We start from the raw sequence: 137718 nt of genomic DNA on the forward strand, positions 1-137718 counted from the left end.
GAAGGGTGACAAGTGCAGGCCCAGTCCCTCCCACCAGAGTCTGTGGTCACCGACAAGCTCAGGGGCAGGCCTGCTGGCCACTGGGAGAGCTGCGGAGCCCAGAGTGGGGTCTAGGAGATCTCTAGAAATTCCGATCTTCCCCTGGAACTCTCATCACACCCTCAGAGCTGGGAATGAGATCCAGCTGAGACGCTCCATTTTCGGTAGTTTCCAATTCCAGAGCTACAGAGAAACAAGGATGTCACAAAGTCATGGCTCTTTGGGAGTTCCAAGAGCACTCAGCTTAATGTTCCTTTTGATGATGGGGAGCCTGAAAGCTAGAGAGGAGAGCGGTCTGTCCCAGGTTACCCGGCCATTCAGAGGCAGAGTCCAGTCTAGACCTCAGGACTTCTAATTCAGGTGGAGATTGCTTTCATCACACTGAGCAGCCTGGCCTGAGCCAGGGGAAGGTGGAGCAGTGGAGGTTAGCTTGGGGCCAGACACACAGAGGGTATGAGATTATAATTAGGAACTGACTCCCTGACCGAGCTCTGTCACTCACAACTGTGAGTCCTCAGGTTATGAGTGTGCTTTCTGCCCCTACACTGAAACATCCATTTCTTGGTGTGCTGTTAGACTAAAGGAAAAAAATTAATACTATTATTATTAGTGTTTATTGGCACAGAGTCAGGGACTCTTAGGTTCTCTAATGGTTTATCTCATTTAATCCTTAAGCAACCCCATGAGACAGTATTGCCCGCCTCTCATTTTCTGGATGAGAAAACTGGGCCTCCGAAGAGTTAAACACTTGTCCAAGGTCGTCTAGCTACTGAGCAGCGGAACCAAGACATGAACCCATCAAAGCCTGTGCTCTTGACTATTGAGCCACCTCGCCTCATGCAGTAACTGTCAAGAGATCTACACAGTGAGGTTGCCAAATGGGTGGAGAAAAGGACCAGGGGAGTTCTGTAGACTCACCTGATGGGGTCCCCCAGATGGAAGAGAGGCCTAGGGTGTCACACAGAGCAGGGGGTGCTGTTACTAAGGGGAAACTCGGAAGAAGTGGATACTCCTCTAGTGTGGGCCAACATCCCACTTCTCCTACATGACTTCCTTTTCACTGTTCTCCACACAGCAGGTGGTCCCCCTTCTCAGGGAAAATCTATCCATCAGCCATTTCTGGAGATCCTTGGCTTCCTGTGGGGCTGCAGATCCATCGACAACCACCAGAGGGCGGGCCAGCTCTATGGCCAAGCCTAAGGACCCAGGACTCCCCAGGATCTAGCCAAGTGACCCGCCAGGGAGGCACCTAGTTGCGCGATGGCACAGCCCTCCGTCACTCTTCGCCATCAGCTTTCTCCCTCGGTCCTCAAAACATCTCACCGCAGAAGCTCAGCTCACCTCGAAACAAGGTGTCTGGTTCTTACAGGAATAAAGATCTTGTGAGTCACCACCCAAAAGGCAATGGCAACAGGCACCACCACAGCCTCTGCTCAGAACTTCGTTTTACCAAGCACTTTCTCATACCTAGCGAGACGGGAGATTCACCAAAGCCTTATTATGAGCGAGTGGCATGTTCACACTGTACAGATGAGGAAACCGAGGCACCAGGAAGGGGAGTAACTTGCTCAGGGTCACCTGGAGACCTCTGGTCTTCAGACTGCAGACAAAGCTTATCCAATTCCCTGCCTGTCTGGAGGGGGGTGGAGGGGTGCAGACTGCAAACGTGGGTAGGAAGAAACACGGGGTCGAATGTTCTACCAGGAAGACCAAATGCATGGTGGCATTTCCTGTGGCCAGACCAGCCAGCGACCCATCCCCCACCCCCACCATCCCTCCCCAAGCATACTGGGACACTGAGCACCTGCGGAGGACACAAAGGTGGACGGCAGGCCTCTCCTGCCCTCAACAGGCTGGCAGTCTAGTGTGGGGAAAGCGGTGCGTCAGCAGGTAGTGACAGGAAGCCGACGCCTGTATGAAGGGACATGGGCAGAGGGGTCCATAAACGTCAGGAGCATATAAGTTGGGGTGTCCCCTGGGGCTCCACGGCCTGAAGAAGAGACCTAGAGCCAAGGACTGTTGGCAGAGGCACCTCTTTCCCTGAAGCTCGCCCCGAGATGGGTGCTCCCCTCCCAGCTCCGGGTGTTGGGAACCAGGGGTCCCCCCACCCCACCCAACCCCACCCCTCTGAGAGGAGCGCGGGCTCCTCCCGGGAGGGAGCCGATGACAGCACACCTGAGTCAGCCCGCCGCCCACCTGCCCCTCAGCGTCTGTCTACGCATCTTGTGATATTTCGCTCCCCGGGAGCCAGCCCCGCCGCGCTCCGGAGGCAGCTCGGCAAACAAACCCGGCGACAGATTGTGCCGCGGCTCATTCCGGGGAAGGACGCCAAATCCCACCCTGCTACCCCCAACCCTCCCTCCCGCCGCCCCCTCCGGGCCTCCTCCCCCTCCAGGCCTCCTCCCCCGCGGGGCGGGTCCCGGGAAACGCGGGGCCGGTTCCATCTAGATATGAGGGGTGGAGGAGCGGAGACCCAGGGACTCCCCTTTCCGCTCCGGCCCACCCGGTGGAGAGAAGATGGGGGAGGAAGTCAGGTGCCCAGGGGCGTGGTAGCCCAGGACCAGCAGAGGAGCGGCCAGCAGGGGGCGCCCGAGCTCAAGGTGCAAGTGGGCAGGGAGCGCACAGGGCACAGAGATGGAGGGACTGGGAGCCACAAGGATCGAGGGAAGCGACTGAGCCATGGAGAGACGAGAGAGAGAAAGAGAGAGAGAGAGAGAGAGAGAGAGAGAGAGAGAGAGAGAAGAGAGAGAGAGAGAGAGGAGAGAGAGAAGAGAGAAAGAGAGAGAGAGAGAGAGAGAGAGAGAGAGAGAGAGAGAGAGAGAGAGGGAGAGAGAGAGAGAGAGAGAGAGGAGACAGCGAGTGCATAAAGGGAGGAAATGACAGGGAGGGAGGGCAGAACAGAGACCATCAACTATGAATAAGGGAGAGGGTGGGTGTAGAAAATGAGAAAGAAAAAACAAAACGAATGAAAATGAGGGAAGAATGACACTGTGGATGGCACGGAGAATGAATGGAAAATCAGACCAGCATTTATACAGCGCCGACTGTTTGCCAAGCGCCGCATAGCGCTGAGATGGGAGAGGAGGAGCCAGAGAGAGGCGGCGGGGTGAGGGCTGCCTGGTCTCAGCTCCCGGGAGGGGCCGTCGGGGTTCCAGCACGCAGACGGCTCTGACACCAGCCTTCCTGGCCACTCCACTGCCCCAGCCCAGGGCCGCGCCTGCTGGCCGCGGTCCCTCCCGAAGCGACTCCCTCCAAGCCCCGCGCCTGTCCCGCGCCGGGATGGCCGCTGGGCCGGGTCAAAGCCAGGATGTTTGGCATCGCCGCCTGGGTCGGGAAACGGCCGGCTGCTACCTCCCCGATCGCCGTCGCGAGGGGCGCGGGGCCGGGGGGGGGGGGGGGGGCGCATGAGATCGGAACGCACCTCTCTCCAAAGGGAAGAAGCAACTCGCGTGCAGCCAAAGCCCCCCTCCCCACCCTTGAGCGCTCTCCGGGCCCCACGCGGGAGACGGGGTGTCCGGTTTTGGACACATCAGCCAACACACACATCAAAGCGCGCCTGCGTGCGCACCCACATTCGCACCCGCTCGCAAACGCACCAGGCACGCGGACACACGGGCCCCAGCCACCCGTCTCCAGGTCCGCTCGCTCGGCCAGGCTCCCGCAGCCTCACGTTTCCCTCCGGCGCGGACACGCACGCGGGCGGGCGGGCGCGTCACGGCTCCCCGGGGGGCACCCTCACGTGCCCCGCTCTCCCCGGGCCCGCGTGTGCACGCTCCTAGGCACCGACTCTTGCCTGCACTCTTTTCCTTTAGTCTTACCCTCGGGGCTCGGAGCCCAGGAAAAGAAGGGGAACGTGGAGCTTGGAGCGCTCTCGGGGGGGGGGGGCGGGGGGGGGATGTGGGAGGTCTGGACCTTGGCACCGGGGAAGCCACGAGGAGGCGGGGAGGGTGACCCGGGAGCCCATCTCCTCCGGAAAAATTAGGGGGAGGGGGGAAATGGACAAGTCCATGAGGTTCCACACACTAAAGCGCCCCTCCCCCGCCCTTCCGCCCCCTCCCCGGGATTTTTCTGGAAGCGAGGCGCCGCGAAGGCTCTGGAGCACGGTCGTCCGGGTACCCCCAAGGAGGGGCGGGGTCCGGGCTGGATGGAGGGGTCTGGCGGGCCGCTCCCGCCTCCTAGTGGCCAGGAAAGGGTTACGTCGGCGAGCCGGGAGGCGAGGGCGGAGCCAGCGAGTGCGGGAAGGAGTGGGGGTGGTTGGGAAGAGCATCCTCGCCGTCCCCACTCTCCCTCGGCTGGCGGCCGGGGCGCACGGACCCGGGCGCACGGACCGCGCTGCTGGGGAGCACCCTCCCCGGGCTCCGGACTCCGACGGCCAGCTCCGGCCCTCCCCACCCCGCCGCGCCCCGCCCCGTCCCGTCGGGGCCCATGGCTCCTCCCGAGGCCCGCAGCCCGGGGGGCGCAGGGTAGAGCTCCGCGGCCCGGCCGGCCTCGCTGCCCGGGGACTCCTCCCGGGCCCTCCCGGAGCCTCCCCCCACCTCCCGCGGAGTCCCCGCTGTCCGTCTGGCGGGCTCCGGGAGCGAGTGGGAGAGCCCCCCGCCCCCCACCGCCGCCCCCTCTCCGAGCGTCGAGACAAGATGCTGCCCGGGCTCAGGCGCCTGCTGCCAGGTAGGGACCCCTGCCCGCCGGAGGGCGGGGGACTTCCTTGAGAGGGGTGTGGAGAGGAGCGGGGAGGGGCGCCCCCGCCCACCAGGCTGGGGTGGGGCAGGTGCCGGGTGTGGGGGTAGCCTGGCCAGGGGGAAGCCTGCGCCCCGGCCCCGCCCCCAGGGCTGCGGCTGGCCGGCCGGGGGAGCGCACCGGATCGGAGCCCGGAGCCTGCGGGGAGGGTGTGGGGGGAAGAGGGGTCGCCGGGGCCGAGCGAGCCGGGCCCGGAGGGGGCAGGGAAGCTCAGGTTCCGCTGTCCCGGCTCCACCTGCTCCGGGGACGCGGAGGACTCGGGCCGGCTGGGGAAGCGCCGACTCAGCAACTCCCGCGCCCGGCGCCTCAGCACTTTGCAGTCACCTGAGAGGACCAGGGCTGTGGGTAGGGGGCTGTCTGTGAGCATGAAGGCGCAGAGGAGGATCCACACGTGCCCCCTGGCAGGACAGATGGTGGGCGCTGGAAAAAGAGAGTTCCACGGGTTGATTGACAGCCAAGGGTGTGGGCCAGGGACTGGGGGCGGGGCGGGGAAGGAAGGGGTAGGAGGGAGGCGGATAGAAGGGGGGCCATCACGACGGGGAGAACGTGGTGGTCAGCGAAGGAGGGAGACAGGGAGGAGGAGGAGGAAAGGTTGGAAGGGAAAGGCGTGGAGGGAAGTGGGACCCAGGTGGGGACTGAGGAAGAAGGAAGGAGAAGGTAGACCTGGTGAGGGGAAGGGGTGAGCAGATGACTAGGGACAAGCACCCAGAATCTGAGGACAGGTTTCTGGGAAAGAGCCTGGGACCCTGGAGAGGGGAGTGGGAAGACCAGGAACCAGAGGAGGATGGGGATGGTGGGTAGAGACGGAGCCTCCGGCACCGGGAAGAGGACCGAGGATGGGCGCTGGGGTTGGGGATGGGTAACCATCCACCAGAGAGGGGCTGGGAGTTGGTGCCAGGGTGGGGACGGGAGCTGGGAAGGAAGGAAGGAAGGGGAGGAAGAAGAGAAAGGGGTGGAAGAGAGGGATGGCGTGGGGGTGGGGGTGTTGCCAGGGATGAGACAAAGAGGCTTCTGGTAACCACTTCCACGTGGGAAGCCCTCCATTCCCAGAGCACCGCCTGCCCGTCGCACCCCTTCTTTCAGGGAGTGGTCAGGGGGCTCGGGGCTCAGGGCTTTGGGGGATGGCCGTGAGGGGAGAGGGGAGGACGTTTGCATGGAGTGGCAGCCTCAGAGGGTGGGCACCCTGGCTGGCTCCATGCTGCCATTTATATCTCTGGACCTCACGTCGGATCCTGCCGCCACCGCCGCTGCCGCCACGGTGACTGCTTATTTTGGGGTGTCACCTTCTGGCAGAGTGAGAAGCCACTTGCAGCAGCCTAAGCCTCCGAGGCAGCAGCTTCAGTGCCTCCGGAGGCCCCTGCGTCACCACCGGCACTGCCACCACCTCCATCCCGCTCCTCCTGGCTCCCACCTCCCAGCCCCTGCCCCCTCAGCAGCTGCCCCAGGCCCCAGCCTTTTCCCAGCCTGTCCTGCCCAAGGGGAACTGTTGCTTCTCATCCGGGAGCCTGGGACCCTCCCTTCACAGTCAGAGGCCTGGGCTTCCCAGGCCACTCTGCACCGGCCTCTCTGCCCTTGGGTTGGTGCCCTGGCTCCTGCCTCTCCCCGGGGTCCCTCTGCTTCCTGTCCCTGGGGGCTCCGAGCCAAAGGGTTGCTCCAGGGTTGAGAACGGTGTTCCTGAGCCTTGGTCCTCCGGGGTGATGGCCCAGATTCCTTGACAGTGGTCCCTCAATGAATGGATCCTTTTTGGCTCTGGGCACCTCAGCCTTCTGGGATCGATACCGTGTCCTGGCCTCTCTCCATCCCTCCTCCGGTCGGTGGTGGCCGAATCTTCTGGGCACTGGTCATCTCTCCTTGACTCCCAGCGGCCTCCCCGCTGGAGCAGCCCTGACCTGGAGCCCAGGAGAGGAAGGTTGCAGAGAGAGCCTGGTTCCCTCTTTGTCTTGACCCTGAGCAGCCCAACAGATCCGGGACCATGGCTGGCCCAGCCCTGCGCACCTGGGTGCAACCTGTGTCCTCCCGTTCTCTCAAGGGCAGTGTCTCTCGCACTCAGAGCAGTCTCTTTGGGTGACGCGAGGTCTCCCTTTGTCCATTCTGGGTCCCACCTGTATCAGCTGCGTAGCCTGAGGCAACTCACTCCATGTCTCTGAGCCCCACCCCCCCTCTCTTCTGCAAACTGGGGCCATTGTATGGCTCTCCTAGGGCTTAGGTTGCATTCTATGTGCACAAAGACATGCGCAAATAGTGTCTAGCACACAGTAGGTGCTTAGTAACAGATGGTTTCTGCCTGTCCCTGCTCTACACACACACCCCTGCAACATTACCGTTATCTGCAGACTTTAGAAAAAAGGACAAAAGAGAGGAAGGGATGAGCAGAGAGAGCAGGGACACTTAGAAGGGGCTTTCATAGGCCCATCGAGGAGGGGGGAGGGAGGAGGGGGGAGGTGACATGAAGGCTTGGAGAAAGGAAGTGAAGCCAGACCATCAGCCATTCCGGTCAGAAGCTGAGCCTTCCCTTCCCAGGCCTTCAGTGGTGTTACCTGGGCAGTCAGAGCTTTGCTCTGATGGCCACTGAGACGCCCCCGTCCAGCTCTGATGCCCTGTGTACCTTGCCCCGGTCTTCGCCAGGGATTCACCCCCCTGAGGGCTGGGAGTGGAACTGTGGTCCTGGATAGAGAGGAGGCCACAGGCCTGGGGGGAAGGACTGATGGGGAAGAGCCCTGAGAAGCAGGGATGGGGAGAGGACCGTGGTGAGAGGAAAAGGGCAGGGACAGGAGGGCAGAGGAGGGAGAGAAAGGCACAGCTCCCAGCCCGCGCCCCCCCCCCCCCATCCTCAGCCCAGGAGCGCTCCAGCCATGCCTGGGGGCAGAGAAACCAGTGCCTCCCACCTCCCCCTCCTCCGAGCCTCCAGTGAGAGCTGCAGCCTGAATTATGGATGAGGCTCCTTGGGTTACAGCTGCTTTGCATGGCGGCGATGGCCAGAAATGGCAACAGAGTCACTGTTACGCAGCAGCTGTCATGGAGGGGCCCTGCTCTGGTGTGGGGAGGTGGGCCACCATGGGAGAGACATGGGGACGCTGGGGAGGGTGGGGGAAAGAAGGGAGGAGCCCCTTATGTGGGCTAGTGGGGGCCACAGAGCTGTGGGGAGAGGGATGCCAGCTCAGCCTCCCGCTGGGGGAGACCCTGGTGCCACACGAAAGCCCCTGACTCCGGAGCACTGTTCCAGATTACACATTCTCCCCTCTATCTCTCCTGGGGTACCAGTCAGCCCTAGAGGCCGGGGGAGAGCAGTCCTCCCTGAGACTGGCGGCCTTCAGGGCTCACACTCTCATGAGCTTGTGGAGAAGGGGTGGGATTAAGGGATCAGAGGAGGATTTGGCTTTCTCTGGTGTCAAGTCCTTGGGGGAGCGAGCTCGGAGGGTGCCTCCGCCAGGAAGGGAAATGTCCTGGCCAAGCATGAGGAGATCCTTTTCTTGCCCTGCCGACCACTGTGCTGTGTGACCTTGGGCAAGTCGCTTGCCCTCTCTGAACCCCAGGTGTGACTTCAGTAGGACAAGCGCTTGAACCAGGTGGACTGGAGAACCTTTCCAGCGCTACATCTAGCCCCAAGTCTCAGCCCTGCTATAGCCCACTGAGGTTCCCTGTCCGCGCCCACATCCCACCCCTGCCAGGTTCTGCTGAGGGGTGAGAGACACGCTCTCCCCCAACCCCCCACGTGGCTCTGAAACATTCAGGAGAAAGTCATCGTGAACTGCCGCACGGGGGAGGGGTGAGAAGGGCCGAGAAACGCGGAGGTGGTGTGAACGCATAGCACAGCCGCGCTGTGTCACTGGATGTTACATCACACCCAGCCTACACACGCACGGGGCCGGCGAGCGGCACTCGCACACGCGTGGGGACAGCCCGCACATGTAGGGGGGACCGGGGATGCTCGTGGTGAGGCCCCACATGTGAGTGGGAGCATACCATCGGCATGGGGTTCCCCACCCTGGCTGTGGGTCCCCCATCATGGCCACGCCTCTCAGACACCCCGGCCCCGCAGCTCTCCGGGCAGTGTGCGCCGGGCTCAGACACAGACATCCACACACAGCAGCCTGCATCACGTGCGGTCATGCACCCCTCCTTCTTCCCAGGATCTCTGACCCCCAGGGAGCCCTGCAAGGAGGTCCTGGGTCCAAGGCCCACTCGTCCTCCCCTCGGCCTGAGATTCGCAGAGATCTCAATTTAGCCCCAGCCGGTCTCAGCTGGGGGCGATGTTGCTCCCCAGAAGACATTTGGTAATGTCTGGAGACATTTGGTTGTCATAATCAGGGGGAAGGTGTGACTGGCATCTAGTGGGTAGAGGACAGGGATGCTGCTAAACACCCTAAATAGGACTGTCCCCCACCACAAAGAGCGGTCGGCTCAACTCTCAACACCAAAGTTCAGGGGCCTGACAGTTAACAGAGTCAAACCCACCACGGTGACAACAAGAAGGAAAAGACCACCACTCGCCAAGCAGCCTGCAGCATTTCCAGTGTTTTCTCCGCATTTCTTTATTGTTTTGTTAATACACCAGGGGTCTCAAAAAGTGGAAGTGGCCGAAACTGGTTTGGCTCAGTGGATAGAGCGGCGGCCTGCGGACTGAAGGGTCCCAGATCCCATTCCAGTCAAGGGCATGTGCCTTGTTTGCAGCTGATTGATGATTCTCTCTCATCAATGTTTCTAACTCTCAATCTCTCTCTCTTCCTCTCTGTAAAAAAAATCAATAATATATATATATATATATATATATTTTTTTTTTTTTAAGTGGAAGTGGCCAGGGCCTCTTGTAATTAGGTTGTTTGCACCCAGAACCCTCCCACCTAGGAGCCAAGCTCCTGGCTATGGGAGGGAGGGGGTCTTCTGGTCATGGGGGGAAGTAATAGGGGTAGGCAGGCCCCTGGCGGGCACTCCTGCCCTTGCAGCCAGCCCAGAAAGGCCTGCCCCCTGTCCCCACAGGTCCCGCCTCAGCCTGCCTCCTGCTGCTGCTCCTGGCCCTGCCCCCAGCAGCCCCCAGCTGCCCCATGCTCTGCACCTGCTACTCGTCCCCGCCCACCGTGAGCTGCCAGGCCAACAACTTCTCCTCCGTGCCGCTGTCCCTGCCGTCCCGCACCCAGCGCCTCTTCCTCCAGAACAACCTCATCCGCACGCTGCGGCCGGGCACCTTCGGGCCCAACCTGCTCACGCTGTGGCTCTTCTCCAACAACCTCTCCGCCATCTACCCGGGCACCTTCCGGCACCTGCAGGCCCTGGAGGAGCTGGACCTCGGCGACAACCGGCACCTGCGCTCCCTGGAGCCCGACACCTTCCAGGGCCTGGAGCGGCTGCAGTCGCTGCACCTGTACCGCTGCCAGCTCAGCAGCCTGCCCGCCAACATCTTCCGCGGCCTGGTCAGCCTGCAGTACCTCTACCTCCAGGAGAACAGCCTGCTCCACCTCCAGGTGAGCCACCCACCCAGGCGCAGGCCCCTGCACACACCACCCTCCTGCTCTCCCCTCCCTCCTTTGCCCCTGTGTGTGCCCCTTGGCTATCCCCAGCCCGCCCTTCCTGCCTCAGCATCTCAGCATCCCTCTCCATGTCTGTCCCTTTCCTAAGTGTGTCCCTCCCGCTTTCTCCAGGGGCTTTCCTCCATTTGGTCGGTCTGTCTGTCTGTCTGTCTATGCCTGTTTGGTTCCCTTGCTGCCCTTCTCACTCCCTTATCTCCCCCACACCCCACTGTGTGTCCCCTTCTGCCTCTGCCTGTCTTGTCTGTTTATCCCTCTCTATCCCTCTCTGCCTCTCTCACTGACTTGCCTCCCTGCACTGTCTTCTGGTCTTCTCTCTGTCTCCCTTCACACACCCACTCCACGCGCACCCCATGTCTGGTTGATGTATGTGTCTTTCTGTGATCTCTCCTTTCTGCTTCATTTGCCTTCAGGGGCTCTGTCTTCGTTTGCCTGAGGCCTCTGTGGCTGCTTTCTCCGCTGCCCCCCCCCCCCCCCACTGCCGCTGGTGTCCCAGAAAAGGTCCCACCTCTCTCCAGCACCCTAGCTAATGGGACAAAAAGAAACCCTAGCCTTTCTAGATCCCCATCCCCAACCTGCCTTCTCAATGAAAGGGAAGAAGGAAGGAAAAAAAGGGTAAAGAGCTGTTAAGTAGCTGGAAGATGGATGCTCTGAAAACGGAAGGAATAACAGTAATTGCTATTTATTGTTATTATTATTGATCTAACTATTGTTTATTGTTGTTATTAAGCTGACTGTCTGACAGTCAAATCCTCCCATTCTATTTCCCCAGGAAGCAATAACACACCCTCCAAACCACCCTCCCCAGGCTCCACAGCCTCAGGCTGGTAGGGGGCTGGAATATCCAAACCCTCCCTTCCCCCACATAGATGGAAGGCATGCCCCCTCCCACCCAGTGGTGCTGATTTGAAAATCAGGTCAAGGTTTATGCTGATAAAGATAGTAACAATGGCAATAATCATTTAACCAACATGTATTGTGCACTCACTATGTGCAAGGCGCTGAGAATACAGCAGTTCACAAAACAGACAAAGCCCCCTGCCTTCACTGAGATAGCACTCTACATGGTGGAGAGAGACAGAAGTGATATATGATAGCCCCCCTCTTATCTATGGGAGCTCTGGTCCAAGACCCCATGGATGCCGGAAATCTCAGATAATAACGGAACCTAATATGTACTATGTACATATACACTTATGTTTATAAAATAGGCACAAAAAGAGATTAACAACAATAACTAATAATAAAACAGAACAAGTATAACAATAGACTGTAATAAAAGTTAAGTGCATGATGCTTTGGGGCCATAATTAAGGAAAATAGAGGGGCTTAAATGCAGGCACTGTGGGACCCCCACACATGATCTGACAGCTCAGGTGGCTGCTAAGTGTCTAACAGGCAGGGAGCGCATGCAGCATGGAGACGCTGGACAAAGGGATGATGGCTCACATGTGGGTGGGATGGCCTCCAGATTTCTCCACACTGGATAGAGCAGCATGCAACTTAAAACTTATGAATTGTTTGTTTCTGGAATTTCCTATGTAATCTTTTTGGACCATGGTTAACTGTAGGTAACTGAAACCACGGGAAGCAAAACCGTGAAGGGGAGGCAGGGGCTGCTGTACATAGGATGTTGGAAAAATATGTCGTGTTGTTATGATTGCATCAATAATGGTAATAGTACCTACTACCACTTAGTGGGCACGCTCTGCATGGGGCGCTAGGCTAAGGCCTTTGTGGGTATCAACTCTGCCATGTACGAGCGTGTCACATTCTTCAATCCCCCGGAGCCTCAGTTTTTCCATTTGTACACTGGGGGTAGCACCAGCCCATCTCCTAGGGATTTCGTAAGTGTAAGTGCATGAATAATTTGTAGAGCACTTAGAATAGTGTTTGGCATGCGATACGCACTATATAAATGCTTGTTAAAATACTATTTTAAAAAAAGAGGCAAGCCTCATTTAACATGGATCTCAGGGAAATGGCCCATCTTGGACCTCATCTCAGAGATCTGGGTCAACTTCAAGGGTGATGCCCAGGTCATGAGTGGATCCTAGAAAACTCCCTCTTTTCTTTCCTTCCTTCCTTTGCCTGGCACCTCACCGTTTCCAAAGCACGCCCAGTCACCTCATCTCATTTCCACAGCCCCATCAGGAGATGCTCACACCTCCCCACAGAGGAGGGAGCTAAAGCCCAGGGTCCCAAGACTTTGTAGATATCAGGCCTCTTCACAGGAAGTCTCTCAAACCGTTGCCCATACGTCTAGGGGCTCATATGTTCTCAGCAGCACGCTTAACCTCACAAAAGCCTGGCAACAGAGATAGCTAGGGTCAGAGGGCCTGAGCTGGAATCCCTGCTCAGTGATTTCCTGACTTATGTAACTGAAGGCATGATGCCTCTCCTCTCTGAGCCTCAGTTTCCTCGTCTTTAAAGTGGAAATAAATAAAAAAGCATCCTTTCCACAAAGAACGGCTGTGCAGAGGAAATGAGTTGTGTAGATACAGCACACAGTTCAATCCTGTCATTAGAACTGGTCCTCCATGGACTCTCTGAAACAGGAAGTTGGTTCTACACACCCCTGGCCTGAATGGTATGGCATCTCCACACAGGGTCCTTTGTAGAGAAAGAAAGGAAGAGTCAGCCTCTGCCTGTAAGCCACCTGGAGGAACCAGGCTGGGAGATGCCCCCAGTGGGGGAGGAAACCTGGGCTGGGGTGATGTCCACAGGATGCAGGTGTGAGCCGAGACAGGGCTGGACCTGCCCCCAAAGGGGAGCTTTGGAGGAGGCAAGAGGACCACAGCTTGTAATGGTTAGGAAGGCGGAGATGGAAATGGGGTGGGCTAGAGGCTCTCACAGTCTGTCTTCTGTGTGCCAGATACTGTGCCAGGTGAGTTCATTCATCAACAGATATGTTTTGAGTGCCTACTGCATGCCAGGCAGTGTTCTGGGTGCCAGGCACCCAGAGGTGAACAAAAACAGTCTCTTTGCTCTCCTGGAGCGTATTTCCTACTCCAGGGGAACCAGAACCTTTCACTCATTCACCAGCCTGCGTGGTATATAAGAGCAGTCTTTGTGCTCGGGCACATCTGAGTTTGAATGCCAGCCCCACCTCCACTTGGCTCTGTGGCTTTGGGCAAGTTACCTCAGCACTGGAAGCCTGCATGGCCCCATCTGCAACATGGGGAGGATGCCCTGTGCCTCAGGGTTTGTTGTGAGGGTTTCAAGGAGATGCTACTTGAAGAGGGCTCAGCAATGTGTCTCATTCAGTGTAAGTGTAACCCGGCCACCTGTCACTACTTGAGCCAATTCAGCAGAGACAGGGTTGAATCGTTTAGGAGCATTTATTCCAATACTGCTGGCAGTCTGGGAGAGCAGCAGGTCATCCACAAAAATCTGCTCTTCCCTCCCCATAAGCCAGCTGCTTATATTGGGCAGAATGGCAAAGATTATGTGGGAAAGTACGAATTCCAGGCCTGGGGAAGTAGGCAGGTTACAGGCAGTGCGGGCTTGGGCAGGGGGAGAGGGGAATTGTAAAGGGCAGGCACCTCCAGGACCAGACTGTTTCAGCCATGAGGCTGTACGCAGCTCTTGGGAAGGGAGGATGGACTTCATTCCAATGTTAGTTGCCATGTCCCGGGGTGTGCAACTGTCAGCCAGGTGAGAATGTGCTTTCTCTAATCAGAACGGAACAACCACGGTTAACAGGGCAGGATTACTATTTCTCATAATCATAGCTAGTCCCCAATATTCTATTTCTGCCCCTAACATAAGCATCATTTCCCCCCCCTTTAACAGCTAAGGACACTGAGGCTCAGGGAAGTTAAGGCACCAGCCCAAGGTCACCCAATTAGCAAAGGGCTCAGCCTAGCATTGACCCAGGTCTGTATGACTCAAGTGTAACCGTTCAGAATCCTGTCTCCAAAGTTCACGTCCACATTCTGCTACATATTAGCTGTTGAAATCTAGGCTTGCCCTCTCCCAGCCTCCCTTTCCTAATCTCTGAGAGGGGAGATAATAGCACCTGCTTCATGGGGCTGTGATGATCAGGTTGCTACAGGAGACGTGTGTGGCACAGAGCTTGGCCCATAGTTAAAGCTCAGTAAGTCACCTGCTTGCCTATGCAGACCATGACAATGACACCAGGCATAGATTGGTGATCTCTGTGAGTGAGGGGGAGGGGGGGAGCCTGGCACAGAGTAGGCACTCAATACAGCTTCATTGAATGAATGAGGTACATTCCAGGATTCACTCACTTATAAATATCCAATGAGGATGGATCTGAATGATCAACACTCTCAAGTCCCTTGTCTCACAGATACTAGGTAGTAAAAAACACAGAGTCTCAGAGAGGTACCTGGAGCTGCCCAAGGTCACACAGCTCAGCCACTGGTGCCAAAGACTGGAGCTTAGGAGGGCTGGGAGGAGGCAAGGTTAAGAGCAGGATGCTGTCCGGAGGAGAAGGGGGGCAGGGAGGCTGCGTTGAGATTCCATATGGATGTGGAGAGCTGTGAACTGGCTGGGGGAGGTGAGGGAAATGTGGTTTTGGAAATGGAAGAAGATGACTTTAGCAGCCACTCTCAGCCCAGAAGGAGGGGGCGATGGAGGGCGGGGGTAGTGGGGGAGGGCGAGGGCTGTGAAAGTCAAGAGCTTATTAATGCACAGAGAAGGTTTTAACGGTGGAGAGAGGACTGGATTTGAGAGCTGCAGCCCAGGAAGTGGCAGCAGGATTTGGCAACAGCTTGGATTGGGGGAGGGGAAATGGACCCCCAAGCTGAGGTTCAGAGAGGGAAGGGGCAGGACTTTTGCAGAGCGTAAAGGGGGGAGGAGAGGAGGGTAGCATCAAGGAATTTTGTAGTCCAAAAATTGGAGCTGTGGGCCAAAGGCGCAGCAATTCCCTAGGGGTTCTGAACCTTGGATCTTCTCTCCCTAACCTTCCCAAGCCAAGCTCCATCACCTGTGCTCCCTCAACTCCTCCCCCTGCCCCACTAATCCTCTCACAGCCTTCTCTGAGGGTGTCCCACTCTTAATGGCACCCATAAAAAAGAGAACCCCTAGCTAGGTGTTTGAATAGAAGGAACTCAGAGCCCACTCTAAGGGGGGACCGGGAAGAGGACACGGGTACCAAGCCACATGGGGCCCGCCAAGGCCACAGAGGTCCAGGGAGCCCTCCAGAGACCTGAACTGGGCGTGGGGGTGGCACAAGGAGAGGAGAATGCTGGTGGCAGAGGCAGCCGGGAAGGTTGAGGGGGACGGATCTCAATGTGGCCAAGAGGAGGGATCTTGGCAGGCTCAGTTCCTGCAGCGGAGAGGGCGGAAGCCAGATGGGAGGGGGCGAGAACACGCAGGAGCACAGGAAGGTGGAGGCTGTGGGTGTGGGCTGGGAGTCAGGGCCCTGCCCCCGCCTGAGAGCCTTTGACCAGACTCCTGGTGGGGTAGGGGAGTCATTTCCCGAGACAGGGAAGGGTGGGAGAGCCACCGTCGGGAAACAGGTCCCCCAGGGCGCGCTAGCTTGAGCATAGAGGATGCCTGTGTCCCTAAGAACCAGACGTGCTGGGCCTGCTGACCACAGTGATGGCCTGCACCACTGAGGGAGGAGGGCCTCAGTCCTGGGGCTCTGGCCCCCTCTGGCAAACCCTCCACCTCTCTGGGCCTCAGTGCTCTTCTCTGTAACAAGGGTGCTGGGCTGGTAGACTCTGGAGCTGATCATCCCCTTTGTGAGCTGGTTAAAATGCAGAATCCAGACCCTGGGCCCTCCCATGCCCACACCCCCCCCCCCACGCCCACACCCCCTTCACTCTGAACCACAGACCAAGATGAGCAGGGCCTGATTTGGGCACTGCCCAGCCCCGGACAAGTGGGACAGCCCTTCTAAGTGGGCAATGAGGTAGGACATCAGGCAGCAGCTGTCTTTCCCCTCCCTGGCTGCCTTTGGGGGTGGGGATGCGGGGGGGGGGGGGGGGGGGGAGAGACACCTGGTCCCCTTCATATCTTAGCCTAACAGCAGGACTTTGGTACCCCGGGGAGCCACTCTGGTCGTAATAACCATTATTTCTTTCTTTCTTTTTTTAATATATTTTATTGATTTTTCACAGAGAGGAAGAGAGAGGGATAGAGAGTTAGAAACATTGATCAGCTGCCTCCTGCACATCCCCCACCAGAGATGTTTCCACAACCAAGGTACATGTCCTTGACCGGAATCGAACCCGGGACCCTTCAGTTCACAGGCCGACGCTCTATCCACTGAGCCAAACCGGTTTCGGCATAACCATCATTTCTTGAGGGTGGTGGAGGTCCCCACCAGGTCCTTAGAGCATGATCTCATCTCACCCTCCCCCAGCATGCTGAGTATTCTCCAAGTTATACAGACCGAGGCCACAGAGGCTCCAGGAGGCTAAAGAACGTGCCCACAGTACCGCAGCTGGGAAGAGGGCACGCTGAATGGGCACCAGGGGCTGACTCCTGAGCCCTCGGGCTTCATCCTTGGACTGGATGCCGGTGTGCCCGGCACTGTGCCCGGCTCTTCACCGTCTGATCTTTATTGGATCGTCTCCTTTAATCCTCAGATCAAGCCCACGAGGAGGTCCTCTCCCTCATCCCCGTCCCATCGATGAGGCGACAGGCTTAGAGAGATTACTGGCTTGGCCAAGTTAAAGATAATGGCCAAGTCCTAGAATGCCTTCCGCGTGGGAAGCTCGTTCTAAGCGCCTTAAGCCGTGTTGCTTCACTTAATCTCCACATCTTGAGGTGTAGAGATACCGTGACTTGCCCAAGGTGGCACAGCCAGCTAAAATACACCCGGGGTTTGAAGTGGGGAAATCATCAGGCTTCTCCCTCTGCACGCTGAATCAGTATCTTCTTCCATGAGTGTGGTCCCCAGACCAGCAGAGGCGGCACCCCCTGGGAGACAGGCAGATCCTCCGGGCCCACCTGCTAAGTCACAAACTCTGAGGCCAGCGCTCCGGGATCCCCAGGGATTCTGACGGTCCCTCAAGTTTAAGGACCACTGGCCTCCCTTTTATCCTCTGTCTAGGTTAGAGGAGGGGGGATTCAAACCCAGGACTCTGAAAGGAAAAGTCAGATTGCTTCCCACGGTGCCCCCCCCCCCGCCACACATACACACACACACACACACACACACACACACACACACACCCCTGCAGGCCGTGGGGGAGAAACCTCCACCTGTCTCAGGACCTCTCTCTTCTCCCTCCCCCCCCCATCCCTCCTCTCCCAGGATGACCTGTTCGCGGACCTGGCCAACCTGAGCCACCTCTTCCTGCACGGGAACCGCCTGCGGCTGCTGACGGAGCACGTGTTCCGGGGCCTGGGCGGCCTGGACCGGCTGCTGCTGCACGGGAACCGGCTGCAGGGCGTGCACCGCGCGGCCTTCCGCGGCCTCAGCCGCCTCACCATCCTCTACCTGTTCAACAACAGCCTGGCCTCGCTGCCCGGCGAGGCGCTGGCCGACCTGCCGGCGCTCGAGTTCCTGCGGCTCAACGCCAACCCCTGGGCGTGCGACTGCCGCGCGCGGCCGCTCTGGGCCTGGTTCCAGCGCGCGCGCGTGTCCAGCTCGGACGTGCCGTGCGCTACGCCCCCCGAGCGCCAGGGCCGGGACCTGCGCGCGCTCCGCGAGGCCGACTTCCAGGCCTGCCCGCCCGCCGCGCCCACGCGGCCCGGCAGCCGCGCCCGCGGCAACAGCTCCTCCTCCAACCACCTGTACGGCGTGGCCGAGGCCGGCGCGCCGCCCGCCGACCCCTCCACCCTCTACCGAGACCTGCCCGCCGAGGACCCGCGGGGCCGCCAGGGCGGGGACGCGCCCACCGAGGACGACTACTGGGGCGGCTACGGGGGCGAGGACCAGCGCGGGGAGCAGACGTGCCCCGGCGCGGCCTGCCAGGCGGCCCCGGACTCCCGGGGGCCCGCGCTCTCGGCCGGGCTCCCCGCGCCTCTGCTCTGCCTCCTGCTCCTGGCGCCCCAGCACCTCTGACTGCGGGGCTGGGACTGCGGAGGAGGCCGGGCTGGTCCCCCTCCAGCCCCCCAGCTGCAGCTCTGGCCCAATCCCCGCCCCTGGCCTCGCTGCCTCCATCCCCATCCCCCCTCCCCTGCTCCGTCCTCCTCCGGGACCAGGCCGCCTCTCCCTGCCTCCTGGGATGCCGACTTAAGACTATCCCCAGGGGCTATGTCTGGTGGTGGCTCAGCCCGATGATGATTCTCCCCAACTCTGGCCACTAACTCGGTGCCATCCCAGTTAGGGGTGGGGCATCCCAGGCAGGCAGGCGCTGACCCCTTCTCGCAATGTCCACCCGCGGACTCGAGAGGAACCTTTGCAGAGCATCTTCCACCAGCAGAGCCTTCAGAAGCTCCGGAAGGGAGCGCACCCAGGAGCCCTGCGGAGGGATGCAACCCGGCGGGGCCAGGCTGACCCTGGGCCGCCGCTTCTCGAGCCCCTCTCCGTCTCCTCCCGACACGGGGGGAATACTTTTCTCCTACGTCTACCGGGACACTTTTTAGGGTGCCTGGAGAGAACTTTCCTCTCCGCCGCGGCACCCCTGTGTGGTGAAGATCAACACAAGTTGTTTGGGGGGGAAATTTATTAAAAATTCTATTATTTTATCTCCTTCTGAAAGGTTTGTTGGCTCGGGACCTCACACGTGGGAGGAGGGCGAGGAACCACCAGGATTACAGGGCGAGGAGGATTAGAGAAGGGGTGGGGGAGGGCTCCATTGTGCCCCTGAAGAGCTTCTTGCTCCTCTAGGAGAAGAGGCTGCCCCTGAGGAAGAGGGGTGTGGCCTGGAGTCCCAGGCCGGCCAAGATGGGGGCTGACAGCCCCTCAGCTCCCCATTTGTCCAGGAAAAGCGGCTCCAGCCAACCCTGACTTGTGTGGTGCCCAAGGAGCTGAGCCTGGGAAAGGCCTCCAGCCTGGCTGACTCCCTCCCAGTTCCCACCTTCTCCTTGCAAGGAGGAATCAGCTGTCCGTGGTCACAGCCAGCAAAAACACGGCTTTGAGCAGATCCAAAAAAGACACCTCTTCCGCAGGGAAATCCAGCCCCACACCAGACCCAACGCTCAGCAAGCTGAGCCTCAGGCTGGATTTCAGCTCCCACGTGCCCCTCTGCTGCATGCCTGTGCCTGCACACGGGTACACAGCCCTGCAGCCAGCCATTCCCTGGCTCCTTGGACCGTATTGGAGAACCAGCTCTCCGGGTCCCAGGAGAAACCAACGGGCTGTGTGACCAGAGAGACAAGAATCCGATGTTAGGGTGCCTCGCTGGATTGAAGCATGATCAGAAGCTCCATCTGCCCAGTGTGGGGAGGAGAGGCTGGAGGAAGGGAAGAGCCTGGGCTAAGAGGGACCTATGATGGAGGTGAGACTCATCAGACAGAAGCATGAGGAGATAGATGTTCGATGGTTTAAATTTAGGGTTAAGAATCTAACTTAGGACGTGGGGATGGAAAGAGAGAGGACCTGGATGCCAGGGTTCATGGAGGAAGAATGCCGAGATTCTGTGACTCTGGCCAGGCAAGTCAGAAGGAAGATGAGATGATGAGACGAGGTGGCAGACACAGGAAGGGGTCAACATCTAAGGCCTGAGGCAGGTGGATGGGGAAAGGGTGTGGGACGAGGGTGGGGGTAATGAGAGCAGCCAGCTAGTCAGGAAGCAGGGGGTCTCTGAGGCTGGGATCCCACAGGGGCCTGTGTCAGGCTGGCTCTACAGAGGCTAATGTTGGAGGGGAGGGGAGGGGGACGCAGCCTGGCAAGAGCTCTGATGGAGGAGGGGCTGCCAGGGCCTGGGCAGGGGAAGGGGGAGGATGCTGGTAAATCAGCAGCAGGCTGTCCAGGTCACAGAATTATCGTTGTGAAATATTCATGGGCCTTCGGTCCAGATGCTATTTCAGAACAGTGAAAGCAAGAGGAGTGTGTGAGCCTCAGGAAGAAGCCTACAGTGATGCTGCTCTCCCCACCCTCACCCCCGCCCGCCCAGACAGACCCACGGACGCCCATCACGTGCCCTCCCACGCTCGCACGCTCCCGCACACACATTCCCACAGAGCCGAGCTGCAGAACATGTGCAGGCATGCCAACACCCACGGGGCCCACAAAGGGCAGATGCACCCCCAGTACTGACATGCACACAGCCACTCAAACAGACCACGCACAGAGGCCTCACACACACAGACCCCCCCCTTCCAAACCTCCCAGATTCAGTCCCTTCACACACCCTGAAATGGGAGGGGCTGTACCGGCCATCCAGTCCAATGCTCTGATGGGGAAACTGAGGCCCAGAGAGAAGGGACTTGTCCAAGACTCCACAGCATAAAAGAAACAGAACGCATTCACCTACCCCATTCTGTGGGTGTGCCCACCTTCTGTGTTCTCCTGCCTTCCTGACACCCAGCCTACATGGAGTTATCTCCTGCCTTCTCTAATCTCTTATCTCGCCTCACCCGGTCCCTCTGCAGCCCCAGTCTATCCCTCCCTTTCCATTCTCCCTGCCACCTCCCTTCTCCATCTCTTCATTACCTCATGCCTAGAAATGCAGGAGAAAATAGCAGCAACCTCCTCTCCAGTTTTCCTACATTCAGTTTCTCTCTCCCTCCCACCAGCCTGCCCATGGTGGCCAGATTCAGGCTCACTGAAATGTGCATTATGTCCCTGTGTCGCTCAGGAACCTACAATGACTCCCTATTGCCTACAGGTTGAAGGTAAAACACCTTAGCAAAGCATCCAGGATCCTTCGGAGTCTGGTACCAGTAGCCTGTCTAGCTTTGTCTCATGGCCATGTCCCAAACCTCCAGCCAGAATGATTGCGTCATGTTTGGCCATCAATTATTATGCACTTGAGACCTATAACTGACCTTGAACTCCCTCTTAGGTCCCTCAATCTCCCCCAAAGTAGGAACCCTCTCTCACTCTCCTCGGGTGCCCACTCCAAAGCCCTTCCCCAAGGCCAAAGCGGCCCCTCTCTAACCTTATCCATAGGGATTCTTTTACTGTCCTTCAAAGCTGCAGGTACAGGCTCAGGCTCAGGCTGCCTCCAAGCAGATGGCTGCCTCCTACTGGCCACTGGGGGAATCACAGCCAGGCTTCAGTATCCTGAACTGAGGGTGAGCATCCATCTATCTGGGGAGAGGAATAGAAGGCCGCCAGATGACAAGCTTTATAAGCCCTTAAGCCTCTAAGGTTCTTACACCGGGAGTGGGAGCAGGGTTCTCCGAGCTGCTTTCTGAGCTGCTGGCTCCCGAGTTGAGTCCGTGATCCATGAGAGAACCCCCCTCCTGGGGAATACAAAGACTTGGGGCTCCCAGGCCCCCCTGCTGAAGGGAAATTCGCCCATCAGGCTCTGGGAGAACGCAACGCCAGGGACAGTCCAGGTGGCAGGCCCAAGGTCCAGCGGGGGTCAAGTTTCCGCATGAATTTTTAATGCTTCCAGCCAGACCTGTCAGATGTTCCGAAACCTGAGCATCTCCTTTCATCTCTGGTCATGATGCCCTTCCCAATCCACTGCCCCTGGGGGAGGGGCAGGAGGGCAGGTCTGGGACAGCTTACCCAGCAGCCTCTGCAGGCAGGATTCTGGGCAAGCAAAAAGGTGGCTAACCTAGTTATTCTCCCACTTACTGTGTGACCTTGGGGGAATTACTTAACCACTCTGAGCATCCCTTGTGTTTCCTGTTTTCGTGTGCTCTTCTATAATTTGTAACCTGGGAGCCATAGTGCCTGTCTAAATCGGGTTGCTGTGTTAAGTAAGTGTATAGCCCATGGAAAGGTGACCTACATGTTCGATGTTATTATCTTTCCTCCCGCCTCCCTCCTCCTGAGTTTTTCCAACCCCAGAGTGCCTCTACCTCTTTCCTTTGGCGGGGAGGGGGGAGGGGAGAGGAGAGCTTGGTTGGCTCTGCCATTCCCCGCTAAGATCCAAACTGCCCATCCCAGGACCCTTTGGCCTTGCTAGAAACTTTGGGTGAGGAGGAGGAAGGGAAGAGAAGAGAGGCAAGGCTGTGGGCATGAGAGGAAAATGGAGAAGCGAAGGCCGAGGGGAAGGAAGCAGGCAGCAGACAGTGGAAGGGCAAGACCCTGCTCAGAGAAACAAGAGCTAGGTGCAGACTCTCTCTCCTCCTCCTCTTCTTCCTCCTCCTCCCTCCCTTCCCTCCTTCCTGGCGACTTCTCCACACCTGGTCCTATCAGGGAGCAGAAGAGATGGCCACACTGAGCAGGGGTGAGGCCAGGAGCACGGAGGAAGGACCGGGAGAGGCGGGCAGGGCTGTGGAAGGAAACATGCTGCGTCTTTCCAGCCCACGGCTTCCCTGCACAGTGTTTCTAAGCCTCGGAATCCAAGGGCTTTTACATCACACTTGGGTCGGAAGCTGCTAAATGCAGATTCCTGAGCCCTCAGACCCGCCCTGGAATCTGCATTTCAACAAGCCGGTTGGGTTCCGAAGCGCTCCAAAGGCTGAGAAACACTTCCTTAAGTGTGGGTGGTCGGTGTGGGTGGGGTGCAGACTGGAGAAGGCAAAGGAAGAAATGTTAGATCCCGTCCCCCCTCCCCGCAGACTTGATGGGAGTTACAGACAAGACTCCTGTTTGGAGAGGGTGATGCCAGCGATGGGGAGCAGGGGACACGGAGACGGAGGGGGAATGGGGGGCGTAGAGAAGGTGACACCCAGAGCAAGCAGCCGCAGAGGACACAGACTTGTGGGGGCCTCCTTCTCTCTGCCCCCCCCCCCTAATCTGAGAGACTGAACTTCTGGTCTGGGATACGGAGACCCCTCCCAACTCCAAGGACCAGCGCCCTCGCGGAGGTGTGATGCCCACGGATCCCTGGATCCACGCCTGCCCCTCTCCGACCAGAGCCCCCAGATCCTCCCCGCGGTCCTCCCCGCGGAGCTGGCTCCCGTCCAGCGCCGTCTGACCTCCCTCCCGCTCCACTCCACCCCGTCCCAGCTCATCTGCATAAAGTTCCAATTAACACTCCTTCCGACAGCTCTTTAAGATCCCCGAGCACGCTCCGAGCTCAGCGGCCCTCCGCGCGCCGCCCCCGGCCCCCGGCGTGCGGCCCCATTAACCCGCACAGCCCGGGCAGCTCCCGGGGGCCCTGACCCCCGGCCTGGCCAGCGCCGGTTGCAGGAGGAGCTCAGGGAGCCGGGGGCGCTGCAGGGTCTGGGGCAGGCCAGAGGCCGAGGCCCCCCGGAGAGAAAGCCCGGCGCTGCCCCCCCTCTCCCTCCCTCTTTCCGGGAGGAGATGGGGAGGGGGGCTTCTCCCGGGAGACTCGGGGCGTCTGAAATTCTTGGTTCCTCATCCGCCGGCCCCCGCACCCCTCCTCCTCCCCCCGCCACGTACCCTCTCCCCTCCCCGCCATCTGTTCCACTCGGCGGCGGCGCAGCGACAAACACGGCTCCCGCTCGCTTCCGCCCCTGCCCAGCCCCCTCCCGAGCTCCCACCCCGTTTGGGGGGTGGGGGAGACTCCCTCCCCCGGAGGCCGGGGTTTCTGCGGGCACCTGCCCCCCGGCCGCAGCGCGGCAGGGACCAGCGCCCAGACCCCCTCCTTCCTTAGGGCTCCAGGGTCGGAGGGGCTGGAGGTCCCGCTGCAAAAGGTGGGGGTCGGGAGGGCGTGGGGGGATCTCGGGGGAGGGCAGAGCAAGCCGGGGTGGGGCTGAAGGTCAAGACCCAGGGGAGCAGACTCCTGGGCAGCACGAGCGTGTGCAAGGGCGCGGGTTCCCTTCCCGGATCGCCTCCCCCCGCCCCTCCGCCTCGTCCCGGCTGCTGCCACGCAGCGCCGCCTGCTGGGCACACCGCGTACCCCCCGCGCACGCTCTGGGGTCCTGGGCCGCCGCTACCCGGAATCCGTGGGATCCCCCTGCCGTTCACCTCTGGCCATCAGCCTCCACCATCCAACCGACTCCAGGCTCAGAGAGTCAAGGTCCGGGACAGAAAGTGCATGGCACCCGGACAGGTACTCTGGCAGCCCACCCAACCCGGGGGTGGGTGCCATCGGATTCTGATTTGGTATTTTGCCAAAAGGGCCGTGTCAGAATCCGGGGGACTGGGCTCTGCTCTGCTATGTGACTTTGCCAAGTCTCCAGACCCTTCTCTCTGGACATGTTTTTTTTTTTTTTTTCCTCTATAAAATGGGTGGGTGAGTCTTTTTGTATTAAGAGTTTAAGACCAAGGGGCGGCTTATCTGTAATACTGTCTTCTCAGCTCTAACATTTGGCGGTTTTCCAAGCTTTTTTTTTTTTTTTTTTTTGAGGGGGGAAGGAGGGTAGGGCCTTTGAGGTCACTCTCAGCCTGAGAGGACAGCTGGGAGCTGAGCTGAAGAGCCTGGCTCTCCCTTCTGCCCCTGGCTGCCCTGGTCCCAAGCTCAGCTCCACTGCCACCAGCTGTGTCCTCTGGTCCTGTGCCCTAAGCTTTCAGCATGGCGCTAAGGACCGCGGGGCTGCAGTGAGGATGAAATGAGATACCCGTGCAGATCAACACGAGTTAGTGCCCCTTCCTGCCCCCTCCCTCCATTCTGACGTATTCTAGCCTCTAGAACTGATGTCCTAGGGCCCACACCGGTATAGCAGCCGGATAAACATCTTAGAATATCAGAGATGGTATCCTCCCTTGCTGCAGGGAATTTTAAAGCTTCACTTTAATGTTAAAAGTAAGTATCAATAGAGTGTAACGTGAAGCTCAAAATTTGCACCACGACGTCTTAGGAGACTATTAAAAAGTCGCTTTCAACAGGCCCCCAGGGGTGGTTTGGCAGGAAAGTGTGAGAGTCATCCATTCTTTCTGAAGCAGCGGGGTCCGGTCCAGCAAACTCATTAGTCAACAGAGCCAAATATCAACAATACAGCGACTGAAACTTCTTTGGAGAGCCCATTTTTTTAAACTTAAACTTCTTCTAACGCCACTTTTTCAAAACAGACTCGCCCAGGCCGTGCTATTTTGTGGAGGAGCCACACTCAAAAGGCCAAAGGGCCGCATGTGGCCCGCCAGCCGCAGTTTGCCAACCACGGTTCTAAAGCATCTTGCCCTGACCCACTGGATGTACCCCAAACCCAGGAAGCGGGGGCAGGAGTAGAGAGAGAAGGGTCTGAATCCAGACTCTTAAGGCCAGGGCCTGGGGGAGAGCAGGGAGGTCAGCCAGCCAGCTAGCCAGAGGTGGACAGGCTGGAACTCCAGGTGTCCTACTTCATGCCCAGCCAAACCTGGGTGAGGTGATGGGTGGGGGGGTGAGAAGACATAGGCACACACACCAGCCAGTCTCTCACTTCCCTTTTTATTTCCTCTGAGACCTGCAAAAAGCAGCACCAGGGAGGGAACCCGCCCTCCGGCCCCTGGAGGGGCCTTCACCGCCACACACACCCCTTCCAGGACACAGCCAGCACCTCAGGCCCCTTCCTTTAGGGGAAGGTTGGTACACACCCCCCCACACACACACACACACGTGCACACACGCACGTGCACACATGCATATGTACACACTTCACACTTCCATGCACCCTCTGGGCATGACACAGCTGGTGGGACTTGGGGGTAGCCTGTTTGCTGATCCCAAGCCCCCAGGAGGCACTAGGAGGATGAAGGCCCAGAGAAAGGGCAGCCCCCCACCTTGGTCTCCCCCAGTCCAGGAGGAAGAGGCCCCCTTCTTCAGTCTTCAGTCAAGGGCACATGGCTTTTGGGGATTTTTTTTTTTTTTTAGGGATTTTTTTTTTTCTTTTTTCCCTTTTAGCAAGTCCCTACAAAAATAGAATTTCTCCTGGTATTTATAAATCCACGGCCCCAGGCTGTGCGTGTGCCACAGGTAGAAAAGCCACACGAGGCATTCCCTTTGGTTCTCAGGCCTCAGCTGCCCGTCGCCGGGTCCGTTGTCTGCGGAGGCCTACGCCGTCACCTCGGGGCTGCTCAGCGGCTTCAGGGGGCCCTCCCAGCCGGAGGCGTGCTCCCTCTGCAGCCGGGCTCGGTAGTAGAAGAGGTAGGAAGGGAGCAGGAATCCCAGCAGTGAGAAGAGCAGGAGGCCCAGGTTCACCTGGAGGGCAGAGAGAGAGAGAATCAGGCAGGTTCCCATTCTCCCTCTCTCCTCCCACAGGCAGGAGAAGGCCAGGATGACACGGAGCTAGAACGCATGGTGCTCCATCACCGTTCCAACAGGGCCTCGCTTCACGGCGAGCGGCCTTGCAAAGTGGAGAGCCTGGGCTGCACCCTGGCCGACGCCAGCGCCCACGCTGGGGACACTGAGAGGGGTCTCTGGGGTGGTGAGCAGAGCCTCCCAGGGGGCAAAGGGAGCAGGGCGCTCAGCCTGGAGGATGGGAGGCTCGGAGGTCCAGCCCAGCGTGGGCGGGCGTGGACCCGACTGGCTCTGCATCCCGCTCTGCATTGCTCTGGGCTCTGAGTGCCTCCTCCTCAGCACCCTCCCGGCCAACATGCAGGGATAAAGCACACGGTGTGCTCAGCGCCCGGAGAGCGCTGTGAATGGTAGTGGTCACGTCATGGTCTTTGCGGGAGAAGGGCTTATGGGAGTGAGTGGTGCACGGGCAGGGAGATAGGCTTTCGGGGGGGGGCAGATGTCCGTCTGCTGCTGCCGTGGGCAGGACGGGTCACGGGGCGAGGGGACCCCTGACAAAGGAGAGGGTCCCTGGCCTGGGTGGACCTGGGTGGGATCGGTCCTGGGCCATTTCACATGTCACCAGGGAGCTTATCCAAAACAGACTCCTGGGCCCAGGCCAAGCGCCGCTGATTCAGCAGGCGGGGGAATTTGTGTTCTTAACACTCTGCGAGGGGTTCTGACGGGCAGCCAGCTCGGGAACCCCCAGATTACAGACTTCCAAGGCACCTCCCGGCTGCGGCGAGAAGACGGAAGGATTCTATCCCACACCAGCTCCCCCACCCCCGGCTCCTGGGCTGCACCCAGGAAGGGGGCTCCTGCTCCCCCCACCCCCATCACCCCCAGTTCTCACCCAGAAGGGGTTTCCTTTCAAGTCTCCCACCATGACGATGAAGAGCGGCTGCTGGAGCAGGGCGAACAAGGCGCTGATGAGGGACTGCAGGCCTGTCAGCGTCCCAAAGTGGTTGGACGGGAACCTGTCAGCGAGAGGGGCCAAATGGGAAGGGCCTGTGGCCCTCCCCTGCCCAGCGCCCTGCCGGCCCCTTCCCCAGACACCGCTCTGTTTGCCAGGCAGAGTTCAGGCTCTTGCCAAACTAGTTTGGCTCAGTGGATAGAGCGTCAGCCTGCGGACTGGAGGGTCCCAGGTTCGATTCCGGTCAGGGGCATGTGCCTTGGTTGCGGGCACATCCCCAGTGGGGAGTTTGCAGGGGGCAGCTGGTCAATTTTTCTCTCTATCCCTCTCCCTTCCTCTCTGTAAAAAAAAAAATCAATGAAATATATATTAAAAAAAGTTCATGCTCTTTGCATGTGCTCTTTGGCCCCTGGCCTGGAGGGTGTTATGCCATGACTTCAGGGCCACCAAACTGGCTTCTGACACCTCCTCTTTTTGCAATTCACTCAACCTCGCTGGGCCTCACTTCCCCCTCTACACACAGGGCGAACCCTAGCCTCCCGGAGCTGTTTGTCTGTGCTTTTTACAAAGATGTACTGAGCTCCTATGTGCCGGGTGCCGACTAGGTGCGTGGGTATTCAGCCGTGAACCGGACCCGCAAAGATTCCTGGCGGTGGCCCTCTGGTGGGGCGGGTGGCAGTCACCCACTGAGCGAGATAACCGCCTCGTGTGCCAGCGGCGATAAGCGCCAAGGGGAGGAGGTAAGCCGAGACGGGGAGAGTGTCAGGGGCTGCGGTGGCAGATAGGATGGCAAGGGAGGTGCCCCCGAGGGCAGCGAGGTGAGCTGGAGGAGAGGAGATAGCGGAGTGCCCTGGGGAAGAACGCTCTGAGACGTGCTTGGGGTTTATGAGGCACCAGGGTTGCGGAGGCCATAGGTGGAGGGCAAGGAAGAGGGCAGAGAGGTCCCTGGGCCAGGTCTTGTGGGGTCTTTTAAGCCACGATAAAGCCTTCGGCGTTTTCTCTGAGTGACACAAGATGGGAAGCCATGGAGTGCCACGAAGAGACTTATGTCCCAACAGGTGTCTCCGGCTCTTGCGTTATAAATAGCACGCGGGAAGGCGAGGGCAGCCAGGACGGGGTGCAGGGGTGGGGCCGGTCAGAAGGGTTATGAGATATGCAGTCCTGCAGCGGGCAGAATGGTTGCTAGATGGGACGTGGGGTGGGAGAGGACGAAGCATCAAGAGTGGCCCCACAGTTTTAATGTGCGCCAGTGTGGAATGGGGGGGTGTGTGTGGAGCTGAGACGGCCGGCGTGAGGTTTTAGGGGTGCGGTCAAGGGTCCCCCAATGTGTCCCCACGGAGCACATGCTCAGTAACGGCAGGGATATTGTCACCGCTGTTGTGACATCCTCTGTTACCCCGTCGTCGCACACACAGTGGGAATCGGAAGAGAAAGAAGGGAGTGGGCCCTTCAACAGGAAGCAGGAACATTGTAAGGCAAACAAGACTGTGGTCTGGAGATTTCTACAGGGCTGGCACGGGGAGAGAGGCCACTTGGGGGAGCATTTCAGAGAGCAGACACAGGACCCACGTGTCACCAAACCAAGTACTGCAGCTTCCTCTAGGGGAGACTTCCTGACAGTGGGGGGGTGGGGGGGCTGCATCTGAGGAAGTGAGCTCCCTGTCACTAGTGGAGCTCGAGGGGGCAGTGGACAGGACAGCCTCCCAAGACCCCCACCAATCCTCTCATGCACCCCCTCCTCGGACAGGTCAGCATTCCAGGGAGGCTGGGGAGGGCTGGAAGCGGTGCCTAAAGGGCTGTCGGGGGCCCCTTCCTCTCTGCTCTGGGACCCTCTGCTTATGAGGGGAAGCTCAGCAAGGCAGGTGGGACCGGTTGACTCACACTGCCGCGTAGAGGCCGCCGCAGGCCGAGTGGTAGAAGCCTCGGACGATGGTGTGCAGTACGAAGGTCACGAACTGAAACCAGGAGGGAGAGGAAAGCGGGTTTAGGGCTCGGTGCCGGCAGGGCGAAGGGCGGGCGGTGGGAAGAGGGAAATGGAGCCCACAGAACCCGCCTACACATACTGACGCTCTTCATGACCCAACCTGCTGGCAACGCTCCCCAGGAAACCCAGGCAATAGATCCGGAGAAGGAGGAGGCCCCCTTTCCTGGACAGCAGGCACCGGGGGAACCGTCCGGAACAGTTCCTTTGGAGGAGCCTGAGAGACAGGGAGAGTGGGTGGCGGAGGCAGGTACCTGGAGGTGTAAGTTGTTGATGAGGCAGGTGATGCCAAAAACCACCAGCAGGATGTTGGTCAGCATGAAGGCGTTGATGGCGTTGGTGAGCTTCTGGATCTTGCGGTAGCGCGGTCTCACGGACTTGGTGGCAATCCCGTCCCTGCCGAGAACAGGGTCACTGGCCGCTGCCCCTGCCTCCACCCCCCTGCAGCTCCCTGGTGCTCAGCCTGGGAAGCCATGGAGTGCCACGAAGTGCCCCCCTGTGGCTCCCCATCAGGAACACCAGCATCACTGGGACCTCAACTACACCAGCATCAATGCAGGTCCCACGCATTTCACATGCACACTGACATCTGAGACTCAAGGATGGGAAGGAAGGTGGAGAATGGGGAGCTCTCACGCCGTCTCTCGTCAGGAAAGTGTCTCTGCCCATCAGCCTGGACAAGCGGCCTGCCCAGCAAACCCTTCTCTGCACAGGGTCAGGGCTCCAAGGCTGGCCCAGGGGAGAGGGCAGGAGTCTGGGATGAAGGCAGGCTGGCATTTGGTCCTATACAGAAGGGCCCTGCTCATGGGCCCTGGCCCCCAGGGGCAGAGGGCAGAGGAAGAAGGCTGGTGCCAGGGCCGGGGCACCGCTGGTGGGAAGGGAAGCCACTGATTGCTCCTTAGCTACCTTCTCTCCTCATCTCCCTCTCCCCACCTCACAGGAGACCCCTGACTGAACACAAAGAGAACAGCAGTCGGACCTCGGACCCAGCGGTGCTCTCCGGCCAACAAGTGGCCCCAGTAACCCCCGCCGCCTGTTTCCACACCCTATACAGTCCTCCCACACGGCACAGAGTTACTCCGTGTGACCAACAGAGCATGATGGGAGTGATGGTTCAACTCGTCAAGGACATGTTCCTTGGTTGCAGGCACATCCCCAGTAGGGGGCGTATAGGAGGCAGCTGAATTGATGTTTCTCTCTCATCAACTCTCTATCCCTCTCCCTTCCTCTCTGTAAAAAAATCAATAAAAAAAAAATTTTTTTTTTTTTTTAAAGTAAAAGCACATAGAAAATGGAAGTTCCATCTGATCACTTGCTGTCGTCATCGCTGTGCTGCTCACCTGGCATCGTCGAGGGCCATGCCCTCCATGGGGCTGTCCACACAGTCCTTGATCCGCCAGTCCATGAGGTAGCCAATGAGAGGGCAGGTGAGTAGACACAGCAGCTGCATGGCCCCAAAGACGGAGGAGTAGAACCCAACTGGGCAGGACGGGAAGGAAGCGGGGTCAGGAGCTGGCACGAGGGGTGCCAGAAGCCCCCCACTTCCAGCGGAGAAGAGGGAATGCCAACAGAGCCTTCCTCTGGCCCCACATTCTTAGATCTGGCAGGGGGTGTCCAGGCTCCCTGCCAGGTGGGCGGCGGTGGCAGGGTGGGTGCAGGCCAGGGTCTCAGCTTTTGTCCCCCTACCTGTCTCTTCCGCTCTTTGCTTCAGGGAGACGGTCTCTGTTGGGGGCGGCAGAGGGAGAAGCCAGGGTGAGAGGAGCTCAACCAGGGTGACCCTCCTGGGCCCCCCAGTGGGCTCAGCAGCACCTCACCATGCTCCTGGCCGCCGGTCACGATGAACTCCAGCATCTTGTTCATGGCGGCCATGTAGAAGATGACCCGCAGCTGGGTCATGCCCATGGTGAGGAGGCTCCACAGGAAAATGGGGGAGCAGAGGCTCTTGCGGAAGGGGACAGACTCTGGAGAGACAGCAGGGGGCACCCCTGAGCCCCTCATCTCCCATTTCCCTCCGTGTCCTGGCTCCTGCAGTTCTAATGAAGGCTCTGACACTGCGTGCCTTGGGATAGAAGCCAGTTTCTTCAAAAACAAGGATGCAGACACTCTGGCCTCCAAGTTCTTGCCCAGCTCTGTAACTATCTCAACAGCACACTTTCAGCAATCTCTGGGTGTAAAACCGTGTGCTTGGTGTAGTAATTACTCCAGCTACTATGCATTTAACACTTACTATGTGCCACACACTCAACATGGATTATCCCATTTAGTCCGACTGTGCAACACCCCTACCTTTGCCACTTGTTACAGGTGGGGAGACTGGGGCTCAGGGAGGCCACTGACTTGCCCAGGCTCATGGGACAAGCCAAACTCAGCTCACACCCATAACTCAGCCATGGGAGAACCAGCAACAGGAATACCTCCCTAGGAACTGCACAGCATTCTGCCTTTTCCAAAGGGCTTTCGTGTCCATGGCTTCATTCAATCCTCACACTAACTCCCCTGTGAGATGGGTGCTGTCAGTGCTAGTTTAAGAGATGAGGAGAGTGCCCTAGCTGGTTTAGCTCAGTGGATAGAGCATTGGCCTGTGGACTGAAGGGTCCCAGGTTCGATTCTGGTCAAGGGCATGTACCTTAGTTGCTGGCACACTCCCAGTAGGGGGTGTGCAGGAGGCAGCTGATTGGTGTTTCTCTCATTGATGTTTCTAACTCTCTGTCCCTCTCCCTTCCTCTCTGTAAAAAATCAATAAAATATGTTTTTTTTAAAAAGAGATGAGGAGAGTGAGAGCAGGGTTAAGGGATCTACCTAAGTCACTTGGCGTGGGACTGGGGAGCGGGACTTAAACCCTCATCTGATTTCCAAGGTTGGTTGGTGCTCCTGCCACTGATAGAACTGACACCTAGGGAAGGGGTCCAGACAGAAGGCGGGTTGCGGCTCCTCCTGCGGCCAGCAGGGGGCGCGAGCCAGACAGGTGTTGGAAGGCCCAGCTCACCTGATGCAAGAAGCTCAGAGGTTGCAGGGAGCCCTGCTGAAACCAGTTACCCCACAGGCCTGGATGGAGTCTCTGCCCCATCCCCTCTCCGTTACCCCAGGAATCCAGCAGGGTAGCCCCGGATCTGAACTTCCCAGAGTTCTCCGAGCCCCATTCCCACTCCCCCTATTCTGTAAATGGGGACTGCCCACCTCTATCATGTGGTGCTGTGAGAACTGAAGAGGGGAGAGAGAAACCCTCGGTGTGAGTGCTCACTACGTGTGAGGACCCGCCTTCCCCAGTCCCTAAGGCTATCGCCCGGGCCAGATACTCACTCTCACGAGGCTTTCCACGAGTGTCCTGGGAGGAGATGTCATCCTCCTCCATGCTGGGGGCCCTCTGGCTCAGCCGCTGGCCCACATTGACCACATGGGTGTAGAAGCGGTCCCCTGTCACCTTGTGATCCAGGGCCAGCCCAGTAAGCTTGATCTTCTTCCTGCCGGCAGCCAGGCCGGAGCAAGTAGTAACCAGCCCCTCCGCAGAGCCCACCCTCAAGAGCCTGCCTCCAGGGGGTGCCCCAGGCATCCCCGGGGGTGCTGAGCGCCCCTTTTGCCCAGCACTGACATGCCCCCCTGATGAGCTGGCTCCCTCAGATGTGTGCAGGGTTCACAGCCGAGTCCATCGGAGCCTGGCCCAGGGACCAGCGTAGTGCCCGATAAAGGAAGGCTGGATGAGTCCTTTGCCACTGGGGTTGTTACTAGGGAGGCAGCGTGAGGAACTCAGACTGGAGTCAGAGAGCCTGGCTCACCCCCGCCCCTTAGGAAAGCCACTTTGTTAATAGCAGAATCCACGGTCATGGGGCTGCTTGAGAAGGGCATGAGGGCTAAGCGCAGCGCCTGGCACACAATAAAGACCAGCTGCTGAACAGGCGCCCTCTGTGCTTGGTTTTGGAGCAACACACACACACACACACACACACACACACACATCCCCTGGGGAACTGACAGGAAGTTGGGAAAGGCCGGCGTTCAGGCTGCCCCACGAAGGGTGGTGTATTCGATTCCTTTCTATCCCCCTCCCGAGTCCCACTGGTTATTCCTGGGGCCACCCTCCTACTCTGGTCCTGCCCTCAAAATGCAGAAAGGATAATAGCAGTAGCAGTCCCCAGGTTCGGACTGCCTGCTACAGGCCGGGTGTATTCCAAACCCCTGTGGGTGTGCAGGGTCAGGCCCGAGGTAAGAACGAGAAAGCAGAACTCGGGGAACTCAGGCCACTTGCAAACCCAGGTCTCTCTGACTTCACCGCTCATTGTCTCCGTCCCACCTCCACTCCCCTGGCCTTCCTCTGCAGGAGGGAGGCCCCCCGCCACCCCAGCACCCCGCCACAGAGCCACTCACGTGTAGCTGCCTTCCTCAGGAGAGGGAAAGGATTCGCTGGGCCAGTTGAGGGCACAGTTCAGAAAGATGAGGCAGGCCAGGCCCGACCAGGTGAACATGATGACCATGAAGGCCACGCCGGCATCGTAGATCAGCTGTGGAAGGAGGAGCAGACCCGTGGGGAGGCCGCCAGGCACCAGGACCCCTCTGCCAGCCCGAGGTAGAACCCGGGCCTCCAAGGCTAAGGTGACCAGACGTCCCGCTTTTGGCGGGACAGTCCCAATTTTTAACAATTTGTCCCGCGTCCCTCGGCATTTAAAAAAAAAAAGTCCCGATTCTTTCCAAAAATCGGGAGTTTTTTAAAACGCCGTGGGATGCAGGACAAGTTGTTAAATATCAGGACTGTCCTGAAGGTCTCTTCTACCCCGTTGTTTGTAGATAAGAAAACCAAGGTCGGAAGTTAAGAGTCAGGCCCAGAAGCCACCCCCCGGCCCCCTCTTCCTTTTTCACTGCTTCACCCTGGAGCAGGGTGAAAAGTTCCCACAAGGTCCTGAGGTTGCCAGCCACGGCTCAGAATGTCTTTGAAATCTCAATCATTATCTTAAAAAGACACATACGTTTTGCCTATGACGCCATACATGTTTGCTTTGCACAAAAATGTCATCTCGTTTTATGTGCCAAAGAGGAGCATTATGGCTCTGGGTTTATCGGGCCTCGCCATGCTTCTCCTGCCCCTCACTGGCCTGTTCCCCGGGGGAAAGACAAACCCAAGCTGACAAGCCTTATCTCACCTTTCACAGGTGCTGACGCTGAGGGGGAGGGAGTGTGTACAATACTCTGCCCAAGGCCTCCTGACCCGCGACAAGCAGGTTCTGAATAGACTGGAAGCCAGGTATGTGAGCTGTGTCTCTCCTCTGACCTCTCAGCCACCCTCTGCCTGGGATGACTGATGTCCGGCCTCTCCTCGGGCTCCCGCTGGGGGCTCCGTGGGCCTTGGGGCTCTTTCTTCCCTGAAGGCAGCACGGAGCTCCAAAGGGCCACATCCCAAATGAGTGGGGATCAGGCCTGGCTCCTCACATCCCTCTGTCTGAGCTGAAAAGGGAGAAGGTCCACCGTCCATGCCTGCTGCTACCTGACCAACTGGCAGCCATCCCACCAGTGCACGCTCTCAAACTCCTTTGGGGATGCAGGGCAGGGGCCTTCTAAACTAACTGCTCCCGGTGGAATGGGAGGGGCACACTGTGGCCAGTGGAAAGGGTGCTTTGTTACCATGTGATATCAGAGGAAGAAAGGAGGCCCCAAACTTGCCTAGAACGAAACCTGGGCCTTCTGGCTCTAGGTCCACTCGCTGCCCTGTCTAGGATCTGTCCTTGGGTTCAAGGTCACAAAACAGACTAGCTTTGTGACCTTGAAGCCAAGTCATCCAAGTCTTTCCAGAGCGTGGGAAGGAGATGTGGCTGGAAAGACCGAGTGAGACCAGAGAACCAAGAGCCTTGAATGTATGTGAACAGGTTGGACTTGATTCTGCAGGTGAAGCCAAGTGCGTGTGTGAGTGCGTTCCCCATCTAAGATCCTTCCGCGTAAGTCGTGTGAATGACAGATGGGAGAGGGAAGTGGCCAGAGACAGAAGACCAGCTGAGAAAGCCTGTTCTGGCCCAGGAGAGAGGGTGGTGGCCTGGACCGGGGCCACAGGAAAGGAAAGGAGCAGAGAAATCAGACCCACTGGTGGGCAACAGCACCTGGACTCTTCCCATGATGCCTCAGTGCTTTTCCCGGAGGTGGTATGAACTGACTGGCAGGAACTGGATCACCAGACACTAGCCACTGCATACATACCCAACCCCACCCAATTCTTACATCAAGGCAAAAAGAAAGCACCCCAGGCAGTTCCAAACCTTGATTACTGGAAACGTGATGGCAGAAGAGGCGTAGGAGCCGATCATGAGGGCCATGATGGTGGAGCGCAGGTTCCCAAACATGTTGGGCAGCTGCAGGAGGAGGTCAAGGCTAGTGAGCAGGGGAGACCCTGACATCCGCCCGGGCCTCCCCTTTCCCAGCCCCGCCTGTGGAACTTGGAAGCATCCAGCCCAGTGTCCTCACCGCGAGCTCCAAAAACACCAGCCCCATGAGACGCCACAGACAAGTTACAAGGCAAATCAATGTTGGAAACTGCTCTACCCCCTCCCACAGACTCTCAAGGCACTTTAGCATCTAAAAGACTCCCAGAAGTGCCTTCCCAGAGAAATTTTGTCAATTTTGCTTAACCCCACGGTTTCCCAAGTTCGTTGCTTAGGGAGTCACTTTATCCTGGGATGCCTCTTAATAACCCATGAAATGAATGTTTAAGAAGCATTGACCTACTCTGTAAGGTATGTAAATGTCAAACCACCCCCCTAGCTGGTTTAACTCAGTAGATACAGCACCGGCCTGCAGACCAAAGAGTCCCAGGTTTGATTCCGGTCAAGGGCATATAGCTCCGTTGTAGGATGAAAGAGGGCTTGTGCAGGAGGCAACCAATCAATGTTTTTCTCTCACATCAATATTTCTCTCTGTCTTTCCCACTCTCTTCTACTCTCTCTAAAAAAAAAATCAATGGTGCCAAAACCGGTTTGGCTCAATGGATAGAGCATCGGCCTGTGGACTGAAAGGTCCCGGGTTCGATTCCGGTCAAGGGCATGTACCTTGGTTGTGGGCACATCCCCAGTAGGGGGTGTGCAAGAGGCAGCTGATCGATGATTCTCTCTCATCGATGTTTCTAACTCTCTGTCCCTCTCTCTTCCTCTCTGTAAAAAAAATCAATAAAATTTAAAAAAAAATTTAATAAAAATAAAAAAAAATCAATGGAAAAAATATCCTCGAGTGAAGATTTAAAAAAATAAAAATAATAATAAATGTCAAATCACTATGTTGTTCACCTGAGAGTAATGTATATGAACTGTAATTAGACAATAAATTAATTTTAAAAAAAACAAAACGAAACACTGATCAAGTGCAACTCCTTTGGCAGATGAGAAAGTTCAGGCCCAGGGAGGGAAAGAAATGCACTGCAGTTCCCGGAGCACGTGAATGACTTTGTCCCTTGTCTGGCCATTCGGGCTCTATTTATTCCAGACCCCAAGGCTGTGACCATGGCTGGCTCTGTCACGAGATGGTGCCCCTTCACCTTCCCGGTGGCCCCAAATGTCCCAGCCCACAGTCTCTGCTGAACCTCAAATAGCTCTGGAGAGGAAGGTGAGCCGGGACAAGCCTGGGATAGGCTAGGAGGCGAGGGTGGGGCGGAGGGAGGCCAGGTGTCCAGGAAGGTGGCTCTGACGTGGGCAGGGCTTCCACCAGTGGAGAATTAACTGATTGTGTGTTCTGCTCGCCGGCCCTCAGGGTAGGGCAAGGCAAAGTCATGCTGCCCTCTGTGTACACTCTGGCCCCGCCATCCCCCCAGGTCAGTAGATCCCCTAGCTGCGGGAGGGCCTCAGCGGCTCGCACCCTCCCCAGAGGTGGAAAACCAAAGCCCAGGGAGCTCTGCAAAGGAAGGTGTATAAACACAGAGCACTGAGTCCCCCCCCACCACCACCAACAACAACAACTTCCAGGCAGCTATGAAAAGGGTAAGAGAGCCGCCAGGTTTCCCTGGCACCTGTATCTGCCAGGCACGCTGCCAAGGCCACCGGGCAAGTGCCAGGAGCGAGAACAGCCCGGCTTTTGACGCCGCCCCGCCACCCTGCCCCCCAACTCAAGGGTCCCAGGGCGCTGCCTCCACCCAGCGCGGCCGGCCGGCGCGGGGCCAGCGCCTCCGCTAACCCCGGGCTGACGCGCGCGGGCGGCACTGGATGTCCTGCCGGATCCGTCCTGGCGCGAGCCGAGCCCGCGGAGGCCCGGGGGCGGGGCCGGGGCCGGGCCCTGCCATTGGCTGGAGATCAGTGGGCGGGGCCGGGGAGGAGGAGGGGGGCTGCGATCTGCAGGCAGAGCCCCCCCAAACCTGACCCCTAGGCGGGCTGGGACGGGGCCCAAGGGCAGGCCCCCCGCCCCGCACCATGCCGGGCAGGGAAGAAGGGACTGCGGGCCCTGAGCCAAGATGCACAGCGCGGAGAAGGGGCCGGGGCAGCTGGGCGGGGAGGAGGGATTTGCTTCCTTAGAGAGAGAGTTGTGAAATGTCCCAGGCTGGAATGAAGAAGGGCCCGACAGGGGAAATTCAGCCAAAAACACCCCCTTTGGTGGTCAGGCAACCCGTATCCGAAATAAACAACCAGCCCCGGCCAGAGGCAGGCCCGGCCAGAAACCGCTTCCCCCACCACAGGCTCACAAGCCTTGAACCCTAGACTCACCCACAACACAAACAGACACACTTAAAGGAACACACACGCAACACACACACACACACACTCATGCCTAAGAGACGGATCCATGGGATTAAAGCCATTTTTGTAGGCCGAGGACGGTCAAGGGTTGGCAGTTTCATACGGTTCGGTCAGATACACGCACAGATACCTGTGCCTTCGCCTGCCCTGCCTGGGGGAAGAGCACCACAAGTGCACAAGCATACAGTCCCAAGCTATCCCCTCCCTGTCACTATCACATTACCCCTTACTCCCTTTCCAGCACTGATGACTGCAGATGCAATGTGTCTGTTTACCTGCTGTGTTCCCCCAACCCCACAAGGCAAGCTGCAGGAAGCTGAGGAAGTTCAGATGTGTTTGTGCTGCGGCCCCAGTGCCTAGAACACGCTCTACAGACAGTGTGGGCTGGACATACACACACACACACACACACACACACACACACTTCGTCCGCATCCACTCTCCCCTCTCACCTTCACTCACTCCTACCCCCACCCACTCCTGGGTGCCCTGCTGACAAGCCAAAGCCTGTCATACTCACCGTGAGTGAAGAGAACGTTAGACAGATTCCACCAAAGCCATTCAGGGACAGCGCCAGGAATATCAATGGAGACAGAACTGGGGAGAGGCGAGGGGTGAGTAAGGGCATTGGGGAGCTGTGGGAGCCAAGGGCAGACACTGGGGTAAACATCCACCTTCACCCCGCTCATTCTTTCCTCGAGGGGGCACCAGAGGCCAGACCTCTCACCTTGGGTGTCCCGAGAGGCCAGGGCCATGAGGGTGCAGGATGCAGCGAAGCAGGTGCTGTGGAGATGTGGGGTGGAGAGTGGAGACTGTGAACACTGAGCCTCCCCTCCCCCTGCAGCACCAGTGTCCCTGCCCTCGAGTTCCCCCAGGCCTGGCACGGCCACCTCACCTGCCCACCAGCCGGGTGGGCCGGGGGCCAAAGCGGTCCATGAAGATCCCCAGGGGCAGGGTGGTGGCACTGAGCACGAAGGAGCCGATGGTGAAGCCCAGGTTGAGCATCTTTTCCTGGCTCTCACAGCTGGGCCACTGGAGCTGTGCATCCTGGGTGATGTTAGTGATGTTCTCGGCTGAGGAGGGGAGGGGAGGGCTCAGCACCTAACGGCAGGAGCAGATGGGTGCAGGAGAGGGCAGCCAGGGTATCGGGGGCCCTGTGCTAAAACCCCATGCCTCCAATTCACTGCCAGCCAGCTGACTCTGGGGGTGGCCTAGAGACACATCTACTCTGGTGGGGAAGGAGCTCCAAAAATGGCAGCAGCTAGCATCTTACTCAGGGGAGTCACACACCTAATTTAAGGTGACCAGACGTCCCGCTTTTGGTGGGACAGTCACGATTTTTAACAATTGGTCCCGCATCCCGCGGTGTTTTAAAAAAAGTCCTGATTTTTGCCAGAACCGGTTTGGCTCAGTGGATAGAGCGTCGGCCTGCAGACTGGAAGGTCCCGGGTTCGATTCTGGTCAAGGGCATGTACCTTGGTTGCAGGCACATCCCCTGAGGGAACTGTGCAGGAGGCAGCTGATCGATGTTTCTCTCTCATCGATGTTTCTAGCTCTCTATCCCTCTCCCTTCCTCTCTGTAAAAAATCAATAAAATAGATTTTTTTTAAAAATAAAAATAAATAAAAAATAAAAAAGTCCTGATTTTAAAACGCCGCAGGACGCAGGACAAATTGTTAAAAATTGGGACTGTCCCGCCAAAAGCGGGACGTCTGGTCACCTTAACCTAATTGGAGGCCTCTACTCGCTCAGACATGATCATGCACATCCAAGTAGTCACCAGGTTGTGAGCCTCACTCGAAGTCCGAGCTTAGGGTGGGCAGACCCCCAACAGGAAACACCTTCGAATCTGAGACAAAGTCGGTGAGTGATGCTTAGCTGACGTAGCAAGAATTCGCTTAAACCTTGGGTGAAGTTTTCCCCATAAATGACATTCTGCTAGAGTAGAACAGTAGCTAATGTTTATAGAGCACTTTTATGTTCTAGGCATTGTGCTCGACAAGGCACTGAATTAACTTACAACAGCCCCGTGAGTCAGCTCATAAAGTATCTCCGTTCTCCGGGCGATAAAACTGAAGCGCGGAACGAGGCCCATGGCACTGCCCTCCAATACCCTTTAGAAGTCCTCCAGGTAAACTGCCAACTTGGAGTTGTGACAAGTTCACGGAAAACGGCTTGTGGTGGAGGAGGAGGGCGCTTTCCCTCCGCTCGGTGCTCAGTGAACCACGGGGTGGCAGCTCCGCTGCCTACCCGCTGCCTAGGCATCATGGCCACGGGCAACCTCAGGATGCACCTGGAAGGCAGGCAGGCCAGGGTCTGAATTCCCACCACCATCCTTCCCGCCGTGCAGGCTTAGCAGGAAACTTCCGCTTTGTGCCCCAGGCTCCTCGCCTGTCAAAGGGAGCAGAGAATGCCAAACCCACAGGCTCCTTAGGAGATCCCTTTGGGGGTGGAAGGAGACATAGGCACAGGGCCTGTGCCCAGAGCAGGTGCTCCTGAAATGGCTGATGACGAGGAGACGGTGCCCCCACCTACGAGGGTCAGATGTGGTCAGCCACTTCTCTAGGTGCTGAAGAATTGTGGGGCTTCTATCAGATAATAAACAAGTAGACGCTGGGCCGAAACCGGTTTGGCTCAGTGGATGGAGCGTTGGCCTGTGGACGGAAAGGTCCCAGGTTCGATTCCGGTCAAGGGCATGTACCTTGGTTGCGGGCACATCCCCAGGGGGGTGGGGGGTGTGCAAGAGGAGGCTGATCGATGATTCTCTCTCATCGATGTTTCTAACTCTCTATCCCTCTCTCTTCCTCTCTGTAAAAAAAAATCAATAAAAATTTATTTAATTAAAAAAAAACAAACAACAACAAGTAGCCGCTGATTTGAATGGGCAGGTGCTGTGCTAGGAGGAATGTGATAGTGCCTGAATGCTGGGGGCAGGGGCGGGGGAACACCTGCTGGCAATGGTGTCAATGACCCAGATTTCAGACATTTGAAGGGCTTGCAGATGGCAGAAGGGTTACGGTATCTGCGTGATAACAAGGAAGTACATAAAAAAAACGTTCAGATGATGAGTGCTGGGACCATGGTGAGTTTCCCATCAGTAGATACCAGTGGCTGAGGAAGCTGGGGAAGAAAGGATCTTAGGTCCCTGGAAGAAGCATTTAAGAGGCTTCGGTGGAACCAGCCTTCGGGGTTCAGACTGACCCCTTGGTTTTGTGGTCTTTATGATCCCTGTTCCTTTCTCCACCAGGTTTGTCTGCGCCCGTGTATTCGATCTACACTCACTTATTGGGCACATCTACTGTATGCTGGGCACTCTACTGGGACACTGTAAAGCAGGAAGAAATGCAAAGGACATTTAGGCTAGAAGCTGCACACAGGGGACCAGCCATGTCCCCCACACAAGTTTCACTTGGCTTGGAAATTTTAACTGGGTGCCAGTTTAAAACCAAGAGTTATTACATAAAAATCCGGAAGTCTGCTTTCTCTGTAAAGCAGTCAGATCTGCCCATTGTTTGGGCCAGATGGGGGCCACCCCTCTTCACCAGAGCTTGCCCTCTCGAAGTCACCCAAGTCCTGGCTCACTTTTAGCTCTGACATGAGCCACCTGACAGCTGCCCCGATTTGCCAATGATTAACTGGTTGGCCTCTGTTGGCCTTTGAGGTTGCCGAACTAGACGCTGTCCCTGCTCCTAAGTCTTTGACAGTCAAAGGACACGTCTCTCACAAACGGTCCCACTAGCTCTACGTTCATTAATACGGGCTTTGTGTGAGGCTCCTTCATAGAGTATCTCACTTAACCCTCACAACAGAGCTCACGGCCTCACAGCCTCACAGCTGCTTACAGGCAGGCTCAGGTTCAAAGTCAAGACAATCTCCGGAGCCAGCGCCTTTCCACTGCACCACCCGGCCTTTCTGTCCTGAAGAGGACGGCTTAGCTAGTTCCCCCAGCCAAAGCGCCTGCTGCCAAGTAACATCGTCCTCTCACTGCTGCAGAATCCCAGCCCCGTGAGTGGCTAATAGCTCCAGGTCCATTAATGCATGCGTGTCTCCAGCTTATCGATCAGCCTCTTGTGAGTCTGACTAACGTAAGCTAGTTCTCGAGACCTCATCATTTGATGTGGCTGGGGAGAACCAGACTTCTGAAGCAAGAGGGAAGCAAGGACAAGATGCAAAGACCTCTCAGATCTCTCCCCAGGCCAAGACCACAGAAGAGGTCTTTGAAATGCAACCCCACTGCCCCACTTCATAGACACGTCAGGTGAGGCGAGGGGAATGGGACAGGGAAAACATACTCGTTAAGTTAGAGCTAGAGTTAGGCTGAGAAAAGCCATGGAAAGCAGTACCTCCCTGGGGTTGGTATGCATAGCAGATGGGGTTTAAGAGGCACATGGAATGGGTTTTATGTTTCAGAGTTATTAGCTATATGAATGAGTAACAAAAGCACACGTGTATTACCACATGCAAATACACATATGTATGTATAGGAACATGTGTGTGTTAGAAACATGTGTACATATACGTATATTAGAAATGTGTTTGATATGTATGGGCATGTAAGTAGTATCAAACCCAAGATTCCAGGCATATTGCCCTTTAAAATTAGGCTTTTTTAAGTGGGTTGGTTTAAAAGGAAGGACTAAGTAAATAACAACACGTGTGGCACACAGAAATAATAATTGTTTTCTTGTGAAGGTGAACTACAAGTGACCTGGAAAAACAGTGGAAAACAGGATCAAGATTAAACATTCTGCCTCTGGAGTCAAGAGTGGGGCTTGCTGGCTCCTCGAGCTGTGCTGCCGTAACCCCAAGGCTCTGTTATTCCACCTGCAAAACGGGGGTCCTGGTGGCAGCACCCGAGAGGCTGGCTCTGAAGATGCCCACACACAAACAGGCACAAGGTGACCCCATTTTCTCCCAAATAGGGAGCACTTCCTCACCCCACTGCTCCCCTTCCCTGCAGTTGACACAGTCACTTTCACCAAGACTCCCAGAGGACTGGGCTCTACCTGGCTGTCTTGTCTATACTTGAACTCCGGAAGGAGGACTCTAAGCTGAAGGAGATCGGGGACAACCGTCCACACTATTTCTGTGAGGCCTAGGATAAAGGCTCCGGAGTCAGGTCTGGGGCTGAATCCTCACTGAGCTCCTTATTTATTAGCTGTGTGGCCTCACGCAAGTTACTTAGCTCTCTGAGCTTCAGCTTTCTCTTCTATCAATCGGGTTAATAATACGTCACATCATCCACCTACATCACAGACCTGTTGTGAGGACTATTGATCTAACTAACAAATAGTAATTGTTTAGTTAACTTAAGCCATTGTTTTCTTAAGTGGGATATACAGTAGTGTGTGACAAATTGAACTGTCCCTGTCTAATTCTGAGTCCTCATTATTTTATTTTTACCCTCACCTGAGAATATTTTTCCCTTGATTTTGAGAGTGGGAAAGACAGAGAAAAATATTAAAGTGAGAGAAGCACCTCAGTTGGTTGCCTCCTGCATGCCCCCTGACCAGGGGGGACTGGGCCTGGAAAGAGCCTATAACCAAAGTCGGTGCCCCTTGACTGGAATCAAACCAGGCACCCTTCAGCCTGCAGGCCGACGTTGAGTCCTCTTTAGATGTGATGTCCTTACAGGTGACTCCATCACCCACTCAAGTGGTCCCTCAACAGACGGAAGCAGACAGCACTGAGAAGACAAAAGGTGTGACCAGGGAACCCCAAAGCTGACACTAATGAACGCCTCACATCACTGCACAGACTGAGAAGTGGAGATCCAGAGAGGGTAGGTGACTTGCCTAAGATCACACAGCAAGTGCTGGCAAAGCTGGGTCCACAACATAAGAACAACCCCCACCAGTTGTCTGCATTTTGAAATCTTGCCCTCATTTCATTTCCACAACAGCCCTGAAGTGAGGAGTATCACTCTATTTTTACAGACGGAGTAGCTGAGATTGTAAGAAAAGTTAAGGAACTGGCTCCCATCAGCCGACCAGACCATAGCAGAGCTGGCAGGGATGCTGCCTGTCTGTGTCCACACACTATGTGACACAGATTCCCGGGCTGATTCTATGTTCTTGGGACCCTGGAGAGAGAAAGGTTGAGGCCACAGTGAAGGGGGCTTTAGGAAGCAGAAAGCGGCATATTTTATAGGGTAGCATGATTAGGCAGAATAGGGGAGCACACCCCCAATCAGCCTGCTGTCTCAAGGACTGAGGCTGGAGCCCCTTGAAGGAAAGAGAGGTGAGGGTAGAGAGACATGTGCTTTCCAAGAGCAGACAAGTCTTGGAACAGGAGAAGGGTTCACTTCGATCACCTCTAGTGATCACAAACAGCCAGCTCAGATGTAAACGCCTTCTGGGCAACCCAAAACACCAAGTGGATACCTCACACCGCATACAAAAATTAACTCCAAATGGACCACAAATCTAAATGGAGAGTACAACTCTAAAACTCTCAGGAGGAAATATAGGCATAAATCTTTGAGATCTTAGATCTGGCAATGGTTTCTTTTTTAATTTTTTAAAATATATTTTATTGATTTTTTTACAGAGAGAAAGGGAGGGATAGAGAGTTGGAAACATCGATGAGAGAGAATCATTGATCAGCTGCCTCTTGCACGCCCCCTACTGGGGATGTGCCTACAACCAAGGTACATGCCATTAACCGGAATCGAACCCGGGACCTTTCAGTCCACAGACCGACGCTCTACCATTGAGCCGCAATGGTTTCTTAAACATGACAACAAATGACAAACGGCAAAAGAAAAAATACAGTTCTAGCCAGTTTCGCTCAGTGGATAAGGCATCGACCTGTGAACAGAAAGGTCCCAGATTCGATTCCAGTCAAGGGCACATGCCCAGATTATAGACTCAATCCCCAGGACTTGCAGGAGGCAGCCAATCCACGATTCTCTCTCATCGTGAATGTTTCTCTCTCTCTCTCCCTCTTCCTTCCTCTCAGAAATAAATAAAATTATATTTAAAAAGAAAAGATACCTAGATTGGACTTCATCAAAACTGAAAACTTTTGTACTCCAAAGGGCACCATGAAAATGTGAAAAGACAACCCACAGTGGGAGAAAAAATTTGCAAGTCATTATCCTAAAAGGACTTGTATCCGGAATATAAAGAACCCTTAACAAGTCAGTAATAAAAGGCAAATAATACATTTAAAAATTGAATAGATGTTTCTCCAAAGAAGGTATGCCAATGGCCAAGAAGCATATAAAAATTCCCAACATCGTGAGCCATCAAAAAATGCAAGTCAAAAATCATTTTATGTACACTAGAATGGCTACAATAAAAAAGGTGAGTAACAACAAGTGTTGTCTGGGATGTGGGGAAGCTGACACCCTCAGACAACACTGGTGGGAATGTAAACTGGTGCAGATACTTTGGAAAATAGTCTAGCAGTTCCTCAAAAGGTTAAATATACAGTCACCCTATGGTGTCTGCTTCTTAAAATATGCCACTTTCTGCAATCCAGCAATTGCACTCCTAGGAATATACCTAAGGGGGGAAAAGCGTATGTCCACACAAAAACTTGTACACAAATAGGATCATTATTTATAAAAGCCAAGAAAGTGGAAACAAAGCACATGGCCATCAACTGACGAATGGATAGAGCATGGTAGATCCATACAACGGAATATAAGTCACAATGGGAAGAAGCCCAATCCAGAGCTGTGCTACCACTGAGGTGAACCTTGGAGACATCATTCCAAGTGAAAAAAGCCTGCCACTGAAGATCACGTTTTATAAGGTGCCATTTATAGGAAATGTTCAGAATAGACAAGTCTATTCTTGCCATAGGCAGACCTATGATGGAAAGCAGATGAGCGACTGAGGGCCAAGGGGGTAAGGAGAGTGAGTACTGCTAATGGGCACAGGGTTACGTTCTGGTGTAAAAAAAAATATGTTCTAAAATTGATTGTGATAATGGTTGCACAACTCTGAATAGACTACAAACCATTTAATGATATACTTTATTTTTGGTTGTTTTTCTCTTTGCAGAAATTAAGTACATTTATCCAACTGCAACTTTTTCTTCAAAGACCATTTCTTTATTTTTAATAGGTTTTTGAAATTTTATTCTTCAAGTTCTCAATTACAGTTGACATACAATATCATACTGGTGTACAGCATAGTGGTTAGACATTGATAATTTCTTAGGAAGTGATCAATCATGTGATAATCTATTATTCCTATGACACTATAGTTATTTGTTATTGTTGTTGTTAATCCTCACCAGAGGATATTTTTTCATTGATTTTCAGAGAGTGGAAGGGGGAGGGAGAGACAGAGAGAAACATCGATGTGAGAGATAGGCTGATTGGTTGCCTCTGCACACATCCAGACCAGAGCCAGGAAACCTATAACCAAGGTACGTGCCCTTGACCAGAGGTACGTGCCCTGAACCAGGACCCTTCAGTCCGTGGGCCAACGCTCTATCTACTGAGCCAAACAGGCTAGGGCTACAATATTACTGACTATATTCCCTGTGCTGTAATTTACATCCCCGTAACTAAATTGCATTATTTAAATGGGTGAGCTGTAAGATATGTGGCATATCTTACTAAAGCTCTTATCTTTTTTAAACTTAGGCGGAGGGATGGGCAGCAAAAGAGAAGCAGAAATTTGGGGGTGATGGAAATACTCTATTTTAAATACTGATTATGGTGATAGTTCCTGAAGTGTACACATTTGTCAAACCTCTTCAAAATGTGTGACATAAAGTAATCTTCAATAAAGTTGATTTCTAGAAGAAAGGCAGGAAGAAGCTACTGAGTTGGCAGTGGCAGGCATCAAGGCCACGAGCACAAGTCCTCTCTGGTCCCCGGGGTAAGCAATTCTAAGAGGACCTGGTTCACCACTCCCATTTGCAAATGGGGTTTCCTAAAACCCTTCTAGCGCTCTCTCTGCCTGGTTCTCTGAGCCACCCTGAACGCCTATCACTTCATCCCAAACCCGCTCCTCCTGAGCCCACTTGCCTCCCCAGGCCAGCTGCCAACTCTAATCTCCACCTCCTCCAGCACCAGCACCCTGTCACTGGGGCCATCCCTTGATGCCACCTGCTGCTTCCTTACAGATAACGGTGGCAGGGGCGGAGCAGCCTTTGGTGGAGCAGGTGCTGCCCCCAGTAGAGATCAAGGCCCTTCTTCCAGGGCTACCCACAAGGCCTCAGCTTTCCCCCACAACCAAGGTAGGTGCCCAGAGGGAGTTGACTTGAGGGGCCACGTAAAGTCAAGACACTACTATGTATCAAGCACCACTGACTCTCACCGCAACCCCACCGTCTCCTCATTTTGCGGACCGAGCGTGAAGCTCCATGTGCTAAGGAACTCACTAATGTCACCCACAGGGTAGAAGTAGCAGAAACTGGAATTCAGATGCAGGCTGGTCTTCCTCCAAAAGCCTGTCCCATACTCTGGAGGCCGGAGGAAGGATGAGAAGGGCCAATTCCACACCCATCCAGGTCCTCCCAGAGCGTGCTGGCATAGCTCTCCTTCTCAGAAAAAGGAAGATGCCCTTCCAGCAGACAGCTCACAGCAGCTAAGTAACCTTAGAAACGGAATGTTAGAATTCCCACTTCCTTGCTGGGGGGGGTGGGGGGGGGGGTGTCACTACTAAGTCAAGGTTATTGAAATGGAAAATAGGAACCATGCACAATGCCCGGCCTGAAGGAAATAAGGCTATTATTATTAACTTGGTACAAAAGGGTGGTTGGAGGCCTAGGGACTCAAGGTCCTGAAAAAGGACTGCAGGCCCTTTCTTAAAGTCAATCCATTTGGTGGGCTCTCCTGTGCCTTAGTTAGCCCCAGTCAGAAATCCCTCGCCATTTAGCGGTAGCACTTCCCCCTTCTAGAAGCCTCCATCATGCTCCAGACCTGGGGCTGCCAGAGGCTTAGGACTCTGCCCGTCAGTCCCAGGAGGCGCATTCGGCATTCAGGGAAGACTGGATTCAATGAACCCGGGTAGAGTGGGCAGCATGTCGCCCATCCTCCAGATGAAGTTTGGAGAGGTCAAGAAGCGGGCTGTGCAACTTCCTGCCCCAGTTGCTCTAGTCTAGGTGAAGCAACCCCGCTTTCTGTTCACTCGGCCGCCCGTCCTTCTCCAGCGTCCACCTCCCCCCGCAGACTGGCCCCTTCGCGGGCATACCTGAGCACAAGCTGGAATAGAAGCCCTCGTTCTTGAGCATGATCAGCAAGGAGCCCCAGCCCAGGAGCACGGCGGAGAAGAAGAGGTTCTCCACCACGGCGGTGCAGGCCATCCACCAGCGCCTCCGGTACGCCTGCTGCAGCGTGGGGGCCATGCTGGCCGCGAGCCTGCACAGGAACAGGGCGCTGAGCGAGGGACCCCCCAGCGGCCCTTGGTACGACGGGTCCTGCATCCTGGTGGCTCCTGAGACCCCTCTCGAGCCAGCCCTTGACGGGGGGCCTTCATGGAGGCCCCATAGCTCCCTGGGCTTTGCAGAGGATGCTGCTGCCGCGCTGGTTGTGGGCGCGCTGGCAGTGCCAGGGGCGCACGCGGCGCGGAGCTCCCGCCAGGCCCCTATCGGGGACGGGAAGGTCAGGTCTGCGAGCCACCGCTTGCTGGCGCGCCGCCAGGCTCTGCCTGCCACCCCAGGAGACGACGCGCTCCCATGAGCCCAACCTACAGGTCCCCGAGTCCCCCAAAGGTCAGCAGGGCCAGGGCGCGCTCCGAAGCCACCAGCGGCCAGCATCCGGCCTCCCGCGCCGGGAAGGACCCCCAGGAGCCAGCGGGAGCAGGAAGGGGAAGTCTGCAGCCGGCCTAAGACACCCCCCTTCCTGTTGCCCCAATAAGACCACTCCTCTCCGCTGGGGCTGGGCCACCGCTAGCCCTCCTCTGCTCCGTCCGCCACATACGACCTGCAGTGTGCCTCGGTCCCAGCCAGCAGCTGCCACGTGGACCGGGACCCAGCGCGGGCACATTTGGGACCCCCGGCGCCCCTCACGCACCCCTTAGGGCACGGAGCACCTCGGGGCCCGTCCCCCCAGCTCCGGGCCGGGGAGGGGGCTCGGGCCGCGGCAGGAAGTCCGGTGGCCGCTGACTTTATAAGGGCAGAGGCGGCTGCCGGGCAGGAGGACGGGCGGGCGGGCGGGTGTGTTTACCAGAGGGAGGGAAGGAGCCTGGGCTTCCCCCCGCTCCTCCCCTCCCCAGGCCGCTCGGCTGCCACCGCGGGAGGAGATGGGACTCGGGGCGGAGGACCGCCAGAGGATGAGACCATGGAAAGCGGCGAGGAGCGAGCGGGGCCGGGAGGGCAGAGGGGTGGGGAGCTGCTCCGGGGATCTCGTTCCCCTCCTCCCAGGAGTGGCACTTTGGATTCCCGCGCTCCTGCAGGTCTGTCCAGCCCCCAGAGAGCCGCTCTGCACAGAGGAAGTGCGGCCAGCTGGGCCCAGAGCAAGAGGGGGCGGGGGAAGGGAGCAGAGTAAAGGGGAGCGAGGGACGGACCCGCTGGAAGAGACGGGACAGGGCGCCCGGGGGACCCAAGGGATCGGGTAACGGGTTTTTCTTGGACAGCCTGGGAGTGTCGTGGCGGCAACCGGCCCGTACTCTCCGCGGACGACGAACGCGGGGCAGGGGACCCCGAACCCCACCAGCTGCTGGCTCACCTCGGGCCCGGGGGGCAGATGCCCCTCCTGTGGCTGCGGACGCGGCTGGGGGCGCAGCGGCTCGGCGGCGCGCGCGCTCGCGGTGCCCGTGTCCCGCGGGCTCGGGGCGCTGGGCGCTGGGTCCCCGCGGTCCGACTGCTCCGGTGCTCGCCTCCCCGGCCCAATCGGAACAACTCCAGGAGCTGGGAAGCTCCCCTGGACGCCACTGGCCCACGAAGCGAGCGGAGGGGAGAAGCGGACCTACAGGGTGGATACTTGTATTTATACCCCCTCCGCGGCTGCACCCTGAGGTAGGGGCGGGGGCTCCCTGCCCTTCCCCTCCCCCGAGGTCGAATTTCACGCGCACGTGACTGGCGCTCTGGTCCCCTGCACCCGCCCCAGCACCTAAAATTTCCACGGACACCTCCTCCCCTCTTCCTCGTCCCCCCCAAGAGTCAAGATCCGTCCGGCAGCGCCCTCTCTATCCTGGGTCAAAACAACCAGAGATTTGGCTGCAGCCGACAGATCTCCGCTCAGGGCCCGCTTGGGTGGGGTTTTTTTTAACTGTGCAGCTGGAAGTCAAGTTTTTCAAGAGACAGAATGACACAGGCTCCTTTGGAGTCAGATAGAGGTCTGAGTTTGGAAATGGACTGGCCTGGGTTGCCTTGGGCAACTTGCTTTCCCTCTCTGTTCCTCCGTTTCCCTCTCTATAAATCTGAATGAAGACATGGTAGTACCTGCCTGTCTTTGGAGAAATGCGGGTGGAATTGGGGGTTACCCGCATGGTAGAAAGCTCACTCAGCACAGTGCTAGGTACCTAGGAAGCATAATAAATTTTCATGTAGAGCCTGGAGTGTCGTGGCTGTGGTCATAATTTTTTCCAGAAGGCCCGATAATGGGATGCTTCCAGACACTTATTAACGGGTTGACCCCTAGTAAATGTCTCAACTTTCTTGGCCTGTTTCCTCACCTGTCAAAGTGAGGTGTCACACTGAAACCGGTTTGGCTCAGTGGATAGAGCGTCGGAGGAAGGTCCCGGGTTGGATTCCAGTCAAGGGCATGTACCTTGGTTGTGGGCACATCCCCATAGGGGGTGTGCAAGAGGCAGCTGATCGATGTTTCTCTATCATCGATGTTTCTAGCTTTCTATCCCTCTCTCTTTCTCTCTGTAAAAACTCAATAAAATATATATATTTTTTTTAAGTGAGGTGTTACTACTTGGGCTGGGGTGTGGATTGATGAAATGGCAAAGGCAAATCGATAGGGAGGGGCAGAGTTGCAAGTAATATCGGTGATAGCCACCAAGTGCTGTGGGCATGTGAGCAGCTGCCCAGGAAGTTCTGAGAAGAAGTCAGACAAGAAGGCATCTCCGGACAGCTGAGCCACCCAGCCAACAGAGGAACTAAGGTTTGCTGAGTGGCTACTACACCCTGGGAACTTTCCAAACAAAAATTGTCAGTGAGTCCTGAAAACACCATGTTCTCGCTTAAACCTCACAACTTTCCGCAGACGGAGGCTGGTGCTGGCAGGTGGGGCACCGTGGGTGCAGGCAGGATGCAAACTCAGACTGGTCTGGCTTTCATGTGGTCCTTCTCCCTCCTCCGGGTCAGGAGGACGGCAAGAGCAAAGGCCTCGTGACAGAGAGGGCACCAGGAGTTCTCTGGCAAAAGCGCAGGGTCAGGCTCTCATGTTTTCACTTCTTAAAATTCATTCCCGGCTCCCAGAACTTCCAGGTCAAGGTCAAGCTCCTTCGCTTAGCACAAGGGGCCCTAGAATGAGGGCTCTAACCCAAGATGGTCACGGATCCCATTCAAGAACGCAATAAAATACTGTGTCCACTCCCTAGGAAAATGCATGTGTGAGCCTAAGCCTACACACACATTTCCATTCATATTTCAAGGTTATTGTGGTCACTCCCCATGCTCCAAAGGTCTTTGGACACCACCCCCAACCCCCGCCTGAGGGCAAGGGCCTGGTCCGTGGTGTTCCCTGCTGTATCTCAAGCATCTAGCACAGCACTTGGCATCTAAGAAGCGCTTGGTAAGCACCTGCGGAATGCAGTGTGAAGCCATCTGGTTTCACACCTCCTTGCCTTTGCACCTGTTCCTGGTGGGGATGACAGAGTCCTTTCTTAATTTCCAAGGTACCCATCCTTTACAACTCACCTCTCTCTGGAATCTGTTTGACCTCTTAGACTGGCTTAGGGGCTGTTTCCCGCATACTCCCTTCCTTCCCCCAATACCATTCTAATCTCTACGGAAGCCCTCACACTGAGCTAGAATCATCAGTTCACTTATCTGCCTCCCTCCTGGTGAGATAGGAATCAACATCGTAGGTGGTTTGTAAACCTATCAGGGGACCTTGCATGTCACAAGCCCATGGTAAACACTTGCTGAATAAATAAAACGGAATGGTGGGAAATGGAGCTGAAGAGGCAGGCTGACGTCAGTTTAGAATGACATGCGCCAGGCCAAGGACTTCCAATGTTACGAGACAGGTGACCGGCAAATCTTGGATTATGTTTTCTTTTGCCTTTGTTTTTAAGGAAGGGGATAATACGGTCAGGTCTGTGTGTTAAATGAATGGAGGAGGAGACTCTGATCCCCTGGCACTGCCCATACTTTCAGGAGAACGGTGTTATCACACTGGATCTGTGGCTCTGGCTCAAAACTGCTTCACAGATGAGTGGACAGGAGGGCTGGCTCAGGAGTGACCAGGCAGGATCCTGATCCCGGCTCTGCAGCTAATTAGTCCAGCAACTTGGCCCAGAGCACTTGCTTCCAGAGACCCGCTCTTCCAGCCTGTTAAGTGCCAAACATAATAGTAAATCAGGCTCCTGAACCCAAGTCTACTGTTAAAGGGGGTGCCCCACACTAACAAACAATTCTCAGAAACCAGCAGGGTGTCAAGAATTCAACTCAATTCTCACATTATCTGCCCAGAGATAACATCAGGTTCCACAGGTGAATGGTTTAGCCTTACAAGACTGCCTGCGCTCCAAACACACACACTTCGGATGCCAGCCAAAAGCCCAGCTCTCTGTGCTTCTGACCAACTGGCTACAGATTGGCGGTTCCAATGACTGCCTGCAACTCGGAATGCCAATCACAAGTCCGGGTTATCGCCTGTGCTTCTGCCTGACTGGCTATGAATCAGAGGTCCCGCCTCCTCCCACCCCTCCTTGGGTTCGATTAATTTGCTGGAATGGTTCTCAGAATTTAGAGAAGTGTGTTACTTACTAGATCGCTTGTTTATTGTAAAAGGACACAACCCAGGAATAGCCAATGGAAGAGATGCGTAGAGTAAGGTATGAGCAAAGGGCATGGCAGATCCATGCTCTTTCCAGACCCATTTCTTTCCCCCAAGTCTTCACCTGAAACCCATCTTCTTGGGTTGGTATGGAGGCCTCATTACATAGAAATGACTGATTAAGTCACTGGGCATGGACAATTGACTCCATCTCCAGCCCCTCTGTGCTTCTGACCAACTGGCTCCCCTGGGGTCATAGGTGAGAAAAGGAAGGAGGGAGGGACTGAAAAATGCCAATCCTCACTTGACTGGTTCTCCTGGCAACCAGCCCCCATCCTTTGGTGCTTTTGAAATTCACCACATTGACATAACAGGAGACACCTGAATCATTCCCAACAAGTAGGAAATCCCAGTGTTTTGAGGAGCTGTGAGTCAGAAACTGTGAAGACCAAACATAGATGAGAAATATATTTCGGTCACCTGAATGACCACACACATAGTTCTTACATGATCTCAAGTAGTAGCCAGTTTACTATGTAAGAAATTACCTATTCAGCCTAACAAATAGCTATTATGTATCTTTGCATGAGGAAGGTAAATAGAATGGACACACAGCTTTGGAAAAGTTTGGTAGTTCCTCAGATAGTTCAACATAGAGCTACCATTCTGACCCAGCAATTCCTCTCCTAGGTATATATCCGAGAGAGAATGGCGAATGTACATCAACACAAAAACTTAGGCCCAAATACTCATAGCCAAGTAAGTCATAATAGACTTAAAGTGCAAACAGCCCAATCACGCATCGCCTAATGGATAAAAAATGTGTGCGTGCTAATACACAGTACTAGTTGGCCATAAAAACGAGTGAGATACTGATACTTGTCACAAGAAAAATGAACCTGGAAAACATTATGCTGGGTGAAAAAAAAGCCACACACACGAAAAAACAAACCATATATTTTATGATTGTACCACATGAAATGTCCAGAATAGGCGGGTATATCAAGCCAGAAGTAGACCAGTGGTTGTCAAGAACTGGGGGAAGGAAAAATGGGAAGTGACTGCCACTTGTTTTGGGGTTTCTTCTAGGGGCCATGAGCATGTTGTGCAATTGGATGGTGGTGATGGTTGTACAACTTTGTGAATATACTCAACTCGACTGAATTTTACACTTTGAAAGAGTGTCCATAATCCCACCATCCAGTCAAAATGATCTACTAGAAACTCAGTGTTGATCAGGCTACTCCGCTTGGTCGCTCCCAGGGATGGTTGGGGAAATGTACAAACTCCCAACAACACTTACCAGTATGTCCCGGGTTCACCTACTGCCCCCACCCCCCTCTGGCTTCCCTCCTCTCTATGCTTTTGCCTTGGTGACCTCTTCTTGCCCATTAACACCCCATGTTCTCTCCCCCCTGAAGTTCCTCCTGGGCGTGGAACTTTCCCGTGCCCTGGCCTATCTAGTCAATCCGATTTCCACTTACTGGTGACTTCCTTAGGGAAAGCTCCTTGTCTGACTCTAAAACTATATCCCTTTGCTGCGTGACCTATGATACATCCCAATTTCCCTTTGGTGAAACTCCTCGTAAGATGCCTGTTTCTGCTGATAAACTGTATTCCCAGGGGGCAGGGACCTGTACCTGCCTGCCTTACCGCTGTCCTCCCATAAATAACAGATCCCACCACCCACTGTGCCCCCTAGTTGACACATTCCTACCCACCCTTCAAATCTCACTCAAGCCCTGGCCTGTATAGCTCAGTTGGTTGGAGTGACATCTCCTGCACCAAGAGTTGCAGGTTTGATTCCCAGTCGAGGCATGTTGGCAGCTGATCAATGCTTCTCTCCACATCAATGTTTCTCTCTTTCCCTCTCCTTTCCTTTTGCTAAGATCAGTAAAAGCATATCCCTGGGGACTTTCAGGGGGACAGTCTTCTCTGAGCACCCAGACCTGGGGGCACATTCCTTTATGTAGCTTTATAACTTCCCGGACATCCCTTATAGCTCTTAGCACAACTGTACAAGCCACTGATTTTACTGTCTCCCCTCCACAGATCTTCCATTTTGCTTGTTTCTCTTTGTCCCAGCACCTAAAGCAATGCTCATCACATGACTCCTCTGAGGGCAGACCACAAGAATTCTTACGAAAATCCCTAAAATCGCATGCAAAATCCCATGTGCATATGCATTTTTCTAAAAAGCAGTCTATGGCTTTTGTTGGAGTTTTAACAGTGTCTAAGACCCAAAAGAAGTTAAGAACTTCTCTCCAGAGCTGAGGGAGTTTGTCTTCCCTTCAAAACAGCACTGCCAGCCCAGACTTCTATGTGAACCATCCCCACCAGAACAGGAGTTCCTAGAGGGCAAGGATCTTTATGTTGTGTTGCTTCATGTGTCCCAAATGCCTGCAATGGTGCCTGGCCCATCCTTGATATAGGTCTCAGACAATTGTAACAGCTGTGAGAACTGTACGTGGATTGGATACTTAATGCTGCATAGAAAAGTATCCCAAAATGTAACTGCTTAACATATATTATCTTAGTTTCTCTAGGTCAGCATTGGGGTGCAGCTCAATGGGTCCTCTACTTCAGGGCTGCTCACAAAGCTGCAAAGAGTGGGCCAGGGCTGTGGGCACCTGAAAGCTTGACCAGAAAGGGACCTGCTTCTGAGCTCACTCGTGTGGATGTTGCCAGGATTCAGTTCCTCCCTGGCTGGAGCTTGCCCTCTATTCCTTCCCACATGGGCCTCTTCACAGGGCAGCCAACCAGATGGAAGCCTGCTTCATCAGTCAGCAAGCAAGGCGGGGAGGAAGAGAGAGAACAAGAGGAGAGGGAGGAAAAGGGGGGAGGGGAGGGAGAGAAAGACAAGATGGCCATTACAATCTTCTTAACCTGAGAAGTGGCATCCCATCACCTTTGCTGTATTATTAGAAGCACGTCTCTAGGTCTCAGACACACCCAAGGGGATAAAATAGCAGCAGGCAGGATATTGAGAGTCATCTCAGAGACTGCCTACAGTGCATTCCCTCATATAGCATCCAGCTCATCCGGGCACCCAGAGCAGAAGGTGCAGACCAAATGCCTTCAGGTCAGGCAGACGGTGACAAGGAAGAAATGAGCAGAGGGAGGTTTGGTGGACAGCTGAACCTCTTCCCACCTCTGTCTATCCTCCAGAGCCAGCTGCCAAGCAGCAATGTGGGCCGACTTGTCAGATCTCCTAAATTTTCAAAAGAAACCGAAGTCCAGGTTTTTGTGAGACATTTTCTGATTTTTAAAGCTGTGATAATCAAGCAAGAACAAACACATCTAAGGATTAGTTTTTGCCTCTTCTCTATGGCACAAAGGGCCTAAGCCAGTGGGTCAGCAAACTCATTAGTCAACAGAGCCAAATATCAACAGGACGATTGAAATTTCTTTTGAGAGCCAAATTTTTAAAACTTAAACTTCTTCTAACACCACTTCTTCAAAATAGACTTGCTCAGGCCATGGTATTTTATGTAAGAGCCACACTCAAGGGGTCAAAGAACCACATGTGGCTCGAGTGCCGCAGTTTGCCAACCATAGGCCTAGGCCTTTGCATGTCTGTTCCATCTCCTGCACTCACTCACTGAGGGCAGGGGCCTAGCTAGCTCACTTAGGGCACTTTATGTACTTCTTTGCATGTAACGGGCCAACAGCCAATATTGTTGAATGAAATGTGAAATTCTGTCTCATTGGGAAGCACCCCTTGCCCCCAAACCCAGAGGACTGGTTAGGAGTAGGTGCTGCTGTCTGAATAAGTTGGAATGCTGGCTCTGCTACTTGCTTGCTGTGTGACTTTCAGCAAGCTATTAACTTCCCAGAGCCTTGGCTTCTCTATGTATAAAATGAGAATAGTAGTACCACTTCACAGTTATTATAAGGATTAACTGTAATAAATATACTTATTAGCACACTATAGCAATGCAATAGCTGTACTTACTCCCATCGTGTGTGTGTGTGTGTGTGTGTGTGTGTGTGTGTGTGTGTCCCCCCCCCCCGCTTTCTTTCCTCCCAGCTCTCTGGCCCAGCTCCCATAATCCATTACACCATCATCTCCCACTATCCACCCGTCTGGCGGCTAGAGGGAGCCTCTAAAATGAGAGATCTGTCATGTTCCCAGCCAGGGTTTACGTCCTTCAACAGTTTGCTGATCCCCTTAATAGGAGAAAATCCGAACTCTTTAATAGCTCACCAGGATCCTCTGGACCTGCGTCTGCCCAGTCTTTAAGTGTCATCTCTCACCACTGGCTCCCTGCACACTCGGCACTTCAGGCACACCCAAGCTTTGTTTGCTGAAACCTCCATACTTTCTGCCACTTCTAAGCAAGTGCTCTTCTAGATGTTCTAGTTAGGAGCTCAGAGAATTTGTGGCATTCCTTGCTAAATGTGAAGGCAGGTACGATATCAATTCTCTTCACTCTCCACTTTTGCCTGCACAGAACAGGCAAATAATGCAAAATTGTAATAGAATTGTTCACAGCAGTGCCAATCCCATGAGCTGACAGCGCCACCTGTTGACCCAATCTTGCACTTCAGCCTTAGAAAGGAGCCTTAGCTCTCTGCCCACCACTAGCAGAGATGGACAATGGTTTTGAAGTTTTCCAGGGGTCTACCCAGTGTCCCCTCACACAAAACTGAGCAAATAAAAAAAATTTTTTTTTAATTAAAAAAAGCTAACATTGAGGCAATCTCCTAAATGCTGTAGTTGCTGACACAATTTTTACAACCACTCAATGAGTTAGATACTTTCATTGCCATTTTGGGGATGGGGTAACTGAGGCACGGGGCAGTTATATGCTTCACCCACATCCCGCTGCTAGGAAATGTCACCTCAGGTGATCTGGCTTGAACCTGCACCTTTAAACCTGAAACTCACTGCTTCTATTGATTCCTTCACTCATACCCAGTGACCTCCCAGACACTTCCCTCTGTGAAATATCTGGGAAGGCCCACTGTGAAGGTACTATCAGTGGCATTGGTGCCAACTGAAAACTCACGTAGTGTCCCACACATTCTGAGAGCTGCACAACTCTCAGAGGGCACTCCTGGGGAAGGAATTAGATGTGAGACAGCAGACGCGGCAGCCAGCCTGGCCTCTGTGTTACTGCTCTACTCGAGATCTCCAGCTAGCACCGCTCCTCTGCACCTCTGGCTCCTCAGAGGACCCTTGGCCAGCTGGGTGGATTGGACTGGGTGGATAGTGTCTGAAGAGTGAGGAGCGCAGTACCTGATTCAGGTGGACGCTGAAGGGCAGTGATCACTCAGTCCCCTGCCTGGAGCACTCCCGTCACACATCACACTGGGCTCCCTCACATGGATATTGTATAGAACCAAAAGACTAACTGCTGCCTTCTTAAGCACAACTATTTTCACTGGCTCCTCTAAATATTTTCTATATAGCCGAAACCAGTTTGGCTCAGTGATAGAGCGTCGGTCTGCGGACTGAAGGGTCCCAGATTCGATTCTGGTCAAGGGTATGTACATTGGTAGGGGGTGTGCAGGAGGCAGCTGGTCCATGTTTCTCTCATCAACGTTTCTAACTCTCCTCCCTCTCCCTTCCTCTCTGTAAAAAAATCAATAAAATATATATATAAATAAATAAATATTTTCTATATAATTTGTGAAAATGCCTGCTTCCACTTAATATTATTAAAATATATTTATACTATCAATAATTACTTATTTTATAATGTTTATTACTCATTACTTTATAATTATATATTTAATATAAATATAAATGTATATTTTACAAGTCATATCACCTATGATATAAATATGTATGCATAGTATTTAACAGCATATATAGCATGTTACCTAAATGTGTATATTTAAATATACAATATATATATATAATACATAACCATATATATGGCTAAGATGCATTACTTCCTATGCCCCAGTCATTATTCTAAATACTTCACACATATTAACCCATTTTATCTTTACAATTGGGAAGCTAATGCACAGTGAAATGACATGTTCAGGGTCAGACATCAAGTGGCTCACCTGGAATGCAAACAAACCTAAGTCATCAGACCAGTTTATACTTTTAAAACACTGAGACTCCCTCTGCTGGTAGAGGTTGTGTCTGTCTGCTGCCTTTACAATCTGATGTGCCAGGCATCTTGATACTAAGAGCAGTTTTTATTTGCACATAGTAGGTGTCAACAAAATTTTTTAATACACACACACACACACACACACACAGCCACATTCCGGTGTGACCAATGCCCACTCTTCGATGGGGGGAGAGCCAGGCTTCAGGCTCCTGGAGACTCTCTAGAGATAGCCTAGGGCTGGCAGTCTTCACAGATGACACCCAACAGGGGCACTTTAATTAGGCAAGTGGGAAGGGACAGGGGCACCTCGGGGTGGATCCTGTGGGGCCTCATGCAGGCCCAGAGCTCTGCTGCATCCTCTTCATCAGCTCTTCATCCTGCATAGACAACTCGGTCAGCTTTTTGCCCATCCGCTCATGGATATCCAGGTACTTGGAGACACACCGGTCCAGGCACACAGACTCGCCCTTGGACAGTTCTGCTTCCTTGTAGTGGGGAGGCACGCACTTCCGGTGGCAGGCACTTGTCATTCTGCGGGGAAGGGAGGGCAAGGTCAGGACAACAGCACCTGTGGCATACCAGGAACTCTCAACCATTCCTAATGTGCTAAACTGATTTCACCTGAGGCAGGCAGTATACATCCTCAGTTTACACCTTAAGTATTTTGGAAGGTCCTTGAGAGTAGGAACCTTTCCTGAACCCATGTTTATAACTAATTAAATAGAAACCATTAGTTGAGTACTGGCTGTGTTCCAGGCATCATGCTAAGTGCTTGACATGATTTTTATGATAACCCTATAGTTACACATAAATATCCCCTTTTTAAAGATGAAGAAAAAAAGGTACAGAGAGTTTCAGGACTATATACAGGTGAGGTATTAACCCAGGAAGTCTGACTTCACAGCCTACATTTTTATTTTAAATATACTTTTATTGATTTCAGAGAGGAAGGGAGAGGGATAGATAGAAACATCAACGATGGGAGAGAATCATTGATCAGCGGCCTCCTGCCCACAACCCAGGCATGTGCCCTTGGCCAGAATCGAACCTGGGACCCTTCAAGTCCGCAGGCCAATGCTCTATCCACTGAGCCAAACCAGCTAGGGCTCAGCCTCCATTTAAAAATTATTCTAACATATAGCCTCCAACATAAACCAACCAATAAGCACAGGATACCAGAGAGCTCAAGCTAATAAAAATAGGAGACATTTGTTGACTGCTTACTATGTATTGGGCTTGATGCTAAGAGTTTGTCGTACATTTTAACATTTAATAGATTTTTTTAAGATTTGTTTTTATTAATTTTTGGAAGGGAAGGGAGAGCAAAACTTCAATCAGCTGCCTGACTCCTGAAAGTCCCCTACTGGGGATGGAGCCCTCAAACTGGGTGTGTACCCTGACAGGAATCAATTTGGCAACTCTTCAGTGCACGGATGATGCCCAAGCAACTGAGCCACACTAGCCAGGGCAATATTTAATATTTATAATGTCTCTATAAGGCAGGTAGTAGTAGTGCCTCCATTTGATAGATGGGGAAACAGTGGTCAAATAGTCCAAGTAACTTGTCCAAGCCCATACTAGTGGCAATTGATGGAGCCATGAATTATTCCCAAATTTGCCAAAGTACTGGACCTCACATTGCTACTGACCAGCTGTGGATCTTGAGAAAGTTATTTAAATTCCAGAAGCTTCACTGTCCTCACAGTAAAATTAACCCAGTGGATTATTTTTTGTTTAATTTTTATTTATTGATTTTAGAGGGAAGGGAGACATATAGAGAAACATCAGTTTATTACTCCACCTATTTACGCATTCATTGGTTGATTCTCGCATGTGCCCTCACCAGGGATCAAACCCACATGCAACCTTCGAGTATATTCTAGACGGTTCACTTAACCAACTGAGCTACCTGGCCAGGGCCACCCAGTGGATTATTTTGAAGATTAAAAAATATAATGCATTGTAAAATGCTTGGCAACTGCCGAAACCGGTTTGGCTCAGTGGATAGAGTGTCGGCCTGTGGACTAAAGGGCCCCAGGTTCGATTCTGGTCAAGGGCATGTACCTTGGTTGAGGGCACATCACCAGTAGGGGGTGTGCAGGAGGCAGCTGGTCGATGTCTCTCTCATCGATGTTCCTAACTCTCTATCCCTCTCCCTTCCTCTCTGTAAAAAATCAATAAAATATATTTTTAAAAAATGCTTAGCAACCGCCTGAGGTAGAGTAAGAGTTTAAGAAATGTTAAGTAAGTGGGATACGTTCTATTTTTCAAAAGCCAAATACTTTCAACTGTTCTTGGAACCTAACCAGAAACTAAACTGAACCTTCTCTCCTGCTCAGCTCCTTCATCGCCAATCCATCCCAGTCTAAATGCTCTGCTCCTTCTAGTGACCCTGTACTGAATCTGCATTGGCCTCTAACCATTGGGATTGGGGGAAGGGGGGATGGAGTTGATGGGGGTGGGTGCCTCCCAAAATTGAGCAAAGCATTTTTCATGTCATCCACCACTACCCTTAGCAAGAGCAACCTAGGATCATTCCCCAAGACAGAGTCGGCTCTTACCTGTTGTACATATCAGCCATCATTTCTACCTCCAGCTCCGCCGCCAGCTGCTGGGCCCTGAGCGGATCCATCTCAGCCCTGCACGGTGATCTCCTTCCTACGTCCTAGTCCTGGGAAAGTCATCACCGTCAGCACCCACCTCTCCCGTTCACTTTCCCGTCCCAGGAGTTAAAAGGATGCAGAGTCATCATAGGGCATCAGACCGGCAGGGGCCACTGACCTGAGTTCAACCATCCCATTTCACAGATGTGGACACTGAGGCCCGGAAGGGGAACACTGCCTAGCCCAAGGTCACACAGCACGTCACTAGCAGGGCTGGAAGTCGAGTCCCCGGTCCTGACGCTCAGAGCCTCTAGGTCACCTCTACCCAGGAGACCGAGAGACCGGAAGGGAAACTCTCTAAACCGCGGGCCTGACACTACGCGGCCCTCGGAATTGGATCCTACGCGGACAACGTGCCCGGGCGCCGGCCGAAGGGCTGCACCTCTGAAGTGGCGGCGACATCACCAGTGTCACCGGTAGGTCAGACGTCACTCGACACAGCCTGGAGCCGATCATATAGGCCCCGGCGTCCCCAACTTCAGACAAACACTAAGAACTTACCAAGAACCCAGGTGGGCAAAGGTGGAAACACGTGAGCCACTTCCGGGAGGAAGTCCCGCCCCCTTTTGGATCTGGACTCGCTCTCGGAATGAAGTACCAACGAGGCGCGCTAGGACACGGGCTCCGGCTGAAGGCGAAGGAGGCTTGCAAGTGCTAGAGAGGACACCCAAATACCATAGAGGCTTGGGCGGAGTGCAGAGCGCCGGCAGCCTGGAGGTCAAGTCGCTGGCGTTGTCAAGGGAGAGGCTTGAGTTCATTGGTTCTCTGGGAAGGGGGCGGGACTACAGAGCTCTGGGAACCCCGTCTCCGGTCCTCCGAGAGCCGACTCCTGAGCACAAATTAGGCGCATGCGAGGAAGGACACCCTGAACAGCAGTTCTCAGTTGGTGCTGCACGTTAAGATCACCGGGGACACTTTATTTTGTTTTAAATAAATTTTATTGATTTTTTTTTACAGAGAGAAAGGGAGAGGGATAGAGAGTTAGAAACATCGGTCAGCTGCCTCCTGCACAACCCCCACTGGGAATGGGCCTGCAACCAAGGTACATGCCCTTGACCGGAATTGAACACGAGACATTTTAGTCCGCAGGACGACGCTCTATCCACTGAGCCAAACCGGTCAAGGCATCCTGGGACATTTTAAAAAATCCTGATGCCCAAGGCGCATCTCATACCAACTATACCAGAGTCCCTGGGAGTAAAGCCCAGATACTATTAGTAAACTTTTAAATTCCTAGGTGAATTATCAATAGATGTGTGATAATGTGCATTAGATGACGTGAAGAAATTACTATAATTTTGAGGGTGTAAAATGGCATTGTAGAAAAAAAGACATAGATAAAAATAGATGAGGAAAATATGGCTTGACGTGAGTAATTGTTAAATCCCGGTGATAGGTATTTGGAAGTTCATTATACTGTGCTCTCCACTTTCCTGTATGTTTTATATTGGCCATAATAAAGTCTAAAGTTAAAAAAATAAAAAAAAACAATGATTTCATTTTACTGAGCATCTGCCATGGGCGAGGTGCTTTAATTACATTATTTTGTTTATTTTTCTTTTTGTAGTGATTTTTTTAAAAGTTGACTTTGAAATAATTATGGATTTGCAGGAAGTTTCATAAATTGTACATAAATTCCTTTGTACAACCAAGTTTGGGAACAAGTGCTTCAAGAAACTGTGTGTGAATACAGCTGCATGCTTACAGGCCACTAATCTTTCTCTGGGATTACCAAGTTAAGGGAGACATAGTTCCTGCTTGCAGAAAGACAAGACATATATACTTACATTTTATTCAACTTCTGTTAGACTCACTAGGCTGGAAAGAGGTGAATAGGAGCTATTTTGATTGCCACTAGAGTTAACCTAGTGTGTTTAGTCATGGGAGGAGGGTGAACTCTTGTGAACTATATCTTTTTTTTTATATATATATTTTATTGATTTTTTTTACAGATAGGAAGAGAGGGATAGAGATAGAAACATCATCATTGATGTTTCTATCTCTCTCCCTCTCCCTTCTGCTTTGAAATCACTAAAAATATATTTTTAAAAATAAATAAAGAAGGACAGCAGGCTAGAGAGATATATGAAAAAGCTCACCTATCTTGGGTAAATAAACTATGGATGTGTGAAGGAGACATCTCAATACTGGAGACTGCCAACAACCATCAATATTGAACTGTCCAGCATTGGTACCCACACATCGCTTTCAGGTCACCCCAAGCACAGGCCCCCAAGTTCCAATCCCCAACTTCTATTAACTAAGTAATTAGCTCCTGTATTCAATATATTGAGCACCTCATGTGAACCAGGCAATTTGCTAGTTCCTGGGCATACCGCCACGAGCAGAGTACACACAGTCCCTGCCTCAGAGAGCTTAGAGTCTAATGAGAGTCAGATAATAAGGTAAATTTGGATCCCAATAAATAGTAAGAAGAAAATGAAACAGGCTGAAACGATGGCGTGGAACTGAAGGTCACAGAGCCCTCTCTGAGGAAATGGAATTAGAGCTGCGAGCAGAAGAACGAGAAGGAGCTAGTCTTGCAAAGAGCAAAAGCAAAAAGGTTACACTCCTGCGTGTGGCAAGGAATCAATTTATTTAAGGAACAGGAAGGAGGTCAGTGTGGCTGAAGTGGTGGGGGCCGGGAGTGGGGACTGGGGGAGCCACAAGCTTCCTAAGTTGTGTGCGTGGGTAGGAGAGGGGGGACAGGGAGGCGGGGAATGCTCTGCACACATTTTCCAAAAAGTAGTGCCTCTCATAGGACATAGAGAGAAGGTAACGATGGGCTTGGTTTTTCTGAACAAAATCTAGATTCAGTACAAAAAAATGTCACTTCACTCAAAACTGGAGCTCAGCTTTGTGTTCCTAAACTCTAAGCCCGGGGATCCATCTCCTTGGCCCATCAGTCTTCTCCCCCTGCCCCTCCCCCCTCCAAATCTCTGCCCGGTGTGAGCCCGGAGACTTCCAAGACACCCCAGTATAGTCCGGACAGCAGCTGTCCTCCTGGCTCCCTCCTTAGCCCACCCTCCAGCAGCTGCTTTTGTCTGAGGAAGAGTAAAAGGGACTGACTATTTAAAGACACAAGGTAGGGGGCGGGGCAGAGGAGGCCGAGCCTGGGCTCTGGATGAACAGGGGAGGCCAGAGGGCTGGGGACCATCCAAATGGGCCTGCAGATGGTGTTCCGGGTCTCCGGGGCCAGGCAAGTACGCTGGGAAGAAAGACGACCAGAGAATGCATGCTGCTGGCGGGGGTCAGGGCAGGAGGCACAAGCACTATGATTGAGAGGTGCCACCTGTCAGATCTCCCTGGGAAATCTGAGCCTCCCAGGGCAGGGGACAGTGTTGTACCAACAGGGCCGTAAACAATACTCTTCGGAGACCCAAGGCTCTGGAAATGGGGGTGGGGTGGAAGGAGGGTGGAAGGTGGAGGGGGCAGGGACAGAAGTACTGGGGGCTAGAGGCCTCTGGCAGCCAGGCGTGAGGTGCTCAGCTAGAAGAAGGAGACAGCTCCCCAGGCCCCGGGCAGAGGCCCCCCAGGTAAGAGAAGCCCTGGGCTCCTTTCTAAGGGGCCCCCCTTTATCTGCCAACCCCTCTCCCACATCCCAAGGGCAGCAGCCTCCAAGCAGGGCCCCAGCGTTGGAGAAATCCAGGCTTCTTTTTAGATGCCAGAGCTCAAGGACTCAGCCTCGGGGGTGCTGGGCAACCTGAGATCACCTACCGAGCAGCCTGCAGGTGGCCATCCACTGGAGGCCTGCTGGGCAGAGGGGCTCACTGGCTCAGGTGGGCCGGGTGGCGGACTCTCTAAGCAGCTAGGAGTGGCCTCAGGACCGCCGGAAGGCAGATGGGTGACGGTGGGTCTGACGGTGTCAGCAGAACCATCCAATGTCATCAGCACCATCTGAGGCTTGGAACTGGGGCTCCTGGGTTCTTTTCCTTCCCATCTGCCAAGAGCAACAGGAAGGGGAGAGGAACTGTCTGCAGGGCAGGCCTGCTAGGAAGGCTTCCCGAGGGAGGAAGGAGGAAAGGAAGTAGAGAGGAAGGATGAAAAGAGAGAGCCCAACTCCTCAGCCACGTCTGACTGTCCTCACCCATCAGCGAGAGGCCCCGCACACTGGGCTGGAGCCTTTTTTTTTTTTTTTTTTACAGAGAGGAAGAGAGAGGGATAGAGAGCTAGAAACATCGGTGAGAGAGGATCATCGATCAGCTGCCTCCTGCACACACCCTACCGGGGATGTGCCCGCAACCAAGGTACATGCCCTTGACCGGGATCGAACCCGGGACCTTCAGTCCGCAGGCTGATGCTTTGTCCACTGAGCCAAATCAGTTTCGGCTGGGCTGGAGCCTTTGAAGGACTCTGGCTGCGCACCTGGTGGGAGCAGCCACTGTGGTTCAGGCTCCAGCTACTTGTCAGGAGACCTGGGTTCCAGGTACGGGTTGGCCATTTAATTGTCCTGTGACTTTACTCAAGGGACTTCTCCTGCCCCAGCTTTGAATTCCTAATTGTACCCTGGGGCCCATCCTGCCTGTTCCCAAGGGCTAGAGGGGGGAACCAGCAAGGTAAAGCAGGGTGCTATGTGAGCTATAAGCTGCTCCAGAGTTGTTCGTGCTGGGGGTGAGGTGTTTCTGAGTTTCTTCACTCTTATCTATTTATGACAAGCCTGGAGGGTGGAAAAGCAGAGGTGATGATGAACACGCAGCATGGCTGAGGTGTGTGTGTGTGTGTGTGTGTGTGTGTACACCTGTCCTTCCCCTCCACCACCCCGAGGGTGTAGCATGTAGATGAAGAGAAAAATGGGTGCAGCACTTTGCTATGTCTTAGCCCATTACTACCACACTTTGAGGTCTAAAAAGGGCTGGTGACCAACTTACTGGCCTTCAGTTCTCTTTGCCTTCAAGGCTAAATGCCCTCACGGCTGGGTCAGGGCCTTAATCTGGTACATGGCTGGGAGGAGGACAACCTACACAGTCCCAGCTGATGCGTGCTGAGGGTGCCCTCCCCAGCAGGCAGGTTTCAGAGTGCTTCCTATGCAGAGTGCTTCCTTAACGCTCACCATCCCTATGCAGCGAGACCTATTTTTACCTCCGAAAATCAAAACACCAGACGGGCAGGTAGCTTGCTCAAGGTCACACAATTAGCACCCAGTGGGAGCTGGGGTCCCATCGTAGGAAGACTCCTGAGTCACAATCTTCACCACTACTCTGTACCACCTCCCAAGCAAGAGCGCAGGGCAGTGAGGGGTTATGCGGGCCATGTAGACCAGGCTGGGCCATACTTTCTTCTGCTAAGCAAGGCATTGCTCAAGGAGTAGGCGCTTCAGGAAAAACAGCAAAAAATAAAAGAAAGCAAGAAAAAATTCATGGTCAAAGAGGTTTGGGGAGCCCTAGATGGTTTGGCTCAGTGGATAGAGCATCAGCCTGCAGACTGAAGGGTCCCAGGTTCGATTTCAGTCAGGGCGTGTGCCTGGGTTGTGGCTCGATCCCCAGTGTGGGGCATGCAGGAGGCAGCTGATCAAGCATTCTCTTTCACCACTGATGTTTCTGTCTCTCTCCCCCTCTTCCTGTCTGAAATCAATAAAAATATTTTTTTTTTAAATAGGTTTGGAGAAAAGTTAGTTAAATAAGGCTAAGCCAAGTTAAGGTTTCTTTACTATGGGGTATCTAAGTGCTCATGAAGTTGCATAGTTTAAAAGGGTAAAGTTTAGATTCTGAAACAACCTTAGCCAGAGACTAAACCCCTCAGCCCTTATTAATGTCTTAGTGGACCCTAATTTTCCACAGAACACAGTTTGGGAAAACTTATCTAGACCCATCATGTCATTATTGGTAGAAACTGAGGCTCGGAGAGGCAAAGGGACTCGCCCAGGTCTCAGAGTGAGTGACTAGGAGATGGGGGTCAAGGCCAGCTCAATGTCTTGGCTCACGTGTCCCCGCTAACACATGCTGGAGCAGCTGAACCATGAAGGACTCTGGTGGTAGGGGCAGCACTAGGACAGTGTGAACACCTTTGCCAATTCCACCTGCTTCCTAGGAAGCAGTGGGCACGAGAACAGGGACCCCAGGACCCTGGTCTGGGGCAGTAAGACCCGAGAACAGAGCCCTGGCCCCCCTCTGCCTGTCCTGCCTCTGTCCCAATTACCCAGGTGCCCTCTCATCCAGAAGGATGGCATTGCGGAGGGCAGGAGGTATTTTTAGCCAGTGACAGGAGTGTCTGCTTTTCTTACTGGTTGAGTCATGGCCTGAACACTATTTGGGGGTTGATTTCTTTGTCAACAGACCCCTCAGAAGGGCAGGGCGATGAAGGAGCTGGCCCCAAACTCCCCATCCACCTGTTATTGCAGATCCTAGAGTACATACAGTACTTGAATAGGAAACCCCAAGTTAGGTGTCATAACCTCCCTCCCCTCACCAAGCCCAGGCAGTTGAAGGATCACATTTCCCTGAGAGTCATTTCTATTCTTTGCCAAAGGAGACTCTTCCATGCCCAGGCTCACCTTTTCCGAGAACCAGAGGCTGGCAGAGCTGGTAGAGGCTGAGACCAGCGGGCCCAGGGATCCCCAAACTTCAGGCACCCTTATACCACCTCCCTGATTTAGTGCTATCTGTACCCTCTGCTTTCCTGAATGTCTTCCTCTGAACTAACTTATCTGTAAATTCAATAAATGTGGGTGGTGGTGGTTGTTGTTTAAAAAAAAAAAAACAAAAAAAACATTATATCATTACTATAGGCCTGGTGCATGAATTCATGCACGGGTGGGGTCCATCTGGCCCCCCCTAATGGGGGTTGGTGGAGGGGGGGTGGCACAGGCAGTTGGCCGGCTGGCCCCACCCCTGATCAGGGTGTTGGGGGCCAATAGAGAGCCGGGCTGGTGCAGGGGTTCCGATGGGAGACCAGATCAGGCTGTTGGCTGCGCAGTGTGCACCATAGCCATTGGTCATTCTGGTTGTTCTGCCGTTCCGGTCACTGAGCTTTTATATATATAGATTGGAAATGGAAGCAGTGGAGACAAAACAGTATTATTAAACCCTGTCTAACTGCTCCTTTCTGCTTTGGGCTCTGCGCCTGAGGCTCGCTCCATCACTGTTCCAGAATGCTAGTGTGGAATTGTAACCACCCAAGCATCATCCTATGCACTGAAAGGCTGTTAGTTCAATGCCCAGTCAGTGCACATACCTGTGTTGCGGGTTCCATCCCTGGTCGATATGTATGGAAAGCAACCAATCAATGTTTCTCTCTCACATCGATTTATCTCTCTGCTCTCTCTCTCTCTCTCTCTCTCTCTCTCTCTCTCTCCTCTCTCTCTCTCTCTCTCTCTCTCTCTCTCTCTCTAAGTATGTCCTCAAGTGAGGATTAAAAAAAAAAAAAGAGAGAAGCAAAAATTATTTAAAAGGCATTATGTGACCTAATATTCTTTTGTTGCTGTTGTTAATCATCCCCTGAGGATATTTTTTCCATTGCTTTTTATTTTTATTTATTTATTTTTAATACATCTGTGTGTGTTTTTTAAATATATTTTTATTGATTTCAGAGAGGAAGGAAGAGGGAGAGACAGAAACATTCATGATGAGAGAGAATCATGGATCAGCTTCCTCCTGCAAGTCCCCCACTGGGGATTGAGCCCAGGACGCAGACATGTGCCCTTGACCGTAATGGAGCCTGGGACCTTTCAGTTTGCAGGCTGACAGTCTATCCACTGAGTCAAACCATCTAGGGTTTTCCATTGATTTTTAGAGTGGAAAGGGGGAGGGAGAGGGAGAGGGAGAGGGAGAGGGAGAGAGAGAGAGAGAGAAGGGACAAGAGAGAGAGAACATTGATGTGAGAGAGATACACAGATTGGTTGCCTCTCCATATACCCTGCATCCCACATATGTGTCCTTGACCAGAATCAAACCCATGACACTTCAGTGCACTGACCGATGCTCTAACCGCTGAGAAACACTGGCCAGGGCATGACCTACTGTTCTTTAAAGCCCAAGCCACAATCTGCAAAGGGCAAGTAGGTGGACACCAGCCAACATTAAGTCGGCGTGGCCCACTCCCCACCTCTGGGGAAGCAGCACTCTGTCCCTTCATTTTACCCCAGGGAAGTGGATGCTCTGGTCACATGTCCACGTAGGGGGCACCCAGCACTGAAGCCCAAGCCTCCAGACTCCTGGCCAGCGCTGTCTGAGGGCGGGCTCCCACCTCATGCAGGATGGGGCGTGACCAGGCCTGCTTGTCTTCTCTTCCCAGAGATGGAGCAGAAGGAAGGGAAGCCCTGTGAGGATGGGACCACTGTCTCCCCAACCCCAGGGACCCCAGGGACGCCAGGAGGTGACACCTCTGCGGGAAAGGAGGCCAAAGGCACCAGCACCGCTGCAGAGGGGCCTCCGGATGGGGCAGGAGAGCAGGAACGAGCTCCAGCGGAGGGTGGCGCGTCAGCGGAATTCCAGGGGGAAGCCAACGGGTTGGACGAGGTCAAGGTGGAGTCCAAGGTGGAGGCTGAACCTCCAAAGGAGGACCGTGGGCAGGAAGAGACCAAAGAGGCTCCTCGGGAGGTGACGGGTGGGAAAGAAGAGACCAACTCTGAACCCAAGGAGGCCGAGGGAAAGGCGGGGACGGTGTTGGCCACGGAGAAGCAGAAGGCTGAGGAGAAAGCGGACACGCCCGAACCCAGGGAGAAAGCCGATGCGGAGGACCAGGCCAAGGCTGAGCTGAAGCAGGGCGCTGCCGAGCAGGAGGCTGGGGCTGGGGCTGGGGCTGGGGCTGGGTCCACGGAGGCTGATGGGGAGCAGGAGGCCACGCCAGCCTCTCGGGAGGAGAGCGCCGAGACGGAGGAGCCCAAGGCTGAAGCCCAGGCGAAAGCCAGTGCCCCAGAGGCCACGTCGGACTCTGAGAAGAAAGCTGCTCTGGAAGATGAGGCCCAGGCTGAGCCACAGGAGAGCGGCCCGAGGGAGGAGGTGGTGAGTGAGGCAGGGGAGAGGAGGGAGGAGGCCCCACAATGCTCAGGAATCCCCTGCCCCCAGAGAAGCAAGGCCCCTGAGTTCTATTTCCTGGGGGAAGTCCAGTCTTCCTCCCGTGGATATCAAGCGCCTGGGGAGGGGGCTGCTGCGCCGTGTCCAGGCTGCCTTGCAGATCTTTCTGGAGAGCCCTCACAAAGCCCTGGGCAAGCGCTTGTGTGACCATGAGCTCATCCAGATCATGTCGGTTCCAGGAGTCAGGCGGTCCCAATGAAGAGCAGGACCAGGGTGTGGAGAAAGAGTCGGAGGAAGGGGCAGGGGTGTGTCCCAGCTCCCCCGAGGAATGGCCCGAGAGCCCCACGGAGGAGGGTCAAGGCCTCAGCCCAGGTGAGTGAGAGCCAGGAGCCCACAGGCTGCTGCAGGGGCTCTCCTGGAGGGCGTGCAGGGAGGGGGCATGGAGGACTCACCTCCCTCCCCCTGCTCCTTTCCTGCAGAGGGGCTGGGCCCAGACACCGCAGCTTCCGGAGAGACCAGTCCCTCAGCCAGGTAATGCCCAACCCGGGGCCCGGCTCCAAATCTCCCTAACTCCAGCCCCCCTCAGCTGGGCCTGGGCCTGGGCCTCCCCAGGACTTGGCCTGGAGAATTCCAGGATTCCTGGTCTTCGGTGCCTTTCCCAGGGCAGAGCCCAGGAAGCTGAATGAGCCAGGGCTTGGAGGCCAGGGAGCATCAGCACAGCTGGTCCCCCCTGTTCCCCTCCATCCCTGGCCTCTCGGCATCCCTGGCAGGCCTTATTGAGGCCCTCATCTTGCCGCTCAGCATGTTTCCATGGTGCCAGCACCTTATACAGAGCATGAGCAGAAAGCCCAAGTTTGGACGACTCTGCCACTTACCAGCCGTGTGACCTTGGCCATGTCTCTTGGCCTCTCTTCATGTGTGACGTGGGTGCAGTAACTGTTCCGCCCTCGTAGGACCCGTGTGAGGCTTAGATCATATGTGTATAAAGCACTGAGCACAGTGCCTGGTGCCCAGTGGGTGCTGGAGAAAATGAGAGCTGTAACTGCCCAACTTCAGTCATTGGAAGGATCTTCCTTTATTTGGACCTGAGATCCACCTCTGTGTTACTTTCTTAGAGAAAGATATACTCACTGAGTGATCACGTAGTTCCATGGCAGGCTCTGAATTCCCCTTCTTACTCAAGCCTGAGGGCCATCTTGTCAGACGAGGAAGCTGGGGCTCAGAGAAGTTGCAGGAGCAGTGCCAAGATCACACAGCAAATAAGAGGCAAAGCCGGGCTTCAAACTCAGGCCAGAGCCTCGCTATTCCTTCCAGCCCTTTCCAGTGCCAAAAGTGGGTGCCCCAACTGTCCATGCCCCTCTGGACTGCAGGGACCCCCAACCCCAGCCCGCTCCCACCCCTTCCCAAGACCCTGTGCTGACTGGTCCCAGCCCTCTTATTGGTCTCTGCGCCTTTCTGCATAGTGAGTCTTCACCCAGCGAGGTGCCCCAGAGTCCCACGGAGCCCCCTCCCTCACAGGAGAAGAAGAAGGAGAAGGCACCGGAACGCAGGGTGACAGCCCCTGCCCGGCCCCGGGGGGCCCGAGCCCAGAACCGCAAAGCCATCGTGGACAAGTTTGGAGGGTAGGGAGCGGCTGGGCTGGGCTTTCCCAGGCCGTGGGTTGGTAGGATGGAGGCCTCAGGGGCTGGGAACAGTCCAGGCCAAGGTGGGAGGGCTGACTGAGGGTGGCGGGGAGGTGGGGAGAGCTGGGGCTCCTCCCTGAGGGCCCTCTGGGTGGCCTCCCACCTCTCCCGCCCGCCCGGCCTTCTCCATCCCTCCCCACAGGGCAGCCTCGGGCCCCACGGCCCTGTTCCGGAACACCAAGGCAGCCGGGGCGGCCATTGGCAGTGTCAAGAACATGCTGTTGGAGTGGTGCCGGGCCATGACGAGAAACTACGAGGTGGGCGCGGGCCAGGCCTTCCCGGGCGCAGAGCTGGGAGGGCTGCGGGGTGCAGAGCCCGGGGTGGAGGCTCACGGAGGCCGCCCCTTCCCGCCGCCCGCAGCACGTGGACATCCAGAACTTCTCGTCCAGCTGGAGCAGCGGCATGGCCTTCTGCGCCCTCATCCACAAGTTCTTCCCCGACGCCTTCGACTACGCCGAGCTGGACCCCACCAAGCGCCGGCACAACTTCACCCTGGCCTTCTCCACGGCAGAGTAAGCCCCGGCCCGGACCCTGAGCCCGAGGGGACGGGCTCGGTGCCCAAGGCCTAAAGGGGGCGCTACATCACCCACGGGGGTCCCGGAATGTGGCCACACCTTGGTGTAGCCCACAGCATTTGATCACCAGGATCTGTTTCAGGCCAGAGCAGCGGGTGAATTGGCAAAATCCCTGCTTGCCCTGCAGCCTAGAGTCCAGAGGGAGAGAGATCCTTAACACGCACGCACATACCAAATATCATGCCCAGGAGGAATAGGTGCCATAAAGACAGCGCCAGCAGGGGAGGGGTAGAAAAGGGGGAGGGAGAGTGAAGGGGGGACAGGCCTGCTGTTTCAGACAGGGTGGTACGGGGATTTGGGGTCAGGTTCTGACTCGGCCATTTGTGGGCTGCGTCATCGTGGGCCTTCACCTCTCTGAGCCTCATATTCCGATCTTTAAAATGGGCTCGAGGTTTCCTCTGCTGCAGGGCTGTCCTGAGAATTAAGTAAATGACTGGGAAAGTCCCTATGACAGTACCTCGCACCCAGAAGGCACTTTTAAAGAGTCCTCCTAGCTGCTGCTCCTGTATCGTAATGAACGAGACCACAGCTGTGAAGGTGTGTTTCACTTTGGAACCGGAAGGAGGGTTTGTTCCGGAGACGCACACAGCTGGGGGCCGGCAGTGGTGAGGGATGGAGACCTGGGTGGGCCTGGAAAGGCAGGAGGCGTGTGAGGAACAGAGTGGCCCAAGGAAGAACCTGAGTGAGAGGCAGATACGACTGCTGAGTGGGGGCCAGGGCGGCGCTCCCACCACCAAAGCACGAGAGCCAGACGTCTGTGCCCACCAAGGCCTGACCGCTTCCTGAGGCCTCAGGACTCCAAGGAGCTCCCGCCAGGAGCGCCTGTTTTCTCCTGTCCCAGGGAGAGGCTTCCGAGCCACCTGGCAGAGGCGGGACTGTGCAGAGGCCGTGGCCAGTGAGGGCAACTCTGGCCATGAGTGGGTACCCCAAATGTCTGTGACCCTGGGGGCACTTCTAAAGCCCGGGACAGGGGAGAGGTCACAGCCGGTGTCAGCAGGCCCCACGTCTGAGAGGCTGAGCCCTCCGGTCCTGTGCAGGCCTGGCCACCGGGCTACAGGGAAGCCTGGGACAGCAGCCTCCCCCTCTCTAGGCCTGCGTGTCCCCATCCGCAAAACGAGAGCTTTGGATATTAATCTGTGCTTTCGGCGGGTGCTTTCCCCACCCCCCCCCCACCCTCAACAGATTTCCCAAAGTATTCCATGAAAAACAAATTAAAGGAGAATCTTTTTAGGTCGGAGGATTCCTGGAGCTTAATGCCCAACCTCCCTTCCCAAGAGGATCCCTTGGGCATGTCCATGGGCCCTAGGGCACCTGGAGTGCCACTGAGGACCACCCGTTGATGGTCCGGAAGGTTCCTTCCAGTTCCACATTATCCCACCAAGGGAAGGGATGTGTGCCTGGGTGGGGGCTCAGCGGCTCAGAAACACCTTTAAGGACGATGACAAGGCACATGGATTGAGAGGGGCTGTCTGTCGGGTGTGCTTCTAAGTGCTTCCCTTGGCTTATCCTGTTCACGCCTCACAGCATCCCAGAGTGTACATCCCAGATGTGGAGATGTTTCGTGACATCCCAGGGTGGGACAGGAGGGCTGAGGCAGAACTGAGATTGGAAAGTGAACTCCTAGTCAGGACTGAGAGCTCCACACGAGCCTCAGAAGTTTCGCGCAGCCGAAACCGGTCTGGCTCAGTGGATAGAGTGTTGGCCTGCGGACTGAAAGGTTCCGGGTTCGATTCCGGTCAAGGGCATGTACCTTGGTTGCGGGGTGTGCACACACCAGTAGGGGGTGTGCAAGAGGCAGCTGATCTATGTTTCTCTCTCATTGATGTTTCTGGCTCTCTGACCCTCTCCCTTCCGCTCTGTGAAAAAATCAATTATATATATATTTTTTTTTAAAAAAAAAAAAAGAAGGGTGCACAGCTCCGCCCTGGCCAGGGGTCCCTGGCCTGTGGGGCACGAGGCATTGCCCTCCCCTGGCAGCTGCCTCGCCTTGGTTCCACGCCAGGCAGAGCCACAGGAAGGCAGAAGGAAGGCTCGGTAAGGATGACGAGCTGACAGGAGGCATCCGACAGCAGGGTGAAGGGGAGGATGAGGCAGGGACCATGGGGATGGAGGGTGGGGAATAGAGGTTGAGGTGCCGAGTGTGAATCCTGCCTCCCTAGCTCTGTCACCCTCGGCAGCTGACTTAACCACCCTTATGGGTTCGAGTGAAGATTAAATGTGCCAACTAAGTTGGCCCCTGCCAGGGCCCTGGCACCTTACCGCCCGCGTAGAACTCCCCTCTGATTCCTGTGAAGTCCTGACCGAGGGGAGGACTTCCAGCTGTGCTGCTGGAGAAGCCTGGCCCCCAGCTCCTGTGCAGGGAGACCCACACCCAGAACCCGCGGTCGCTGCATGGGCTGCAGGGAGCCGGTCCCATTCTTCGAAATCCTCCCGTCTGCGCTCCTCCCCCGGCACCTAGGCCAGTCCGGCTCGCGTTTCGGCCCAGCTGTCTCAGCCCCAAGGGAGGATTTCTGCTGGGACCCTGGTTTCTCCTACTGCCAGCACCCACGTGGCTTGGCAGGCTGCGGCTGCGGAGGCCTGGCTTCAGGGCACGGATGCCAGGGGCGTCAGGCCAGCCTGGGGCCGAGCCCCAGCCGTATCACTCCCTTCAACCTTGGGCAAATGATCAAACTGCTCCGCGTGTCCAGCCCCTCCTCTGCGGGCCGAGGATGGAGGGGAGGTGTGAGTGAGACAGTTCAAGGGGAAGCGCTTGATAAAGCTCCTGGCCCATGGGCGCAAGGCCCCAACAGTGGTGAGCTCAGATTATCAGCCTTCGCAAAGCCACCAAGGGCAGCTGGGGAGACAGAAAGAGAGGACTGACCTCCATGCAGCCCCTCACACGCATCAAGCACACCTGCCTCGGGGCCTTTGGAACGTGCTATTCTGCTGCCTGGCATCCGCGTCCAAGATCTGGACATGATTTACTCTCCCCCAAGAGACCTTCCCTGAGCACCCTTCTAAACATACTGTCAACACAGGAACGTCCCCGGCCTCCCTTCCTTGCCTCTCACCGTCTGATGTACCACCTATTGCATGTGTTGGAGTACTGTCTTCTGCCACGAGAATGCCAATTAATCTTAGAGCAGGGACGTTTGGGTTTCGTCGAGTGCTGAATCCCCTCAGCAATTATACGGAGACGGGATGAAGATGGAGATGGTTCAGCTATAAGCCATCATTCTAACTAGGATTGGGGTTCTGTCCTTTATTTTTTTTTAAATATATTCTATTGATTTTTTTTTTTTTTTTTTTTTTTTTTTTACAGAGAGGAAGAGAGAGGGATAGAAAGTTAGAAACATCAGCCGAGACCAGTTTGGCTCAATGGATAGAGCGTCGGCTTGGGGACTGAAGGGTCCCGGGTTCGATTCCGGTCAAGGGCATGTACCTTGGTTGTGGGCACATCCCCAGTAGGGGGTGTGCAAGAGGCAGCTGATCGATGATTCTCTCATCAATGTTTCTAACTCTCTATCTCTCTCCCTTCCTCTCTGTACAAAATCAATAAAATATATTTTTTTAAAAAAAGTTAGAAACATCAATGAGAGAGAATCATTGACCAGCTGCCTCTTGCATACCCCCTTCTGGGGATGTGCCAGCAACCAAGGTACATGCCCTTGGCCGGAATCGAACCCGGGACCTTTCAGTCCGCAGGCTCTATCCACTGATCCAAACCGGTTTCGGCTGGGGTTCTGTCCTTTAAACTCTCCTGGAGGAGCTTGGCCTTCCAGAGGACAGATACAGGAGTGTGTGAGAAGGGCAGGTTAATGCAGACCTGAAGACCAGGGGGTCCCGGCCCACGTGAGGCCACCGTGCAATGAAGACAGTGGGCTCTGGAATCAGATCAGGCCGAGTGTCAGTTTTGACTCCATCCGGACCCCAGCTTGCTCATCTGTGCACTGGGACAGCTGGCCTAGATGACTCCCATCTCCAACACACAATCCATCCGTGCTGGGCTGCCCCCACCCCTTCCCCTGGCTCCCATGTTCTTCACCTTGGCTCTGGTCCTCACCCCACCCCTCCTCTGCCTCTCAGGAAACTGGCCGACTGTGCCCAGCTGCTGGAGGTGGATGACATGGTGCGGTTGGCAGTGCCTGACTCCAAGTGCGTCTACACCTACATCCAAGAGCTGTACCGCTGCCTCGTGCAGAAGGGCCTGGTGAAGACCAAGAAGAAATGAGGAGCCGACCGACCCTGTGGGCAGGGTGCCCAGCTGCCCAGCCACGGCCCAGGACTGCCTTCTGCTCCAGAGACAAGAGAGCCAGCCGGGGCTTGGGCAAAGGCAGGTGGTACCAGTCTTAACGAATTAAAGGTACTTTTGTAAAATCCTGTCTGGCCCTCAGTGCTCCTGCCCTATCCCAGCTGGGAGCCTGTCCCTCTCTGGGACAATTAACCCTGGCTGCCAGGATTCCTCAGCTGACATTTCCTCACCCGACACAATCTTCTCTCTTTTTTTCAGAGATTTTTTAAATTGACTTTTGGAGAGCTGAAACCAGTTTGGCTCAGTGGATAGAGCGTCGGCCTGCAGACTGAAAGGTCCCAGGTTCGATTCCGGTCAAGGGCATGTACCTTGGTTGCGGGCACATTTTTAATTGACTTTTGGAGAGGAAAGGGAGAGAGGAGGGAGGAACAGCAATGTAAGAGTGAAATATATCGATTGGCTGCCTCCTGCACGCCCATTCAGGGGGATCAAGCCTGCAACCCAGACATGTACAGCCTGGGAATCAAACCAGCAACCTTTTGGTACATAGGACGATGCCCAACCCACCGAGCCACACCAGCCAGGGCTGTCACAATATTTTCTACCGGCATGAAAGGAATTTGGGAAAGGACGATGGCCTGGGTTCCACCATCACCAACCAACAGTGTGACCTTGGGCCCATGAGCTAACTCCTCTGAACCTCTTGACCATCTGGTTGTGGATAAAAGAAGTTCAAACCTCAGGGAGGCGTTGTAAGGATTAAAGGAAGTACTTAAATGGGCAAAAGCCTTGCCTGGCGCCTGTCACATACACGCTCAGTAAGTGGTGGCAAAGAGTAAAAACAAGTCTTACATTTTCGGCCAGCGGTGGCACTTTTCCTGTCTCTTCCCGCTCTCCACACTTCTCCTGGGTTAGAGAATTCCAGGGCAGTGCTGGAATGGATGCTCTAGAAATCACACCCAAAGTAGGCTAGTGGGGCCTACAATGAAGCCCTGGTCTCAAAAATAACCCACATCGCCGAAACCGTCTTGGCTCAGTAGATAAGAGTGTCAGCCTGCGGACTGGAAGGACCCAGGTTCGATTCTGGTCAAGGGCATGTACTTTGGTTGCGGGCACATCCCCGGTTGTGGGGTGTGCACGAGGCAGCTGATTGATGATTCTCTCTCATGGATGTTTCTGGCTCTCTATCCCTCTCCCTTTCTCTCTGTAAAAAATCAATAAAAAATACTAAAAAAAAAAAAAAAAGAAAGACAGAAAAAAAAAAAAGATACCCCACATTTCTGTCTCTTAAAAGCAAATGGGTGCTCACTTTGGCAGGACATATACTAAAATTGGAACGATACAGAGATTAGCATGGCCCCTTCGCGAAGATGATACGCAAATTCATGAAGCATTCCATATTTTTCAAAAAAAAGCAGATGAGTTTCCTGTAACTCAGAACCATCACACCCAGAAGGGTCTTCCTTCCGGTTAGTTAATCCCTCCAGCTCCAGCTCCGGCTGAAGTTGTGGCTTGTTTTTGTTTTTCCATTGCTCATTAGAGAGGAACTGAGGGCTGAGCGGATGACAATGTCCTGCTAACAGCCCTGTCTGGCTTTATCAGCCACTGGGGAATGCTGTGCTGATAACAGCCCATGGAAAACACCGAGACAAAACCCAGCCAACTTGGCACCGAGACAGGAGGTGACCTGGCATCCCACACTGTGCCCTGTGCGGCTGCCGCCTCATCTAGGAAATGAGGACATTACCCCTGTGACGGTGTTGATGGCCCTCTGGCCAGGATGGCCTAGCCCCCTCGTGGCCCCATAATATTTGGGGTTACTCCCGGCATAGGGCCATCAGTTCATGGACCCGACAGCAGCTAACTCCCCAGCCTCCTCTTCTCCTGGTGAAGCCGCCCCATCCCCTCGAAGGAACACGGAGCCAGAATCCACAAGTCATCTGAGACTTTAATGGCTGGAAAAACACATGGTTTCTGTGACTCCCCCTTGACTGGAAGCTGAAGGGGCCACGCCTCCCAGCCTGAAGCCTGGCCCCCAACCTAATGGGACTGCAAGTGGTTTGGAAACTGTGTAATCAGATTTCTGGGACAAGGATGAGATTCTTCCCTTAGTGATTCATCGGTGGGAAAGAGGTTTAGCACTTAAATCTACACAGCCCGACTGATAATGTAATCAACAAACCACCCAATTGCAAGGGAACTCCCTTCCATGTGCCCGCCTCCCGCACCCACTCCCCCCAGAAGCCTGGGTCCCAGGGGTTTTCTGGTTGGCTGACTGGCTCACGGCCCGGCCTGGAAGGGGATCTCTAAGATGGAGCCACTTGCAGGCCTGTGACTCTGCAAACCTAAACTGCCTGGCTCTGGGGGACAGGAACGGAATGGAAAGCACACCTGTGGTCCACACGTACCACACACACAACTAACAACTAACAACCTGAGAAAGGAAAAACGCAGAAAAACTGAGCAGGACGTGGGCCACCAAGAGGCTCCGGCCCCAGTCCGTGCGGTGTGTCCGTCCGATGCACGGACACGACCCGGTGCAGAGGGCCAGGACCGGAGCTAGGAGGGCCGGGGTACTCCAAACTGGAGGGTGAACTTCTCAGCGTCACTGTGGAACTTCTCCGAGTCCAGTGTCAGCAGGTCGGCGAGCTCCAGGCGCAGGGGCTCCGCCAGGTTCGGCTCATTCACCAGCTCGTTGAGGGCCTTCAAGGCTGGGGAGAGGGGCCAGAGCAGGACATGAGGACGGAGAGAGAAATCCTGGGAAGGGCCCAATGGCTGCCCACTCCCAGGCTCCCCTGGAACTCCATGCTCACTCCTTGGGGGACCCCCAAGAAGGCCCAACCTCTCAGGATGACCCCCTAACCAAACCGAACGCCCCTCACGTCCCCAGCTGACGCCGCCGAAAGCTCTGACGGGTTCCATCAGCAGTTTCTAAACTGTGTTCCGTTGAGGAGATCCGCGGAGTGTCTGGGTCCCACGCTCCCTTTTCAACAAGAGCCACTTTGTGTCCCTCGGTTTGATACTAGGATTCCAAATGAGCTTTTACTTGGGAAAAAGGGTTCTGAGGCTGAAGACTGAGAACCACTGCTGCCCGGTGGCTGACCTTGCACAGGTGCCTTTGGGAACCTGGGGAAGGCAGGGGCCCGTCTCCCCGGGCACGTGCACATGCGCACACACAGGCAGCTCTGAGGTCAGGGTGCTTCACGGGTCCCTGAAGGTCATCCAAGGAGCACTCCCCACCCGTCCCCGCCCCAGGACCCCTCCCAGACCATCCAGAGGCAGGATGACAGATCGCACATCGACGTGAGCCAATAGCCACCTGTGCTTACCACGTTTTCAATGAACTGAAATGAACTGTAACTAGGAATCCCGTTCCTCGGCCACATTTCCAGCGCTCAAAGCCGCACGGTGGCCACTGACTGTGGAACCGGACAGGGCACACAACACTCCCATCACTGCAGAAAGGCCTGCTGGATGGCGCCGAGCCATCTGAACGGCCTCAGGCAAGTGCCTCACCTCTCGGTGCCTCCGTGTGCTCATCTGCTAAATGGGGCTAAGGAGAGCACTGTCGTGTGAAGTTGCTCAGGAGGAGATTCAATGGGATTATGCATGAAGCTCTCCGCATGGTGCCCCAAGTGCTTAGTCAAGTGATGTGGATTGTCATACGGGGCCAACCCCTTTAACTGTCCTTCAGGGCACTGGGGCCTTGGAAAGGAGTGGAGACTTCACCGAGGTCCACAGGTAGAGAGCAGCGGCCTTCTTACCCCCAGCCCGTCCCTCTAGAGCTCAGCTGCTTCTCTCCCGGGACCCACACACATGTTGTCGTCACACCTGCCCACATGCAAGAACAGGAGCAGGTATCTCAGGACGCGTCCCTTCTATCCAACAACAGACTCCACCGAGACCCACCATTTTTCTCTCTTCTCTTTTGGGTTTTTCTAACTCAAAATCAGCCCCATAACCCCGCTCCAGCGTGGGCCCCTCCCTGGAGGCAGAGCCCCGCCCACCTTGGTAGGCCTTGGTAGAAGGATTCCAGTTCTGATGGCTGATGATGGGTAGGCAGACCTGGCCATCGTCGCCCACGTTGGGGTGGTAGATCTTGGTTGTGAACGTCACCGTGGGGGGACTCATCGGATAGTCCTCGGGGAAGCTGATGCGCACGTTGAAGGCCCTGAGGTTGTAGGGCGACCTCTCCTGCATGAGAAAAGGAGTGAAGCTCTGCTCAGAGGCAGGGCTGCTCCGAGATCATTCTCCTCCTCAGGCCCTGGTCCCATTTCCCCTTCCCTGCCCCCACCCCAGGGTCCAAGGCAGCCTCTACTCCACTCCTAAAAAGAATCATGAGCCGAGACCGGTTTGGCTCAGTGGATAGAGCGTCAGTCTGCCGACTGAGGGGTCCCAGGTTCGATTCCAGTCAAGGGTACATTGGCTGCGGGTACATCCCCGGTGGGGGGTGTGCAGGAGGCAGCTGGTCGAAGTATCTCTCTCATCGATGTTTCTATCCCTCTCCCTTCCTCTCTGTGAAAAATCAATAAAATATATATTTAAAAAAAAAAAAGAAAAAAAAATCATGAATGGAGACAGATGGCACCTGCATTCATTTGGCAACTGAGCCATGGGTTAGTGAAGAGTGGAATCACTAAAGAATTCTGAAGGGGAGGGGCAGGGTCCCAAGCCGGATTCTGGCTTTTGCTGGGTGACCCAGGCCAGTGCCTCCCATCTCCAGGCCTCAATTTCCTCACTTGAAAAGTGGGTAAAGTTTGACTAAATAAGCTCTAAGGGCCATCACATCTTTTTTTTTTTTTTGTACAGATAATTAACCTTTCCCCAGATTTATTGAGAAATAATTGGCACACACCATTATATAAGTCTGAGGTGTATAGCCTGAAGATTAGGTTTGCATGTATTGTGAAATAATTACCATAATAATACCAGCTAACGCTTATCTTCTCAGATAGAGACAGGAAAAGAGAAAATAAAAAAATGTTTCTCCTTGTGATGAGAACTGTTGGGATCTACTCTTTTATATATATATATATATATTTATTGATTTCAGAGAAGAAGGGAGGGAGAAAAAGAAACATCAGTGATGAGAGAGAATCATTGACTGGACTGCCTCCTGCAAGTCCCACAACCCAGGCATGTGCCTTGACCAGAATAGAACCTGGGACCCTTCAGTCCACAGGCCCATGCTCTATCCACTGAGCCAACCCAACTAGGGCAGGATCTACTCTCTTAAAACAACCTTCCTATAGACCTACAGTGGTGTTAGCTATGATCATCACATGATATATCTCATCCCCAGCATTTACTTACCTTATAACTGAAAATTTGCATCTTTTGACCACTTTCCTTCATACCTCCTGCCCTCCACCCTCTGATCTTTTTTTCTTTTTTTTAAATATATTTTATTGATTTTTTTTACAGAGAGGAGGAGAGAGGGATAGAGAGCTAGAAACGTCAATGAGAGAGAAACATTGACCAGCTGCCTCTTGCACACCCCCTACCGGGGATATGCCTGCAACCAATGTACATGCCCTTGACCGGAATCGAACCTAGGACCTTTCAGTCCGCAGACAGACGCTCTACCACTGAGCCAAACCAGTTTCGGCCTGATCTCTTTTTCTTGGGAGTTTTGGGGTTTGCTATTTTTACTTATTTTTTTTAGATTCCTCTTTGATGTGAGATCATACGGTATCTGTCTTTCTCCATCTACCTTCAAGGTCCATCCATGTTGTTGCAAATGGTCATCTCAGTTTAAAGCTTCCTGAGAATTACGGAAGAGAAGGACACACAGGCTGTGTTTAGGAGCTGTTAGCAAGTACAGGAGAACACCGTGGTTGGAGGGGATGAAATGGAGGAAGTGAGGAAACCGTAAGAACTCAGGGGACTGGAGGTGTAAAATAGGGCAGCCACTGTGGAAAGCTGTACAGGGGTTCCTCAAAAATTTAAACAGAATTACCATATGATCCAACAATTCCACTTCTGGCGATATACTCAAAAGAAGTGAAAGCAAGGACTCAAATAGGAATTTGTACACCTGCATTCACAGCTGCGTTATTCATTGTAGAAAACCGTGGAAACAACCCAACTGTCCCTCTACGAACGAAAGCTTAAGCAAAATGTGGCATGAACATACAATGGAATATTATTCAACCTTAAAGAGGAAGGGAATTCAGCCCTAACCGGTTTGGCTCAGTGGATAGAGCATCCGTCTGCAGACTGAAAGTCCACAGGTTCGATTCAGGTCAAGGGCATGCACCTTGGTTGTGGGCACATCCTCAGTAGGGGGTGTGCAGGAGGCAGCTGATCGATGTTTCTCTCTCATCAATGTTTCTAGCTCTCTATCTCTCTCTTTTCCTCTCTGTAAAAAAATCAATAAAATATATTTTAAAAAGGAAAAGAAAAAGAAAAAGAAAAAGAAAAAACACAGTGGCTAAAGAGATGGAAGGATGGGAGCTGCTGGGACCCAGTAGGAAATCCTCCAGAGTTTGAGCAACCTGAAGGCTTGCCTGAGCACCTACTCTGTGCGGCCCTGTGCTAAGGGCTTGGCACACATTAGGTCGTGTACAATAGCAGACTGTAGGGCACATGTGTCAAACACAAGGCCCGCGGGCCAAATCCGTCCCGCCAGGCCTTGCAATGTGGACCGCACCGCGCTGTCATCACTGCACTCCGCTGCGTTTCCATCACAATGACAGTTTATGACTGTTCAGTAAACCATTCGGCCCGCGATTTAGGCTGGATTTTAGATTTTGGCCCCTTCTCTGATTGAGTTCGACACCCCTACGTAGGGGTTGCATGGGCTTTGGAGCCACACTGCCTGGGTGTGAATCTTCACTAGCTGTGTGACCTTAGGTAAGTAGCTTAACTTCTCTGTGCTTCCATTTGGGAATAATAATACACTTCTTCATAGGCTTCTGTGAGGATTAAGTGAGTTATGCTAAGGACTTAGAACAGGGCCTGGCACATGGCAAGCACTACATTGGTGTCAATGGTTATAAGTATTATGAAAACTCATGACTATGAGCATCTCCAATTCCATATGAGGAAACTCAAGTTCAATGCACGTAGTAAGTAACTTGCCCAGGCCCACAGTGGCAGGGCTGGGATGGGAACCCACGCTGTGGACTCTATTTCCACACATGAACACTGTGCTACACCCCAGACAGAACTTCAGAGACCCCAGTCCAGGCTGGTGCCAAAGCTCCAGACCTTTCAGAACCTTTGCTGCTGAGGAGACAGGACAAAGACAGGATGACATACAGGATGACAGTCGGGGTTTTAAGAGAACTCCTCTGCCTTAGCAGAAGGCAAAACAGAAGGCACAGTGGTCTTGGATATGTCTGAAATAAGAGATGGGGCAACTAGTGGGCAGATAAAATGTCTCAGCATTTATGTTCTTGAATAACAAGAAGGGGGTGGGACCAGGAAGCAGAGACATGGCCAAAGATGAGGCCTCACCGAAGGCTAAATGACTTTTGCATCTTATCTGTGAGCTCTGAAAAATGAACAAAACGACTCCATGTAATTAAGCACCAACACTGTGGGAGAAGGGCCTCCTAAAGAAAGTCTTCTCAGCTCAACAGATTCATTTCTATGTCCATCACCCCCGACCCCTTCAGGACACTGATGAAAGGTGCGCGTGCGCGCGCTCGCTCTCTCTCTCTCTCTCTCTCTCCACCTGTGGACATGTCAGCGTCACTGACAGTCTTGATATAATGAACATCTAGGGAACAGCTAAGGTTGTCATACTTTGAGGAACCACTCTTTACCCTCGATCAACTGTGGGAAACAGGAAGTTTATCTCTGGCCCCTGACAAAGGTCCAAGAAACCTTTTCTTTTCTTTTTTGTTTTGTTTTTTTGGTTTGTTTGTTTGTTTGTTTGTTTGTAAGAATAAAATCTTACCATTTGCGACAGCATGGATAAACAAAGGGTATTTGCTTCAACCTCAGAAGCAATAAACTCAGAGAGAGATCCCAATGGCAGAGGCAGTAAAAAAGGGACCCCAACACAGGGAAAATTCTTGCCCAGTCCTAACCGTCCCTGCCCAGGCCCCTGGCCTCAGTCACCCCAACCCAGGCCCAGGATCCCAGGGGCACTCACGGGCAGGAGGAGGACATCCCACACCAGGACATCCGCGTCATCACTGGACAGGTTCCGCAGGTAGTGGGGAAGGTCCTTCTGCAGATCCTCCAGCTCCTGGGGGGAGGGGGACAGTCGGCTTAGTCTCCCCTACTTCAGCCGCTTCCCCCCGCCCCAGCACAAGCTGTCCTAAGTCCCAAATGGGGCAGAAGCCGGCAAAGTCAGAGCTCCCATGTATTGAGCGCTTAGTACGTGCCAGGCCGGTGCTGAGTACTTGACGTGACAGCCGGTGTTAGTCTCACACAGCTCCGGAGGTGCCGGGTGAAGGGAACATGAAGGTCACTGCGTCCAGATGTTAGAACCTGGGAGTCAACTCTCTTAGGAGTCGTTTCTCCTGAAGCCAAGGCACTTCGCCTCCATCCTCTAATCCATTGTTTCCCAAACCTTTGACATAGGTGTATCCCTTCTATAATTTTCGTAACGCTGAGTACAACCTCGTACTCACGAGAACGTAGAATTAGGCGCAGCTAAGCACAGTGCAGTGCATATCCCCACCAAACTCCGGTGCAACGCGTACCCCCACCAAACTCTTCCCGTACCCCTGGGGGTATGTGTACCACGCTTTGGGAAACACTGCTCTAGTCTTTTTCCTAGAGAGTCACAATGCCCTATACCCTCCCGCCCTCTGGCCCTCCCTAGCACCCATCCATTAGTGTCCAGCGGGACAGTGTGTCCCTACATGCTCACAGCAGCAGAGACATCACCCTGTGCCCAGCAGACCCCTCCATCCCAGGGTGAGGGAGGGAGATGACTCAGACCATGCAAAGCAGACGTCTACACACCACCCAGAGCAACAGGGGACAGGAGTGACTCACCTTCCAGTCACATCTCTGAGTTCTCCCAGCAGCCCTCCCTGAGCCCGCTCTGCTAACACCTGACTAAGACAGGGCCCCGTCCTCACGAACTTCCCTGGAGCAATGGAAGAACCAGGGGTGTGATGACGTGGATAATAGCGGGGGAAGGAGAGGAGGGGACAGCAGGAAGGCTCTGCAGAAGGTGACCCTGAGCTGGATCCTGGGGCAGTAAAGGAGCCCGCCCTGCAGAGAAGGGGAGAGGCACCCAGGCAGAGGGCCTAGGCAGCGCAAGTGTGTGTCTCCTGCAAGGTTAACAGTGATCACGGTCAAGTGCTCTGGGGGACGCTAGCTAAACCGATTTCTCTACGGCAGGAATTCCCTAGTCTTCAATACGTGAGTCATGAACCTCCAAGATGTGAGCCCACAACATACAGTATTTCTCAAACTTATTGGACCAAGGAGCCCTCTCCCTTTCAGGGTTCATCCTGTGGGACAACAGACCTTTGGTGGGGGGAACAATTAAAAGATTAAAAGACATTCAAGCCCTAACCGGTTTGGCTCAGTGGATAGAGCTTTAGCCTGTGGACTGAAGGGTCCCGGGTTCGATTCTGGTCAAAGGGCATGTATAATATCTTGGTTGCGGGCACATCCCTCAGTAGGGCGTGTGCAGGAGGCAGCTGATTGATGTTTCTCTATCATCGATGTTTCTAACTCTATTCCTCTCCCTTCCTCTCTGTGGAAAATCAATAATATATATATATATATATATATATATATATTTTATTTTTTTTTTTAAAGACATTCAAAGGCAGGTGATATGCTCTGAAACACAGAATGGGGGATGCTACTGGCATTTAGCAGGCAGAGGCCAGGGCTGCTCACAGACATCCTACAAAATATTATCTAGCCCAAAATGTCAGCGGCAGCAAGGCTGAGAGACAGAGCCTGGGGTAAACAAAAGCAGAGAGAAAGCTCCTCACAGGCCATCCGCGCGGAGGGGTCCCTTAGTACGGTGGGCCACCTGAACTTTATCTGCCCCCCAATATATAAACACCCGTCCCCCATTTCCTAGGCTCAGCCCATACTCCATCTCTGTTCGTGCCAACAAGCTACTTCTGCCCAAAGTATCTGGCCCTCGTTTATCATTCACCCCAAACTAGAAGAAGCATCTGCCACGCCAAGTCCTAGTTCCAACGTAATCTGTGACTCTTTGGAAACAACGAAGGCCAAGGTGGAACAGAGTAGCTGTGGGACAGACACTTCCTGGCTTACTATAACTGGGGTCACTCTTATCGGTGAGTTCTGCCAAAACTTGCCCCAAGCCCAAGAATGTGGAAACCCAAGCAAGGGCGCACAGCTCCTTCCTGAGGCCTGTAAGGGAATGACCTGACTCAAAGGAACAGAAAGTGAAAGCAGAGAGGCCCCCCCAAAGAAGCTGCAGGTTGGAGCCCCATCCTCTTGGACTCAAATCCCAGCTTCTCATTCCCTACTGGATGACCCTGACAACCAAGTGATTCTGAGCCTCAATGTCCTCATCTGTAAAATGGGGGCAAATGACAATTACATGAAATGACTAATGTGTAAACTGCTTGGCACCTGACGGTGCCAGTGGGATAAATACCAAAGACAGCTCCTAGCTCTTTCCCACCTGGCTGGAAGACCGTCTGCCCAACTCTGAGATTTCAGTTCTGGGCTGTGTCTGCTCCCAGTGCCCCAATCTGGGACCGCCTTCCTCTCAAAGGCTGAAGGTAGCAGGCGCCCCCTGTCACCCTCCTCAAGCCTGCCCCCCCACTCTGCACAGTAGAGGGGCACTTCTGAGAAGGTCAGAGTCTGGGGGGTGTCAGACTCACTTCCCCACGATTGCTCTTCCTTCCCCTTCCATCTCCTGGCTCCACCTGATCCGGTAAACACCCTGGATCTCTCCACTGCCTGGGAGAAATCCTTCCGGACTGTTCCCCATCCTTCCGGACTTCATTTCAAATCGTGTCCCCGACTGGAAAGAACGCTGAGTGAGGGCAGAATATTTGCTCATCTCTGCACAGGAACCAGCACAACATAGTAGGTACTCAATATTTGTAGAACGAATGAATGCACACTCTTACTCCAGGACACCTTCCAGGTCCCTTTGGATAGCTTTTCCTCCTGAAAATACCCAGGGAACTTTGTTCCCAAATTCTACTCAGCACCACCGCCCCCAAACACTCACTCACACACACACACACACACACACACACACACACACACACACACAATCTCTCTAGAGATGTATAATAGGTACCAAAATAGGAGGCGGGCCCGGGCTATTTATTCCAAGACAAGGACCTTGTCCTGGTTGTATCTCCTCCGTTCAAGCTCACCCCACTCCGCCTGGCTCCTGGCACCAACCCTTCGTTCAGCACCTGAGACTCCAGCAGCCGTTATCGCGTTATCGCAAGTTTCTGGCCGGAGAAAAGAAACTGAAACCAGTTTGCGGGGCGCCGGCCCATCCCCATCTTCCTTGCGGCTCAGGGAGACAGCGCCCCCAAACGCCCCTCCGCTCCCCAAACTCCAGCTCCGACCCGTCCCGCGCACCCTGCTTCCCCCGGAGGGGGAAGGGGGGAGATAACGGGGTTCAGCGGCCCCGGAACCCGCACAAACCAGCGCGCGCGGAGAAGTCCGGGAGGGACGGGACGGAGGGCAGAGGAACCGGGGGCGGCGAGGGGAGCCGTGAGAAAGGGGTGCCCTCCGTGCGCTCACCTTCGCCACCCGCTTGCACGCCGTCATCTCGGGTCCGAACGCGGGCTCCGGCGGCGGCGGCGGCGGCGGCGACACAGAACGGCCGGCGGCCCGGGCTCGCCCCGCACCTAGGACCCCGCCTCCGGGAGCCCCGCCCCGCGCCGCTCCCCGCGCGCCCGCCCGCGAGCCGGCGGAGGGGCCGTGGGAACCTGCTCGCCGCCGACCCCGCCGCGAACGGGAAACCGCCGAGGGCAGGAGACCAGCGGCCCCGGCCCGGGTCCTGCGCGGAGGGCTGGGTCCCTGGGACTCGCGCGCTTTGTGGGGAGAGCGGCGGACCCGGAGCGCGTGGCGCGGCTAGACCTGGGCGTCCCACTGGGGGGCGCCGTGCACCAGGCGGCGAGCCGCTCCGGGGCGCGGGGCTGGGGTCCGCCCCTCCGCTGCCCGACGCCGCGCCCCCGACCCCCCAGCTCCCCGCCGCTCCAAACACATACATAGACGCCCCAAGTTTTTGGTTCTGCAATCGCTGGTTTCTGCAAACGCTGCTCCCGACCGCTCGCTCGGCGGCCTCCACCCTCAAACCGCTGCCCTGAGCTCCCCCACTAGCGAATGTTTGGAGCCCCCTGGACACGTCATTTCCCTTTTCTGGGCCCCTCGCCCCATCTCTAAAAAGGAGTGCGGCACAGCATGCACTCCATGCCCTCCAGAGGCCCCTGCCCTGGTGGCTGAGATCTTTTGTGCCGTCTAAGCCTTCGATGGCGCAATCGAGGGTCGTTTCTCCCCGGGGACGGCGTGGCCCAGAGCGCCGCAAGGGGGCGCTGTTGGATCCATTCCCTCTCTTGCTTTGGGTCCTTCATTAGATTTAATATTTAGTAAGTGCCTGCTCTGTGTCGACTGGGCAAACAGTGGTTGGGAGCGTCCCAAAGACAGACGTCAGGAACCTCCCTTCTTTTACCACCGATTTTTATTACAACCTGCGGGCCTACTGTGTGCCTCCAAGGAGCCAGGAGCGTAAAGGCAGGGACACATTCTGAGGCCACCGTAGAAGAGCAGTCCCTGGGCACCGAGCAGCATTGGGGAAGAACGCCCTGGTAATAATGAGACGCCTTGGGAGGATCGAACCCACTTTCCTTACCCCACCGCCGCTTTCAGGCCAGCTGAGGAGGAAATTTGGGCATGCTTTGAGCCCCTATTTTGAGTTCTGTGCCCACCACCTCACGGGTTTTTGTTTGTTTTTTAAATCTAAGTGTCTTGGAACCGAATTGCTTTTCTGCGCAGATGTCCGATATATTTGCAGAACGATTAATTGTTTAATTCAATTCAATAAACTTTAACTCGGCTTCCTCTACATGCCAGAAATGAATAGGACACTGATCACTATCTTACCCTAGGTAGAGTTGAGGGAACACGGGTGTTTCACCCTACCTCTGGTCATTCATCTCAGTTAACATGTAGTTATTACTAAATGTCGGGCCCTGACTTTTAGGGAACAGCACGAACCTTGCCCTTGAGGGAAAGAATGTGGCCCCTGCGTGTTTATATATATATATATATATATATATATATATATATATATATATATATATATATATATATATATATGATTGATTTTTTACAGAGAGGAAGAGAGAGGATAGTTAGAAACATCGATGAGAGAGAAACATAGATCAGCTGCCTCTCGCACACCCCCTATGGGGATGTGCCCGCAACCCAGGTATATGCCCTTGACCGGAATCGAACCTGGGACCTTTCAGTCCAACGCTCTATCCACTGAGCCAAACCGGTTTCAGCTGGCCCCTGCGTTTTTTAATGCAAAGTGGTAAGCAGGAGGATCTAGGGAGCCACCTGGTGCTGTGGGAGCCTGGAGTAGGGGTCACCTGACGCAACCTCAGAGAGGGCCAAGGTTTCCTGGAAGACATCAAAACCCAAGTGCGTTGCAACACAGGGGGAGTTCGCTAGAGTAAGAGCTTGGATGAGTGTGTTCCCAGAAGAGAGAACAGAACAGGAAAAGGTGTGGTCACAATGCCTGTGGAGACTGAAAGCAGTTCCATAACGTGGAGCAAAGTCTAACCAAAGTTCTGCGGCTCTCCTTCCTTTCTCATCCAGAAACCCTGCCACCCCGGAGTGAATTGGATTCAGTCATGGATTTAACCCAGCCTCCCTGTCCTGGGATGGACTCTAACCGCCCAAACGGCTGGGAGGCCCACGTGCATGGCCTCCTCCTTGCACAATGCAGACCTTTGTGTGTGTGTGTGTGTGTGTGTGCGTGTGTGTGTGTGTGTGTGCCGGAAACAGCCCCACGGAGAACCTGGATTCCAGATCCACATGGGCCCCCGTGCAGCATGGCTTTGGGCAGGCTGTGGGACCTCCCACCTCCTTCCCAGGACCACAGTGAGGCTAAGCTCACAGAAGTGGAGGAACTTTGAAAATTATGACTCCCAGATACAAATAATCAGGATTCAATCCCAGCTCAACTATTATTATCTGAAAAACCTTGGGCAAAAGTTACTTAGCCTATCCATCTCCTCGTCTGTAAAATGGGGCACTTAACAGTGGGTGTAAGGAATAATGAATTGGTATTTGGACAATAAATGATTGTGTGATCATCTATAATAATAAAAGGGTGATATGCTAATTAGACTGGGTGTCCTTGCAGACGAAGCCTGGAGGGAAGGCAGAAGTCCCAGGTGCCTGCTGGCCGTTAGAGCAAAAGCCCACGTCCCGGGTGCCAGAGGGAAGCAGCCGGGGGAAGGAAGGCCTACTCCAGCACAAATTTTGTGCATCTGGCCTCTACTAATATAATATTCACCTTCATATGCCTGCAGCCTGTCTGGAAGATACAAGATATTGTGATGTTCCCTGGGGAGGGTGACTAGGTGATTGTGTATGGGAAGGGAAGGAAAATTTTTCACTGTAAAATCCATTTCCTTTTAAACTATATTTTACTAGATGAAACCGGTTTGGCTCAGTGGATGGAGTGTCCGCCTTCGGAATGAAGGTTCCCAGGTTCATTTCCGGTCAAGGCCATGTACCTTGGTTGTGGGCACATCCTCAGTAGAGGATGTGCAGAAGGCGGCTGATCAAAGTTTCTAACTCTCTATCCCTCTCCCTTCCTCTCTGTAAAAAGATTAATAAAATATATTTTAAAAAAAGAATATAATCCAGATCTGATTCATTCTTCTGTTAAATTTTTTAATTAAAGTATTTTCATAAACCCCTAAAAGTATCTTGGGCTCAAGACCCTGTGTCTGGTCAGCCCTGATTCATTCTGTTAATAGTGAGCGCTACTGATTTTCCATTTACAGAGAGGTCAAGTTTCCTTTTTATGCATGTGTATTCAAGAAAACAAAACAAGTCCATTGCTTTGGGTCCTTCATTAGATTTAATATTTAGTAAGTGCCTAAATATTAGTCAGCTCAAGCCACCACAGCAAAATGCCATGGACTGGGTGGTTTAAATAATGGAAAGTTATCTTCTTAGAGTTGTAGAGGCTGGAACTCTGAGATCAGGGTGCCAGCATAGTACTCTGGGGAGGTCCCTCTTCCTAGCTTGCAGATGGCCTTGACCTCTTCACTTTGTGTCCTCACCCGGAGCATGTGTCTGTGGGCCTCGCTCTTCCTCTTCATAGAAAGCCAAGTCCTATTGGATCAGGGCCCCATCCTTATGACCTCAGTTAAACTTAATTACCCCCTAAAAACTCTCTCTCCAGATACACGCATGCTGCAGATTAGGGCTTCAACATATGAATTTGGGGGAGACACAATTCAGTCCAATACAAATAGCAAAGAACTTATAGTATAGGGGTTTGTGAGATAAAGCAAAAATGAAAGCCATTCATTTTACAGATGGCTGAGGTCTAGGAATAGGAAGCCCCAAGGAGCCAGGATTGGAATCCCTATGCATTCTGGGTCCTTCAGGACACCTGGGCTCCTCCAGCACACTTCCGGGAATGGGATGAGCCACTCCTGCCCCACGGCCTTTGACCTGCCCAGAGAGTCAGGACTTGGCCCACAGCCTGCTCTTGCCAAGCCCTGCGTCCTGGGGAGTCAGCTTCCCAGAGGAGCTAAACAGAATTTTGTTTCATCAAAAACCTGATGCATTTTGTTTCATCAGAATGCTACCAAAAAAAATACAAATAGACAACAAGCATGAAAAGGTGTCCCATCTCATGAGTAATCAACAAAATAAAAATTAAGACCATAATGAGACATTAATAGTTGGCTAAAAGGCCAAAACCAGTTTGGCTCAGTGGATAAAGCATCGGCCTGCAGACTGAAAGGTCCTGGGTTCGATTTCGGTCAAAGACATGTACCTTGGTTGTGGGCACATCCCCAGTAGTGGGTGTGCAGGAGGCATCTGATTGATGTTTCTCTTCTCATCGATGTTTCTAGTTCTCTGTCCCTCTCTCTTCCTCTCTGTTAAAAATCAATAAAATGTGTTTGTTTTTTTTAAATAATTGGCTAAAAGTTTACATTATGACAACCCAAGTGTTGGGAGAATTTGATGGATAGTAACTTTTTGTTTTAAACACCTCTTATTCATCCCATTGCTGAGGGAGGGATTCCTGCCTTATAGATAAGGGGATGGCTGAACCCATGGCACCTAACACCGGACAGATGAGATAACAGTTGGTGATTGCTCACATATGCTTCCCTCCTGAAGGAGGAAAACATCACATGCCACAAAGGGCCAAATGGAGTTGCACTCAAGAACAGAGCGAGCAACCAGGGGCTCTGGGTCTCCAGTACAAAGAGGATGGTGGCCCCTGGTTCCCATGGGAGGATGTAGTATGTGGTTGACATGTTTGAATAATTCTGCAGGCTGGCAGGGAACCGAAACCCACTACTCAGAGTAAGTGGGAACTCTGCCTTCATAAAGAGAGTCATTTGGCTACAGGACTTGATCTAAGGAAGCAGAGTGGGGAGGGGACTTGAAGTTGGGCCATTCACATCTCTCCTCATTTTACCAGCTGTCAAAGCAGCACATAAGAGGGAGCCTTCAGTTTAGGTCTGCATTAGGCTTATCCAGAAAAGCAGAACCAACAGGATGTGTGTGTGTGCATCCATATATACATGTACATGTAGAAATCAGTGGACATTGAATAAAGCAGATTGCCCTCAATAATGTGGATGGGCCTCAATGCAGTTGAAGATCTTACTAGAATAAATGTTTACCTTTGCCTTTCTCTATATATAAATAGATAGATAACAGATAGATAAGGGTAGATATAGATATAGATATAGATATCTCAAAACAAAATTCAAAAAAGGAACTTAAATTTAGAGGACTAAATTCACAGCTGAGTAAAGAGTCCAAACCTGAGTTTTCTGTCCAAAGAGATGGCAACAGAGAGTTGTAGGCAAAGGTCAAAGTCGGAAATGTGGCAGGGAACCCAGGTAAGCTGCTGAGTAAGAAGTGTAAAAATGGGCAGACAAGACAGAGCCTTTTGGGACCAGTGTGCAGATAGGGGGTTGGGGGGAGGGGGTGTCAACCCAAATGTATCTCAGTGTGAGATCAGAGAAATAGATTGTGGTAACAACCATCCAGTGGAATACTATGCAGCTGTCAGGAAGAATGAGATAGAACAATGCTCTGACAATTGAGAAAGGAAATACGGAAGAGTAATAATTATGTGTTTGGGAAAGATGTATAAATTTCTGTATTTTTATAAATAAAGAGGAGGTCTGATTGATTTCAGAGAGAAAGGGAGAGGAAGAGAGAGATAGAAAAATAAATATTAAAAAAAAAAAAAGCCCTCTCCGGTTTGGCTCGGTGGATAGAGCATCAGCCTGTGGACTGAGGGGTCCCAGGTTCAATTCCGGTCAAGGGCACATGCCCCAGTTGTGGGCTTGACCCCCAGTGGGGGGCGTTCAGGAGGTAGCCAATCAATGATTCCCTCTCATCGTTGATGTTTTCATCTCTCTCTCCTTCTTCCTTCCTCTCTGAAATCAGTAAAAAAAAAATATATTTTTTTAAATAAAAAATTAAAGAGGAGACATTTACAACTGTTACCAGCAGTTGTATCTGGAATATCTTTTCACTTTATAAATGTCTGGGTGGTCTGAAAATTTTGACAAAATATATGCATGGTATTGCAGTGACAACTTTGACAGAGTAATACAAAAATTCCTTAGACAGAAGAAATTAGCCCACTTAAAACACCTGTAAAGACTCATCCCTTGTTTCTGTCTACCCAGAGAAGTTCTGTATTCCTTGGCCTTCCAGGGTCTTCAAATACATTGTGAGTTTAAGGTTCTGTGTGTTTGTGTCTGAACAATTATTTGGATCTAATTCCTGTCTTTGTCTCTCATCCCTACCCATCTCTACCCAAAGACTAAAGGAAGATGAAAAGAAAAGGGACTGTTCTATTTTACCTTCATGAGAACACATGAGATTTATCTTCTGAACAGATTTTAATTGCACGTTATTGTGGACCCAAGGTGCAATAATTGTTCAGCAGAGCTCTAGAATTTCTTCATCTTATTTCATTGAAACTGTACACCTGTAAGAAGTTAAAGAAAATTTTATGCCCCTCCAATGGTATCTTGCAGCCGGGTTTCTGAAAAGAAGATGGAGCCCTAATGCTCAAGGCATTCTTTGTAATCCATCAGCATCTTTCTGCGTCTAGAGTGGTACTAGTTGAGTCCTTACTGGGGAGCACTGAGAAAATTATCACTTGAGTGATTCTCTGTGCTGTGAGAATCAGCTAACCCTGATCCATCTGCCTTATTTCCAAGTTTTTGTACAGTTTTTCTTCAGAGGAGAAAGTATAGGTATATTGATTGTGAGAAAGTGTTCACCCATAGCAACTGGAACCTTTAGTATCTGAGGACCTGCCTGGGAGAAAAATCTGATAAAATGTTTGAGTTCAGAAAGAGCTTTAGTGAGAACTTAAACTTCATCCAATACTAGAAAACCCACAGCAGGGAGAAGCCATGTACAAATAAAACATGGGGGGAAGATGTCCCTGCAGGCTCGTCCCTCCTCACCCACCAGAAGAGAAGGTTCTCATGGCACAGACAACCTAAACCTGCCCCCAGAGCTGGGGGAAGGACTGAAGTCACAGCCCTAGGCTGAAGGCTGACTGTCTGAACACCCACAAAAGGGAGGAATTCTCCAAACACCACAATTAAGTCATCCTCTGGCCATTCGGTTAGGGGAAATCCAGGGAGAGCTTCAGCTCCAGCTCCAGCTCTTCAGGCAGGAAAATCTCCACAGAGCACACACAGTGCTAAACCTGCAGAGTGCAGGGATGGCTTTGGCCAGAGAGCTGAGATGGTTGAAGGAAGTGACCCCCAGGCTGGGAAACCTCTCCACCAGGCCTTGTCCACCTGAGACTTTGGTCCACGGAGCATCAGAGTCCTGCAGCTGGGCAGAGGATGCTCAGTCTCCTGCCTGCCTCAGTCTAGCCTTGGTGTATGCAGTAACGTGTAGGGTCAAAAGACTCAGTCCATATTTTGGCCCTATCACTTACTAACTAACTAACTATGTTGGCTGAGTCAGTTAAATTCTGTGAGTCTCTCTTTCTCTCTCTCTCTCTCCTCTCTCTCTCTCTCTCTCTCTCTCTCTTTCTCTCTCTCTCTCTCTCTCTCTCTCTCTTTCTCTCTCTCTCTCTCTCTCTCTCTCTCTCTCTCTCTCTCTCTCTCTCTCTCTCTTTCTCTTTCATTTAAGGTGGGGCTCACATTATCACCCACTTCATAGGTGTCATGAGAATTAAGGAGAGGATGAGTGAGGTTGTTTTCCACCACCTCCTTTTTTATTGTCTGACCTACTTCCCAGAACTCACAAGCTCAATGTGCTTTCGAGGCCCTCGGTTGGAACCAGTGTGCAGTTAGGGGGTCAACCCCAATGTATCTCAGCGTGAGATCAAAGAAGTAGGCTATGATCTCAGTTGGGTCCTCGGATAGAGAAGTGATATTGTGTTTGCAGCTGCTCCAACCATGTGTTGCATGAACTCAAAAAAGGGTCTGGAGGCTTTGACTAGAAATAAGTGATAAAGGTTTATTCAAGGGCCTTTGAGTTTGCCCACGGGCAACACAGGTAGGCAAAACCGCAGAAGTGTTCCAAAGAAGAAAGAGCAGTTAAGTGTTCTTTTAGTAAAAAGAGCCTTCTTGAAAATAACCAACCCTGCACTCTTAGCCCAAGGATTGGTCCAGGAAGATGGATGCCAGATGGTCTAGACACATGAGTCCTCTTGGGGGGGCCATCAGAGGTTTGGTGTATATTCAGACATGGACACAGGACTGGCAAATTCAAAAGTTTAAGTCCCCCGGGTTAGTTAAAATGAGAGTAGATTCATGCCTCAGCCTTCTTGATCTTAGTAATTCAGCAGCTTGACTAGAGTGACTCCGTTTTGTTTCTGGCACTGATGTGAAGGAGCTTACCCACCCTGTAGGAGGTTCCCAAGTGGCCACAGGAAATGAAGTTCCTGCAAAGCAGGTGCAAAGTCTTCACAGGTCTTTTCCAAGCCCCTCCCTCCACCCCACAACGTGACATTCAAATATTCTCTCCCTTTTCTGCCCCTGTCAGTCCCTTAAAGAAGCACTTCTGGTGGTGCTAGCAGCCAACTTTCCTGACAGGCCCGGCAGTGAGACAGCCGTAGACCATGCGAGGGGTATCAGGTCACCAGAGAGGGCCTTGTTCTTCAGAGGAGGCGTGCATGGTTGCCTGGCTTAGCAGATAAGCTCAATGACTTAATTATCAAACCATCACAAAGGGGCCTATTTCCAAAGGGTTACGGTACTTGGAAGAACAGCTGAGAAGCAACTCTGCTTGCCTGTTCACTGTGGAGCAACTTGTGTCTGGGCTGCTTTTACCGTGACCCACGAAGGTGGGGAGGACATGTTTCCTCCTGTAAAGCTCAGAGCTGCACCTCCAAACTTCCCCTCTTTCAGCTCCCAAAGGCCTTCTGGCTAAACCCCTGCTCCAGCCCCAAAGCCCACCCAGGGACCTCTCCCAGTGTGATTTACAGGAAATCACACCAGCGATCAATCCTCCTTAATTTGTAACTGGGCTGTGTCCTGGGCCAGCCAATAGCAAGGCCGACCCCCCCCCACACACACACACACATACACACCCCACCCTCCCTGACCCCGGGAGACTCTCCACTCAGTCTGCACTAAAGCTGTCCGGTGACCAGGAGTTGGGGAGCAGGTTTGGTTCTTGGGAGGGGTCGGGTGTGGGTGGGAAGGGGTCTTCTCATCTCCCTTTTCCCTTCCCCCAGTTTCTGGCCCCCCTTTTATCTCTGCAGTCTCTACAGACCTGGTCCCCCTAGAGACTTCTGCCTCCCCTTTCTCTTCCCCTCCTGGGCAGCCCCCTCTGGACCTCCTCTCCTCCCCCAGCCTCTGGCTCCATTGTTTGTCTGAAGCAGGACCCCCCAGGATGGAACAGATGGACGGAGACCCGGGCCTGGGGAGAGGCTGGGGGGAGGGAAGGGGAGGCTGAGCCAGCCGCTGCCGGGAAAGGGAAGCGGTTTTGGGAAAAACAAAACAGAGGGAGGAGCCTGGAAGAAGAAGGTGGCGGGGAAGGGCCCCCGGAATGGAATGGGGGCGGGCCCGGGGGTGGGCCCCACGCCTGGAAGCCGTCCCTGACGCTGGGTTGGCCCCGCAGGTCCCGGCGGACATCGCCTCCCAGATGGCTTCCTGGTTGACCCCTGTGACCCTCCTGCTGCTGCGGCTGCTGGCTGGGGTGAGTGGCCCTTCATGGATGGGAATGGAGGGGTGCCTGGGATTAACCCTTCACGCCCCGGAAAACGAGGAGAGCTCCTCCTGGGATCTTACAAGGTGATCCGTGCAGCTCCGTTCATAGAGAGGCTGGAAAGAGCTGGAGACTCTGGAGGGACACAGGTTCGAAACCTGACCCGCTAGGCTCCAGCCTGGTGGCCTTGAGCAAGTCGCTTCCTGGAGCCCTCCTGCTCCGGTTTATATGGCGGAGAATAAAGTTAGGACCAAGCAGGGCAAGGGAATGGACAGCATTTTGCGATGTAAAAGCAAAGGTTGTTGTGGACACGGAGCTGTGGGTCTTCCTTTTGGAATGCCGATTGTTTTCAATACCCACTAATGGGTTGCAATGCACAATTTAAAAGGCCACTGTTCTAAAGCAAAGGCCACAAGCTCAAATGTCTATACTGGGCAGGTAGGTGAGCCAAGGCTGGCAGATATATTTATTTCAAGAACACAGAGAAGTGGCTGCTGACACTCAGCTCCAAAGTTTGGGAAACCACTTCCTATATGGTAGTTCATGGTCAGCGGTGACAGAGTCCCCGGCTGCTCTGCATCTTCTCAGAGAAATCCCTCCTACCCACACCCCACCCACCGCTGCCTTGCCTCCTATCCTGGAGGAATCCATGGCCACGGCTCCAAGGTAGGCCGCTCACCCACCAGGCCTTTCAGAAATTATCTTGGTACAGAATATTGTCTACATCCCCACCCTCTCTTCCCACTTTCAGTGTTTGAGGGAACTTTACCTCATAGAAAAATGAGACCGTTTCTTGAACCACAGGAGAAAGCCTTCTCAAATCCGAATGGTACCAGCTTCAGCCTCACGGATTTAACGAACCAGATATGGGAAATCAAAGAAGACATCTCCGAGGAAGACATCCCCGAGATCCAGTCCACTCAGCCCAGAGTGGGCTCTTCCACGAACCAGACATGGGAAATCAACGAAAACATCTCCAAGAAAGAGATCCCTGAGATTCAATCCACTCAGTCCACTGTGGGCTCTTCCACCAACTCAACTATCCTAGGAGCCAATGGCACTTTGCCCCCCACCTCCCAGCCCTTCTTCCAGTCAACCACTCAACCTGCCGACCCAACTACCGGACCCACTACTGAGCCCCCCTGCCCCGAGCCCGAGATCCACTGCCCTGACTTGGAGAATTCTTCAGCGGAGACCATACTGGGGGAGGCTTTGCTGGATTTCTCCGTGAAACTCTACCACGCCTTCTCATTAGTGAAGATGGAGGAGACCAATATGATCTTCTCACCTTTCAGTGTCGCCAGCCTGCTCACTCAGATCCTCCTTGGTAAGAACCTGACTGAGTTCTCTCTGGTTATATGTTGAACTCTGCCATGAGGGTCCCCCAATGCAGACACCTATGAAGCTATGCCTCAGTGAGGAAGCTATAAAAACGGGTGGGTTGCAATGGAGTGTGTGTAAATGTTTTTATTCTTGACCTTTCATGTAACAATGATTTAATAGGCACTATTGCTTATAAAAACCCTATGGATGATACAAGAACATATAAAACAAGGTCCCAGCCATTAACTATGGTTCAAGTTCAGACAATAACTGAGATGAAACCGTAAGAGATAGAAGTAGAGTAGAATCGTGATAATGGGGGGATGCCACTGGCATCTAGTGGGGAGAGGTTTGGGGTGTTAGGATTCTGGGATTCCTAACTGTGTGACCTTGGGCAGATGACTGAACATCTCTGAGCCTAAGTCCTCATGTGTAAATGGAGATAGTTGTATTTACCTCCTAAAATTAAGTAGATAGCCCAGCACCTGGCTTGATGAGAGATCAAAAAATGCTAATCCCCCTGCCTACCTGAAGGATTACTGTCAAGTGCCACAGGTTAATTACCTTAGGAGGGACACAAACAAATTGCTATAAGCAGTGAGGACAGTCACTCCAAGGGGGAAATTCCAGGAAGGCTTCGAGAGACAGAGGGAGCATATATAAAAACCTTTCCTCTGGAATCCCAGAATCTTAACACCCCTAACCTTTACCCGCTAGATGCCAGTAGCTTCCCTCCAGTTAAGACACCAGTCTTAACACCCCTAACCTTTACCCGCTAGATGCCAGTAGCTTCCCTCCAGTTAAGAGTATCTTCAGACACTGCCAAATGCCCCTTGGAAGGCGCATTTCAGTTGATTGGTTTTGGTTAATTTCTTTTTTCTTTTTTTAGTTGATTTTAGAGAGGGAGGGAGGGAGGGAGGGAGGGAGGGAGGGAGGGAGGGAGAGAGAGAGAGAGAGAGAGAGAGAGAGAGAGAGAGAGAGAAGCATTGATTGGTTGCCTCCCATGCACACCCAACCTGGGGTCAAACCCACTAACCTTGGCATACCTGGATGATGCTCTAAGCATCGGAGCTACCCAGCCAGGGCTGATGTCTCCTCATAGTCATCTAGTATCCCTGCCTATATGGTGAACCCTTGTAAACCTAAACCAACTAAATACTACCCGTGTTTCCCCGAAAATAAGACATCCTCTGAAAATAAGACCTAGTGCATGGAAAGATAAGATATCCCCTGAAAATAAGACCTAGCGCAACTTTGGGAGAAAAAATTAATATAAGACACTGTCTTATTTTCGGGGAAACAGAGTAGTTCATGTAGTACAGGCACCACCAGGCTTTGAATGATGAGTGGGATAAAAATTTGGTAGAAAATAGGGGAGGAGAGTATTTGCCGGGAAAAGCCTAACCATGATTATTCATAATCCCCCCACCCCTCTCTGTTATATGAACTATCTCCTGAAGCAATGCTTCCGGCTCTGATGATAGGTGATCCCCTTCTAGCAGTCAATGACCCCACCCCCACCCCATTCCAGCTGGTCCCTCTAAAGTGGTCCTGCTAGTAGCTCCCCCACACCTCCTGCAGTTGGCCCTCATCTTTGCCTTTTGTCGTAGGAGCCGGAAACAACACCAAGAAAAACCTGGAGACTGTCCTCTCCTATCCTGAAAACTTTCCCTGTGTCCACCACGCCCTGAAGGCCTTCACATCCAAAGGCTTCACCTCGGTCTCTCAGATCTTCCACAGCCCAGGTGAGTGCCCAGCGGGGGACAGCTGCTGGGCAGGGTCCTGAGGGGATGCTGAGGGGGACTCAGCACTGGGGTAAAGGACACTGGGAATGTGAGAGCTAGAACATCCAGGATGGCCTGCAGAGCAGGTAAGGGTTTCAGCAGACAGATAGTCCCCATGGTGAGATCTTGGGTAAGTCATTTGCACTCATCAACTCCGTTTAGAATAAGAGTTCATGAATAGATAGGACTAGAGAGCTATAGACATAAAATAGGCAGAGAATGTTTGCTAATCTGGGTTAGGGGAATCCTGGGCCCTCTAGTCTGCATTTTATTTATATTATATGAATTTGTTGTCGTGTACATGTGTTAGATGAATAAGTAGGTAATAAGAGCAATAAACTTCCAGCATGATCAAATGCTTTTCCCCCCCATCTCCCAAGGTTTGGTCCACAGAGCCCTAGGGTTCTGCAGAGCTCCTTCAGAAGTCACAGTGGGAGTGGGGACCAGGGAGGCAGAGTGAGGGTGCCACTTCCTGTGAGAGGGACATAGAGCCAACTGGAGCTCTAAGCTCCTGCCCAGTCTCAACCACAGCCCTTTTGCATTGTGGGCTTCAGACATGACATTATTTGAAAACACAGCTCTGCTGCTTGAGAAGGTTTGAAAATTATAGATGTAGTCTGACCCTCTCTTTACTTTTTTTTTTTTTTTTTTTTTTACAGAGAGAAGAGGGTTAGAGGGAGAGAGAAAAAAAACACTAATGTGAGAAACAACAATGGGCTGCCTCCTGCATATCCCCTACCATGGATTGAGCCCACAACCTGGGCATTCCCAGTGCCTGACTGGGAATCGAACCAGCAACCTTTCGGTGCACGGGGATGACACCCACCCAACCAACTGAGCCACATGGGCCAGGGTGACACTCTGGCTTTTTTTTTTTTTTTTTTTTTTTTTTTTTTTTTTACTGATGAAAACAATACTTATTCATTGTAAAAATTGAGAAAATGCAGAAAAACAAAGTGGGGGCTGGGAAACCACCCTCTTTTTTAGAGATGGGGAAATATGACATTAAAGTAACATTGTATTTACTTATTTACTAAATCAATTTGATCCTCTGTTTTGCTGGGTTGGTGGTAAATACAGCTGCCTTCAATGTCAGTTATTTAGTCCAGGAAAATTTGCTCTTTTAGACACTATTTTTCTTTAGTGGATCTGGGCTTGGGAGCACCCAAGCCAGGAATTCTAATTACAAACTTTTGCTGAGGCTAGGAAGCAGACTCTATTACCTCTTGAATTAAGAAAAGAAGGGAGGGCCGAAACCAGTTTGGCTCAGTGGATAGAGCATCGGCCTGTGGACTGAAAGGTCCCAGGTTGGATTCCGGTCGAGGGCATGTACCAGTAGGGAGTGTGCAGGAGGCAGCTGATTGATGATTCTCTCTGATCGATGTTTCTGACTCTCTATCCCTCTTTCTTCCTCTCTGTGAAAAATCAATAAGATATATTTTTTTAAAAAAGAAAGAAAGAGAAAGGAAAGGAAAGGAAGGGAAAGGGAAAGGGTAAGGGAAAAGGAAAGGGAAAGGGAAAGAGGGAGGAAAATACAGGCAAATGGAAGTTCCCAAGTACCTTGCCAGCCATGGTCAGTGGCAAGCAGAGGCAGGTGGGGCCTGGGATGAGTTCTGCTCCAAGTTCGGGGTTGCCTTCTTTGGGTCTCATTGTCACATCTGTACAAGGAGTGGCCTGGACCCCTGCTCCAACATACTGTGTTCACTGGAGTGAGCACAGAGATCGACGGGAAACACACCCCCTCTCAAAACCTGCTCTCGGAAGCAGGGAGAGTGTTCTGGGACTCATGCCTCCTTCTCTTGACCTGCATCCTCCCCCTCCACCAGACCTGGCCATAAGAGATGCCTTTGTGAACGCCTCTCAGTACCTGTATGGCACCCCCAGAGCCCTGGGAAATGACAGTGATGCCAACTTGGAGCTCATCAACACCTGGGTGGCAGAGAACACCAACCACAAGATCAACTCTCTGCTAGACAGCCTGCCCTCCGACACCCGCCTTGTCCTCCTCAATGCTATCTATCTAAGCGGTAAGGGGGCCCTGGGCCAGGTCATCTTCCCATCCTGAATCCTTCCTCCCCTCCTGGCCTCAAAGCCCACCAGACCCCACATTCCAAGCCTGGATCCCATTGTACCTGTCTTACCCTTTGCTTATCGGGATTTCAGCTCTATATCCTTTCCCCACCAGTATGAGAGTAACTGTCCCCCTCTCTCTTCCCTCTAGCCAAGTGGAAGACAACATTTGATCACAAAGACACCAGGAGGGAGCCCTTTTACTTGAAATCCTCAAAGAAGAAAGTGCCCATGATGATTAGCAAGAAGTACCCGGTTGTCCAATTCACTGACCCTATGTTGAAGGCCAAGGTGAGTCCTTGCCTCTTCTTACTCCTGTTTCAGTGCCTCTTATGTGTCCTGATTTCTTTCCTGCTAGGGCCCCATTTGTTTGGGGTGCACCCTTATTAATTTCTACTTCTTCCCTCTGTATTTCCACCCTGCCTTTTCTCTTTCTTCCTACTCCCGTCTTGGCCGAGGCAGGCATGGTATATTTTAGGCTGGAAAGCAGGATTCTAAAGTTTCTTCGTTCGTCTCTACTCCATCAAATGGCAAAAACGTGAGTCGTGGTTCTCTCCTGTGCATCGAATGTATGCATGCAGGTGCAGCATGCATATATGTGTGCACATGTGTAGGGATAGCTGTATGTATATATACATGTGGTATTGTGTGCACATGTGTTTAGTGGCTTAAGTTCCTTAGCAGGAATTGAACAGTATCATTTCTGTGGACAGGGAGTGGGAGACAGGAAATACGGAGCCCAGAGGATTTTAATTAATAAAATGCCTCAAGCCCAGTGATCAGATGTTTCTGCCTTGTTAGGACATCAAGACACAGACCTATTAGATAGAAAACAGGGGGAGACACCCAGTGATTCAGTTTCAGGCGAGAAGTAAAGGATGTGTCCTGGAACAGGCCGGGCTTGTTTCCAGCCACCTTGGGAACTGGCCTTAGCTTTTCCTTTGCCTCGACCCTCTTCACTCAGATTTTCATATCACTGTGCCTCTGCTCATTCAGGTGTCAGCTCAAAGATTTTTCCTTAATCCAGTCACTGCTAACAGATTAAACTTCTGTAAGCCATTTGCTCCATTTATAAACATGGTTACAAATACAGATAATTAATATTCCCATAAGCACTTCGAGCTTATGGGTATACTTTATAAATAAATATACTTTTTTTTTTTTTAAGTATGCCATATACCAAACAGGGCAGAATTACAGCTCTGCTTGGCCACATCTTCCAAACACCTGTGACCTGAAGACTAAATTTAAAGAGTAAATCAATTTTAACCCCAACATCTCAACATTGTTCTCAAACTTAACGAAATGATCCTTTATCTTTTTTAAAAATACATATATTTTTATTTATTTCATAGAGGAAGGGAGAGGAAGAGAGAGAGAAACATCAATGATGAAAGAGAACCATGGATCAGCTGCCTCCTGCATGGCCCCCTACTGGGCATGGGGCCCAAAACCCAGACATATGCCCTGACCAGGAATTGAACCATGACCTCCTGCTCAACCGCTGAGCCATGCTGGCTGGGCCCTATACTTTTTTGCTTAGAAGTATAAAACTAGTGTGTCTGATTTTCTTAAGATTATCCTGAACTTACCATCTGGTGTGAATATTATGAAGTTGGTTTACTTTGTCCTTTCCATACTTAATTCTGAATCTTCCTGGGACTTAAAGAGTATTCATCCAACTAAGGGGATTACAGTTACCAGCTCAGGAATGTTCAGGTTACTGGCTTGGAAATTCAAGGCCATAACATGGGACTTTTTAGTCAGAGACTCGAGATCCATCCACAGGGTGCATACTGCCCCAGTGATCCCACCCTAGTTGAAGCCTCCATCAACAGGGACCCCATGTCCGTGCTCCTCAGTCAATAGCAATTTATATCCTGCTTCTTCTGGGCCATGTTTTCACATTCCAACAATTGACTGGTTTCTGTTCATTTCTTCATTGCTCAACTGAATTCCGCAGTCTCGATTCTTCTCATCCATCTTTCAACCTCAACCACATGCCCTTTTAATGATATTCTCTTACATCCTATTTGTCTAAGGTGCCACCCTTGGCCCTGTTGACTTTTTGGGTTGGATAATCCTTCGTTATGCGGTGCTATCCTGGCACTGTAGCATTTAGCATCATCCCTGGCTTCTACCCTTCCTCTAACAATGACAATCACAATGTCTCCAGATATTGCCAAATGTCCACTCGGGGCAAATTCACACTGAATTGAGAACCACTATATTAGACCAACAGAGTCCTGCACTTTTCTTATATTTTTGTCTGGCCATCAGTGAAAGTCCCTCTAATGGCAAACTGGAAAGGTCAGCTAGGACCCGCTTGTACAAAACCTTGAATGTCACATGAAGAGATTTATACTTACTCTCGTAGATACTGCAGAACCATCAAGTCTTTCAAAGGACTGACCCGGTAACTCTGGTGTTACCCTATACACACTTGAGAGGAAGGGAACAGGGTTCAGAGAGATCAAATCACTTGCCTGTATTACATTGCTCATCAGTGGTAGAGTCATCTTCAGCCTGGGTGATCAGAAATTTGTGCCTCTCACCAGCACTGTTCACTTAGCTGGCATCCCCATTTCTTGGCAAAACCTGGAAGCTCAAGTCTGGCTGCTGTTTGCTGAAATGGTACAGATTGGAACAGCAGAATGAAGACCAGCCTTGGAACCCAGAGGGCGGGAAGACTGATAAGGTGCATCTTTTTTCTCTCCAGGTGGGGAAACTACAGCTCTCCCACAACCTGAGCATGGTGATCATGGTACCCCAGAACTTGAAATACAGTCTCCGAGACATAGAGCAGACTCTCAGCTCCCCTGTCTTAAAGGCCATCATGAAGAAGCTGGAGATGACCAACGCCCAACCCACCTTCCTGACGCTGCCCCGATTCAAACTCAAGAGCAACCAGGACATGTTGCTAATCATGGAGACAATGGGTGAGCCCTGGCAGCTCAGAGTTGCTCCCAGATCATCAGAGGAGAAAAGCGTGGCAGGATGGAGGGAGCCCCTAAAAGGCACTTAGCACTCTCTAGGATACTTTGTACATCTATAATCTCAGGTTGTTCCTCAATCCTGAAAGTTAGAGGGATTTGCTATCATCTCATTAGATCATGAGGAAATGACTCAAAAAATTTACATAACTTAGCCAAGATCCCTTGAGCTAGGTAAAAGTGAGCCAGAACACCAATCCAGGTCTTCAGCTCCCTTGACTGTTTCCACTGTGGTCCATTGTGACACTGTGACAGGTGACGTAGGTGGGTCAGGGATGCTCTTCCCCCACAGACGTGTCGTAACACTCAACCATCCCACAGATTGTGCAAGAAGCACTCAGGATAAGAGGGTAACTGGAGCCTTCTGAGTTTTGGAAGAGGCTCCATTTCCTAACCTTTGACCTCACTCCCAGCTATATCACTTTATATTCTGTTAAAGAACTTAACCTCCTAATAGATAATCCCGTTTCCTTGTGTATGACCTCTTTTGATAACATATGACCTCTTTCTATATAGTTCCTCACTTCCAAGGTCCTTGTTGACAGAGAAGCAATGATATCATTTTGGGGGGTTTGTGAGGGAAGGGGCAAGGCCTCTCACCACTTGAGAGAAAGTGGTAGTTGGTGTGAAGATGGGCCTTCAGGCAGAGGACCCCAGGAACTGGACCAGAAGGTATGCTATACATTTTGATAAGCAACGAGGAGGAAGAAGAGAGTATTGGGATTTGGGACCGACCCAGAAAATTCCGGACAAATGTCTCTGACAGCTGAGGATTTCATGCTGGTCTCTGACTCATTATTTTCCTCTGGTTATGCCCTAGAATTCTTTGACTTTGCTTATGATCTCAACCTGTGCGGGCTGACAGAGGACAAGAATCTCCAGGTTTCTGCGATGAAGCACCAGGCGGCACTGGAGCTGACGGAGAGCGGGGTGGAGGCGGTTGCGGCCTCCTCAATCTCGTTGGCCCGGGCTCTGATGATCTTTGAGGTGCAGCAGCCCTTCCTCTTCCTGCTCTGGGACCAGCAGCACAAGCTCCCTATCTTCATGGGGCGGGTGTATGACCCCACAGCCTGAGACCTGCAGGGGCCAGGCTAGGGCAATCCCTACCCCTCAAGCCTCTGCTTGCCCAGTTGCAGCTCTCTCTGCTGCTGCCCGCCTGAAAACCACGTTTTGCAGCTTTCTCTGGTTCAAGGTCACTAGACTCTACAAATAAAACCTGGCAGATCCTGACTTCCTCTCTCACTTGCCTTTCAAGGATAACCGTGCCCTTGTGTCAGCTAGCTACTGCCTGGTAACAAGTCATTCCCAAAGACTGGCTTCAAACAACAACTACTTATTATTTCAACCCAAGCCTCGGGTTGGCTGAGTGGTCTTACTGATCCGGCTGGGACTGGGTTGATCTTCCCAAGTCCGATGGGCTCTATGGCACAGCTATAATAGTTGGCAAGAAAGGAGTCAGAAACAGGCTGTCTTTTTCACACCTCTGCGTCTCTGCTGGCCTCAAGTTTACCACTGTGCCATCAGCCAAAGCAAGCGAGTCACATAGCCAGACCTGAAGTTCGAGTGGACGGGCACTAAAGTTAGAGGGCAAAGTCATTAACCAGAGGCTATTCGTGCAATCCATTTATACCCGTCTCCATCTCGCATATTTGCCTTGATGACGGTAATAACAGTAATGAACAGTGTTGGGAGCTTACACAGGTGGTCTGCTGAGAGCTTTACAGATGTTCATCCTCCACAGCTTGATATGTAAGCTCTCAACTTGGAGGGGCTCAGTCTTGCTTAAAGTTGTGCCGTTAGGAAAGGCTGACCTGAGGTTCCAATGCATGTCTCTGTGACTCAAGTCTAGGCTCAGAGCCACTATCTCTGTCTCTGCCCTTCTAGCTTAACATCCTGCCTTTGCTTTTTTTTTTTTTTTTAACTCTCACCCGAGGATATTTTTCTATTGATTTTTAGAGAGAGTGGAAAAGAGGGGGAAGGACAGAGAGAAAGATCGATGTGAGAGAAGCATACGGATTGGTTGCCTCCTGAAGGAGCCCCAACCAGGGTCAGGGAGGAGCCTGCAATGGAGGTACCCACCGTTGATCAGAATCAAACCCGGGACCCTTCGGTCCGCAGGTCGGTGCTCTGTTCACTGAGCCAAACTGACTAAGGCCTTCCTTAATATTTTCTTTATTTGTTCAACAGACACAGTGCCCTTATGTGTGCTCTATGCTAAGCACAGAGGGCATAAGGATGACTTAAGCCGATGCCTGACTTCAACACCTACATCTCGATGAGGGAGACCAATGGGAAGGCAGAATTTTACACAGCGTTCTTTTTATCTCTAAAGATGTCTTAGTGTGTTTTTCTTGTTTCTAGCATATCCTCAAGGATCCACTGGTGCTCTGGTTCTCAGCCCTTCTATCTCCCTCCTTCCCTCTCCCTCCTAATCCCATCACTTTGTTCCCTGTCTATGTTTCTTCCTTCCCCTCCCCCCTCCATTTCCCCTCTTCTTGGTACAGTGTTGTCCACCCAACGTTCTGACTGCTATTCTGAGTTTAGCCCTTCCCATTGCAGGTCCCGTCATCCTTGGCCCCTGCCCCTTGCTTCTCTCCCCAGCTGTCACACACTCAAGACAGTCAGGTTCACATCCAAAAGTAGCCCAAGGGGTACATGTACTCCCCACAACGACAATAGGGATTCAGCTCTCACTCCACAGCCATTTCTCATTCCTGTCCTACCAGTATAGGGTCTCAACATGGACCAAGCTAGTCCTGCCCAAAATATTGCGATAGGGTGAGTTTTTCTTTTCTTTTTGGTTAATTATCATCTGAGGATATTTTTTCCACTGGTTTTTAGAGAGAGTGGAAGGGAGGGGGACAGACAGACAGAAACATCGATGTGAGAGGAACACATCTATTGCTTGACTCCTGCACATGCCCCAACTGGGGCCAGGGATTGACTCTGCAACCGAATCGAACCCGGGAGCCTTCAGTCCTCAGGCTTATGCTCTAACCACTAAGGAAACTGGCTAGGGCATGCATGAGTGTTCTTCCTAAGGCCATCACAGCCACCACGACGTAGGCTCACATCCCTGCTGCCCCCACTCAGGGACTTCTGCCACCTGAGGCATCTGGCTTCCCAATTCCCCTCTCACAGAACCCCCTGGTGATAAGGAGAAATTGAGGCATAGGGGCAGTGTGGTAACTGACCTAGCTGGGTACTGCAGCTGGGCTGGCAGCTAGCGGTCTTTGGGGCTGGTCCCCTTCTCAATGGCCTGAGCTGGGTGCCAAGTTCTGGGCTGAAATGCAAGGTGGGAGGTGACCCAAGCTTCCAGTGTGTTCTTTCTAGCTCGTGCATGCTTTGGTTGAGGTCAGGGGTTTCTGTGAGGGGAAACAAGAAGACTGGGTTTGAGGATTGTTTGTGGGTTAGGTCCTACCCCATCCTCTACGACCATTGGCTTCCCCCTTTAGCACCTGGCTGCCCACGTGGGCAAAACCTCCGGATGCCACCTCAGGTCTGAGGCCTTTCTTACAGCTCAGTCTCCCAGCCGAGGCTCAGAACCAAACAAGAGTCACCCAGATTTGACTTGTTGCTCTGGGGCAATGGTCGGCAAACTCATTAGTCAACAGAGCCAAATATCAACAGGACGACGATTGAAATTTCTTTTGAGAGCCACATTTTTTAAACTGAAACTCTATAGGTAGGTACATTGTTATTAACTGGTAATTAGGGTACTCCTAAGCTGGCCTTTGCTAAAAACTCAAGGAGCCAAAAAGCCGCGTGTGGCTCGCGAGCCGCAGTTTGCCGACCACTGCTCTGGGGGCATGGAGAGATCACCACTTCACATAGGGTTTGATTGGCAGAATGGTCTCTGTGTGCCCAACCGTTCTCAGTGCCCGTAAGGCCCATCTCTCGGGCTGCTGGGAAGAAGCCAGATCTCTGTGTGGGCTACTGGTGAAAGCAGAGGCACCTCCCACATTCAGGGAAACTGCCCCTTCCTGCAGAAGAGCCGGATGTGATGAGATGTGACCGAGCAAAGGCAGGGGGTGGGAAGGGATTCTGATCCAGGGGCACAGCACTTTGCACATGTTTTTACCCTCCTCCCTCCTCTCATGCCGAGATCCAGGTGTTATCTCTGCTTGTGAGATAAGGAAGGGAAAACTCAGAAAGGTTACGTAACTATCCAGAGGTCACACAGCTGGACAGTGATCCCACGGCTGAATTCGAACACACTCAGCGGCTTATTTGGCCAGGCTTCTTTCCTTTCTGCCCAAACCAGACTGTAAATCAGGCCTGTGTTTTTTTATGCCCTTTGCCCCCACCAAACCTAACAAAAAGCCTTTACACTGGGAAAAAAAACAATCTATTGAATGAATGAATGAGTGAATAAATGAATCACTACATCCAGATAAAAGGAAAGAAAAGGTTCTTATTTTTCTGGGAAGAGTAGAAAATCTGGAAGAGAAGAGACTTTTCTGTTCTGAGCCTTTTCCTCTTATAAGAGAGCATGTGTCACTTTGGGAGGGGGTGGTGTTTGTTAAAACAATAACGTTTATTGAGCGCATGAGTCACTGAGTCTGTGTGGGCCTGGCAGGTGAGCTGGAGAATTAGCTGAAAGGTGTGATGAGGTTTGGCTTTGCTGAGTTTGTATAGCCTCTTTCATTGTCTTTGGCCTTGGCTGAAAGGAATCAGCTGACAGGTCCTGCTCCTTGTGGTCTGTCATCTTCCAGGAGGATAGTCTGGTCTTACTCATACGTGGAGGTTGCAGGGGTCTAAGGAAGTGAGCAGAGGCAGTATAACATCACTTCTGCCTCATTCTATCAGCCAAAGCAAGTCATGAGACCAGCGTAGGTATAAAGAATAAGGAAAACATCTCTCTTTTTTTTTTTTTTTTTTTTTTTTGAGAGAGAGAGAGAGAGAGAGAGAAAGGGGAGAGAGATAGAAACATGGATGAGAGAAAGAAACATCAAGGATGGAGCCCACAACCTGGGCATGTGCCCCATCTCGGAATCAAACCAGTGACCTCTCAGTGCACAGGATGACACTCAACCAGCTGAGCCATACCAGCCAGGGCAAAAGTTGAGAAAAGACTGCAAATATTCACTTAAATGAATAATTGTGGTCACTTTTCCAATCCACCACATATTTGTAGAGAAACTATTAACAATTTCCCCCAGTAACTTGCTACTTTTTGCCAATATCATATTAGAAATGATTTATATTATGTGAAATTTCAAGTTTCTTACATATCATTTTACTCTTTTCTGCTCTCTGTCATATTTAACCCCTGGCTCCTCCATCTGCATGTGTCACTCTTGAGAAAGAGGGCCATACATTCATAGACACACATCCCTAAGACCCCCCACCCTCCCGCCCTGCCCTGCTCTGAGACAGACAAAGTTCCAATGATCTGCTTCCCCTCCCCAAGGACACAGTCCTCCACACCTGGGTTTGGTTGAGGGCTTCCTGAGAAAACCATCAGGCGTGATTGATGGTCCGTTGTAGTTATTCCTTACTGCCACATGGTGTCGCTGTTGAAACTTTGTCTTGTATAGCCTTTTGGGCATTTATAACTTCCTGTGAGGTACTGGATTCTTAAACAACCACTGTGGAGATTTAAACTTTGATCCAAAGTTTACAGTTCATACTTGTTCAGCCATTGTTTTTTGTTTGTTTGTTTGTTTTTTATTTTATTGATTTTTTTTACAGAGAGGAAGGGAGAGGGATAGAGGGTTAGAGGGTTAGAAATATCCATCAGCTGCCTCCTACGCACCTCCTACCGGATACATGTCCTTGACCAGAATCGAACCTGGGACCCTTCAGTCCGCAGGCCAACACTCTATCCACTGAGGCAAACCGTTTAGGGCCAGCCATTGTTCCTTGAAGATGCATATCTTCAGGTTCTGCCTGGATTCTGGAAGGCTTCTGATCTAAGCCACGAGTTGTGTCAGAACCATCCTGGTCCCTACAGATCTTTAAGGCCGAGGATGATAACCAAATAGTAGCAAAACAGCACGCATTGAGCACTTACTTACCAAGCTGTCAGGTGCCGCTGTGCTGAGAATTTTTCATGGATTACATTTCCTTTAAAGGGAGACGACATGTGACTTAAGATGTCAAATGATTCAAGACTTGGGTGATTGGACACTATGTTTTCCAGACAAATAAGTGTAAAAGGCGGGGAGAGGAATCCTTAGCCACTGGAGCATCTGTTTGCCTGTGTGTTATTTTTTTATTCACTAAACTCTCTAATGTTTCACAGAGTTGCCTCTCCTAAGTTAACTGCTTGGCGCATCATGGAAGTGGGTTGGGCTGTTTCCTAGCGTCTTATCACATCTAACTTCCATTAGAACACTATTGAATTTGGAAAGTGGATTTTGGCACTCATGCCATCAGTTATTAAACTCTAAGATAACATCATTCTAGATTACAGAGAGTATTTTAAATGATAATGCTGGATATTAAAATAACAGCACATTAGTCATTAACGTCACTATCAGAAGCCAGGAGGAGCATCAAGGACAGCTTGGTTCACAGGATCTAACGTTGATGGCAGATACGGTGCAGCTCAAATGGTGCTGTCATGTGGCACTGTCTACATAGGGGTGTCGAACTCAATCAGAGAAGGGGCCAAAATCTAAAATCCAGCCTAAATCGCGGGCCAAATGGTTTACTGAACAGTCATAAACTGTCATTGTGATGGAAACGCAGCGGAGTGCAGTGATGACAGCGCGGTGCGGGCCACATTGCAAGGCCTGGCGGGACGGATTTGGCCCACGGGCCTTGTGTTTGACACATGTGGTCTACAACCCACTCGGCTCTCCAACTAGGATGTCAGGCAACCCTGGTGGGTTTGTTTGTTTTTTAATTTAAAGGGATTTGTAGTTTTTCACATTTTGCATCATTCAAGTGTCTATAATATATGGTAGCACCACACCGTTTTTCTCCCCTTTTTGTGAATGGGAAAATGAAGCCTTAGAGAGCAGTGAATCTGCTCCTTCAAGGTCTCAGCTGGTGAATAGTGGAGTTGGGAGTAGATCCCAGTGCTCAGTAACCTGGATTCCATTTCTCTCAAGGTAATTTTATTTTAGAGGATTTACTGATATTCTTTGTCCTAAGCTTTGGTGGAAATTACTCTCTACAATTTTGAGTCTCTGGAAGAAATGTTGGGGAAATAGGAATTCCCCTTATCCCAGAAAAACACGTATGCAAGCCTGGCAGGAGTGGCTCAGTTGGTTGTTATAATAGGTTGAGCATGTCCTGTGCACCGAAGGGTTGCCGGTTCAATTTTCCGTCAGGGCACATACCTGGGCTGTGGGTTTGCTCCACCATCAGGGAACATATGGAAGGCAACCGATGGATGTTTCTTTCTCACATCCATGTTTCTCTCTCCCTCCTTCCTGCCCTCCCTTTCTCTCTCCAAGCATTCCTCCAATGAGGACCTGCTTTGGCTGCGGCTGCTGAGGGAGTGGCAGCTCCACGGAGGCTGGAGGCGGAGGCACGGAGGCTTCTGTTACTTCTTCCCTCAGGACAGGGGCTGCCTGCCGCGTGGATCACTAAGGCAACGAGTCAAGTGACTTCTTGAAACTGAAAGTCACTTCAAGGGACCCAGACAGAAGTCTAGCATTTCCCACTTTCCTCTCATTGCATGTTCTAATCTTTGTCTTGGCTAGCAACTTAGCACAAAGCACACTCAAGTACACGCAAGTACACACATAGTTGCAGATGTGTTCACACATGCACTGGGACAGGAGTCACAAACATGCACATACACACATGTACCTGCGTGTACAAAAAGCACATGCACACCAACCCCTGGGAGTCCGTCCCAGAGTTCCAGAACAAACTTTACCTCCAGTCCAGCCCCCCTCCCCTGAGGAGGGCCTCTGGCCACAGAGCAGGGAGCTCTCCCTCAAGGGAAGAACCTCAGAGCCAGTCAGCACTAATTACAAGCCATGGAATAGGCTCATCCATCATCCTGGAGTGACAGGCTGGCTGTGCAGCCGCCTCCTGGCCTCCCAGCCCACTCCTCCACTCCCCTCCATTTCTCCTTTAGTGACCGCAGATTGGCTCCACGGAGTAAGGAGCAGCATTTTAGCCGAGTCTTCAAATCCTCTCCCAAGTCATAAACGTGGACCTGCCCTGGCTCAGCAGTTAGGAACCCTGCTCTTGTCTGCACACTGAGAGCGCACGGAAGCTCCCCCTCCCTCTCAGGCACAGCCCCCTTTCCATGGGCCTTGTACCACCTACCTGCCTTGAAGCCCCCCCCCCCCCCGCCTTGGGGGCTTCACATTTTAGTATTTTCGAGGCAACTGCAACTTTGCAAGAATCCTGTGACATGGTATCCTTTTGCCAGATTTACAGATGAAGAAAAGGAGCCTCTGAGCTACAATTTGCTCAGGGTCACCCAGCTGGAAGGCGAGATAGTCAAGCCAGAGTTGGCTCTGAGTATCTCCCAGGATCCAATGCTTCTCCCACCCCTCCCGCCTCCCTGTGTGACTCCCCCACTCACCATCTCAGTTTGAAGAGCTGGTGTACTGCCAAGCATTTCCTCTCGGAAGCCCCACGGGCACCTCTTCCTATCTTCTCCCTTAAATCCGCTCAAGAGCCAAAGTCTGAGGAATAGTCACAGGGGGAGGCCAAACACCAGCCCCAAGAACCAAGGGTCAGGGCTGAGCAGGAAAATGCATGGGGACAGCAGCGTGGGTGAGATGCGCGTGGTGCTGGACGATGGCCACACTGAGCACCGAGTGGTGCGGTCACAGTGAGCCAAGTCCTGAGCTGCTGCCACAACCAGACTGTCGGCCCTGGAAGGCGGACCCCTGCTCATCAAGCTGTGCTTCAGGGACCTAGTGTCCCCTCCGAGGGGTCCCCTCCGAGGGTGAGGCCAGGACCGTGTGAGCCTCATTAGAAAAATCTGCTCCCCCAATGAAATAACTTTTGGAAACCTCCTGGAAGGCAGGGACCCTGTCTTTCTGTCGTTGTCCTCATATTGGCTAAAACAAAACAAAGCAAAACAAAAAAAAATTAAAAAAAAAAAAAGGCTTTCGGAACCCTGTTGGTTTATTTAAATGCTGTCATTATTCTGAGTCTGGTGCAAACTCCATCGCCCAGTCATGCTCTCTGCTCTTCCCAACCAAACGCCCTTCCCCCTCCTCCAAACACCACACTCAACATACACCATTACCTTCTATAATTTGCCACTTTTTACATATATATATGTAAAAAAAATCAATAAAATGTGTGTGTGTGTGTATATATATATATATATATATATATATATACACACACACATTTTATTGATTTTTTTACAGAGAGGAAGAGAGAGGAATAAAGAGGTAGAAATATCGACCAGCTGCCTCCTACACATCTCCTACTAGGGATGTGCCCACAACCACGGTACATGCCCTTGACTGGAATCGAACCCGGGACCTTTCAGTCCGCACGCCGACGCTCTAACCACTGAGACAAACTGGTTTCGGCAGTGTTTGCCTTTTCCCTCCAAGTACTAGGAAGCTCCTTGGGAACCTGATTCAACCCATGTTTCTCTGACACCGTCTATGCCTATAAATGCACAGCAAACACTTTTGATCCAAAGTGTGCAATGTCCGCACTTGGGTGAAGACTTTATTTTGTAATGACGACATTAATTTTAGTCTTATTTTATGTGCCTCCTCGAGAAATCATTGTAGGAAGGAGCACCCAAGCATGGCTTCTCATACTCGTTAGGGTCAGTCAGAGTTTGGCCCTTAAGGATTGTCTCTCCACAGCGGGGATTGCACGTTTGCTTTTGGGTGGTCTTTCTTCCTCACAGCTGCCTCCGGCCTTTGATCTTGGGGTCAGGATTTAGCTCTCCACTGATGGAAGGCCGCTGTGGGAACCGGGGGAGGGGGGAGGGCTCTGCACCCTTCCTGTAGGCAAACATCTGGAGTCTGGAATTTTAGCTGTGCTAAGATTAAACAATGTGACAGCCTTATGGATTGTCACTCCTTATCTATTCAAACAGACCACCTAAAGAGCATCTGTAGCTGTTATTGTCAGGGGGGGGAGGGGGGGGGGGGGGGGGGTCTTATCCCCTTCCCTCTCATTGATATGTGCCTTCTACAGAATCCCCAGATTCCCCTGGTTTGTTTCCACCTAAGGTATTTAACCTAACAGTTATTTACATACAGAAAAAAAAGACACACACACACTCAGGATGTTAAAAGAAAGAAGCGAGCTAGTCTCTTAGTATACTAACTAGTCTCTGACAAGAAGCACCATTTTTGCAGCATCATTCACAATCGTCAGAGGTGGAAGCATCCTAGAGGTCCGCTGGATGAGCATTGTGTGAATTTTTAAAATGTGGCGTATACATACAGTGAAATAGTATTCGGTCTTCTAAAAGAAGAAAATCCTGCCATGTGCTACAATATGGAGAAAACTTGAGGATGTCGTGCTAAATGAATAAGCCAGTCACAAAAAGACAAATATTGTATGATGCCACTTATATGAGGTATCTAAACTAGTCAAACTCTTAGTAGAATGGTGGCTGCCAGAGGCTGGAGAGAGAGAGAGAGAGAGAGAGAAGGGGGGGGGGGGTTGTTCAACAGGTGTAGTGTTTCAGTTTTGCAAGATAAAAAAAGTGCTAGAAATCTGTTGCCCAACAATGTGCATATAGTTAACACTACTGTACGGTACAAGAAAAATAGTTAAAAGGGTAAATTGTGTGTTATATATATATTTTTTACCACTAGGAAGAAAGCACCATTCATGGGTAATAACTGTCCCAGGAATTTCCCAGTAGTATTTTACTACAACCTTGCACAATGGGTATTGTTTGCCTCACTTCATAAAGGGAGGAAAGAAGAGGTCCAGAGACATATGGGAACCTACAGCCACCTGATTCCAGCAGCCAAGCTTTCTAGCCAGGTCTCAGACTTTCTCTGCCCGCAGGTGGTATTTGGGGCTGGTGACATTGCTTGATAGAGAAGAGCTGTGAGTGGGAGCGTGAATTCAGAGAAGTTTCTCTGGTTTGGCAAGGCCAGACTTTTCCTGTCACACCACCTCCCCAACCAGTTCAACTGTCTCTCCCAATATATTATACTAGTATTTCCTACTTTGTAACAGAGCCTCTGACTTTTAGCTGGTTGCACAGCCTCCTGAAATGAAGACTTCCTTCACTGAAGCTAGCTGTGGCCATGTGACTAAATTCTGCCCAAGGGGATCTAAGCAGAGGTCTCATAGGTAAATTTTGGGAGGTCTCCTTAAAAAAGGAGCACACTTTTCTTCAGTCCTCCTTCCACCATTCTGCTGGCTGGAATAAAAGATGATGGCTGGAGCCCGAGTGGCCATCATGGGTCATGAGGTAGAATCCAATCTTAACTGATAACCCAGACCATAGCGGGTTGATACCATCATGTGAGGACCTCGCACACAATGCATCTAATTTATGGTTGCTGCAAATGTGGCACATGGGAGAAATTTCAAGTCATCCCACTAGTGCTGACATGTCTAGTAGAACCTTCAATGCTTATGGCTGGATAGAATTACAAGATATCAAATGCCTGCAAAAAAAAAAAGTATAGAGGTTTCTGAAGACAACTTTTACAAATTAGAAGCCAAGATCATTGACTTCTCCTGTTTTCTCATTTATTCATTTGTTCAGCAAGTATTCATCAAACGCTTAATATGTACGAGGCATTGTTTCAGGCACTGGGAAGACAGTGTTACACAAGACAGAGCGTCCTTGTCCCCACTCCCCGCCCCAGATTGTGCACTTTTATGGATTGATAACGTCTTTCTTCTACTTCCCACCATGTAATGGGAAATGTCCCTGTGTATGTGGGGGGTGTGGGGGAGGACTGAAATGCAGGAGGAATTTTTAAATATGGCCAAGGAAGAGCAATTTTCTTGTCCTAGATTTCCTCGGAATGTCCATTTTGGAGGCACATAGGACACATTCCTGCCCTAGCTTATGTGGGAGTCAGGATTGAGTCAGAGCTTTAATATGAAGTCTATTAACTCACCTAGCAATCCATGAACCAAGGCCAGTTCCTTAAGTTTCTCTGGGGTCCAAATGGACCCCAGCTACCAAAAAAGGATTTCTGGCAACAATAACCGGCAAATGTGGTCAGTTCACCAGAGGGTGACCTGTATTTTCAAAACCAAAATCATGGCACACATCTGAGAAGTCCCTATACCTATGGGGTCCACTAAAATTGTAAACAGAACTCTCTCCAGATATAGATTTGAAGCAGATGACATATCATATTAGCTAGGCCCATCACCCCAAGATCCTTTCCTGCTTCAAATGACTCTAGCAATTCATTGCAACACAAGTACAATACTAAAGATGTGAAAACAATTTGAATGCCCATCAACAATTGAGTGGGTTTTTAAAATATGGTGTATATATATGCAATAGAATACTATTCGGCCTTAAAAAAAGAGAAGCCCAGCCAGCACGACTCAGTGGTTAAGTGTCGACCTATGAACCAGGAGGTCATGATTTGATTCCCTGGGTTGCAGGCTCGATCCCCCGTGTGAGGCATGCAGGAGGCAGCCAATCAATAAGTCTCTCTCAACATTGATGTTTCTATCTCTCTCTCCTCCCTTCCTCTCTGAAATAAATAAAAATATATATTTAAAATAAATAAAAATAAATAAGTCAAAATAAATAAAAAATAAAGTGGATAGGTCTTATGTTAAGTGTTTGAGTGTTCTTTCCACAATAAAATAAATGAAAAATAAATCTGGTGCCCTAACTGGTTTGGTTCAGTGGGTAGACTGAAGGGTCCCAGGTTTGATTCTGGTCAAGGACACATGCCTGAGTTCTGTACTTGATCCCCAGTAGGAGGCATGCAGGAGGCAGCCAATCAATGATTTTCTCTCATCATTGATGTTTCTATCTCTCTTTCCCTCTCCCTTCTTCTTTGAAATTAATACAGGCATATTTTTTTTAAAAAAAAATTTTTTAAATCTGGCAATGAACCAACAATTTATCTAGCACTATTCTGGGCCTTCTGATTGCTGCTCCTGAGAAACTTCCATTCTACCCAGGAAGATAGAGCAAGGAAAAATGAAAAGGCACCATTCAGGAAAGCTCTTGGTCTGGTGGGAAATCAGACATCAAATAACCCCAACCGCCCAAGGCAGAGGTGCCGCCAGAAAAGCAGGTAAGAATAAATTTGGAAGGCCTTAAATGCCATGTTAAGCAGTTTGGAACATATTCTCTTTAAGGTCTAACCTTAAGGGAGGAGAGGATATGTCATCACATGGGTCAGGTATATAAAGGGACTCCAGAGGGTTCATGTTCCCCTTGAAATGTACAGCAAAACACAAAACACAGATTTTTCTAGAAAGATTTTCATCAGCTTTTTATAAAAGGGCCTATGACCCAATAAAGGTTAGAGAGCATGATCTACCACTTGGGAGCCATCACAGTTGGAGGCAGATAAATGATCTGAGGTTTGAGTTATGAAGGAGGAAAGGAAAGCTTTTCAGAGGTGATACAAGACCCCAAGGTGGACATTAAACTAGCAAGAGGATGGAGAAAACAGGACATGACATGTCTGAGAGGAGAATGCACAGGTTTTAGGGCAACTTGACTAAAGGTAGCATAGGGAAGGAAAGGGAAGGATTCAAATTATGACTGGAACCCTAAAGAAAAAGACATTAAAAAAAAATTATGACTGACTTTCAGACAACGGAATTTCCTTTCATCTGCTTTAGATATGGAAGGAATATTTTCACAAATGCAGCCCAAGGGTGCCTTCCAAACCACAAGCTCACCAGGCAGTTTGCCCAAATTTCATTTTAGTCTATGGTGTGTTTTGATATGAGAATCAGATATACTCTTCTCATCCTCTCAATCATGTGATTCACATCCAGAAATTCTGTTACGGTCTAATGACTTGGAGAAAAACCTAGAGCTACTTGTGTGCCTATACTTAAGATTGTATTTCATTGGGTCACCTTAAGGTGACCCACCACACCACATGTGGCTCTTGGGCCGCTTGAGAGTGGCTCTTCCACAAAATACCACGGCCTGGGCGAATCTATTTTGAAGAAGTGGTGTTAGAAGAAGTTTAAAATATTTGGCTCTCAAAAGAAATTTCAATTGTTGTACTGTTGATATTTGGCTCTGTTGACTAATGAGTTTGCCGACCACTACCTTAGGGCATCCCCTATCATTGCAAAGCAGAAAGTCTCTTTTATGGTTCTATAAAATCAATCCATATTCCATGGGCTGTTCCCAAATTTCCACAGCAGCTAAGGAAGAGCAAAGATATCAACAAGGTTATCAGTCGAAGCAATTGTGTTATATATATATTTTAAATATATTTTTATTGATTTTTCACAGAGAGGAAGAGAGAGGGACAGAGAGCCAGAAACATCAATGAGAGAGAACCATCGATCAGCTGCCTCCTGCACACCCCCCACCGGGGATGCGCCCGCAACCACAGCACATGCCCTTGACCGAAATCGAACCCGGGACCCTTCAATCCGCAGGCCGAAGGCCGACGCTCTATCCACTGAGCCAAACCGGTCCCAGCAATTGTGTTATATTTTTAACTGCAAAATAGAACCTACCAAGAGGAGCTGGTTTGTGGGGGAGATGAAGGTAAAGATAATTAAATTGGGTTTGGGCAAACTGAATCCAGGGCATCTCTGAGACATTTCATCTGTTAGGGACCTTTGGTTGTGAGTGACAGAATCCAACGGAAACCAATGTAAGGAGAGAGAATGCCTTGGTTTATTTACATAACTGAAAACTCCAAGGATTTTGCTGGTGGCAAGACTGTATCAGTTCTCAAAGGATGTTATCAGGCATCTGGCTCTCCCTATCTTTTGTTTATTATGTTTTCACTTTAAGCAGATTATCCTCCTGTTTCAAGCTTTCCTTCTTCTACAGGCAAAGCCACTTCCCAAAGATTTCAGTAAACATCTGATTGACTCTGATTGGATACTCCTCCTGGAATCAGTTACTGTGATTTAGGCTAACTCAGCCTCTAAGTCGGCCCCCACGTCCCAGTAACCATACTCTTGTGTAGTCTCCACCTCTTATTTTCTATTGTTTGTTTGTTTTACTTTTGCTGGCATTTATTTTATGCTGACTTTACTCCTGGAGTAAATTTATTTCTTCAGCTCCTTCTGCAGTATTCTCCCGTGCAACTTCCTCTGCTGGTTTAGGAACGATCCGCTGTTTTTCAGTGGGATCACCTCAGTGTGGCAGGAAAAGTTCACGTGAGGTCAATCTGTCCATGAGCCCTGTAAATTCTGGGCCATATCTTGGAAGCTTTGTACACTTGGATGTACTCAATGACCAGAGAATCCACATCTAAACCCTTAAGTTCAACGCTACTCTCTGCTTTTTTAAGCATGTGCAGCAAAAATATGGTCCACTCTCTTTGGACCACTGACCTTGTGTCCAGCCCCACTGTTTGATATGGCACATGGAATGGCACTCATTGCTTCTGTAATGACATTCTTCAGATACTTGGTGGCTCTTTGAATGTGTGTATACCTTTGATGGCGTAAGCATTTTCACGCGTGTTCATTTGAACCCCTTTATTTGCATGTTTGTTTGTTTTTTAAAAAATTAATTTATTTTTTAAGTATATTTTATTGATTTTTTACAGAGAGGAAAAGGAGAGGGGATAAAAAAAGAAACATCAATGAGAGAGGAACATCGATCAGCTGCCTCCTGCACACCCCCCTACTGGGGATGTGGCTGCAACCAAGGTACATGCCCTTGACCAGAATTGAATCCGGGACCCTTGAGTCCGCAGGCCGACACTCTATCCACTGAGCCAAACCAGTTTCGGCCATTTGCATGATTTTGTGGGGTTTTCTGAATCAAGTGAATAGTGAGCCTCACTGAGAGGTTATCTCAGGCTGCTTATGGGAAGAGAGCAACTTACTTCTAACCAATAATATATGGTAATGTAGAAGGATTGTCACTTCTGTGATTAGGTTACAAAAGACTGTGACTTCCATCTTGCTATCAGACTCTCTTGTTGACATAGATTCAAGCTACCATATTGGAGTCACTCACATTGCCAAGAAATGAGGGTGACTTCTAGCCAACAGTCACCAAAGAACTGAGGTCCTTGGCCCAATAGCCCTTGAGGTACTGAATCCTGCCAACAACCATGAGAGGGGGTTTGAAAGCAAATTCTTCCCCACTGAGCCTTCAGATGAGACTCTAGCCCTGGGTGACCCTTTAATTGCAACATCACGAGCTACCATAATCACGGGATCCAACTAAGCCCTACCCATAGAATCCCTGAAAAAAAAAAAAAAATGTGTTGTCTTAAGCCACTAGGTTTTGGAATTATTTGTTACACAACAATGGGCAACTAATACACCTGGGTTGTGTGACTGCTCCTGAAGGGGCAGATGGGGTCAGTCTCACGTCAACCCTACGGACTAAAAATAGAGAATAAGTGCCTCCCCAAAGGAAAGTTAAAGGGTAGTTACCAGACTGACTGTATGGGTTTAAGAATGAGTGGGACAGGAAGAAGAGATGTAGAAAACCAAGTAGCATTGTGGGGAGTCTCGTGGCAAGTTGTGGGAAGACTTGAGCATGTGTAGGCTGTGGGGAAAAGTCTGGGCTGTGTCCTTCCACTCTAATCTCAAGGTAATTTCAGTTGCTTTTCTTGAGTTCTGTTACATCTTTCTGAGATAACAGGATCCAAAACTTCCCACAAACTAGATGTTGGCAAACTTTTGTTATAAAAGAGCCAGTGAGTAAATATACTAGGCTTTGTTGGCCATAGGGTCTTGTTGCAACCACTCAACTCTGCCTTTGTAGTGTGAAAGAAGCCAGAGACAATATGTAACCAAATGAACATGGCTGTGTTCCAATGAACTTTATTAAAAAAAAAAAAAACAGGCAGAGGTCAGGATTTGGCTTGTAGGCTGCAGCTTGCTTGACCCTTGCTCTAGGCTCATGGAAAGGGATTGAAAATGCAATAAATGGGGCAACTGATGAAGCAAGAATAAGATCAAGACCTCAGGGGACTATCTTAGCCTCAGAAATAAGGTTCTTTCACCTATTGCGGCACTGTTGCAGTCTGACTTATTCTTCGTGTGTCTGCCTTGTGCTCCTTCACCGTGAGCACCTTGGGGCCCGGAATGTATCACAGAAATGATTCCAGAACCTTCCACACAGGAGGTGCTTAGACACATATGTGGTTGAGAGATGCAGGACTAAGAGGTGCCTGTTGTGAAGGAGAGGACATTGAAGAGGTTCAAAGGGAAAGGTCTCTATCATCTCGGTGAGTTAGGAGCCCTGTGATTGGCAACCCCTCTTGCCTCTGTTAATGTTTAAGCAGGAAGCCAACTCTTCTCCAATGTTTCAGATTCAGTCCTCTCAATAGGCAGAGGTCTTCTCATCTCACAATTACAGAATTCCATGAAGATTTACACAAATAGAGATCTGGGTACGACTCTGAGCATTGGGGAAGAAGACAGAGTACCTCCAGACTGGTCCTGGACTTGCTGTGGGGACAGCAGGGAGGGAGGCTACTGCAAAGCCCTGGTGCATTATGGAAGGAGGTAGAGGTGGGGTGCGGTGGCGAGGAGCCAAATAGCTCCTGGGTAAATTTTTTTTTACACTCCTGTAACAAGTTGGACCATGTCTAGCTGTTTCTGGCCTCCATTTTTTTTTTTTTTTTCCTTTCTTTTTTTTACTTCTCTGGGAAGGGATGGGGCCAAGCAAAGGTTTGGAAGGCAGAGAGTGAAAAAGGAAGTTCATCTTTGGGAACGGGATTCCAGAGACTGGAGGCTGAGCTGAGAGGGACCAAGGACAGCCCATCCCTGATGGGGAACTGAAGTCCACTCTGCCCTGGGAAGCAGGCCTGCAGATGAAGGCAAAAGCAGCAGAAAGCAGAGGGTGAGGAGGTGGGATGTGTCTCTTGGCAGAGAAAAGGGCAAGGGCCCTTTTACCAACTCAAATGATGTCACTGGAGTTGAGCAAGGGGCTCAAGGGAAGTGTTCAACCCTTGCTATTCTCCTTCCTAGGTTCTCACTGACTTTCCAACCCTGAACACATCCCACTTCCCCACATGTCAGTCTTTGTGTTTGTGGTTGCCTCTCCTTGGCATTCCTGGTCTCCTTCCTCCTATCTTCTTTCTTTTTTTCTTTTTTTTAAATATATTTTATTGATTTTTTACAGAGAGGAAGGGAGAGAGATAGAGAGCTAGAAACGTCGATGAAAGAGAAACATCGACCAGCTGCCTCTTGCACACCCCCTACCGGGGATGTGCCCGCAACCAAGGTACATGCCCTTGACCGGAATCGAACCCGGGACCTTTCAGTTCGCAGACCGACGCTCTACAACTGAGCCAAACCGGCTTCGGCCCTCCTATCTTCTTGATCTAAGTCCTGTCTACTCTTCAAGTCTTAGATGTTACCTTCTCTAGGAAGACTTCTTAGATTCCATTCTCTTTTAGGAGCAACACTCCCCTCCTCTGAATTCCTTGTCTGTCACTAGAGAAGTCAGTTAACCATTTATCATCTAGTAGTAAGCAAGTATTGAGGACAAGAGCCATTCCCCAGGCAGCTCTGTCTTCCCTTCACCCATAGAACATTACCCAGACACAGGCCCTTCGGAAGTGGGGACTGTACAAATACCGTACAGGTTCAGGCTGGTGCTGCATTCCCTTGACCAGATTCCTACAGCAGTTCTCTCTCTGCTAACTTTGGGCCCTGTATGCACCAGTACTAGCTGGTAGCTACCAGAATCCTGGACACTTCTCTTCTAGTAGTTCCAGTCCCCTGTTAATTCTGCTTTTACCGGTAATCAATCCAAACGTGAACCCAGAGCATTCTTTACCTACCTTACAACTTCCTCCCCTTATCCTATGGGATGTCACCAAGGGGGGTCCCTCAACCACATTGATTCAGGAAGCAGATTCTGGGCTTCCCATGTCCTTGTAACCTGGCATACCCCAGAGCTCTGAGTTTTCACATGCTGGTCAGAGGGCCTGTCTGGCACTCCCATGGAGCTGGCTATAAGCTTGATCTCAGCCATACTGGCTGATTTCAATCCCAGTTCACACTTGGCTGGCCTGGGTCAGAGAAGTACTTATTAAATAAACTTAATGATGCACATATGCACATGGGCAGTGCCCCAAAGAGATGTATTAAGTTTATGGTGCATGTTAACTTGTAAACGAACATAACTTTATTCTTTTTAAGAAATATATTTTATTGATTTTTTTAGAGAGAGAAAGAGAGAGGAATAGAGTTAGAAACATCGATGAGAGAGAATCATCGATCAGCTGCCTCCTGCACACCCCCTACTGGGAATGTGCCCGCAACCAAGGTACATGCCCTTGATTGGAATCGAACCTGGGACCTTTCAGTCGGCAGGCTGACGCTCTATCCGTTGAGCCAAACCGGTTTCAGCTGAACATAATTTATTCTTGCCCTTGGGCAAGTGACACCCCCCATCTTCACTCCATCAACATCTTGGTTTCTATCGTTGAAAAGACAAGCAAGTTGGACAAACTTGCAAAGTCCTGCTAGTCCTAATCTCTCATTGTGTCCTGGGTGTACCTCAGCTTTCTTATCAGAACAGAGATGACAGCCATAAGAGAAGGATTCCTGATCAAGGTGGCAGGGATTGGGACCTCACCTGGCTGCTGAGGCCCTTGGTGAATTGTGATTTGGAGCTGAGCGGTTTTGTACCTGAAGAGGAAGAGAAAGGATACTTTTCCCCTAGCAAGAATCTGAAACTGTTCTTCACCAGCAGAATTTGAGAACTGCATTGTCCAATAGGGAAGCCACTGACTGCATGCGGCTATTTAAAAGTAAATGAAATAAAATATATTTTAAAAAGTCAGTTCCTCAGTTGCAGTAGCCACATTTCAAGCAATAGCCACATGTGGCTAGAGGCTACCCATATTGGATGACTCGGACACAGAACATGTCCATCTTCACACAGAAATGTCTGAAGGCCCTAGCCATTTTTGGCTCAGTGGGTAGAGCATCCCGGGTTCAAGTCTAGTCAAAGGCACATATCTGGGTTGCAGACTGAATCCCTGGCTCCAGTCGGGAGGCAACCAGTGGATATGTCTCTCTCACATTGATGTTTCTCTCTCTTTCCTCCTCCCTACCGTTCTGTCTAAAAATCAATGGAAAAATATCCTCCAGTGAGGATTAACAAAAAAACAACAACCCAACAATCCAAAACAAAAGAAATGTCTACATAACATAGTCTTCTAGACTAGTAATTTTCAACCTTTCTCTAACACATAAATTAATTACTAAAATTCTGCAGCACACTGAAAAATACATTATATTTTTTTGCTGATCTGACAAAAAATAGGTATAATTTTGATTCATTAACACTGGATGACCATTATGTTGGCTCTTGCCATTTTTTAATTTGACAATCTAAGGGGAAAGAGGTCAGTTGCCCCAGACTAAAAGTATTATTGTTTTATATACAGGTATTGAATTTTAAAAAATTTAAAGTTTAAAAAATTCCATGGCCCGCTGATCGCTGTTCTAGACCAATCTTTTGCAAATAAAGAAACTGAGGCACAGAGAGGAGACGTGACCTCAGCAAACATGTAATGGGCAGATCTGGGCCTAGAGACAAGGTGCCCTGACCCCCCAGGCCTGACTCGCTGCCCCGGTCCCTACTTCATGTTTCTTTGGACTCCCAGCTCAGGGCCTCTAGTGGGCCCAGCACTCGCCCGGGCCGGGGCGGCTGGGCTGGTCCCAGGGGATGTTTATGACTGAGCAGAGCTCCAGATGCTGCACATTCTTCAAAGGGTCAGACCTGCCCCCAGGCACTCAGGGAATTAGCTTCTCTGAAGAGCCCCAGATCTTCTTTCCGGAGCTGCCTTCCTCCTGGCCAGCCCCCGAGAGCTGGCTGATCCCAGGAGTGCCGGAGTGCCGTCTGAGCTCTCCCATCGCCTTGGGTGAGAGGCTCAGAGGCTGCCTGGATGCCCTGTTGGCTCAGAGGTACTTCTGGGCAAGGAGAGGGAGAAGTGGGGCAGGAAATTGTACCCTTTGCATCTCCCTAGGTCTACACGTCCAGCGTGAGGGGCATCTGGGAGCAGGGCTTCTGCCACATTTGGCGGGAAACGGACTTGCCTTCACCTGCAGTGCTGGGTGGGGGGTGGGGGTGGATGGAAAAGAGCAGAGAGTAGGGCATCCTGGGGTGGGGATAGGGAGGTGAGAGGCCTGGGGAGGGGGCGCCCGGGGGCGCCCTGACCCGCCGGCTGCTGGGAGGCGGAGGGGGATGGGAGTTGGGGGAGAAGAGGGGGGGCCGGGCAGCCAATGGGAGGGAGGATCTCGTTTCAAAAGGGTTAACCCACAGCCAATGGGAGCCTGGGGGAGCGGATCCTGCTCACTCCATTCAAGAATCCCAAGTATTCAAGATGGACGGCAGGGAGTGTGGAAGGAGAAAGGGGGCACGGGAGGAAGAGCCGATCGCCGAGGAGAGGGCGCAGCGCCGGGCCGCCCGGGCCCCCGCTCCCGGGGTGGCGGGCGGAGGGAGGTGCGGCCGCGGGGCGGGGGATGGAGCCAGGCCTGGGAGCGGGGCCGGCGGGGCCGAGAGGGCGTGAGAGAGGGGGAGCGCGGCCGGGGAGGGGAGCCGGGAGGGAGGGCAGGGCAGAGAAAGAGTCCGGGAAGAAGGAGGTGGCAGGCAGAGGAGGAACGTAACGAAGAGCCATGTGTAGGTATCTATCGGCAGCTCCCAGAAGGGTAACGCCACGGGCTTTCGGGTTCCTTCTCCGCTGGGGAGGAGGGCAGGGGAGGGGTGGGGTGGGCTCTTTCTCCCTTCCCTCTCCCCTCCTTCTCCTCCACTCATCATCTCCTCTGTCTTCGCCTCTACTACCAGCAACTCCTAACTGGGAGGCACTGGGCGCGCCTGGCCGGGGCGGCCTCGCTGTCACTTTGCAGCGGGGGGTGTGGTGGGGTGGTGGGGGCTCGGGGGGCTCCGCGGGACAGGGCTGCGGCCGGGCCATCTGTCCGCCCGCCCGGGTGTGTGAGGGTGAGGGGCGGGGTGCGGGGCCTCGGCGGGTGGGTTGGGAGGGGAGCACCGTGGCCACAGGGCTGGAGCAGGGCAGGGAGTTGTGCATCTTAAGAAGTTGGACGGAGCTAAGGGACTGAGTGTGTGAGTGTGTGTGTGGTGTGTGTGTGAGTGTGTGTGAGTGTGTGTGAGTGTGGTGGGAGGGTGAGGCCCACCCCTGAGCTGAGCGCTGTCGGGTGTTTGGGGGTGCGGGAGGCCGGGAGCAGGGTTCGGGGTGAGTGTGTAGGAAGGGCTGAGTTGTGCAGCAACTGCGAGAGTTGTGTGTGTGTGTGTGTGTGTGTGTGTGTGTGTGTGGACGCGTGTGGTCCAGCCTCGAGGTGTGTGTGGGGGGTGGCACAGTAGGGTGTTGAGGGAGAGCGCCCCTCACCCCTTTCTTTCCCCCCTCCCTCCCCGCCCCCTACCCTTCTCATCCCATTCACAGAACATGGCTTTCAGGACCCTCCTGGCCTCCTCCTCCTCCTGTCGCCATGGCTGCGGGGAGGGGGTGGGAGGAGACAGTCGGGGCCAGCCGCTGCCCCCGCTGCTCCGGCTCACCCTCGCCGGCCCTTTCTCTCCCTTCCACAGGCTGGGCCCCATCCCCTGCTGCTCTGGGGGGCAGGGGCCGGAAGATGGTGGCCAATGAGGAGGGGGAGCAGAGAGAACTTGAGCCGGGCCTCCCCTCCCCCATTTCCTCCTCGGTCTCTACACCCGCCTCTGGAAGGAGCTGGGGGATGGCTCCTGGGCCCGAGGTGGGGGAGGGGCCCTGCTGGCTGGTGAGTTGCAGGGAATCCCGCTCTGGAATGAGTTGGGTGTGAGAGCCGAGGGGGATCTTGGCCCAGGGCCCCCGACTCTCCCTTCTCTTCCCTAGGAGGGCTCCTTTGGTGAAGAATCTTCTTCTGGCCTCCCTAAAGCTGGCTGGGCAGTCCCGTCTCTGCCCCTCTGCCCTCTTGTTGACATGATCCAGTTCCCAGCTGGGACTGGTTTGCCCAACCCGGGAGCAGAGAGGCCTGGTGACTGACCCTAGCGGGGCCTTAGTTTCCGTCCATTAGAACTGTGCAAACGACGGGACAGGGCCCATGTTTGCAGATTACAGGAACAAACTCTGCCTGGGAAGGCGGGAGAGCCTCCTGCTTCCTGAGTTGGGGGTGGGAGAAGGCTGGAGGGGAAGCCCAGAGGAAGAGCTCCCCACTGGATTTTCTGTCCTCCATTCCCTCCAGTTGGCCGTGGATGGGGGAGGAGGGCATCCGCATGGTCCAAAGGCCTTCGCTGTTCTGTACCCCTGGGCGGGCCACAGCTCACCAGCTGGGCTTCTGGGGCCGCCAGCTCCAGCCAGGAGCGTGTCCCGCTAGAGCTCTGAGCTTTTGGCTCTGCGGGTCCAGTCTTTGAGCTTTGGGTTTTACTCAGTCTCAGGGTTGTTTACCCGGAGTTTAAGCCCCCCCACTCCCTAAGAGTAGGATGGGGAAGTCCTGGGTGAGCTTGAAGACTTCCTAATGGGAGTCCCTGGATAAGACAGGAAGCATCCCAGATTCGAATCCCACTGCCAGGGAAAGCCTGTCCCTACCACTCAGTATAAGGGACGGAATTGCCCTCGCCATTTTGATTCTTTGTTGAATCCATAAAGTGGATTTTGAAGACCTACAGAGGAGATACAGGGCCATGGCATCACTCTGCTTCCGCCTCCAGACCTGGAAGCTTATCTGTGCTGCCTGGGGACTTGTGACTAGTTCCTCACCCTGTGGTCCTGGAGCTTCAGCCAAGATGTCTCCTTGAGGCCTAGGGAAACCACCCTCTCCCCCCATCTAAAAAGGAGAGAGAGCTTCAAAGTAGGGAAGAATAGAGGGCTCTGGTCCTGGTGGGCACGCTTCTCTCCAGAAGAGAAGCTGACAGAGATACAAACCCAGATAATGCGAGTGTCCCCAAAAGTTTTGGGATTTCCACCAGTCTCTTCCTGCGAAGACGAGAGTCAAGCTCAAGGTATGCCTTCTTGCCCCCTGTTCCCCGTGCCAAAACTCAAGAAAAAGGTGGTCGCAGTGCTGGGCCAGCGAGAGGAAGAAGGCAAGGAGTGGAGAGAAAATAGAGGATTAGCTCTGGGAATAGAGGAGAAGGGAGGGAGGCTGAGTGGGCCGGGGACTGGGAGAGGGGTGAGGAGGCAGGGCCGGCTCGCCTCTGCTGCAGGCCGGAGCTCTTTTCACATTGTGCTACTGTCTGCACCTACCACTAGCAGTGCAATGTTAAAAGGGCATTGGCCGTGCAGTGCTACCAGCGCCGGCTGCCTCCTCAGCATCAAGACTTCCTCTCCCATCTGGGCACCAATCAGCTACCCTAGTGGGAATTTGGGAAGCCTCTCTATCACAGGCGAATAGCTCACATTTATGGAAGGACTTCTGCATACAATCTGTGTGCTAGGCCCTTATGTGATGATGTGCAAGTCATACCCATTTCACAGATGGAGAAACTGAGCCAGACGGTTGGAGCAGTATGGCCAAGGTCATAGAACTCTTAAAATTGCAGAGCCTGGACATAACCTTGTCTAGAATCTGACAATTCCCCTATCTTTTTGTAGAACCATCTGAAGAGGTTTGGGTAGGTTCTCCACTGAGCTGAAGGGTGGGAGGTTTGAATGCCACCTGCTGGTTGTGTGAGGGTATCTCCCAAAGTCTGAAGCCTTGAAGGATAAAAGTGGTGGCTTGTTGGCTAAGGAGGTCTTGGGCTTGGTTGGGGATTGGAGAGTGGTGAATGGAGAAGACTGGCAGAATCCCCGATATGACCAGAGTAGACCTCTACAAGGAAAAGCGGATGCACAGGAAAGATAAAAGGGCTACCTTGAAAACACTGCTGCCCAGGGATGAGGACAATGCCTGTGGCTTTTTCTCTGGGTCGTGGCTGTAGAAAGGAGAGCTCACATCCCCCTGTAATTCCCAGCATGACCCCTCTTGGTCACGGGTGTTTGATAATGATTTTTTTAAAATATATTTTATTGATTTGTACAGAGAGGAAGGGAGAGAGATAGAGAGTTAGAAACATCGATGAGAGAGAATCATCGATCAGCTGCCTCTTGCACACCCCCTACTGGGGATGTGCCCGCAACCAAGGTACATGCCCCTGACCGGAATTGAACCCGGGACCCTTCAGTCCCCAAGCCGACGCTCTATCCATTGAGCCAAACCGGTCTCGGCTGATAATGATTCTTGCGGGTATACTTGTCTGAACCTCTAAGATTTAGACCGCATTGCCCACAGCCTGATCTTAGAGACTAAAACAGGGTCCGTGGGCTGGGCCCACAGAAGGTTTCTTCCAGGAAAGATTGCAGGCGCTTGAAAGCTACAACTATGCCATTTACTCCTTTGCTTCCCACGGTGCCTAGTTGGCTTAGTAAGAACTTTAAAAGTAAGTTGAGAGACAGGCATATTGTGGGGAGCCTTAAGAAGGCAGCCAGTTTGTGCCCGATTTACAAGGTCAGAGATTGAAGCTTCAGAAAACTTCCTAAACTTTGCTGCAAGAAATGGACCAAGAGGGACAGGGTTCTGGGTCCCTTGCTGGAGCCCAGAGGATCTCTAGACATCACCAGGCATGCAGACACTGAAAAGGGGGGCAGACCCCCCCCCTTCCAAGACCTCCGATCGGGATGCATTTGCTTTCTTGCACCTGACTTCCAGTTCTCTTCTGCCCAGACAGCTCCATTCTGCCACCTGACAGTATTGGAGATGCTACACAGTTTATGTCCCATACTCTCTTCAGTCTATGAATGGTTCTACTTAAGTGTCTTCTCTGGGCACACATACACACACACACAAAAAGTCATTTGACGAATGCCACTCCACTCTTGTGAAAAAACAAGAACTTTTCAGTGTTTCCTCAATGCCCTTGGGATGAAATCTTGATTCCCTAAATGGTCTATGGCTGCTGCCTGTCTATCCCGTGTCCTCTCCTCTCTCACCCATTTGCACCTACATTCCAGATATGGAAAATGTATATGGGAAACACTTCCTCCTCCAATTGGCTACGTAAGAGCCCCTGACGCAGTTCTCTCTGCCTGAACTATTCCCCCACCTCCCACTCTTCACCCACCCAGCTTCTTATACTGCATTTGTCATCACAGTCATCACTTCCGCTAAGCCTGCCTTGACTTTTCAGATTCTGACTAAGCCTCTCCTGCATGCTCCCAAGGTTGCTCCCCACCCCTGTTCAGATCCTGTCACCTATTGGAATTGCCTGATGACCGTTTGTCCTCCCACTAGACCACCATGAAGTCAGGCCATGCTGCCTTTGCTCTTCACTTGGCATCTCCTGTGGTTAACACCATGCCTGAAAAGCAATAGTCGCTTTGCAAATATTTGCAGTATCCGTTGAGTGAATCTGGAAATCACAAGCCAGCTTGTTATTCGGTTTTTATAAATGTGTACAGTCCTCTGCAGTTGTCAGTGACCCAACAACAATAGCAACCTCGCATCACTGCCAAAAATTGCGCTTGGGTCACATGATTGCGTTGATGCTGCAATTTTGAACCGTTTTTGTTCCACTCTGTATCACTTGCCAGGGCAGCACCTTGGCTGGTCGACTTTCCTCTTTGCCTTAGGTATGGCGGTGAGCTGACCAAACTATGACAGGATCAGGCGCAAAGGCAATGAATGGGACCCAAGAACACCCTAGCTCCGGGATGGGTTTCTTCCAGATGCCCAATCATGAATCCAGGTAAAATTGGATTCATCATTAAGGGCTCCTCCGGTAGACTCAAACTGTTTGGGATGCTCCAAATGGAAGGACTCCCAAAGGCCATCCCTCTTACTAAACAAAACCTCACTTGAATGCCCATCCTTTCTAAAAACTCCAGTGGGGTTTTGCCACAGACAAAGCAACTGCTGCCCCCTAGCGGCATGATGGAACGGTGGTGGGGAGGTGACTGGTTACTTGCACAAGAGAAGGAAAGTCAGAGGACAGCACTTCATAGCTGCTTTTCCTCTTTTTATTAAAAATAAACCCAAACACTTTAAGTCTCATACAAAAGTTTCATTCGCTGGTGGCAGCCACGAGAACGCCTGGCCCCGTGGCACTGGTGTCCCACCTCCCCTCCCAGGAATCAGAGCTGGGCCTCAGGGAATGCCCGTAGAGACCGCTCGCTCCGGAAACAGCCAGCTGGGGGTGGGGGCTGCTCCAGAGGCAGCTCTCCCCATCCCACTAAGTGGCAAAGGTTAGATACTGGAAAGTGCCTCTTTAGTGCCAAGATAAACAAGTGGAGTGAAATGGAAACCCCTGTGATTCCTTTATTTTCCAGGGCATGGGACTTGAGAATTTTCCTGTCCCCCCCAGAGACTGGTTTCTCCTTGTGTAGGAGGCCCAAACCTCGCCCCAACCCTGATATTCTGTGGCCCTGGATATACCAGCCCCTGACTCAAGTTTTGGCCTCTGTTTTACTCGAAAAGGTGGAGCTAAAGCAGATTCCTCCTACTGGCCTCTGCCTAACGCACGGCCTGCCATCTCCTCCATGTATAGGACCTCAGGCCTGGGAGGAACCCACAACCACCCCTTTCCCCAGTTGTGCCTCTCTCCTGACTGCTGCCCACTCCTGAGCCTTGGGCACCCCTGGAGCCCCCCAGACCCCTGTTCCAGAGAGGCCTGGGAGTGATGAGGTGGAGGCGGGAGGGCTTGGTGGGAGCCGGGATCCCCCCAGGGGTGGAGCAGTACTCATGCTGGTACGGACTGCTTGTCAGGGCCAGGAGACAGGTGTGGGAGGGTGGGGCATGCGGAGGAAGGGCAACTGCCTGCCTGAGCCCCTCAGTCCCAGCCGTTGTCCTTCACCATGTGTGACATTTCAATGATGTATTTTCCCTCCTTGTACTTCTGGCTCGTCTCAAAGGCTTGCTCCTGGTGGGGAGGGAGTGGTGAATGTGGGACCACGCAGTCCCCGCCAGGTCCTCCTACCTCCTGTGTTACCCCTGCCCTGATAGTCTCCCCACCCCCCCCATCACCCAGTCCACCCCACGGGGGCTTGGAGGCCATGGAGACTGTCCATTTTGGAGGGTGCCCCCCTGTACTTACATATTTCCAGCCCAGTGTGGTTTTGCAGCTCTCACAGAAAATATCAGCTACCGAGTGGAGCCCCGTGAGCAGAAGGCGCTGTTCTGCCGGCCCACAACCCACGTTGACCCTGTCTCAAGAAACAGGAGGGACCCAGCACCCGGTGGGGTCGCTCTGTCAGTCCAGCCCCCAAACAGCCCAAAGGGACTTCCATCTGGAGAGCTTAACCCGCCCAACTGGGAGCACCCCTGCCTTCAGCGACCGGCCCCTTTAGGACCAGTGCCTGGGCCTCCTTCCAACGGGGAATTCCAGTTCTGCCCAGGCTCCCCACAGGAGAACTGCAGCCTGAGTTTCTGAACCCCTTCGCGAGAGGGGACGCAAAGCAGAGTTGCGAGGCCACCTTCTGGCGGCTCACCTTTGTCCACAGAGGGACATTAAGCACACGCGTGCGCGCGCGCACACACACACACACACACACACACACACACACACACACACAGAGAGAGAGAGAGGTGGACTCACACGGAGTTAAACAGGTAGGCTCGGCCATGGCTCCCTTGGAAGGACTGTGGAGACATGGGACAGGCAGTGACTGCGGGTTGGCCCTTGACCCTCCCCTGCTTGAATCCCCAGGGGCATGGAGGAGGAAGGGCAGGCTGGTGGGGGACAGGCGGTGGGGGAGTGGTGGGCCCCCACGTGGCGTACCTTGGAGATAAGCTCATCATGTTTGGCCAGGTGTGCTCGGCAGTGGACGCAGCTGTAGGTGCGGTGGCAACGGGGCAGGTAGCTGCGAAACGTCTTGGCTGGGAGGCAGGCAGGGCCCGGGCCCGGGTCACAGCTGGGCATGACGGGCTGCAGGACGATGCCCTGGCGGGCTGGAGGGGCCGGCGCTGTGCAGCCCCCACACAGGCGGTCGCAGGTGAAGCAGCGGAGCAGGTTGGCTAGAGCCGTGTTTCAGGGCAGGAGAAATGTGGGGGGGCTGCCCGGCCAGGGCCCCCCCCAGACGTGAACCAGATAGAAATAGAAGTCACCTGGCAAGAGGGGAAGGTGCATCATCAGGAGAGCTGTGACCTCATGGAGAGCCCCTCCCGAGGGAATGGCCAACCCGGTGCCCCTCCCATCCCTGCCCTGCGTGCCCCATCGCCATCAATTCAGCGTCTGAGCGAGCCTCGCTTTCCCCCTGGATTCCCATCTGCTCCTCCGGCAAGCCTGGCAGCCGTTCCAGGCCGCAGGTGCCCTGGCTGGGGAGGCGCTGTCTCACCCCCGCCCCCGGGGGCGGGAGCAGCCTCCAGCATCTCCATGGGGAGCAGCCGCTGGTCCCCGCTGCCATGGGAGCCACGCAATCTGCAGTGCTCTCCTGGATTTCGGTCCTCGGTGACGAGCTGCCTCCCGCATGCTCTGATAGGCTCACGGGCTCTAAGCCTCTTAGCACTGGGGTAGTCTGGCAGTGTTTCTATCTCATCGCCTCTGCAATTGGTCCTCCATACATTTTGTGTGGGAGGAGGAGGGGAAGATGAAAGGGAGAGCAGGCCAGGCCAGCTGATGCGCACGCCGGGATTCATCCGTCTCCTGGGTGTCTCCTTCACGGCTGTCTCCTTCTCTACCAGAGACCTCGGAAGTGGCCGCGATTGCCTGGTCCTGCCCCTTGGTCCACTCGGTGCGGCTCAGCAGCAGTGCCTGGCTGTCTTCTCAGCCACTGAGCCCCGGGGTCTCTTCCTACTGCTCTTTACGATGGCCTTAGCCCTCCATTCAGGATGCAGGCCCCTAGCTGTAGGAGAGGAATTCTGCTTCAGGCAAACCTGACCGCTGCTGGAATCGATGGAAAACGGCCCCCCTGGCAGGAAGGGCAGCACTCCTCCGGGGCTGAGCAGGGCTGGGGGTGTAGCGTATGGGCGACATCTTCCAGGAGCAGCAAGAGGGAGACTCGAATATTCAAAAGCTGTGCTTTGGGGCACGAGGCAGAGAATGTTTCCACCGTGTCGGCTGGGGGCAGGGGCAAACAGCAGTGCCCCTGTGGGTGGCAGAAGGTATATTTGGCCAGGTTCTGATTAGGAGTCTTGAGGAAGATGTTGACATGTGTCCAGACTCCAGCCCGTGCAGCTGAGGGGGCTGGAGGCAGAGGATAAAAAGGGAGGTGGCCTCTGGTGGCTCCGATAAGCAGGTGAGATGCTGCCTCCTCCTTCCTGGGGCCTTCAGGGCCGGGGCGTGTGGGTTACCCCAAGTCCGGTTCCGAGGTGCCCGCTGGGTGCCCTCTGGCAACGGCAGGCCCTGAGGCAGAGCAAAGGCAGCGTGGCTCCGGGGAGCCAGGGCACACAGGCTGTCCTCCTGCCCTCTGCAGGAGTGGCTGCTGCCCAGCTGCTCCAGTCCTTTCTGGGGCCTGCAGTCTCTCCATAAAACCCCGGACAGAGACAATCTTCCAGTTTCGCGTCCTGTCCCCGTGGCCGGGCCCCAGGAAGACACCGGGGGCTGAATTCGGGGTGACATTGGGCTCTGGTCGCAAGAAACAGGCTCTCCTCAACCAGCACAAACCGGTCAGCATCCACTTCACAGGTCTGCCTCCAACTTCACCTGAGGTGGCCCACTGCCGCTCCACCTAGCATACCTTCCAGGGCCCGCGAAGGGGCTGGCCAGGTCCCTGCTCAGCCTCCTTCCCCCAGCGGCCCCCGTCACGCCTCCCACCCCCTCTGCCCCCTGCTTCCCCATCAAGCAAAGCAGAGGCGGCACAGGTCAGAGAACACTCACAGGAGGGGCGGTAGGGGTCATATCTTCTCCATCTCAGATCACAGAGAAAAGCAAGTTGGGCAAATGACAGGGAAAAACAAAGACAAGCTGGGTGCTGGGGAGAGGATGGTCCCCGAGAGCCGGAGCTGGACCGTGGGAGGCAGGGGAGAGGGAGGGGAGGGTTGGGGAGGGCGTGCTGCTGAGCAACCATCACCGGCAGCAGAGGCCCCAAGGCAGAGGCTCCGGGAACCAGGTGCGAATCCTGTGCCTCTCAGGGGGGGTGGGGAATGGAGGGGGCCACACGCTCACAATGGATTTTCTCATCTGCTCTGAGGCTTCGGCCCCCTCTGGGCTGGCATTCTCGCATGGTATGGTCCAACACCATTAGCGGCGCAGCCAGCTCCCAGGGCAGGCTTGGGAAGAGGGGCGGGGGTTGGGGGGGGGGGGGCTCTGCAACAGCC

General features: G+C 52.6%; 7 protein-coding genes and 1 non-coding gene across 16 annotated transcripts in view; 4 read left to right on the forward strand and 4 right to left on the reverse strand.

Moving 5' to 3' along the window:
• Positions 1 to 4313: 4313 nt before the first annotated feature.
• Positions 4314 to 29439, forward strand: RTN4RL2 (reticulon 4 receptor like 2). Of its 2 annotated transcripts, XM_045577467.1 has the most exons (4): positions 4314 to 4704; positions 9751 to 10232; positions 17530 to 18309; positions 29421 to 29439. In XM_045577467.1, exons 1-3 carry the CDS (start codon positions 4674 to 4676, stop codon positions 18280 to 18282), a joined length of 1266 nt encoding a protein of 421 aa, XP_045433423.1. In that variant the 5' UTR covers positions 4314 to 4673; the 3' UTR covers positions 18283 to 18309; positions 29421 to 29439. The 2 variants fall into 2 exon arrangements, with proteins under 2 accessions (XP_045433423.1, XP_036282074.1); XM_036426181.2 differs by lacking the exon at positions 29421 to 29439 and having other exon boundaries at positions 17530 to 18908.
• On the reverse strand, positions 25545 to 49921 carry SLC43A1 (solute carrier family 43 member 1). Of its 2 annotated transcripts, XM_036426176.2 has the most exons (15): positions 49603 to 49921; positions 48128 to 48294; positions 38866 to 39043; positions 38698 to 38753; positions 38491 to 38567; positions 35514 to 35606; positions 33640 to 33773; positions 32578 to 32738; positions 31092 to 31238; positions 30964 to 30999; positions 30618 to 30756; positions 29532 to 29673; positions 29178 to 29251; positions 27237 to 27360; positions 25545 to 26308 (listed from the first exon to the last, which is right to left on the reverse strand). In XM_036426176.2, the coding sequence occupies exons 2-15, from the start codon at positions 48279 to 48281 to the stop codon at positions 26162 to 26164; spliced, it is 1662 nt and encodes a 553-aa protein (XP_036282069.1). In that variant the 5' UTR covers positions 48282 to 48294; positions 49603 to 49921; the 3' UTR covers positions 25545 to 26161. The 2 variants fall into 2 exon arrangements, with proteins under 2 accessions (XP_036282069.1, XP_036282066.1); XM_036426173.2 differs by lacking the exon at positions 49603 to 49921 and having other exon boundaries at positions 48128 to 48540.
• Positions 49922 to 58970: 9049 nt separating this feature from the next.
• TIMM10 (translocase of inner mitochondrial membrane 10) lies at positions 58971 to 62220 on the reverse strand. 2 transcript variants are annotated; one of them, XM_036426184.2, is made up of 3 exons: positions 62069 to 62220; positions 61466 to 61575; positions 58971 to 59435 (listed from the first exon to the last, which is right to left on the reverse strand). In XM_036426184.2, exons 2-3 carry the CDS (start codon positions 61534 to 61536, stop codon positions 59234 to 59236), a joined length of 273 nt encoding a protein of 90 aa, XP_036282077.1. In that variant the 5' UTR covers positions 61537 to 61575; positions 62069 to 62220; the 3' UTR covers positions 58971 to 59233. The 2 variants fall into 2 exon arrangements, with proteins under 2 accessions (XP_036282077.1, XP_045433708.1); XM_045577752.1 differs by lacking the exon at positions 62069 to 62220 and adding an exon at positions 61686 to 61868.
• A 1808-nt stretch (positions 62221 to 64028) lies between these two features.
• Positions 64029 to 77131, forward strand: SMTNL1 (smoothelin like 1). 3 transcript variants are annotated; one of them, XM_045577408.1, is made up of 8 exons: positions 64029 to 64183; positions 69797 to 70506; positions 70758 to 70890; positions 70998 to 71049; positions 71982 to 72140; positions 72343 to 72457; positions 72561 to 72712; positions 76932 to 77131. In XM_045577408.1, the coding sequence occupies exons 2-8, from the start codon at positions 69799 to 69801 to the stop codon at positions 76966 to 76968; spliced, it is 1356 nt and encodes a 451-aa protein (XP_045433364.1). In that variant the 5' UTR covers positions 64029 to 64183; positions 69797 to 69798; the 3' UTR covers positions 76969 to 77131. The 3 variants fall into 3 exon arrangements, with proteins under 3 accessions (XP_045433364.1, XP_036282073.1, XP_036282071.1); XM_036426180.2 differs by having other exon boundaries at positions 64030 to 64183; positions 76841 to 77131; XM_036426178.2 differs by lacking the exon at positions 64029 to 64183 and adding an exon at positions 64955 to 65103 and having other exon boundaries at positions 76841 to 77131.
• A 1176-nt stretch (positions 77132 to 78307) lies between these two features.
• LOC118713892 lies at positions 78308 to 78411 on the forward strand. Its single transcript, XR_004986437.1, has one exon. It is a non-coding gene; the product is annotated as a U6 spliceosomal RNA (small nuclear RNA).
• Positions 78412 to 78934: 523 nt separating this feature from the next.
• Positions 78935 to 89009, reverse strand: UBE2L6 (ubiquitin conjugating enzyme E2 L6). 2 transcript variants are annotated; one of them, XM_036426183.2, is made up of 4 exons: positions 88680 to 89009; positions 85111 to 85206; positions 81014 to 81200; positions 78935 to 79717 (listed from the first exon to the last, which is right to left on the reverse strand). In XM_036426183.2, exons 1-4 carry the CDS (start codon positions 88704 to 88706, stop codon positions 79566 to 79568), a joined length of 462 nt encoding a protein of 153 aa, XP_036282076.1. In that variant the 5' UTR covers positions 88707 to 89009; the 3' UTR covers positions 78935 to 79565. The 2 variants fall into 2 exon arrangements, with proteins under 2 accessions (XP_036282076.1, XP_045433365.1); XM_045577409.1 differs by lacking the exon at positions 88680 to 89009 and adding an exon at positions 85965 to 86053.
• An 8701-nt stretch (positions 89010 to 97710) lies between these two features.
• SERPING1 (serpin family G member 1) lies at positions 97711 to 107751 on the forward strand. Of its 2 annotated transcripts, none has more exons than XM_045577407.1 (8): positions 97711 to 97808; positions 98265 to 98342; positions 99156 to 99678; positions 101285 to 101419; positions 103285 to 103485; positions 103680 to 103819; positions 106248 to 106463; positions 107338 to 107751. In XM_045577407.1, the coding sequence occupies exons 2-8, from the start codon at positions 98289 to 98291 to the stop codon at positions 107593 to 107595; spliced, it is 1527 nt and encodes a 508-aa protein (XP_045433363.1). In that variant the 5' UTR covers positions 97711 to 97808; positions 98265 to 98288; the 3' UTR covers positions 107596 to 107751. The 2 variants fall into 2 exon arrangements, with proteins under 2 accessions (XP_045433363.1, XP_036282070.1); XM_036426177.2 differs by having other exon boundaries at positions 97714 to 97808; positions 106248 to 106467; positions 107342 to 107751.
• A 25715-nt stretch (positions 107752 to 133466) lies between these two features.
• The window catches only part of YPEL4 (yippee like 4), a 4710-nt gene continuing 458 nt past the window's right edge, over positions 133467 to 137718 (reverse strand). The window contains exons 1-5 of one of the 2 annotated variants that reach the window (XM_036427117.2): positions 137279 to 137474; positions 135242 to 135567; positions 135059 to 135102; positions 134558 to 134666; positions 133467 to 134383 (exon numbers count right to left, since the gene is read on the reverse strand). In XM_036427117.2, the coding sequence (XP_036283010.1) occupies positions 134294 to 134383; positions 134558 to 134666; positions 135059 to 135102; positions 135242 to 135382 (384 nt within the window). In that variant the 5' untranslated portion in view covers positions 135383 to 135567; positions 137279 to 137474 and the 3' untranslated portion in view covers positions 133467 to 134293. Of the gene's footprint in view, positions 134384 to 134557; positions 134667 to 135058; positions 135103 to 135241; positions 135568 to 137278; positions 137475 to 137718 lie in introns of those variants that run through there. The other variant, XM_036427116.2, reaches the window with a different exon arrangement.

Source organism: Pipistrellus kuhlii, unplaced genomic scaffold, assembly GCF_014108245.1.
Source record: "Pipistrellus kuhlii isolate mPipKuh1 unplaced genomic scaffold, mPipKuh1.p scaffold_m20_p_9, whole genome shotgun sequence".
Lineage (NCBI taxonomy): Eukaryota > Metazoa > Chordata > Mammalia > Chiroptera > Vespertilionidae > Pipistrellus > Pipistrellus kuhlii.

Coding starts and splice junctions, on each gene's coding strand:
- SLC43A1 (XM_036426173.2), bottom strand. CDS start 48,359: ATGCAGGACCCGTCGTACCAAGGGCCGCTGGGGGGTCCCTCGCTCAGC. Junction 30,757..30,963: donor GCAAAGAGCGGAAGAGACAG/GTAGGGGGACAA, acceptor CGTCCTGCCCAG/TTGGGTTCTACTCCTCCGTC. Junction 26,309..27,236: donor TGAAAGGAAACCCCTTCTGG/GTGAGAACTGGG, acceptor TCTGCCCTCCAG/GTGAACCTGGGCCTCCTGCT.
- TIMM10 (XM_036426184.2), bottom strand. CDS start 61,536: ATGGATCCGCTCAGGGCCCAGCAGCTGGCGGCGGAGCTGGAGGTAGAA. Junction 59,436..61,465: donor ATGGCTGATATGTACAACAG/GTAAGAGCCGAC, acceptor CCTTCCCCGCAG/AATGACAAGTGCCTGCCACC.
- SMTNL1 (XM_036426180.2), top strand. CDS start 69,799: ATGGAGCAGAAGGAAGGGAAGCCCTGTGAGGATGGGACCACTGTCTCC. Junction 70,891..70,997: donor GGGTCAAGGCCTCAGCCCAG/GTGAGTGAGAGC, acceptor CCTTTCCTGCAG/AGGGGCTGGGCCCAGACACC. Junction 72,713..76,840: donor CTGGCCTTCTCCACGGCAGA/GTAAGCCCCGGC, acceptor TCTGCCTCTCAG/GAAACTGGCCGACTGTGCCC.
- RTN4RL2 (XM_045577467.1), top strand. CDS start 4,674: ATGCTGCCCGGGCTCAGGCGCCTGCTGCCAG. Junction 4,705..9,750: donor GCTCAGGCGCCTGCTGCCAG/GTAGGGACCCCT, acceptor CTGTCCCCACAG/GTCCCGCCTCAGCCTGCCTC. Junction 10,233..17,529: donor ACAGCCTGCTCCACCTCCAG/GTGAGCCACCCA, acceptor CTCCTCTCCCAG/GATGACCTGTTCGCGGACCT.
- SERPING1 (XM_045577407.1), top strand. CDS start 98,289: ATGGCTTCCTGGTTGACCCCTGTGACCCTCCTGCTGCTGCGGCTGCTG. Junction 103,820..106,247: donor ACCCTATGTTGAAGGCCAAG/GTGAGTCCTTGC, acceptor TTTTCTCTCCAG/GTGGGGAAACTACAGCTCTC. Junction 106,464..107,337: donor TGTTGCTAATCATGGAGACA/ATGGGTGAGCCC, acceptor TCTGGTTATGCC/CTAGAATTCTTTGACTTTGC.
- UBE2L6 (XM_036426183.2), bottom strand. CDS start 88,706: ATGACGGCGTGCAAGCGGGTGGCGAAG. Junction 85,207..88,679: donor CGTGCAAGCGGGTGGCGAAG/GTGAGCGCACGG, acceptor CCCTCCCCCCAG/GAGCTGGAGGATCTGCAGAA. Junction 81,201..85,110: donor GGGATGTCCTCCTCCTGCCC/GTGAGTGCCCCT, acceptor TTTCTCATGCAG/GAGAGGTCGCCCTACAACCT.